General features: G+C 38.7%; 1 protein-coding gene across 1 annotated transcript; it reads left to right on the plus strand.

Moving 5' to 3' along the window:
- The first annotated feature begins 30,682 nt into the window (after positions 1-30,682).
- LOC131061981 (U-box domain-containing protein 15) lies at positions 30,683-95,605 on the plus strand. Its single transcript, XM_057995811.2, has 3 exons — positions 30,683-31,624; positions 32,605-33,393; positions 95,249-95,605. The coding sequence occupies exons 1-3, from the start codon at positions 31,211-31,213 to the stop codon at positions 95,603-95,605; spliced, it is 1,560 nt and encodes a 519-aa protein (XP_057851794.1). The 5' UTR covers positions 30,683-31,210.
- Positions 95,606-144,179: the final 48,574 nt, after the last annotated feature.

Genomic DNA, 144,179 nt, shown 5'->3' on the forward strand with positions numbered 1-144,179 from the left:
TTTTGGACTCAGGGCACTTGAGATATCGTGTCGGTAGGGTATGACTCTCGAAGTTCCGGCGCTTTGGGATGCACGAGAGGAGCATGCCTAGTGTAAACTTTCCCACCAAGACGCACTTGTGACGTTGGTTTGCGCACACGATGAACCGAATCAATTCTAGTCTATCTTGCAACTTTGCATTGCATACAACTGACGGTTTTTGCAGCAGGCAAAAAAATGCTACCAATTGAAAATAGCTCTGAGTCATCAAAAATCGAGATAGGCCATTATAGAGGAGCCTCATGTGATCCCACAGGTTCAAATGGATCGATCATGTGTCCTATATTGGATCGATCATGTGTACTATGTTGATGGGTTATCAGACAAGGGAGTGAAAAACAAAAATATTAGTAAACAACAAATATGTGCCCTTTTTGTTGATCCTAAAACTGGTGAGTCGTTACCTCTTAATGCAAAGATGTTTCCCATACATTGGTGTACCAATGTGCAGATGAAGAATCTTTTTTGGCAAAGGTGGTGGATGGTCTTTAATGATCCACCTTGTAATAATTATGAGGTGTTGTTGTATTTTTTGAGAAAACTATACTATGAGTTTGCCCTTAATGTGCAGCCAAACTATTTTGACACGAGAGAGTTTCATGGTAGAGGTGGCGGCTCTGCCCAAGATAGACCTGGAGCCCATAGGCAACTAGCACCGGAGAGTCGTTCCCCCCTAGCACCCAAACCCAAGGTGCATCAGGTTGTCCCAGTAGAACTGAAAGAGTCGATGGAGCTACAGACTCTTCAGGCGACCACAGCATTGACTGGTGCCATCATCCAACATGGGACGTCATTAGCACACCCTCTTGTACTGGATGGGGAGCCATTAGTTTCTCTAGGTGGCGACAAAGAGCCCATTCAGCGTATGTGTGTTAGTTGCTCGGGGATATGCTCAGGGACGGATGACGAGGCCGCTGCAGATGGATCAACATCTCATTCATGCATGATTTGTGGGAGTAGATGTCAGGCCCGCGTGGTTGAGGATTTGGCGTTGACAGAGGAGTTGATGGACATGGTGTTTGCCCATCAGCGATAGACACAGGTGTGTTGATTTGAATTCATAACATTTTATTTATTAGTCACTTTAAATTTGTAATTACATAAATGAATTTTCATTTATACATCGATTTAAATTTAGACAAATAATATGCATTTTAGGATGCAGCAGCGGTATCCCATACTCCTCCCGCAGTTACTACAGCTGCAACTTCGATGCCTGAGGTATAAATTTTGTAACATGTTAAAATAGAATAGTACACTTTGAATTCAAAAAAATTACAAGATATACTAGCTATCTTTAATGTTTGGTCCAATTTTTGATTTGTAGGTGTTGACAGGGGATCAAATGTCCCAGATTCATGACATCACGCTCTCAGCGATCGATTTTGGCCTACAAGGCTATACGGTATGATATTTTCTACAAACTTTTTTATGTATTGTTTTGATGGAATATGCAAGTCATTTCATTTTAGATTTTTAAATTATGTTTAATACATTATCTGTACTAATATCTCATGTTAATTTTGTTTTTTTAGGGTACCCCCTCTACATCTAGGCCTCATCCTAAGAAAAAGAATTCCTCAAAAACGCCAAAACGTGGGAAGAAGGTAATTGAACACATTTTTAGTTGTACAATTGTTTGAAAATGTTGAAATCAATTCTTAGTTGGGGTTTGTAGGTTGATTAGTGTTTTTTATCTATTTTACATGTACAATGGCCATTGAGCTATGTGGATTTGTTGAATGCACCTGATTCGCCCATGGATCGAGAGAGGGCAGAGGTATGTATATCTACTTTATTTTCTTGATTTCGTGATTATATGCACGTGTACATGTGAACTTGTGATAAATTATAATCTTATAATTTTTCATACAGAAAATATGCTAGGCCTTCTCCTCTCGTGCATCCAAAAGCGTTGGAACGTTGAGAATCATACCCTATCGGCGTGATCTCTCAAGTGCCTTGAGTCCAAAAAATTGTCAAACTTGGACGGACTATTTCTTCTAATCTAGGACACATATGACCAATCCATTTGAACCTCTAGGGTTGCGTGAGTCTCCTCTATAATGGCCTATCTCGGTTTTTGACAAATCGGAGCCATTTTCAATTGGTAGCATTTTTTTGCCTGCTGCAAAAATCATCAGTTGCATGCAATGCAAAGTTGCAAGATAGGCTAGAATTGATTTGGTTCATCATGTACACAAACCAACGTCACAAGCGCATCTGGGTGGGTAGGTTTATGCTATTCATGCTCCTCTTGTGCATCCCTAAGTGTCGAAATGTTGAGAGTCATACCCTACCGACGCAATCTCTCAAGTGCCCTGAGTACAAAAATTGTCAAACTTTGACGATCTATTTCTTCCAATCCAAGACACATATGATCAATTCGTTTGAACCTATGGGGTCGTGTGAAGCTCCTCTACAATGGACTATCTTGATTTTTGATGCCTCTGAGACATTTTCAATTGGTAGCATTTTTTCGCCTGCTGCAAAAACCATCAGTTGCATGCAATGCAAAGTTGCAAGATAGGCTAGAATTGATTCGGTTCATTGTGTGCACAAACCGACATCACGAGCTCATCGAGGTGGGCAGGTTTATGCTAGGCATGCTCCTCTTGTGCATCCCAAAGATTCGGAACGTCGAAAGTCATACCCTACCGATGAGATCTCTCAAGTGCCCTGAGTCCAAAAAATTGTCAAACTTTGACGGACTGTTTCTTCCAATCCAAGACACATATTATCAATCTATTTGAACTTGTAGGGCCATGTGAGGCTCATATACAATGGCCTATCTTGGTTTTTAACGAATCAAAGCCATTTCCAATTGGTAGCATTTTTTCACCTGCTGCAAAAATCATTAGTTGCATGCAATGCAAAGTTGCAAGATAGGCTAAAATTGATTCAGTTCATTGTGTGCACAAACCGACGTCACTAGCGCGTCTGGGTGGGCAGGTTTATGCTAGGCATGATCCTCTCGTGCATCCCAAAGTGCACAACATCGAGAGTCATACCTTACCGACACGATGTACAAGTTGCTTGACAACTTTTTTGACAATAATGACATTTTTTGCTCAAATTGTATCTAGACTCAATCTATGACTCTTATGACCCGATAATAACTCAAATAATTCTCCATGATTATACAAGAATCAATAATTCTCATGATTGACCTTATCACATCACATAAACTCAAAACATAGTCACAAACATACACACAAAAAATAGTCACAAAACATTGTCACATATTATTCAAAAATTTGCCTCTAAATATGGTCAAATCAGCTCTTGGCTATTTGAATATACAAATGAATTTCTTACAAATCATCTCATGGGATTTTATACACAATTTGGCATTACAAGATGTGTGATTCAGCTCATCTCCATTTTAATATACAAAATTTGGCATCTAAATATGTACAAATTAGCTCATTGCCATTTAAATATACAAAATTATGCCCCTAAACTTGTAAAAACCAGCTCATGGGCATTTTTATATACTAAAAACGAATATAGAACAATTCGTCGATGATATATACAAAATTCTCAAAATCATTCTACTCTAAACCGTAGAATCAATCAAGTGAGTCTTCAGGATCGGCTCTAACCCATATTGTGTCAAGTATTGCCTCGTGGTCAGATTCATCAACTTACCATAAAATCTTGTTATGAGGTCTACCACGATACTTCAACAAATAAATATTTGTTGCAATAACAAGGTTAGAGAAATGAAGAATATGTTTGTGTGTTTCAAAGTCCTCGAACAACCAAACACCAAAATTCTTGATAGGGTCCTAAGCCATGTTCCTGTCATGAAAACAAACCATATTGGGTACTCAATACCCTCTCCATCAATGATTGTGGTTGTCAATTTTCTTTTAGGCTCAACACAACGACACAAATAGTAATTTGTTCCTTCTTCATTGTTCTCTTCTACAACAACTACATACACATGACCTTCATTTTATAAAGTGATAATTAATACCAAAAATAAAGTGTGATGTACAACAAAATGAACCAAAAAGAATACTTGCAAAAAAATTAACTCAAAAGTTCACTCGAATCCACTAGGTCGGATACATGGTCAAAATCCAGTGATGTCTCTGTCTGGCTCAATTGCAGTGCTTTGGTAATTTGACATGTATCAATGAGAACCAATAGTCTACAAGATCATTTGTCAACCCACTCTTGTGATTCACATTCTTCCCACAAACAATACATGCATGAAGAGCAAAAACATACCATCTATCTCATATAAATTACTAGTGAACTTGCATTTGAACTCATAAATGAGTGCATGTCACTCGATCCTGCACCTGTACAACAATCTAGATAGTTTTCAATGTTATATTCAGTGATCAACCAAAAATATCTATGAAACATTGACGTACCTGGATTATCTGGACCCATCATATACTTACACCATCGCACAATTATTTCTGCATCTATCAACTCAGCACCACCTTCGTACTTCAATTCTTCTCTAGCTAGGGCTCTTTTTACACATGCTCCTGCACCATAGTGCTCTCCCTTACCATATCCAACCTCAGTGAAATTCTAAAAATGTTGTACACCACTTTTCATATGCATCCTTGTCAAGCAATAAAACATCCTTGCATTCTTGAATTGTATGGTGCAATTATCTGACCATATTAAGTGTTGGTTGTATTGTATGTTTCTTTCCTTTAAATTATCATAGAAAACTTTAAATCATACTTATACAAACTTCAATGAATGAGTACGATCATCACTTATGTATAACTGATACTCTCTTACAACCTTTCTATCCTCCTTTGTGCTATCATCTGCATGCATGAATGTTATGTGTACAAAAATAGAAACTTGTGTAGAATGATAATACACATATTGCACTTCATTTTGAGGTTGTAGTGTATAATTTTCAGCAAAATCAACGATAGAGACAATAGTGCCAAGAGGAAATGTGCCCTTACATAACTTGAATTGCTCATCTAACCATTGAGCTCTGTGTGTATGCATTATGTACTCATAAACTAGTTTCTCTTGAAACGTTTTCATAAATTCAACTACACATATATCATTTTTCACTAGCTCACATCTCTTCAAATCTTTTCCATCTTTAACTCCATATGTAATTGTCTTGTATTTTTCAAAATAAACTAGTTTCCTACCAATTTCATGTGTGCTCTCCAAATGTACACATCTTGGTAAATGTTGCAAACCACCACATATAGCACACAAACCTTCCAAACAAGATATCTAATAATAAATGCAGCCATCATATCTATTACATAGCACACTTGAAATAAATTCTCTTACTGACTTAGGAGGTGCTTGTATATTGCATTCTTGCAAAACATCGTTAGTGTGCAAAGTAGAACAAATATGACGAAAAATATCATAGGGCATGGAAAATTCAATATGCATCCTACAACAACACGTACATGATTAATCTTAATATAAAAAGGTTTTGCCATTTCAAAAAATCTTTGAGAAATTCTTATTTGAGGAAACGTTTGAAGGAATCTTTCATAAAATTTTGTTTGATTCATATCCAAATAGTGTTTGGCATGTGGCTCACCATTTGTAGACCTGATTCGCCTTTTAGCAACATCTCTTTTGTTGAGCAAAACTCTTGTGCTGTCATGCCAAAAATTTTCAATCAATATTCTTAGTGCATCAACAACAATCTTGTCTTTGCGTGGTAGTCTACCCAAGAATGCCCAAAGAGAATTATTGTTAGGTTCCTCTATTTTTTCTCGCCTAAGTAATGCTTTACTTAACGTTGTTCTACTAATGTTTAATGACTTGTTTTGCTTATCAAATAATTTTTTATTTTCTTGCTCATTATGGTTGATGTAATGACACGTCGAGTAGCATTAGAATCTTTAGTACATGATTTTGAACCAATAGCTTGATATGCATCAAATAGATTTCTCACAATAGTTCTTTCATTGTTACTTTCAGATGATCTTAGGCCTAGAATTTTCACTGTCTCTCTAAAATTTAAATTTTTAATCATTTGAACAATTAATTGACATCTTGCGATTTGATTTAAGTTTTCAAAATAGTTTTGCCATGTTCTTTTAACCATTCTCCTACAAGTTCGTTCATTCATTTTATCGGGCATTGGCTTCAATATATTCTCATCAATGTCAATTAGATACTTTGGTTTCCTACAAATGATTCTAGGAGATGTTAACATTGGTGCATTGTGTACATTCAATTCATAAAATACAGAAGGTGTATGTTCATCATTTAATTTATTATTCAATGTGGTATCTTCTTCAATTTCATTAGGTTCATATGGTAAATCAAATGTATCTTCTTCAATTGCATTAGGTGCATTATGTTCGTTTGGTAAATCGAATTGAGATGTTGAGGATGACATACCTTCTTCTCCCATTGTTCTTATGTCACGTAATTTCTTCATACGCTGCCTTTGTCTTTCCTTTTCATCCTCTCGTTGTTCCATTGTTCCTCACTTGTTCTTTCCCATGGTTGATATCTGTTGTCTTTAATAGAATCATATTACATATATATGTAAACAAAAGTTTATAAACAAACAAATAACCATAAATATGCATCTTATCATTATTTTTTTAAATCAAAACTATTAAACAATCACAATAATATTGACAAAACTAATAAGAACAACAATTGAATCATTTGGAATCATGCAAAAACAAAAAAAATCACTTACTTCTATGTATAAAATAGTGATAGAAGTGCAGACACAGTTGTAGTGGGGCCTTCAACGACCTCAAAAACTTCTTTTGAGGTCATTGAGGCTCTTGGGAATATAAAACTATGTCTAAGTATCCCGTACGTGCTATATTAATAACCGCATGCATGCTATTAGTCCCTAAAATGTTGGCAAGCCCAATGGTATTTTTTACCCTATACAAATAATTAGCATGTACATGCTCCTATGCCTTAAAAATGTTATGAAAGGGCAGCAAACTAATAGGCTCAGTACCCCGTATGCGCCTACAACTAATAAGTAGTGCATACGTGCTCCTATGCCTTAAAAATGTTATGGTAGGGCAGCAAACTAATAGGCTTAGTACCTTGTACGCACTATTTGTAGTAAATAAAATATGAAGGAAAAGAGAGAGAGAGAGAGAGAGAGAGAGAGAGAGAGAAGGAGGGGGGATGGAAGAAGGGGTATGGAGGAAGGGAGAAGGGGAGAGAGGGGTAGAGGGGTAGAGAGAGAGAGAGAGAGAGAGAGAGAGAGAGAAGGGGAGAGAATCATGTCTCTATTTTTCACTTCTCTCTCTCTCTCCCATTCTTTATCTTTGAAGTCTCTCCCTCTCATCCTCTATCTCTCTATCTCACTCTCCCCTTCTCTCAAGTGTATCTCTCTCATTCTCTCCCTCTCTCCCTTTCTCATTACCTCTCTTTCTCACTCTCTCCCTCTCTCACTCTCTTAGCACCTCTCTCTCTCTAGTCTCTTGTACTCTCCTTCCATCCCTTCCTCCCTCTCACTCAAACTCTCTCTATCTCTCACCCTATGTTTCTCTCTCTCTCACCTTCCCTCCCTCCACCTCTTAGGTCTCTCTTTATCTCCCAATCCCTCTATCCACCTCTCTCTCTCTCTCTCTCTCTCTCAGATTCCCATTCTCTGTGTCGCTCTCTATCTCTATCTCTCCCTCTATTTCCCTCTCTCTCTCTCTCTCCATATCTCTCTCCCCCTCCCTTTCCCTTTCTCTATCTCTGTCTCTCCCCCCCTCTCTCTCTTTCTCTCCATCTCTCTTTCTCTCATTTATCTCTTGTCTCTCCCTCTCAGTCTCTATCTATCTATCTCACTCTCCTCCTCTCTTAGGTGTATCTCTCTCCCATTCCCTCTCTCTACTCCCCCTCTCTCCCTCTCTAGGGTCATATGGTATTCTTAGGGGTCATATGGTATCATAGGGATCCATGCATGTGTCCTAAGGGGTCATAGGACACCATATGACTCCTTAAGACACCATATGACCCATAACGACACATAAGAGGTCATATGGAGTCCTATGGGGTCATAAGACACCATATGACCCCTTATCACACCATACAAACCATAATGATACTAAATGGTGTCCTAAGGGGTCATAGAACACTATATGACCTCTTAGGACACCATACGACCCATAACGCCACCATATAGTCCTAAGGGGTTGTAGGAGACCATATGACCCCTTAGGACACCATATGACCCCTAACGACACCATATGGTGTCCTAAGGGGTCATAAGGTGTCATAGGGGTCATAGGACACCATAAGACACATAATGACACCATATGACCCTTAGAACACAATATGACCCCTAACTACATCTAAGGGGTCATAGGGTGTCCTAAGGGGTCATAGGACACTATATGATCCCTTAGCACACCAGAGGACCTATAACAACACCAAATAGTGTCCTGAGGGGTCATAGAACACCATATTTCCATTTAGGACACCATATGGTGTTGTTATGGGTCGTAGGTGTCCTGAGGGGTCATATGGCATCCTATGACCCCTTAGGACACCATATGGTGTTTTTATGGGTCGTATGGTGTCTTAAGGGGTCATATGGTTTCCTAAGGGGTCATAGGACACCATATGACCTCTTAGGAAACAATATGACCTCTAATGAAACCTAAGGGGTCATATGGTGTCCTAAGAGGTCATAGAACACCATACGACCCATAACGACACCATATGGAAACCTAAGGGATCATATGGTGTCCTAAAGGATCGTAGAACACCATATGACCCATAACAACACCTAAGGGGTCATATGGAGTCCTAAGGGGTCATAAGACACCATATGACCCCTTAGTACACCATACGACCCATAAAGATTGTCCAACCAATACATCCACACGATTCAAAGAAACCAATACGTTCATCTTATTCAAACATTCTACTTTATATCCTATCCTCTTTATAAAAAGAAAAGAAAATCGACTACCTTGTCAATCTTCTTATCACCTCATCTATATGCAAACAAAAAGAAGATATATTGGAGGAGCCTCCCCATAATTGTTTATAAATTATGTCATACAATTTTCCTGATTAATAAATGATAACTAATAAAATGATATATTATTTAAAGTTATGAATAGAACATCATACAATAGAGCATCGATAGTTTAGTTTTGATATAGATAAGTTAGACCATTGTCAGCATAAGAGAGACTCTAGGCGAACAAACAACGAGGCTTTGCTAAAAAGCAAGTGTAAGAGCTTGACCTAACCCTAAGAGTATTGCCTTTCTAAAACATATGATGCTCTTAAATTTGCAAGGCTGTAGGACTGGTCTCGATTGTGACTATAGGAATTACACAATTGATTTCTTTCATGGGTATGTACCCTTCCAGGCCTTTTGACAAGTGATGATCATCATATACTACCACTGCCATGCTTACAACAAACTTCAATTTCTTTAGATGATAGGCATTGTGTAACAACATGGGAACTCTCGCATACCCACCACTATCATTCTCTATGACATCATTTGTGTTACTCTCCCTCTTTCTCTTCCTATTGGCTATTTTTTTTTCTGAAAAACATATTGCAGGTAGTCTGTCTCATCATTTTTCTTTGTTGACATTATTTTCCACATCTTCTCTGCTCATTAAAAGCACATTCGAGAAGAATATTGTTGCAGGTTTCCTTGTTTGTCATGGTAATGCACCCGTGGTTCAATTTCAGACCCATCTTCCTCCTATTCAATGTACACACACAAATCCATCAGTCAATTTTCTTAGGAGAGCATACATGATAAAAATCAAAGAGGAAGTTGTAGACAAGAAATAAATTCACTTACTTCTATAGAAGTGTAGACACAGTTGCATTGGGGTATGAAGGGAGGGAGGGAGAGAAGAAGAGAGAGAGGGATGGGGTATGGAGGAAGGGAGAAGGGGAGAGAGGGAGAGAGGGAGAGCGAGAGAGAGAGAGAGAGAGGGGCACCTTGTACGCACTTGAGAGGGGGAGAGAGGGAGACAATACACATACATACACACATGTGTGTATATATATACTTAATATTATATATATATATATATATTATATATTATATATTAAAATTATATATTATATGTATATACACATATTATATATACAATGTCGTATTATACACACTCCCAAAATTTAAACAAACGTAGCGTGTACGCGTTGTTTATAGTAAACATAGCGTGTACGCGTTGTTTATAGTTAAGATAGAGTGTATGGCCTTCTTACACTATAAGTACCCCGTACGTGCTTTTTATACCATAGGTACCCCATACGCGCTTTTGACTGTTTAGGATTGGAAATAGGCCTTAATGACATAGCTATGGTTTGGAAGTTTGATTTCCCTCCATTTCCCTCCTTTTTGACATGTTTTATTTTATCAACTTGGTTTCTTGACTTTGTCATCATCAGGTTTACACTTCATCAAGTGGGTATTTCTAAAATTGCCACCATATTTTCACCCATCTTTTGAGCTTTTTGACCTTATTTTAAAAAAAAAATTTGAACAATAATAACATTATTATTGAATTTCTTTTACCAGTGTCTCTGTAGTTCTCACAGACATAGGTGCAACATTTTTTTAATAACTTTTGATATACTTATCCAAATTTAAGAAACTTTATATATTATTGTAGTGCATTTGATTCTTTACAATTTAAAAAAAATAAAATTGTATTTTTGATTTTTTTAGTGCAACTTATGCTTCGCGCACGAACATGTACCTAATTTTTAGGATGTGCTCAATTGGAAAAATCATAAAAAATAAAATACTCAACAAAAAATTAAAACAAAATACACATCTTCTAGTGCTCACTCCTAACTATCTTTTTGCCAAAGTATTTGTCAAATTACTAAATATAACTATGACTGTTTTGATGCGCACGTTAGACACTATGTTATGTTTTTCAAAAAAAATCAGGGTCTATTTTTCGTGCGTGAAGGATTTGACCCCCTTAATCTTATCCAATTTTGAAATTTTTTAGTAGTTTGGAAACTAGATTCAGAGTACTACAATATTTGTTGTTTGATTATCTTCATATCTTGAGTGGATGACTTTCAAATTTTTCCTCCAAGTTCAGGTTCACCTAATTTCAAAAAAAAAGTGTCCACTTATATCCCCCTTTTTGACCACCATCTTTGTGCACTTACCCAAGAGTATTGCCAATATGATGTTGATCATACTATTAATATGTTATCAATTTAACCATATGTAACTGAGGATGCATATGATTCATCAGAAGATGATGCAAAAGACAATGACATCAATGCCCATAGATTATTTGAATCAACAAGTGAGCAACAAATATTTTTAAATCGCGAGGATGATGACCATGAAGATGCCACCATAAACATGACCAACAATCAGAAAAAGAGTGTTAATTTGAGAAGACCAACTAAGGAAGAAATAAAGGGTCTTACGATTGCAACAGTTGCTCAAGAAAGGAGCGACTATCAATTGAGAAATAGAACTATAAATGAAGAAAATGGACAACTTGGAAGCATGTTAATTAAGGAGATTCAAAATGTAAGCAAATCACAAGTAGCAATCCAGAAGCCTAAGGAAAAGGGAAAAGCTCCTAGGTATCAAAAAAATTAGCAATATGTTCCAAAGAAGACATCAAAAGGTGACAAAGCGGAAAGAAAAGATCCTATGAACCATGCCACCAAGGCCCAAGTATTTGTTGATAAGGAAAACATTAAAAAAGGGGAGGTAAACTCTATCCCAAATGCTCCTACATTTGATTTTGCTCAAACATTATCTCAGATCAAAGTCTTTGTACCATTGTTCAAAATAATGAAGATATAGGAGTATAGAAATAGTGTTGTATCTTTGTTTCCAAGTGTCGCAACTAAGTGAGGCTCACGCCCTAAGTAGTCACAAACCGAGGATAAGGAAAGTAAGAAGGTCAATGATGCTCGATCAAAAACAATGAAAACCCTTGAGGTATATTTGGGGACCACCATCACTAAGTCTCCTTCACAAATTGATCCCTTCTACACAACCCTATTGATTAACAACAAGTTACTAAACAAATTTATTATTGATTCAAGAGCTACCATTAACATAATGCCCATGACAGTAATGAAATAATTAGGGTTGTGGTTTGATACTCCATATGGGAAATGCTATGCAATGGATAATAGGTATGCCCCAGTAGTAGGAGTCATGAAAGATGTAGAAGTGAATTTGGCTTCTTACTTTGAAGTTGCATATCGAGTGGACATAATAGTTGCAGATATAGCTCCTAATTATGGGATGTTGTTATCTTGATAGTGGACTACATCTGTAGGAGGAAATGTGCAGTTGGAATTTCAGAAGAAACTATCCATGTCAATGGCAAAGAAGGCAGACTGGATAAAGAACCAGGGTCTGAAGATATTGTTGAACAAATAGACCAGAATCAAATGGTGTGTTTTTGTGACATGGATGCGGGTAATTTCAAAGTGAATATGGCTAAACCTCAAATGCATAATATAGATCCCATGGTGGATGACTTTTAACGTGAAAAGGAAGGATTATGGTAAATGTTTGATGGTGCTTGTAGCAAGGAGGGTTCAGGAGCAGATGTACTTCTTATTGCTCCCAATACAAAAACTTTCATGTATTCTTTCTTCTTATCTTTTGATTGTACAAATAATATTTTTGAATATGAGGCATTGCTTCTTGGCCTCAATACGGCTATGAACCATGGTATAAATATGCTGCTAGTGTTTGGAGACTCTGAGTTAATTGTTTCACAAGTAAAATCTAAGTATTCCTCAAAGATAAAAGATTGAAGCAATATAAGTTCACTGTTTGGGACTCCCTGGAGCTATTTGATGCCTTCACTATTTATTGGGTGGATAGAGATAAGAATATCATGGCAGACTTCTTAGAAAATGTAGCTTTGAGGAGTGGTGATGTTACCCTAGTAGGAATTTCAAAATTAGAAGTAAAGGTCATGCCCTCAATCCTTGACAACATTTGCAATTGGCATGTTTTTTAAGATGATGATGATTTATTAAAGTTTTGCAATGCATAGATCAGTATGAGACACATGAGATTGACTTTAATGCATTTCTTAAATTTGTGGATGGAAAAGAAACTGTCATTGAGAATGAAGTAGTATAGCTAAAGACCAACAAAATCCCAAAGAGGACTAGTTGCACTAGAATGAGTATTTGATAACAATGATAGCAGTGCCATGAAACCTACCCCTGTCAGCAAAGAAGATCTAAAAGAAGTAAACTTAGGAATTGAATCAACTCCAAAAAAGGTTTATATAGGGAAGACGATCAGTCCTAAGATTGGGACAATGTTGATAGCATTTCTAAGAAAATACAAGCATGTATTTGCATGGTCATATGATGACTTGAAGGCATACAAAGTGGATATTTTTCAGTAGGAGATCCCATTGAAGTTGGAAGGTAAACCCTTCATGCAAAAGCAAAGGCTTATCAACCTAACTCTAGCACAAAAAATGCAAGAAGAGTTGATGAAGCTCGGGGATGGAGGCATAATAAAGCCCATTTGACATTCATCTTGGGTTTCAAATTTAGTGCTAGTTAGAAAAAATAATGGAGACATTATATTGTGTGTTGGATTAAAAAATTTGAATGTATCCTCCCTAAAAGATAACTACCCATTGCCCAACATGGAGGTTAAGGTACAAAAGGTCACTGGGTGCGAGTTGTTTTCTATGATGGATGGTTTCTCAAGATATAACCAGGTTAAAGTCAAGGAGTCAGAGCAATATAAAACAACGTTTACAACTCCTTGGGGGACTTATGTCTACATGAGAATGTCATTTGAACTGGCAAATGTTGGAGTAACATCTAGAGGGATATGGATGTTGCATTTGTTGATCTGATAAACATAATTATGATGGTCTACCAAGATAATTTGACTAAATTATCTAAGAAGGTGGCATACCATTGTATGCATTTAGAAAAAGTCTTCACAAAGGCCATAGATATGGGATATCTCTAAATCCCACGAAATGCAATTTTACTGTGACTGGGGGAAAATTACTTGGGAAAATTATTTCCAAAGATGGAGTTTGAATAGATCCGTAAGAGTTGTAGCATTAGATAATATTCATATTCCTAAAATGGTCAAAGCTATACAGTCTTTCTTTGGCGAAATAAACTTTATAAGGAGATTCATTTCCAACTTTGTTGAGATTGTGAAGCCTATCTCAAAGATGTTGAAGGCAAGAGCTAAGATTGACTGGACTGCAAAAGCTATTGATGCATTTATTACCATCAACAGGGCTATTAAATAAGCACATGTGTTGAAGTCACCTAATTTCAATAAGCCATTTCAAATATTTTCATTTGCATCATTTCATACAATTGCAGCTGTTATGCTCTAGAAGAATGAAGAAGGATTTGAGCAACCAATTGCATTTTTCAACAAGTCACTCCAAGTAGCTGAAATGAAGTATGATATTGCAAAAAAATAGGCATATGCACTGGTGAAGGCTATAAATAATTTCATGATGTATTTGTTAGGTGCAAACAATATAGTGTATGTTCCTAATGTTGTTGTGAAGGATATTTTTGGCTAGATTGAAGTAATGGACCGAAGATGCAGATGGATCAACAAAATTCAGGATTTCAATATAGAGATTCAGATTACTATGTTAATTAGAGGATAAGGACTAGCAAAGTTGATGACTGAGACCAATTTTGATTGTATAGAAGTCAACAGTGTGAATGCAAATGAGGAGAAATTTTATAGTATTGAGAAGGCTCCCTTGTACACAAATGTTGTATATTTCTTGAAGCATATGAAATTCCCTGACAACTTGACATATAATCAGAAGAGAACATTGAAATTGCAAGACCTCAGGTATGTGCTTATTCAAGGTGACTTGTATTGGAAGGATCGAGATGGTGTATTGCTCTTATGTTTAGACGAGTATCAGGCTAGTAAAGTAATGAAGGAATTGCATGAAGGAGTCTGTGGTGGCCACTTCATAGCTAAGGAATTTTCTCATAAGATTGTAAGAGTAGGTTACTATTAGCCCACACTCTTTACTGATGCTCATAAATATGTCAAGAAGTGTGAAGCTTGTTAAAAAAATTCTGGTAAGCTGGAGTATGCAGGTGCATTGCCGCTAAGACCATTGCAAATAGAGGCTACTTTCTACCAGTGGGGCATTGACTTCATTGGGTAAATTGTACAAAAGTCTAGCGGTGGACACTAGTGGGTCCTACTTGCAACTGATTACTTTATGAAATGGATAGAGGTTGTCCCAACAAAGTAAGTAACTAGTAAGGTGGTTATTGACTTCTTGATGAATAACATCGTAACAAGATTTGGAGTTCCGATGAGGTTGATTATGGACAATGCAATGTGTTTTAGATCAGAAGAATGCATTGAATTATGTAGTTCATATGGAATAACCATCTCATATTCTTCTCCATACCACCCACAAGGGAACTATCAAGCAGAGTCTAGTAATAAAAGCATTCTGAAGATCATCAAGAGGACCTTAGAGAAGAATAAAAGAGCATGGGATTCAAATCTTAGGCTTGTTTTATGGGCTAATAGAATCACTGTCAAGATAGCAACATGGAAGTCACTATTTGAGTTAGTTTATGGAGCACAAGAAAGCTTACCTATGAACAATTTGTTGTCAGTGTACAAGTTCATTCGAGAAAATGATTGGGATATACCTAAAACAATGGAGGAAAGGATGGAACAACTAGAAGAATTGGATGAAGTCAGAAGTGAAGCCCAAAATAAAAATGTTAAGATGCAACAACAAAGCAAATACTTATTTGACAAGAGGGCACAAACAAAAAAATTCAATGTTGATGACTTAGTGTTAGTGTGGAATGCAAGGGGGCAGGGTAAAGGAAGACATGGAAAATTTGAAGCATTATGGTTAGAACCATTTTTCATCTCAGAAAAAAAAGATGAGGATTCATACTTTCTAAAAAATATGGACGTTGAAGTCCAAGAACTGCCAATGCATGGGTAGTTCCCGACACACTTCTTTACTTAATTTCTCTCTCCATGTACATTAGCTTAGTGTACATTTTGTATATATGTTTGTGTGTTTCCTTTGTTTGTTTGGTCTACTCCCCAGAGTTCTAGATTCTTGCCTTGATATAAGTGATCAATTATCCCCAACTAGAGCTGCTATTAAGACTAACAAAAGATTTGCTAGATTTTTGTTAGAAAATGCTCTTACTTCCTCTCATGCATGTGTTAGGGTTTTTGAAAATTTTCCTAAGTATCAAAGAAGAATACCTTATTCTTGGCTTGTTTCCCTTTTGTTTTAATTTTTTATTGACTTGTTGAACTGATTAGCAGAGCCCTTAGTTATGACTTTAAGCCTATTGCAATGTTTGAATGACCAACCCCTTTCTGTTAGGACGTCAAGCATTTATTGAATTTGATATTTACATAAGTCTAATGTCAAAATGTTTGTAAACTTACCTAGATAATGACCCCATCACCCCTCAACAAGTTACTATCTTTCAACATGTTCACATTTGGGTTGCTTAAGTGATTAGTGTTTTGTAGGCCTCGTAGTCGAGCATTGACTTATTTTTATGCACTTGCGGAAGCACGGGTGTTAGAGTTTAATGCATTTGTTACCTCGCCTTACAAGTAGGAATAACAAGTGGTTTTGGCACCTATAGAGATGCAGGTGATGAAAGACGAGCGACATGAGGTAAAAGGTAATACCTCACAAGTTTGCAGGTGATGTTTAACAATACAAATGTGCACTTGTAGAAGTGTGGGGAAGTGAGTGAAGGTGAATGGTTTAGCACAATATGTTACCCCATAGTTCTGCAAGTGGCAAAATGTAAAGGAAAATGAACTTGCGAAGTTGGGGGGAGAACATTAGGAAACAAAGTGGGTCTGAGGATGTTAAGGTGGTGTTGCCACAAATGCATAAGTATAAGAGGAGAATAGTATTGACCGCCACAGTGGAAGAAGAATATCAAATCAACAAAGGTCAAGGTAGAAAAAACCAAATCATAATTGTCTAGTGTGCATAAATGGCAAGATCATTGGCTTAGATTTGAATGCAAGCACAACTACCAAATTCAAACTGCTCACATCAAATGCATTAATGTAGACATGACTGAATTTGGCTACAAAATAGAAGCAATAAATTCAACGATAAAGGACCATTTTTCACCTCGCATTCGAGAATTCAAAGGCAATGAAGTGTAGCAGAGGCATAGTGATTTCAACACGATTGCAAAGTTAGGGTTCCAAAGGAGTGAATTGAAACATTAAGTAAACTTGTGCCTTTTGTGCTTATATCATAGTAATTGCAATTGCTTCTATGTTTGTGCTTTGAATTTTCAAGTAGAGAAAAGTTGTAGCAAAACCCTAGCTTGCCTTAGTTGTTAATGTGCCAAAGAAGGGTGAGTCATCTAGAAAGAAAGTGAAGAGGGAACCATAGGTAGTAGTAATCCCATCTGAAACAAGAAATTAAACAAATGTAGAACTCATTGCAAAACCAAGTGCACGATCATGTTCTATCCCTGTTGCGATTCCAGTTGAGCAAAAACCTAAAATATCTAGGGCTCTAAGAAAGAGAGGACACAACCTCTAGTTCTCAAGAACCTAAACCCCCAAAATAGAAGGCCTCAAGAAAGAAAAATGAGGATGCCCCTACACAAAACCAAGTCCTAACCTAAGCACAAGCACAAGTACAAGAATAACCATATGCTGACATAGTTAGGGTGGATACTATGAGCACTGGAGAACAACTTGTAGAATAAGAAGAAGAGGGATATTCTCCCTCAGTCAAGCATGAATTGGAGAGACAGAGGAAATTTTATAGATGCATGTGCTCACTGTGGAAGTGCTCACCTTCCTGTCATTGGGTGGAGCCTATTTTCATACTTCTACAAATGGAGAAATGAACCTGTCCCCTTGTCCAAACCATGGTCACTTGAATTAGCAAGGTTAATTGCACCAAATTTTTTAATTGAGCCCGAACTAATTAGACTTTTTCCTTTAAGATATGATTACTCTATGAAGACGATCAAGGAAGTTGAAGGAAGGGTCTTTTTAGATATTAACAAGGCTGCAATCATTGAATGTTTTGGTTCAAGTGAACAAGTTTTGGCTGAAGTTGATTTGGACAAGTTTCAAGTTGATTCTGAGAGGAAGAAGAGACTTCTTAGGGTAGATGAGGTATCTTTATACAAACTAAAAGGATGGGATAATAGGAAGGTACCCATTTTTTATTCTGAGAAACAACCCTTCCCTGTGGAGAAGTTTGAACATTTTTGTTAATACATACTATGCCTTGTGTCAAGTCTTGGGAAAGAATCCTGAACAAAGAATACCAATTGAAATGATGTTGATGGTAATGAGAATTTAACACAAATATGTGAATATGTTTTTATGATTTTTCTTCATTAATTGAGGAGGAGATACATTAGGGCCTAATCAAAGTCACAAAAGATGGAAGAGATAATATTTTCAAATGCTATGCCCTAGTGTATCACCTGATCCTGCAACAACATAGATATAAATGGAACAACAAGTTAGGTTAAAGTTTACTGATGAAAGTGGAAGGGCATTGCCGATTCAAAGATGGTGTTACTCATGGGATGGTTAATGCCCCACTGCTGACTTTTTGACTTTCCATGAATGTTTATTTGTCAAAGTAACTTCATGGTGTTGTTACTTCCTTGATGGTTGCCACAAAAGATCATGCAATTGCTCAGGCTGAAGGCAAAGAGGATGGACGAGGATGGGGGAATTTAACCATGGTGATTGGTTCTTTATGTCTAATTATACCCTTATAAGAATTTATGGTTGCCCCCAAGCACCGCACCAACTACCAGTTTTTGTGGCTCCTCGGTTGGCATTTTTGGAATACATGTAGCAATTCATGTGGAGGGAGAAAGAGATTGTGCATAAGAAGAAGAAGGGGGCCTTCCTTCCAAAGTGTGTTAGATATAATGACTTTTATATTAGCTCCAACACCTTAGAGAAGGTTTAAAATTATATGAATAGTAGATTTTCTTTGAAGCTTGGTTAAAAAGGTGTTATGACCTGGAAGGAATTGTTAATTGGTTAAAGCAATAAATAATCAGGGGTAAGTACTTCCATGAATTATGTTATGTTGAGGATTTGATTAGAAACTATCAAGATACTACATGTTTAATTCAAAGGAGGAAGAAATGATCCATTTTGTCCAGCATTGATATTGAAAGAAAGAAATAAGACCCCAATTTTGTAAGATTTTATCCTGAAGAAAGAAATGAGGTGAAGAGGATGGAGCTAATGCTCAAAAAATTAGAAAGCATTTATACTAAGAACATTGTGAATAAGGGAAAAGGGACCATGGTTGTAGAGAATCCAACAACAACAAATGGACCAATAATTGAAGAGGTTGCAAAAAATGTGCCTTCAGAAGTGGAGTAGGAATCACCCTAGGTGCCTATGCAAGAGGCAAAAATGTTTGAATATATTCCTCCCAGGCTAGAGGAATTATTGGCCGAGAAAAAATAAATTGTGTTCCCTGGTGAGCCAAAAATGGTACCAAGACCTATTCCTATTGTAGCCTATGAAGTTACACAAGATACATATGAGGCAACTCAAGCTTTGCATGACTTAGCTACAGGCCAAGAAATGGACCAACCACTAAGATCTCCCCTAAGAGAAGTTGAATCAGGTCAGGAACCAGAAGATTGGATCAATGTGGATGCACCACTCATTGTTCACCAAATTGATGATGAACGTGTTGTGGCTCCTACAAGGTTTTTGTTAAACGATGAATTTATCAAGACCCCAAAATTCAAAGGGTTGTGGCTAAGGATGAAAGGTCAATCAAAGGGAGGCATGTTAGGAGAAGCCACAACTCTGGACGAGCTATATTTGAGCCACATAATGATTGATGAGGCCAAAGAAATGGTAAAAGAAAGTGGTATGTTGCTAATTCCTTATTGGCACCTTGAGGATGTATTTTTGTTGGATCAAGCAAGCAACAATAAGACCCGTTATTTGTGGCAAAGTTCAATCATGAAAGGGGTGTGAGTGGTACAGGATACCACCCTACATTAAAGACACTATTTCAATGGGACTCACCCCAAATATAAGAAATCCACAATTGCTAAGTGGGGTAGAAGAAAAAATGGGTGATGGAGGCATCATATGAACTTTAAAAGACACTACTACTTTAGAGGCAGCCACCATCGCCATGCATTCTACCATGTTTGCTCGAGATGCTGTAGAGCAACAACAAAAAATGTTAGAACGATTAATTGTTGAAAGGGTAAACATGAATAAGTCATATAATGAGTTATTTTAGTACAATGCTAAATTAAAGATTGTTGCGAGGATTAAAGATCCCCTCTTATTACCACATGATGCCACACCACAAGAACAACATTCCTCCTTGATTCAGAATGTTTCTTCTCCATCATTACAAGGGTTGGACAACATAAAAGCACAATTGAAAGCGATGGAGCAAGAATTAAAGCAAAAGGATGAATTGTTGATCAAATCTAAAAATGATGAAAGGATAAATTTATTAGAAGTGATGAGGGACACAATTTTGCATTTGCTAAAATTAGTTTTAGATAAATTGGATGACATTTATGCTACAATTCTTATGGGTAGGCAATTTTTCCTCTTCCAAATGGAGTCTGGTCAATTGGGACTTGGTGTGTAGCCTAAAATAGTTGGGGGGGCTCGGTTTAAGGCAGTCTGTTCTTTTTGGGGAAGTGCTGGCGGCTAAGCTTTACTGGAGGTGGTGTGTTGAGCAGGATTGCGGCTGGGCTAGGATTCTTGCCAACAAGTATATGCAGAGGATCTCGATGGAGGAAATCCCTAGATATCCACTGGAGGGAAAGGGATCTTCGATCTGGAATACTCTCAAGAGGGGGGCCTCTCTCATTAAGGATGGACTTTTTTGGATTTGCAGAAGGGGGGAAGAGGTCCTTTTCTGGAACGACTCTTGGGATGGATATCCTCCCATCCTGGACCAGTTTCTGGAGTTGGAGTGGTGGAAGGTCCCTAATGAGTGGCCGGTTGTTGAGATGGAGGAGGAATGTGTTGAGTTGCAGGGCATTTGGTGAGTAGACATTGTAGCTCCCTCAAGAGTAGGGATGGGCTTGCTTGGCTTCCAAATCCTAGGGGCACTTTTACTGTGGCCAGTGGATACCGGGAATTGTTGAACCGAAGACTTGAGGGAAGAGAGGTGAGCTGGTGGAAACAGGTATGGAATAATGTTTCTTGGCCGAAGTGTAATTGCTTCGCTTGGACTTTGGCTTTGAATAGATGTCTAACTTGGGATAATATCCGTAAGCGGGGATTTCTGGGACCCTCTATTTGTGTTTTGTGTGGTTATGGGGAAGAAGATTCCTCACACCTGTTCTTTAGATGCCCTTTCTCCCATCTTATTTGGCATTATTGGTGGGGGGCATGGAAGCATCCTTCTGTCCACGCTGATTCTCTAGTAGAGTTCTGGAATAGGTTGGGTAGACCTCCTATCTTGTCCCCCTTCCTCCAGACTGTTTGGTATATTGGGCCCATCTTCATTCTGTGGAAGATCTAGCTCAAGAGGAACAAGAGGATCTTTCGTGAGGACAGATTGTTTGTTCAACAAGTTTGGAATAGGATCATTTCTATGATTCGGGAGACAGTGGAAGCTAAATGTGAGGTGAATTTTCCGCTGAGTAGAGACGAGGCATATATGGTGAGTAGGCTTGGCCTATAGGAGTTGTCTCCTGTTTCAGCTTGTGTCAGGAGAGGTGGACGGGCTATGAAGAAGGTACAAAGGGTGGGAAGGTGGATTCCCCCCTGAAAGGGATTCTCAAGGTTAACACTGATGACTCATCAAGGGGGAACCCAGGCCTGGCTGGAGTTGGTGGTGTTGGCAGGAATAGCAGGGGGGAGGTTGTTTTCCTCTTTTTAGTGCATAAAGGGCGGCAGTCTAATAACATTATGGAGGGATTTGCAATTCTCTATGCAATAGAGAGGGCTTGGGAGTTGGGTCGAAGGAAGGTGATTTGTGAATCAGATTCACAAATTATTGTTAACTTGTTGAATGGTCAGAAGGTTAGTGGGATTCAGTGGCAGTTAGCTGGGATTGTCTAGCAGATTCTCCAAATTAGTTCTTTAATGGAACATGTGTCTTTCATCCACATCCCTCGTGAATGGAATAGAGCAGCTGATTGCTTGGCCAAGTGGGCTTCGGATCATGATAGTAATTGGAAAGTTGAAGGTTGGGAACATCTCTCCGGGGATTACAGCCTGGACTTGCAGAAGATTCTTACTGAGGACATGGAGGGTTATGAAGTTGGTTAAGTTGGGGTTGGATTTGTGGCTTGTGTCTGGGGCCTCAGGGCTCTGGCTCTCTTTGTAATTCTCTTGTTAAATTTTCAATAAAGTTTTTACCCCTTTTATTCAAAAAAAATTCTTCTAATCCATAATTAAGATTAACAAACTCAAGTTTGTTGAGATTAATTACCATTTTCCAATTATTTGAATTTCTAAATTCAAATGAGGGCTCCTAACTTTAACCATCTAACCTAACCATTCCCTAACTTAACCCTTTCAATCTAATCTTGGGTCTAACTGACCCTATCCTATCTTGCACATCCTAACCTCCCATGGTGTGGATATTCTCTTCTTGAGACACATGGCACTTTTGCCACATGTCTCCTCCCTTGGACACTTGCCCTCTCATGAGCAAGGCTCCTTGACACTTGTCACCATAGAGATGACAAGTGTCCCTCCCTCCAACCTCTTCTCCAACTTCCTCAATCTTGGCCCTTGATATCTTCAGATCAGATCTGGACCGTCGATTCTTGCCACCTCAACTTTGGCCTTGGAATTCCTATAAACATCCCTCATTTTGGAGCAATAAGGATCCCATCTCATATCAATTTAGGCATCATTACTATAGGCAATTTGCATTTCAATTATCTAGTAATTAGCTTTTGGATTTATCATAGCATGTTAGTCTAGTTTCTTAAATCATGCATTTCATATCATCTCCATAGTCAATCATGATCAAATAGCTACTCAACTCTTGAGTTGTCACTTTGGAGGTCATTGCTCCACTGAGAGCCCATCAATCCAACACCTTAAAGGTCCTCAAGAATAGAGGAAAATGGGACATTTCAAGGAAGGCTTATGGTTTGCATCTTTGATTTAATGTTTGCAAACAATAAGCCTTCCTTGAAATGTCCCATTTTCCTCTATTCTTGAGGACCTTGAAGGTGTTGGATTGATGGGCTCTTAGCGGAGCAATGACCTCCAAAGTGACAACTCAAGAGTTGAGTAGCTATTTGATCATGATTGATTATGGAGATGACATGAAATGCATGATTTAAGAAACTAGACTAACATGCTATGATAAATCCAAAAGCTAATTACTAGATAATTGAAATGCAAATTGCCTATAGTAATGATGCCTAAATTGATATGAGATGGGATCCTTATTGCTCCAAAATGAGGGATATTTATAGGAATTCCAAGGCCAAAGCTGAGGTGGCAGGAATCGACGGTCCAGATCTGATCTAAAGATATCAAGGGCCAAGATTGAGGAAGTTGAAGAAGAGGTTGGAGGGAGGGACACTTGTCATCTCTGTGGTGACAAGTGTCAAGGAGCCTTGCTCATGAGAGGGCAAGTGTCCAAGGGAGGAGACATGTGGCAAAAGTGCCATGTGTCTCAAGAAGAGAATATCCACACCATGGGAGGTTAGGATAAGGAGGTTAGGATGTGCAAGATAGGATAGGGTTAGTTAGACCCAATATTAGATTGAATGGGTTAAGTTAGGGAATGGTTAGGTTAGGTGGTTAAAGTTAGGAGCCATGTGCTCATTTGAATTTAGAAATTCAAATAATTGGAAAATGGTAATTAATCTCAACAAACTTGAGTTTGTTAATCTTAATTATGGATTAGAAGAATTGATTAATATGGGGAGACATTAATTAATTTAGAATTAATTAATCAAAGGGGGATGTGAGATGAACTATATAAATAAATCATTTAGATTTATTTACTAGTAGATGAATAGAGAAATTAATTAAATTGCTTGTGAATTCAATTAATTGGGAAGGGGAATTAATCAAATAACTGCGTATTTAATTAACTATCTTCAGACCATTTTTGGGTGTATACAGTTATCACAATTTTTAAAGCAATGCAAAGATTTTATTACAATTTTAAAGCCATTAAGTGATATGTAGCAACCACATGTTGGAGTTTTGAGAGAATTGTATATATGGCCACTAGAAACCTTTTAACATCCCCACCAATTATAAGTGCCACATGGAAAATTCCCAATACTTCAATCAAGGAGTTACAACATCTTTAAAGGAAGGAGCTAGGAGTCAAAGAAAAGATAGATTCCTTTCAAACACTCCAACATTGGACAATCTCAAAATTTTTGAATGAAAATAGTGAAATTAAGAGCCTTGATATATGGAAGAAGGATTTTGAAGAAATAATACAAGTAGCCATAAATAAAATTGATGAAGGGGATCAACCCTAGGTGTCCACTTACCATCTTGTGTTTGAAAAGATCATTGATACCGATACCTTGTATGGAAGGTTTATAGAAGAAGCCAAGAACGTGGTGGATAATAAATGCAGGGAGGCCCCAAACATAGTACAAGAGATATAAAACTTTAAATGGTCAACTAGCTTCTGAATTCCACATTGGAATCAACAATATTGTATGCTTGAAGAAGAGTAAATAGAGAGACACCATGCTAGGAAGGACAAACTATACTTTAAACATAATATAACTACATATATGGGAACCTTGCCAGATTAGCAGATCACGAGTATCCTACAATGATTTAGAGCAGTTGATTATGTTGGAAGCATATATATTTGGGGTCACATATTATTCAATGCCTTGGTCATCTCACAAGGCTTGTCTTCAATTGTTGTTAGTCTCTTTCCTCTTTAGTTTATATGAACTTGCCACCTCATCATTGATTGCATTGTCATCAGCATCAAATTTTGTCTCCAAGTGAAGAGGTCATCAAAGTAGTTCAACACATCATCATGCCACATCAACAAGTCCATATAGAGACAATCTTGAGAATGGCGATGGTTGTATTTGGTTTTCCCTCCATGGATGCAAACATTTTTTTGTCATATTTGAGCATGAAAAGGTACCATAGCATATTCTCGCTTAGGCAAATCAAATTTTTACATGTCAGCAATTAACCCAAAGCTTGTTTTGCTCCCTTCTTTTCTATAAAAGGAAATTTAATGCCAATTGCAAGGAGTTTTGAAATTTCTTGAAAATTTGTAAATGGGCGGGTAGAATAGTAAGTTCTAAGTTTGAGTAATAGAATATCATTTTGTAGTGTAAACTGAGCTCTTCATGAATGTACCAACTATATTGAAGGAATGGATAAATAAAAGTTACTTCTAATTGTCTCCTATTTGTAGTTTTTTTCATTTTGTATGAATTGTTTCTATCAAGGATAGGAATGTTTATCTCCGCAATTTGCATTGTAGGTGTGAATTATGTTGATGTTATCACATAAACCTGCACCCTATTGCTAAGCTATCAACTTAGCAGGATTGTGGCACATGAGAACACTCCGAGGCCTATGGGTTGCCTAAACTTGGAGTGAGCCTCCAGAGAAAGCTGGTTCTTAAGGGATTCGCCTAAAAATAACTACTCTAATGATCTTTTTGAGAAAAGAGGAAGATGGATTGCCTTAATCAAACCTACAAACTAACATGTGATGCGCCAAATTATACTATAAGACCTGTAAACTAGTTGGATACACACAACAATTAGTAGGAAAAATATTACTATACACAGCTCAAGCCTATATTTTTCTTGCATTTAAATATTTCACAAGAAGGTTATGCTGCATAAATCCTAGAAGGAAAGAAACTTTTGCAACTAAAATAGTTCTGCAACTTAAACACAACTTATACCCTGCAACATAAATATAACTCTATAAAAGGTGGTTGAAATGAGACAAAACTACTAGGAAACAATTGTTTTCTCAAGTAATAACATCAATCACCAACACACACAATGAAACAAAGGAATGAGAAGGTAAATCCCTTTTCTTCTATTGATAGTTGAGGTAAATACTGATATACAAAGTCTGAAAATTTAAGTTACAAATTTATCTCTGCAATAAAGAATTCTCAAAATGAATTACAATATTGCTCATGAAATGACAAGAACTCCCTTCACAAAATAAGTTAGAAGCATACTTATGCTTCACTTGAGTAGTTACAAGAAAATAGGAGTCTTAACCTCCTTGGTCGAATTCAACCAAAAACCCTAAAATCTAGCCACTAGATTTCTTTCAAAAGAGCTCCAAATGGATGAAAAAGTCAATTTTGACTTTGTCAAACATGATGACTTGCAAAAATAACCTCCAAGATGCTCTCCAATGCTATTAAAAGCAAAAAACCAACTCCTATATCTCCTCCAAGTGTCTTGCAAACCACTCCAACCCCCCTATATCCCTAGCACATATTTTGACATTTTCCTCTATACTTGTCATTTGTAATGAATTTTATTCTCATCTCCTTGACTTGTCAATTGTCATAAATTCAAGAGTTAGATCATATTGACAAGTCATTTAAACATGTGTTATTAAATGATTCATTGTAAAACACTTTATAAATATCATTACACATTAATAATATGAGATGCTAGGTAAAACAATGTTTTACCCTAATACCCACGGGGGTATTAGGGAGAAGATATTTTCAAAAGAAAAATGGCACAAAATGCCTAAGTTCTTTAACAGACAAGTTAGGGTAAAGAAATAACCCTAAACACAAAATGCGAGGCAAAGAAACACCTCACATTTCATTTCTCATTCTCATGTCTAGGAAAACTCTTAGCTGCAGACATGAGGTATGCATAGGTAGTCTATGGAGGGTTTGTATGAGGCCCTGCTGAAATTTCCATGGCAGACTCTAGAAAACAAAGGCATTATTCACAAATCTCATGCTAGAAAGGCAACATTGAGGGTAAGATTCTCCTTGCACAAACAAAACTATATTTCCATCACTTGCAAACAACAACAACAACAAAAAATATGCTTGTCTCAAGTTCTGGCTTGTAGCAAAAATGATAACATTTTATCTTTCCTTTCATTTTGCTTTCTTGGTTGCATGTTGATGCTGTCGCCATGATGCCCTAGGTGCCTGAAATCTGCATTTCTGGAGCTTGACATCTCTGTTATTCTAAATATTTGCAAGAGATTTCATAGGGAATGTGAGGTAAGATCATTTCCTGTGAAGATTTTGTCTTTTCTTGTTCATCCTCTCATGATTGTTCTAATTCGTTATTGTATTGAGGGCTTTGTGAGTGACGTGCTCTTGAACTGTCTCATTTATGCTTTTAATTGTGGTAATGACTTTATGCCAAATGATTGGGACTTGGACCCTTACTTTTCCATAGTTATTACTTCTCCTTGGGTGCTACTACAAGGGTATATCTGCTCTTTGAGATTGCTATTTGAGTGCACTATTATTGTATCAAGTTAAAAACTCTGCCATTAATCCATGACTTAATGACTGAAAGAACTATATATTAGCTGTCATTATTTGTTTATGGTGCTTTGTGGTTGTAATTGGACCTTTATGATGAAGGTTGTCTACTGAGTTGAGGTGATTGTACTGCTCTTTCAATCACTATTCTTAGCCTTTAGTCATAATAAATACTTCTCAGTGATTTTGTCATCACTGTCCTTGTGTAATACAAAGGTCGCACTGAGAGATTTTCTTGGCATGACTGCTAAAGCTGTACCTCAAATTTTTTAACTATTACTCCTATAAAGCTTAGCAGGTCTGAGACTGTTTACTTGGACTGGTAGAGGACCATTCTTACCCTGTAGCTGCTCCACACCAAGTGAATGTCAATACCTTGTATTGCTTCTTGAATGATCATGTTATCCCATTTGTTGTCCTTGGTTTATGAATGGCTATGACCTTTTCCTTAGAGCACACTATCAACATCAAAACTTATCACTGCATCATATTTGTCTTCATAGTTATCTCTACGCTGTCACTGTAGTTATGAATGCTCTCTGTCATTATGCTCTGCATAAGATTTGAATCTCCTAACTACTCACTATCATTTTTATGTTGAAGGTGCATACATTTGCACCTATCCTATACTTTGCATTGGCTCCACAAGAAGGGACTGCCCTTGTGATGTTGGACTGTGCATGCTCTTGGCTATAGGTCTTCTATTTGTGCTTTCCTCACTGTTATTGTGTACATTTTGAAAGCTACTCCTTGAGATTAGGACTGCTCCTAGGGTTGCTATATCACATGACAATAACGTAACTATTGAAGCTCTTTCCATCTTATTTGACTATTTCTTGTCATCATTTGTCTTGACAATATCAATGACTGCTTTTTGTCTCTAACATCAACATTATTATTCTCTGTCATTGATTTTGGCTTATTATGGTATCCTTGTTTATGTTAAGCCTTGAACTTGCACTCTCTTTGGTAGCCAATATGACTTTGTTATGAGTCTTGATTAAGCTTTAGAAGGCACTCTTGTTATGACTCTAGCTATAGTTTGATGATGCTCTACTCTCCACACTGATTTGCTGATCTTTGGATTACATTTTTTTATGTGAACCTCATGACTCCTTATGCTGCTCTGAGTATAAAGGGACTACATTTGGTCTTTGTCTTGTAGAGAACTATGCTTTTGAATTCAAATCTGCCACATACCCATTGAGACTACACTTTTAGCTTTGAGAGAGATTTCTTCGATTCTATGGACAGTCATTTTTGTTTGATCTCAAGGTTGCTCTATTCCAGACTTTTGATTCTTTGAAAAAACTATCTCAAAACCTTTCCATTGTGACTTTATTTTAAAGATAATACATTGTAACTCTGTTATGAGGCTTGAATGATGAACTTGTAAGGATTTGAACTTTGTAGCTCTTACTATCACTCTGTCATTGCACTATTTGGCTTATCATATGCCGGCATGTTGGGCTCAACCCTTGTGGGAGCCACATTTTACTCCACATGTTGTAATTTGATGACTGGATTTTCCATGACCACATTACTTTTCTTGTATTTGCACATTGAACAAACAAGTTAGATAAAAATGAGCATATTTGATTTCTTCCTAATGATTTGATCTGGCACTTGTTTCCTGGACCTATAGTATGCATTGCTTATTTAATGCACATTGAGATCAATTTATACATGCATAGGTGTTTGTTCATGTAAGGTTAGAGAACTTTCATTACTTAGAGAATTGTTGTAACATCATTGTTATTGTCAGATGCAGGAATTGGGAGCAATATGGAGCTAGGAAAAACATGAGCAGGTCGAGGCAGTAGCAGCGCAAGACAACACACCTTGAACCAGTCATTCCCAGACAATGACTGTTCTCCCTCTTTATATGCACATTTATATATGTTTACTTATTCATGTATATGTTTTTTCTTCATTTGCATTGAATAAGCAAAGTTAGTCTCATGACTTGTGTGAGACAATGTACATTTTTACATTCAATAAAGACTACTTCTTTGTATAGAGAAAATTTTTATAAATCTTTTCTATGTTACTTGCACTTGTATGAATGCAATAATTTGCTAATGTAATCTTTTGATTTTTTCTTATACACCTGAATGTAATATAGGAAAGATTGAAAAATGTACCTTTTCTCCTTTCAATTTAAAACAATAAGCTCTACCTGATTAAGCTGTAAGTGAAAATCTGGTAACAGTTGATAGGTTCTATCTAAGGGAAGGATTAAATTCTATGAATGTATTTTAACAAAATGGAAGGTGCAATAGTGATCAATAAGAAGAATTTGAAGTGATTTGTTGATTTTGCATTGGTGTCAAGCATCATTGTATGGGATTTGAGTGGCTAAGTAGTTAAGAGTTCATGTGAATGTTCAATATTTATGAAATTATGACTATTAACCGGATTAGGCACTGATCTGTGAGAATTTGAAGTGAATTTCAGATACCACCACAAATATTGTTGATCTATTTTTCTTTTTTGTTCATAGGAGTAGGTGTAGGTTAGAATCAACTTTCAACTGTGTGCAAAAGTGTCAAATAACTATGAATGGAGCCAATTTGAAGTTAGATACGTGCATTTTGGTTTAAATTTTGTTGGGAGTGTAATCCACATTTTAGCAATATTAGTCTATCTTGTTGCAAATTCATTAAATCACCCCCCTAGGTCTTGCAGAGCCTAAAGTGCAGGAGATCTTTCAACCCTCTGTTGAAATCTCGTTCGTTGGCCACTGATCCAAATTTCTGTTGATAGAAAATGACTCATTCTCAAGTGAATTCATGCAATCAATTGGAAACACCAACACGACCTTTTTAAAGCTTTCAAAAGGATTAAAAAATCGTATTCAATTATCAAAACTATTTCTCATTATGCAAACACCATTCTCCAAAATAGTCAATAGTATATGAAAAACTCTTCATAATGAAGTGTACTCCCTACAAAGACATCAAAGACATATTTTGATAGTTGATTCTTGATATAACCTAGACACTCAAAAGCTCATCATCATTTTGAATAGAAAAAAGATTAAACTAAAAATAAAATAAAAAATGATAAAACTGACTATTCATCTCATAAACTATTTTTAACCTCGTGAATATTAAAAGATTTTTGTTTTACTATTGCAACCTCACGTACGTAAACCTTTATAATTTCAGTAAGAGGTTATTAAAATCTGTGGTTCCTCGTTGCATACGTTTCATTGCAAGAATCCGTGGGCCGACGTTCGAAATGAGATGCAGAACGAGCGTTCCGAAAGCAACATGCCTATGTTTCCTGTCCGAAGAAAACACAATAGCAGTTGCGGTGAAAATAGACGTCACTGAAATGAGGTCACTCCTGTTAGGGAATTGGTGGAGAAGATTCGGTCGAAAAGGCCAAGCAGGGAGTGACAAGGCGAAGGGTCCCACTCCCAGTCAAGAGCTCTAAGCGCGTTTTTCTCTTCTCCCCCGTTCCTTGTGGCGACCTCCAATTGGCGGCGACACACGGCGCAGGGAAGACCGAGCTTCATTTGTAATTGTCTAAACTGCGATCGCCAGGCCGAAAACTCCAACCTTTTGGCAGATCACTGATTTTGGTCCCCTAAATTTTCCTTCGTGGTGTTCTTGACGTAATTTGTTAACTGGGCTCTGGCAATTTTGTTGCCGGCAGCGTTACTGTCCATCCATATCCGTTGAGGTTTGTGGGTTGTAGTAGGGAGGAGGGAGGAGGGTGGTTCCCTGGCAGTGATGTCAGGAGGTCAAATCTCGGTGGTGTTGGGGCTTCTTAGTGAGGTAGGGAGAGGAGCAAATGGAATAACGGGGGAGAGCAGCAGGCGTTTCCAAGATTATGTGAAGAGAGCGGAAGTGATATTGAAGGCGGTAGACAAGGTTTTCATGTCACAGCAGCCTCCGCCAGTGCAGACTGCCTTAAGAGGCATTGCTGCTGACTTGTCTCGAGTTCAGACCACCATTGATCTTTATAAGAACAAGAGTAAGATTTATTTGCTCATCAATTGCAGAAGTCTCACAAAAACATTTCAGGAGATCACAAACAGTATTGGTAATTGGTTAGCACTGCTGGATTTTGGCTTGCAAGCTACTAATGATTTGCAAAAAAAATGCGATGCCCTGTCGCGTGAGATGCAGCAAGCTCAATTTGCGGTAAGATAGTGTTCAACGCTGTCTCTATTTCCTTTCGCCTCGACTCTTCCACTAGTACAAGAGGAGGAATGTGGACTCTTCACCCCATTCAAGCTCTTTCTTCCGAATACCTTTTCATCAAAGAGAGTAATCAACATTCACTCCATATTGACAGTTCATTCTCAAAAATGATGTCAAATACTAACTATTTCTGTAGTTGAGTATTTGCCTCTGAAATTAATTTCATTCGACTGTTGGCAAACTCATTTCAAGAAATTGTGAGATTTCCAATCAGCAATCGCTAGTATTCACTATTTTTTAGCGATTTCAGTCGAAATCTTAATGTCTCCATATATGCCTATTTTCTTTTAATAAAGCAACTTAAGGCGTGGGTATGCTCCCCATGGTCTTGAGTTCGAGTCCCCTGCTGTGTTAACTCTGTGTGTTGCTACCTTGTGAGCTGGTCGTACACGCTGGGGGATTAGTCTCGCTTTGGCGAGGACACCTCCAGATTCCACGATAGTGAATATTAAAAAAAAAAATCAAAAAAATCAAAAGATTGAATTAGTATTTACAGCAGCTACTCCACTTAAATAACAAAAGATTCTAAATTATCTTTTACCTACAATTTTAAATTTGCCTGGAACTACTCCAAGTGCTTACAGAAAATAGAATTAAAACATAATGTAATACTGATATAAACCTTATAAACAAATTTTTCTCACCTTCTATCATCAGAGACTATCTGCTACATATATAGGTCTATTTCAGTTGCTTATCACATGTTGGGGTTACATAGGCACATTCATTGTGTGTTTTTTGACGATATGCTTTTCTTCATTGCCTACAACCATTTTTGGCCACCAAAATTTAATATATAAACTAAACTGGTCTAAACTTAATCTGAGAAGATGGTGGCCTGTAGCTTGAGCAGAAAATGTTTATTGCATAGAATGAACTCTTGAAATGCCCTAATTGAGTCGTGCTTTTATTATGAACAGGTCACAGAAAATGAGGAGCGCGTTTGTTGCACTCTGGAAAAGGAGGCCCAAGGCAGGCAAACTACCAAAGCAGTGCAAAACGCCATTATGATGGATATAGCACGAGCGTTGGGAATGGATCCAGAAAGAAACCGAACTGAGCTTTGTGAACAGATTCAACTTTTGAAGAATGATCTTGGGGATTCCAATGGTGAGAATGATATTCATATTTTAGAGTCACTAGAAAGAATCTTTGATAATTGGGCCATCGAACCAGAGGTTATATCCAGGCCTATTGATTCAGATGCGGAAGAGGATGCCCCGATACCACCATTCAAGACCTTTCTCTGTCCTCTGACAAGGGAAGTGATGAAAGATCCTGTAGTTCTTGAATCCTCTCAGACATATGAGCGTAGTGCTATACAACATTGGTTTGCTCATTGTAGAGAGCAAGGTCGTAAACCAACATGCCCAGTAACAGGACAGGTCCTTAAATCTATTGAGCTACGCCTGAATATAGGTCTATCTGGGACTATTCAAGAATGGATAGAAAGGAATGTTGATATTCGCATCAAAACTGCAATTCAGCACCTGGGAAACAGTTCCTCTTTAGAGGACAGTGAACGGGCCCTGGATGATATCTATAAAATATCTGAAGAATATCCGTTGAGCAGATATAAATTGCGAATGTCTGGGTTGATTCCTCTCATTGCGGGAACAATTCAGCGCCCGATGAAGGGTGCTGGTTCTCAATTACGAAGCAAAGTATTGATGACCTTACTGAGCTTGGCTGGAGATGATGACAGCAAGGTAGGTGTTGCTTTAAATCCAAGGAACATCATACTTATAAATTCTATCTTTTAGAGGAGGCAGTAAATGAATATTATATTGCAAGATTAATAGCATGGAAGATCCTCGATGGGTAATATATTCTTTTAAGACAATTTTTTAATATCCTTTCGTTCATAATTTCTTATATTGCGATTTCGCTGCTTCTGTTCTATTCGTTTAACTAATAAGCATGCAGGTAAGTGTTCGGCTGGTCATTGTACTTGATTTTCACAAGAACCAGATTCAATTGATGGGATTAAACCAATTAAGGCTTCATTAGCCGACACTAAGGCAGCCAAATGATACCCATGTTTAGCAAAAGTGTGGTCCGATTTATCCTACCAGCTTGATGTTGAAATTATCCAAATATAAATTTCTCATATGCGCAATCTTAATGAACATTTCCAGCTTCCTAAATTTTTGGGAAAGCATTTCAGGTTAAATATAAGTTGATCTTAAGCTAGCTTTATCGTCTCTAAAACCATTGCATTTTAAATTCTCTCCAAGGAGAATTCAAGGGAAATGGGTTTAGGTGCCATTATCAAGGATGAACAAGGGTCAATTTTTCCTCCATGCTTATAAAAGTTAGGTCTTGCCTCTAGAACATAGCAGAAGCTTTCCCTATAAAAGACCATTGGTGTCCTTTGAAGGTGTCCGTTAAAATATTACTGTGGATTTGGCTTGAGAATTATTATAAAGGGGTAATAAGACATTGATGGCAAAGGACATTGGGAGACTCATAGAAACGAGACTGGGACTCGGACTCGGCAAAAAACCAGTTTCTAGTGAGTCTTGCCTAGAGCGAGTTCCTGGAGAGTCCCGAATCCCTGAGACTCGGCTCGGGACTTGCTAGGACTCGGAGAGTCTTGGAACTATGGCCGGAGACTAGTCAAAGTGGAGACAATATTAAATCTCTAGCCTCTAAATTTGATCACATTATGCATCCCCATGGTTGTCAATCGGCTAACATGCTGGATGAATGGCTGTCTAATTTCCCATTCCATCAGGCTCACAAATGTCTTATTTCGGGTAGCATGATTGATCTTCGAAAGCAGGTGAATGCTGGGGATTCTAATCTTCTAGCTTAGCAAGGAAGGTGTTGTGAAAACAAGGCTCACAATGCTTAGGGATAGCCACATACTATGATAGTCTTAGGGGTAATAGGTAAGGGTGATTCTTAAACAAGGTGGTAATACCACAAACTGCTTGCTATTAGGAAATGCATATACTATATGAACAGCGGTTACAAAACCCTTAATATGCACTAATACCACTTGACTAGGGATGCCAAATCAGCATATGGCATATGCAAATTAACTAAGCAGAGATCTTTATACTCACAGTTGTGGAAATAAACACATTAAACATACACAAACTGAAACAAACTCACATTCTCCTGGAGAAAGCCTAACTCAAGTGAAAATCTCCAGTCAAGAGAGCAACAACTCTCTATTCCACTATGAAATAGGATATAACAAATGTTAAGAGTGCCAACATGGCATCAACAAGTTCAAGCACAGACTATAGAGCTCCAAGTACACCTGCAATATACTCCCAAATACACTCGGACTTGCATACACACTTCTAAAGTCCTCTATAATGGCTTTACACCAGAAAACATGAGAGGTAATTGAAATAATAATTGATTGTTCTATTAACAAAAGAGAGGAATGCTCCTTGTATAAGCGATTGCAAAAAATCTTTCCATAACAAAAACGACCGAGAACTAAAGTCAGGATACAAAGATTCTAAATAATAACTAATTGACTTACAAATAAAAAGTTACTAAAAACTAACTAAACGACTTCAATGGCCATTATAACCTAAATATTGTAATATTACCTTAATACCCTCTTTTGATGGTCATTCTACTAACTACCATGCAGAAGACTTGTCATGATCTGCTGGTCTTTTGGCCATGAATGCATAGAAGGTTGATTCCTTCTCTGCATGCTCTGCGACATGAGCTTGTTGTTGAAACTTGAAACCCTCTCTGGTTGGATTTTAGATCAGCCAATTGCTTTCTGTAGAACTTCTTCATATGACCAAGTTTACCACAATAGTGCAATGTGATAGATTTCAGATTCTTTGAAGAATCATTAGGTTTGCCTTGTCCTTTTTGCTGAGTGGACTTGCCTTTGCCTTTGTCCTTGGTAGTAAAACCTTGTTCCAAATTAGTTTTCTCGATATTGCTACCAAACTGCTTCTTCCACCTATCCTGCTGCAAGAGCTTGTTGTACAACTCATCAAATTTTAGATCAACATTGGTGGAAGTAATATTGAGAGTTTCGATGAAGTTATCATAGGATTGTGGTAAGTTTTTTAGCCTGATAACCACCATATCCTCTTCTTCCATCTTGCGATCAATGGCCTTAAGTTGATCACAAATGTCTTTGATCTTCATTAAATGATCTTGCAAAGACATAGTGATCCATCATAATTGAGAACATATTTTTAAGGAAGAAAACTCTGCCTTTATCCGAAGTCTTGTGCATATCCTTCAAGTGAGTCCAAATTTGTGCAGTAGTCTTGCCAGATGGCACCTCTAGAAGCATCTCATTGGTGATTGATAACTTGAGCAGTATAACCGCTTCACGATTACACTCATCAAATTTGTTCTGGTCTTTGACTGCCATTGTGGGACGAGTAGAATTACCTAGAACAATTTGATCTAGGCACGGATACTCAAAAATGGTGAGCATCCATTGTTTCTAGGCATTGTAATTCTTGTCGTTGAACCTCTAAGTGCCTTCTGACATGATGTTAGGTAATGAAGCCATTTATCCTACTATCCAGAGACATGAAAAATGAGATTAAAAATCAGCTTCTCAAATACCTTTGATTTTTGTTGATAAAAAAACGGAAAAAAACTGAAAACCAACATTTGGTTTTTTAAAAAATCATGCAAAAACACTTGCTGAAGCAAGCAAACCCAAGTCTGATAAAAAATCAGAAGATTTGCAAATAGTTTTGTGTGCCCTAGAAACCCTCGACGCACGTCAAAAATCAGGTTAAAAACCCTCCACTATGTTGGAGGAAAACAACAAAAAGCTTAGTTTGTCAAAAGAACATGAGTTGAAGAAAATAACTCATCCAGATGTAGTGAAAAAAGACCATGATTTTATATAAAAAATGTCAAAAAATAGGCAGAATTTCCAAAAATCCCTCATACGAAAAAAGGTCGTGGCACTCAGAAAAAAACCTTTAGCAGGAAATGCTCTAGATTGCACGAAAAATTGATAGAAAACCACAAATTGCAAATGAATCCCATCGCGAGCAGAAACACATAGAAAAAACTTAGAAAAAGAACCTTATGTTGTGCAGGAAAAGGATTAGAAACCCTTGTGCGGAAGATAACAAAACCCAAAACCCTCAATTTCTGATATTTTTGTAGAATTGCAATTTTTCAGAAAAATAATACCTGCGAATTTGAGAGGAATAAACAACATGACTTTCCACAATTAATAATCCTTTGAATCAAAAAATAAATCAAACTCGCAATTTTTAGTAGATGAAACCTTTGAATTCTAGAAACCCTCGATTTTATTTGAAAAATTGATCAAAAAATTGTGTCAATAAAAAAACCTTGATTCTAGGTAAAGAGCACAAATTTTTTATTAAATTTTTTTGCCAAAAAGAACCTATGCTCTGATACCATTAAATAATAATTGATCGTTCTATTAACAAAGGAGAGGGATACTCCTTATATAAGCAATTATAGAAGATCTTTTCATAACGTAAACGATCAAGAACTAAAGACAGAATAGAAAGATTCTAAATACTAGCTGATTGACTTACAAAATAGGAAGTACTAAAAACTAACTAAACAACTTCAATGACCATTATAAGCTAAATATTACAATATTACTTTAATACTAATCCCCTTCAAAATGTTGAAGAAGCAACTTAACATCTTCCTATAGCTCCCCAACCACAAAAAGATGAAAGACCAAGCACCCATTACTGAAGATCAAATGCCAAATGTTCAAATTTCTGCACAATGTTGCCATAGAGACACGTTCACCACTTTAGCAGGGAAACAATTTGCTGCTTTTGACAAATTCGCTTCTGGCAAACAGCTGTTCACCATGGTGTTTGGTGAGTTTTCTGCCTCTTACAACTTGCAAATTTGTTAACCTTAGTTTTCCAGGTCATCTCAGGGTCTGCAACTTTGAACAGAGGCTTCTCAGAGGTGTCCATCCTTGTTGCACTAGGACAATGATGAATTCCTCTTTTAGGCTTCTTGGTGACACTCCAATGAGCTAAGACAACTAAGACACCAATAGTCCTGCACACTTAGGACCTGATTTTTCGGATCAAAGGGGTACTTAAACTGTGGCCTAGAGATAGGGTCAACACTCACAATGCCCTGAGTGCCATCTTGGTCTAATCCCAAGGCCAATTAATTAAAGCCAATCCGTATCTTTTAACACAACAAATTGCTAAACTGGATTCCCACTAGATTGGCTTTGATGAGAATTTCCCTTAGTTATGACTTTTGTGGAGTCATTGTCCTCCTGATCATTATCCTTCTCAGGGATATCTACATCTTCCTTTGTCTCAAATATTAAAATGCACTTGGACTTCTTATCCTCATCCAATCAGGATTTTAGTATTCACTTGACCGTCATAGCTCTAGATGCATTCATGCAGTTTCTTTTTTATTCTTTTGAACAGTGAGCTTTTGTCCAACATATATTTTTATCTCAGAATTGGTACAGCTGGTTCTGGTCATACTATATATATGTGTGGTGTCCCCTATGGATTTCCATCTGTTCCGATAGCTGGGACATATTGGGGGTGCAAGGACAATGAGAAAACATCCCTGGGGCTATCCCTGATCAGAAAAATCATAGGGGACATTCTGGAAATATCGGAAAAATTGGCAGGGGACAGCAACAGATGGCAAACTGCCCCAGGGATGGCCAGGGGATTTCTGGACATCCCCCAATCACCCTGGGGATTGCTAGCCATCGCCATGGCCCAGCAAGAATAGTATATTGGATTCGGATAAAATTGATCACATACCTTTGAAAATGCTTTTGCATGTTCTTCGATTGTTGCTTAGAGCATCTTTTTAGAAGTTCCATCAGTGGATGCCAGAGTAGCAGCTGCAGATGCAGCAATATCACATGTAGCATACTGATGGATGCAGGAATTTTTTTTGAAGCTTGATTTTGAATCCATCTTTAGATCTGTTGCTCATATTTAATGAGAGAGTTGGACTTATTTATGCTTCCTGGGCAAATGTTATGTATTAACATTCAGTTTTCTCAGTTGTGGTATATGTATAAAACTACTGTTAACAGGAAGTAACCGTCCAGATTTCAAGTCATTTTTAATATCAAATTTTTGCTGCTCCAAACTACTTTCACATTCTTGTGTGTTCTTGTCCACTGAGCAGTTTTGAACAGCTCGTAGATTCAATTGAGCAGATGTAAGCCTGGTTTCTTTAGTGTTGTTGAGAAATGGTACCAAACTACCCCCTAATTTGTCATCCATCATACAGATTATGTACAAATAAGGTAAACAGTGAAAACTCATAATCCAATGTACTATCATTGTTTTCAGCTTTTAATTTAGTACTCATGCTTGTAAGACCCACTACACTAGCCTCTTTGTAATTTAATGTTTTTTGAATACTCAAGGAGAGACAGATAAGACAACTTTGGATGGCTATTGTCAGAAATCATTTTAAATTTTTTGAGGTAAACTGATTCATTCATCTTGTCTCCGATATTCTAGACTGTTGGATTGCAGCAGCATAGTAAAATGGAACTAATTCCTCTAGGAATTTATTTGATGTTATGTAATATTGTTCTATAATTTATTTACGATAATTGAAATTTTCCCAATTTTTTAATTTTCCCAATTTTTTAATTGCAGTTCCTTGTTGCCCCCATGAAAAGGCCTATTATCCTGGAAATGTATCTTGTTGTCCCTGTTCCAGAAACACAGTGGAACATACATAAAAGCCATAATTTGCATAGAAGGTACAAAATTAAATACATATCATGGTTGATATTGATAATTCAGTGGCAATTGCCAAGTTCTAAAGATAAATCAAAATGGTTTATATTAGTTCAATTGCACATGAAAAGTTAATGCAAAATGGTTTATATTAATCAATCGAGACTAAGGAAAGCTGTGAAATAAAAGCATCCAACTGGGGATGATTTGGCAGTGCATCCTAACGCTTTGCCATCTTCTTCTTGTGTGTGAGGAGGTGTAGGTTGGAATTTACATGCACCAACTCTTTTGCCTCTTTACCACCAAACTGTTATGCTTAATTGAGTGGACAAGGGGTATGTACTCCAGTTCTGCATGCTGAAGAGCAAGTTTGAGATAAAGTCAATGCAACCTTTAAAATTAGAGTTTCCAAAGAAAAGATGGTTCAAAAATTAAAAATGCATTCTTGTGATAGAACTTATCAACATGGCAGACATCATGTCAATCATCACATTTCTAAAGCCTATATGAACCTATAACAGTTCTACTAGGACATCATACCCTTCCTCAATCATGGTGGATGGCTCTACTTGCTTATGGGGTTTCTTTACTCTTGCATACCTTTTTTGTCCTTTTGGATGCTATCACAGGTCATTTCCAAGAACACTTGAACAGCATTGAGTGTTAACTAGTTCTCATTTGTGATTTTTGAAGCTGTAACATCTTAGTTGTGCCATTCAAAGACAATGTGATTGATGGAACTTTATTTTCACTTTCATTCCCATCATGAGCACTCTAATCTCCTTTTGCTAAAGAAAAACATATATTTGTTTTAAGAAATAATAGGCTTAAGCCTAATAACAGATTTTCGATGATGTTTATATTCTTTTGGAAGCTGACTCAGATTTATAACCATGAGCAGAAAAGATCGTGAACATCATGATGCGTTTTTGAACAAGGTGTAATTTCATGAGGTTGAATTTATAACCTTCAAACCAATCAAAATCCAACTCAAAAAATTGATAATTTCAATCATAAAAAGATTATATTTATTTGAAATCATTGTCAAAATGTGAAATCAATGTCAAACCTATTCCAAGGTGTGCGCCCTTGGTCTCCTTGTGTTGTGCAACGTAGCGCTTGAGTTTGTGACATGGCTTAACCGCCTCCTGTGGATTCTATAAGTCTTGTGGTTGTATTGGGCATTAACAGGTCGATCTTTTGGTGCAATGGCAACCACACTTGTAACAAGTGGTATCAGAGCTTGGTCACAGGTTCAAACCCCTCGCTTGCGCTGGGGGGGGGATTGTTGCAAGGTGTGCGTCCTTGGTCTCCTTGTGCTGTGCAGCGCAACGCTCGGGTTTGTGACATGGCTTAACCGCCTCCCGTGGATTCTGTAAGTCTAGTGGTTGTATCGGACATTAACAGGTCGATCTTTTGGTGCAACGGCAACCACACTTGTAAGAAAACTATGGGGATGTAGATTGATAATAGTGTCGTGGCAAATCTATGCTAGGAGCAACAGTTAAATAGTTTAGAAATTTGGATGAATGCAATTTAACAACTTGAAATGATCTTCTCTTTGACTCTAACTATAATATTGCACTTACTTGATATAGGGAATATTTAATTTTCCTCATCTAGGATGCTAATAATATGTGTACACACCTTGATTTGATGCACTCAAGTGCCACCATTGCCTCATTAATCCTTGATTGATGATGGTTAGGTGCCATCTTAGTTTATTCAAGGCCACCTTTGTCTTAGAGTAAGTTAGCTCACCTTTTGATTGGGAGTTTGAGACTCAATTTATGCCCTCTTCGACATGTCACTTCCTTGAGTCATACATACAAGAGGCTGTAATGTCCCTTTTTTGGTCCATTCCAACACTTTTGGAAACCCCCAACTTTCTTGAAAAACACCAACTTTATTGGGAAGGTATTTTGATAGTGGCAGAGAGTCCTTGGAGTCAAGATGAGAACAATGGTGCTTTCCATGTGCAGATTCAACATTTTGGGAGCACTCCACACTTTTTGGAGAAGTCTGTTGTCTTGGGAGAGCACCAACTTTCATATTGATTGATATCTTATGCACTTAAGGTATTGGTGGTATAGTTTGGGCTATTTTAACGTTTTCCATAACTTTGGTGGTTGTGCAAAAAATAATTAAATTATTTAATAGTTAAATATTTAAGTTGTGCTAAAGTGGAAAATTAAAAGACAACTTATATGTAGTTATTTAGAAATGGGTTGTTATATGGAGACATAAAAGTGACTTATTTTTAGGCTTAAAAGTAAAATTGAATTAAAAAGTCACTTCAGGTGGGAAATTAAAAGGTTATATTTTATTATGTTTTGGCAAAAAGAAATCTACATAGTCTAATCCAGAAGTTAGCATATTGAAGGTTATATTTTATTATTTTTGGAAAAGGTGTTTAAAGGGAAGAATTGACGAGGAAAATTCATTCTTGGCATGTTCATTTTAAAAAGCCAAGTTTGGAAATGAGCAATTGTTCTTCTTCAACCCTGAGATGAAAAGTCTAATGCAAAATTGTTTTTGAGGACAAAAACCCTCCTAGCCAATCTACAAGTGGATTCACAAAGGCATGTTCATTTTAAAAAGCCAAGTTTGGAGATGAGCAATTGTTCTTCTTCAGCCTTGAGATGAAAAGTCTAATCCAAAATTGTTTTTTGAGGACAAAAACCCTCCTAGCCAATCTACAAGTGGATTCACAGAGGATTCATAGGTGCTTGTAATGTTTGAAGATTGAGAAGAATTTTTCTGCAGTTATTAGATTACACTTATTTCAGTTTGTGCCATACTTGGAGAGTGAGTCAAAATTTATTGATGATATAATTTGCTAGAAATTTTTTAGTAAATATATGGAAAGGTCTTTGGTATTGGTTATGAAATCAATCTAAACAACTAAATTATTGAACTTCTCATTTTAGAGGAATTTTATTTAATTTCCAACAAGCCTACACAAGTATTGGAAAGGCAAGACATAGGAATAATGAAGCAATGTTTTACTTTATGGTAGCAAGGAAATTATTGAGTAGACGTTAGCATAAAGGAAGCAGAGATTGTAATGTTCCCTTTTCAGCTCTAGTTGGTTCTGGGGACTGTTGGCCGATTCCAAGACCCGTTGGTCAATCAAAGGCAAAAATTAGGGTTTCCTATTTTCTAGAAGGATGCTTTGGTAGTTTTGGTGGCTTGCATGTTGGAATCTTACAGTTCTGATTCTGGATTCCTTTTGGGTTTTTAGAGAGCTTCGCAATGGTGTGACATGCAACTGAATCTGAGGACTTTTTCGAACTATTATTAGTAAGTGGGGGCGATGACAACTTATTTTTCTGGGTTTTCAGAGAGCCTCACGATGGTGTGACATGCAAACGAACCCAAAGACTTTTCCGGACTTACTATTTTTAGTAAGTTGTGACAGCTGCTCAGAATGTGGTTAAAATGCATTTGGACACTATTTTTAGCAGTATGCTATTTTTAGTAAGTGCTATTTTTAGTAGGGTTTCAACAGGTCAGTTCAGATGGCTATTTCCGGTAGGTCTGTTTGAGCAGTTGGTCTTCTAGCATTTTTGGAGCTATTTTGCCAAGTCTGAGCTTATGTTGGGCGACTTCATGGTTGAGGAAAAATATTTTATAAGTGAATTATTTATAAGGCATGATGGACACCTTAGAAAGAAATAAGTTAATTTTACGAAATAATTCATTTTATTGCCTTGGACGCCATAACACACTTTATTGATATTTATATGAAGTATATTTGCTACCTTGAGGGGGTCTATTTGTTGGAAAATGTTGTTTAAAGTTGGATTATAACTTTAGGCAATATGGACGATTTATTAAAGGGATTGCTTAAGTTATATTATAGTCATTTTCTCAATTATATGTTGGGCGCTCACATTATGTGTTATTTGCATCTTAATAAAGTGTCTTGTCTAGGCAAAATGGGATGAGTTGGTGAAGGGATGAAATGAAATGCAAATTAAAGTGAATTTGAATGTCATTGTTTAGTCCCACATTGGAGGGAAAAGAAGGTTCGATTTGGGAGAAGGTTATAAATAAGTGTCTTGGCCTTCATTTGAGACTATCTATTGCTTATCATAACAAAGTGCTGCTGAAATCATTTCAGACTTTGCTTCGAGGGATGCTTACCTCCTAGTCTCCTTTAGTTTTGAGCTTGAAAGATAGACCCTAGCTGAATATTGTGACTGTTTCTCACTCAGAGGAGCAGATTGAGCTTAAGGAAGATGAAGTTATTTGATGCTTTTGATTTTTGGAGTGTTGTTTTCTGTGCTGGAGTTTGCTATTTGGTATGGAGCTGATCATGAAAATCATTCATAAGTCTTTGGGAGTCCAGTCGCCACTTCTGGGTATCTTTCTTATGTCTTCCTCTGTGTTAGGGGATTCATTTTGCTAAGTTACGTGGGTTTTGGAGTTGATTTGGATTTTCTAGAGAAAATTGCCCTACTTCCTAGGCCGTACCATGCTGGAGAGTGTATTGGAAAGTGTGCAGTGATGATATGATCTGAGTTGTAACAATCTATTGGTTTGGGAGTGGACGCCTTGTCTCCTGGGCCCCTTTGCATTTGATTTCACATCATGAGCTGCGAGGACGAAGTTATGAGAATTTAGGTGAATTCTAGTCTTGCTGGTCTGCATTTTCAGATTGTTATTTTTCATATCAAACCTGGGTTAATTACTTGTTTAAGTACTTTCATATGTTGGATAGTTCTTATTTGTTAGAGGATTGATTCCTAACATTTTGGTGTGTCTGGATATCATTTTCTTATTGTAATGTGCAAGCTAATGCTCTCATTGTAACGCTGAATTCAGTAGTACTGATCAACCTTTATTTAGTTGCATTTTACATTTTGTACTCCAACTGAAAAGTGGAAGAGGATGGCCTAGCCGCCTATTTGTTACTTTCAAAAGTTTTCATAGTCCTCCCGCTGAATAAGTGGTTGAGTGATCTATTTCCATGTTTGTAATAACTGTCCTCTCGTTGAATAAGTGGTTGAGTGATCTATTTTCATATTTGTAATAACTGTCCTCCCACTGGAAAGTGGTAGAGTGATCTATTTTTCAGAATTGTAATGATTGTCCTCCTGCTGAAAAGTGGTTGAGTGATTCTACTTTAAGTTGCTCTTGCCCACTAAACAAGCAGAAGGGGATGGCTTGCCGCCAAGCATTGTATTTTCAGTTGATTATTGGAGCTAACGATCCCCTGTTCACCGTATGCTCTCACCTTTCCACATTGGGCTCTTGGTGATCAGAAAATGGAAGGGTTATCTTTCAGCAGTATTGTGATTATCTTTCCTAACCTTAACGGGTGCTTTGTGATGTTTGTAACTGGAAATAATTGAAAAAAGAGCAAGGGGACATTTCAGAGATTGAATTGTTTTGAACTCTATTAAACTGTCCGTCTGATTAATTTGTGAGAATTTAAGCCTTAAAAGGCATTGCAATGTTTGGAATCCTTGTTGGGAGGAGTCGTGTGGTGTTGGGAGAGTGTCATGGAAGTTTAGGAGTGCTGTTGATGATCAAAGGTTTCCCAAAAAGGTATCACAAACATTAAAAAGGTAGAGTGTGATGACCCTTGGCTGTTCAGGTGTGAATTTGCTGTCTAAGCCTTCAAGGAATATTGTCAAACACTTCTTATGCAACCTCTATGTATGCTGGTCTGTAGTTTTCAGTTTGATTTGTTTGCTTAAATGGACATTGAATGCAATTTGAATGCTTGCAATTAACAATACAATGATTAAGCAATGAGCTACATGCAAAAACAACTTTCCTTTGACTTTTCAAATGCATGTAAATGAATTTTACAAGTAAAATGCACACCTACAGCCAATGGACATTTTGTCAAACAATTGGCATGCATACTAAGAACACTCTATTCAACATGAAGATTTTATCAGGCATTTGGCATGTAGCTTATAGATCCTAAAAAGAATGACAATTTGAGTTCAATGCTAATATGATAGCCAAGGCTCTTGGCTTTACAATGATGTTTTGAAACAATTCCAAAGTCTGATATGAAATGATCATCTACAACAGCCTCCTTAAGGTCTGATATAACAATTCATTGCTCATAAAATAACACTACAATGCATAAAAATGATCATGAAAGAACCTGGTTATAGCTCCTACTAATTGGAGAAGAGAAAACAACCCTTTGACAAAACTATGATGAATTCTTAATGCCAATTTTCCCTTCTACATGTGCCGCTCCTGCTTTTCAGACCCGCCCTCTGATGTAAATTAATATGCAGCATTAAATAACCTCCTCTAGGACTGAAAGTGATAAACATGACTTCATTAGTGAAGCGCTCTAGCCATATGAAGGAATCGAAGCAAGACAAAGCCACTATGAGCAAAATCATGGTCTCCTTAGCTGGTCGCCCAGGTCTGTAAATGTAATCAGAAATTATGATATGCAAATCGACCCCAAATAGATTGATGCTGACCTCCAAAATCTGCAAATATACCTTTCCAATCAAACTCTGTTGATGATTTATAGCTTCAGTCGGATAAAATTAAATGTTAAATTGGCCTTAAGGCCTTCAACATTTAATAATATATATATCATTGTAATCACCAATATGCACATTGCTTTCATTAATTATTTATGTTTAGTTAGCACGTATTATGTCTTGTTTGCCTATCGGTGATTACACATCGCACCCCCTCATTTGGTATGCCACCCCGATTGAGGTCACAACCCCTCACCGAAATTGAACGAGTATTTATCTTCTATTGGGGGCAATTGCTAGGCGTGTGGTTGTGAGAGACCAATACTGATCGGACATATACGTCATAGGAGAGGCTGATGTAAATTTAGTGTATACGATATAGAGGGTTATGCTGTTCTCTTCTAACACATATATATCTGTTTGTGGTCTGCAGAAATATACGTGTGAAATCAGGATATTACAATTGCTGTGTAATTTACAAAGATCATTTGCTGTGCATCTTCACCCAGCAATTTATATATAAGCAAATTGATTATACTAGAAGGATCGAGTGACTAAAGGAGGAATTAATAACCTCAACATGGTATCAGAGCCAGGTTTCCTTCTATAAAACCTAACCGCCTGAAGGAAGATCCGATTGATATCTCCTTGAAAGTTTGTATTTTAAAATGATGAATGGAATCAGATTCGAAGACAGACTTGAAGGTGCCTCAAACTATGATTCATGGAAACTACGAATGATGTTGGTAATAAGGAAGAATGAGTTAAAAACAATAATAGAGAATCCTTCTAAACCTGATGGAAAAGACGAATAGAGTCAGTGGGAAAAGAACAATATTAAAGCAATGGAGTTATTAGTAGATGGAGTAAAGAGTCATCTACTACCTATCATTACAAGGTTAGATTTTGCATACGACATGTTCAAAGCCTTGAAAGACATGTTTGAGATTAACAACACGAGCATAATCCTCACACATAAAAATCAACTTTCTAATATTAAAATGAGTAAGGAAGAGACTATCACTTCATATTTTATGAGGATAACAGAATTAAGGAACCAACTCTCATCAATTGGTCACATTTATGATAATAAGGAGCTAACTATGATAACTCTAAATGGGCTCCCTATCTCATGGGAAAACTTTAGACAAGGAGTTAGTGTTCGATCCAAAGTTCCCAAATTTGATAGACTAAAAGTTGACTGCATTCAAGAAGAGTGTAACCTAATATCAAGAGGAATCATGAAATCCGTTGATGAAGATGTTCAAGTTCTAGTCTCTAGTTTGAAAAGGAAAAAGGACAAAAAGACATGGTAATCGATCATTCAAGAAGCCTAGAAACTTCTCTAAAGTACAATGTTTCATATGCGACGAATATGGCCACATTGCAAGAACTTGTCCTCCCAAACTTAAACTACAAGCTTCCCTTGCTGAAGTCAGAAATTCAGACATATGTTCAAAAAAATATGTTCTCTAGAAGAAACTCAAGATACCTTGTGATTGAGAGGGAGCTTACTAATAAAGATTGAGCACTTCTGAGGTAAAATTGTAAATATTGATTATTATTATTAATATTAATAATTATTTTATGGGCCCTGTGTAAATCATAAGGAAGTGACGACTTCCAAATGATTTCCACTTGTATTTTTTGAAGTTATTGGAAGGTGACGATCTTACAATAACTCAAGATTGTGGATAGAATCGCCGACTGAGGCAATCCACACACAAGAGCTCATGGATAGAATCACCGACTGAGGCAATCCACGTAAGAGCTTGTGGATAGAATCGCCGATTGAGGCAATCCACGTGAGAGCTCATGGATAGAATCGCCGACTGAGGCAATCCACACAAGAGCTCATGGATAGAATCACCGACTGAGGCAATCCACATAAGAGCTTGTGGATAGAATCGCCGACTGAGGCAATCCATGTGAGAGCTCATGGATAGAAGCGCCGACTGAGGCAATCCACACAAGAGCTTGTGGATAGAATCGCCGACAGAGGCAATCCACACAAGAGCTTATGGATAGAATCGCCAACAGAGACAATCCACTCAAGAGTTTGTGAATAGAATTGCCGACAGAGGCAATTCACATCTTGAAACTATGGTCCCAAGATAAGCATCATACAATTTATGAATATTGCATCATACAATTTATGAATATTGCTCCCAATTTATGATGATTTATAGCTTCAGTCGCATAAAATTAAATGTTAAATTGGCCTTAAGGCCTTCAACATTTAATAATATATATATATCATTCTAATCACCAATATTCACATTGCTTTCATTAATTATTTATGTTTAGTTAGCACGTATTATGTCTTGTTTGCCTATCGGTGATTACACATCGCACCCCCTCATTTGGTATGCCACCCCAATTGAGGTCACAACCCCTCACCGAAATTGAACGAGTATTTATCTTCTATCGGGGGCAATTGCTAGGCGTGTGGTTGTGAGAGACCAATACTGATCGAACATATACGTCATAGGAGAGGCTGATGTAAATTTAGTGTATACGATATAGAGGGTTATGCTATTCTCTTCTAACACATATATATGTGTTTCTGGTCTGCAAAAATATACGTGTGAAGTCAGGATATTACAATTGCTGTGTAATTTATAAAGATCATTTGCTGTGCATCTTCACCCAGCAATTTATATATAAGCAAATTGATTATACTAGAAGGATCGAGTGACTAAAGGAGGAATTAATAACCTCAACAAACTCCAATCGAATCTTCTCAAATATGCTCAATCTGGACCTCTATATGAAGCCCACAGATAAGCAATGATTCTGCTGGTATTTCACAGCCTCAAAATTGCAAACACATTGAAGAGTTGACGTTCTCCAATGGCTGGAAGCAGACAAAAACCCTTGCCCTTCCTCTTTTCAGAACTCAAATATCATAAACAATACTTAAGAATAATGAATTCGATCATCTCTTGGCACTTTATATAATTCTCAAAGCTGGTTGATCCCTTCTAGAGACTTCTTAATCATTTAATTGCATTTATTATGTTATAAGCTGTCCAAACAATTAATTAAACGGCCCCTTTTTAATGATAAATGGACCCTTGAGTTATAAAGTGCAAATATAACATTGAGATATAACTTATGTATTAATATTTGACTTTATTTCATTAAATGTCCCTTATAATATAAAGTCCAAATATTACTCATTATTTTTTTTTTTAAGGGTAAGTGCTATCAAGATGGGGATAGCGCCCTATATTGATATTCAAAACACATTACATAGTCGTATATGCCTGTGGAAACCAAAACAAGGACACATACGTCCTTCAGGCATAATCCATAACCAAACAATCTATCAAATAGTTGCCGTGTATGGCCTGAAAAAAAAAAGCCATACAATAGCCAGAGATAGCCCGACAGCTTCTGGATTTGTTCCTCCACTCATTTATCACAGTAAACATCCATAGGAATCGCGTGGATTTATAGGGAAAGAAGCACAGGTTCTGGATGTTTCCACTGCCTTTCTCCAAAATCGATTAAGCTCTGAGAATCACTGAATAGGAACTGTCATGTACTTAGACTGCCAACCCGTTGCCATAACCATAGTAAAGTTAGGAGAATAGGCCGAGGAGGGGTACCATGTCTATGTGAACTCATCCTTTGTTGCCATCTCACCATCCAAAGGACAATTTCCTCGACTTGAGCCATCCGTATTAGGGTCTGATATCAGATTCTATCAGTCCTTTGACTGATAAAGGTGCATTTGTATTATCAAAGACCATCGACTCAAGGGGGGAGTCAATGCCTAAGTTAGCAAGTGAGTCAGCTAATTGATTCCCCTCTCGATATATATGCTTAACCTCATATGCCCCGATTTGACAGAGGAGCTGTGATATGCACGGGATCCATTGGCAGAGTCTTCGATTTTCAAATCTTGATTTCATAATCCCGTTTATAACCAGAACGGAGTCGCCCTCGATTGTTATATTTGATAGCTTGTTGGTTATACACATGTTAACACCCGCAATGAGGGCAAGGATTTCGGCTTCATTGTTGGTCGCCTGCCCGATTTTTTTAAAAGTCCCCACAATCAACTCCCCTTTGTTGTTGCGCATTGCTGCACCATAGCCAGAAGAATTTGGGTTGCCCCGGCTTGCCCCATCAAAGTTTAATTTGAGCCAGTCAGGGGCGGGGACTTTCCACCTAACATGCTTTCTGTTGACCTTCTTGCTTTTGCCTTTAGATCCCATTTTGTAATCCTTCAGGTGCCACTTCCTGTCCATTTTTTGATCCCATATGTTATAATATCTGCCTTGTGCTTTGTGTTTTCCATTAATAACTTCCTCAATGGCAAGTTTAATGTTCCCAATGAGCTTCTCCATAGGGATTTGAGAGTCAGTAAAGATTCTCCTATTCCTCTCTTTCCATATATGCCACGTAATCATAGAAGGACCGATAAGCCATAGGTCACTCCATTTTCAGTTGAAGCAAGTAGGCCATGCAGATAGGAACTCCAATAAAGATTCATTACGAACAGTAGTAAGATTTATTTGCCCGAAGTACCAATTCCAGCAGGTTTCAGCAATCGGACAATTGAACAACAAGTGGTTTGCGGTTTCTTTAGCACTTTTACACATAATGCACCAATCAAGGCCAAAAATTCCATGTGTTTCAGTCTATCTCCAGTTAGGATGCGATTATGAAGAGCAGTCCAGAGAAATGCACCTGCCTTTGGGAGGAGTCTTTTGTTCCAACATAGATTATGTGGCCATAGCTTAACAGAGCCTTGCTCCCGCTGAACATGGTATCCCAAGTTGACTTTATATTCTCCAGTTTTAGACCCGCACCAAAAGATGCAATCATTTGTGTCCGATATAGGTATATGTTTGGCACTTAAAATATCTTGAAGAAGGTTGCATAATACCGGGCTCCCCAAGTTCACCCACATCCATCTTTTGTGTGACGTGTTAGGCAAATCTTCCTCAAAATAGTTATTTACAAACGATCCCAATTGGGATTCAACCATTTGTATCCATGCCGGATCTTTAATTAAGTCACAAATTGCCATCTCCCCGTTCCATGAATCGTACTAGAATTTTGCTGATTGCCCATTTCCTATTTGCCATGAGATATGATCTGTTATTATATGTCTACAGTCCCACAAGAAATTCTAGGTGGTTGAGCCCTTGATCAAGTTTGCAATAGTCAGAATTCTGCTAGGCTCGTTAGAATCCAAATATTTCCTCTTGAATATTGAGCACCATAACTTTTGGGGTTCCCGATACATCTTCCAGGTTAGCTTGGCACCAAGCGCAATGTTTTGTAATTCCATTTTTCGTAGCCCAGCACCGCCCGATTCCTTTTGGAGACACATTGTATGCCAGCTGATAAGTGGAATTCAATTGGTATCTTTTGCACCGTCCCATACAAATTTCCTCAATAGATTATCCAGCTTTTTCCCAGCAGCCGCAGGTAGTTTGAAGCAAGACATGCTGTAAATAGGGATCGCAGATAAAACAGATTTGACCATAGTTAAACGGCCAGCTTGAGACAGCCATCGATTTTTCCATGCCAGTGATTTCACTTCGCAAGATTGCAACACCTCTTCCCAAATCTGGGATTGGCGGCAACCCTTATTAATTCTTACGCCAAGATACTTTAATGGAAGCTCTGCAACTTTAATTCCCATTAACCCGGATATTCTTGATTGGGTCTGCTTGTTTGTGTTGAACATGAAGAGCTGAGATTTCTCTTTGTTCATAATCTGCCCTGAACTTTCCGAATAGAGATCAAGAGTTTCCATAATAGTTTTAGCTTTAGTCAAGGTAGCTTCTCCGAAGACCATAGCATCATCTGCGAATTGTGAGTGGGTAATAGCATCCAACTGTTCATGCACTCGAATTCCCTTCCAAACGCCCCTCGCATGCCTCTTTTGTATAAGCTTCTCGAGTACTTCAGCCATTAATACAAATAGAGATGGAGACAAAGGGTCGCCTTGTCGTAATCCATTCGTAGCCGGGAAGAATCCACAAACATTTCCATTTACCAGTATTGAGAATTTGACCGTAGATATGCATTGTTTGATACATTCAATCCAAGCGGAGGGAAATCCTAAACGATCCAGCACACAAACGAGAAAATTCCATATTACACGATCATAAGCCTTTTCTACATATAATTTGACAGCCATACCACTCATTTTTTCTTTGTGCATTGTGTGAATTACTTCTGATACAAGGATGATGCTGTCCGCGATTTCTCTGCCAGGGGTGAAGCCGTTCTGATGTTCTGATATTTGCTTAGGAAGTAGTTTCTTCAGTCTTTCTGCCATTGCTTTAGCAATAATTTTGTAGATAGTGTTGCACACTGAGATAGGTCTGTAATCCTTCATTGTCGTGCAATCAGCCTTCTTTGGGATTAGAGCAATCAAAGTGTGATTGATTTCCTTGACGAACTTCTTTTTCTTCCGGAATTCTTCTATAATCAGCCAAATGTCGTGCCCCATGAATTCCCAACACTTTTGGATGAATTCAGCATTGATTCCGTCTGGTCCAGGGGCCTTGTGTGGATGCAGAGCGAAGGCTGCCATCTGAATCTCATCCAAAGAATAGGGGGCCAACAACATTTGCCGATCTTCATCAGATATTATAGTGTCGATTACTTCTGAAACAAGTGGAAAGACAGACGCATGGGCTCCCTGTGTGCCACCGAGCAGATTCCTAAAGTGCTCTTCCGCAACCAGCTCGATTTCCTTATCAGTGCTTACTCGATTGCCATTATTATCTAGGACCGAGCAAATCCTATTAGCTCCTCTTCTAGTTTGCACCGAAGCATGAAATTTTTTTGTGTTAGAATCTCCTTCTGCAATCCAATTTTCTCTCGACTTGTCCTTCCAATATAATTCTTCACAAAGTAAAATCTCTGCATATTGTTTTTTGAGAAGTTTTTCAGCTTCGTACTCTGAGTTTGTCATACCATTAGCTATAATTAGATTGTTTAATTCCTCCATTGCTGTTTCAATTCTTTCCTTTTCAGCAAACACATTTTTAAATGTATGTTTGTTCCACTCTTTCAGTTTGATTTTCAAGTATTGTATTCATTTGACAAATTTGAAACTTGGTGAACTAGAATAGATGTTGCTCTCCAACCACCAAATTCTGAGAAGATCAAGGAGGGAGGAATCCAGCCACCACATATTGAGAAATTTGAAGTAACTTTTGCGGCCAACCTGTTCATGTGAGATTGCAAGCGTAACTGGGAAATGATCCGATCCACAATGAGGTTCGATTGTTGTTTCAAGGATATGGTTACTTAACATCCACCATTCACCCACAAAAAATCTGTCAAGTCGTTCTGATATATTGGAGAAGTTCAATCTTCAATTGTTCTAAGTGAATTTCCCATTTTTGGGAATAACATCTACGAGTCTACAGTTGTGCACAAACTCCTTAAAGTCCTCCATGACTTTAGAAGGCTTTTTCAGTCCTCCTGCTTTATCATTGAAATCTAATATGGCATTAAAGTCTCCAGCTATAACAACCTTCCCTAAGTCTCCAAGAGTAGCCTGTAAGGTAATTTCATTCCAGACTCTTAGCTTGTCCTCAGTCTTTATGGGACCATAGACGTTGAAGAGTGGGAAGCTAAAATTGGTCCTTTTGCACTTGATGGTACAGGGCATCCAAAAATCATACGAAGTAATACATCTTACTTCCATACTGTCCAGCTTCCAAAGGATCCCAAGGCCACCCGCAGATCCTATGGCATCTTGGAAATGACCACCCCATTTGCTGCAATATTTTTTAAAATCATCCACCTTTTCAGCTTTTAACTTTGTTTCTTGTAGTATAACCACATCCGAGTTCATCTTGGTCAAGGCTCTTTTGACCAAGCGTCTTTTGTCAGGGGCAGAGAGACCCTTGACATTCCATGAAGTTATCTTCATTGTTCTCCAAGGGAGGCCTTACCTCCCTTGGATACTTTCAGGTAGCTCAATACACTAACCAGACCCTTCTCCCCTGCTCTCTGTTCTCTTATTGTTTTGTGGCTTTTTCTACCCTTTATGCCTTTGCATCTGCCTAACAGTGCATTTGCCGATTGGCTAATGCACCGAGTATCTAGATTGCCCAGGTCATCTAAGTCCTCAGCTGCGTTGTATGGGAGAGATGATTCCGATTCTGAGACAAAATTTCCATCTTTCGACTTGGCATCATTCTGTTCCTCATGCGGTTGGATTCGTGCTTCATTCTGTTCCCCAATAGGTTTGTCATTAGGGGTCGACTCCACCACCGGTTTTGGTAATTCGGTTGTATTGCCATCATGATGTGTCATATCTTCCAATCTAGGGCAGTCCAATGTTGGCAACACCTCAGATTTGGTAATGTCATCTCCTTTCCAATTCCGATTTGCCATTCTTTGACCCTTCTTATGTGCTTTCCTGACATATATGCCGCATCTATCCGTAGTGTGAGTTCGGCCTCCACATCTGTGACAAGAGATTAGCTCTTTCTCGATTTCTACCTGTTGCAACCAATTTCCTTCTTTGGTGACAAGGGTGATATAGTCCGGGATTTTTCTAACCGCCGCAATTTTAATTCTTGCATAAGTGTACAGAGGTCTGCTCCAATAATTCCTTCGTCTATTTCCAACAAAGTGCCCAGTGATCGGCCAATAATTTCCAAGCTTGGGTCTCTCCAGTACTCTATGGGTAGATTGAATAACCTAATCCATACTGGTTTCTCATAAACCGCGAGTGTGGTGGGGTCAAAATTTGGTGCCCACGGTTGTAAATATATCGGATGTTCTTCAAAGTACCAATTTAGCATTTTTAGAATGTGGTTTCTTTCCTCTGGTTCTGCAAATACAACAACAAAAAATCCCTTCGGGAGGAATTTAACCACGACATGATTTCCCCAGTTAGTGTCGACCCAAGCCCTAATGTCTTTCCTTGGCAATTTGGGCCCAATAACTCTGGCTATGATGGCGTGCTGTTTAAAGATAAGCCTATCATCTACGACAACCTCCGAAAGGTCGATTTACAGATTGGAATGTTCTGTCGAGGTGATCTCAGGGATTCTGTGTAGTTGTGTCGAGGCTGTTGGGACTGATATGTTGGCGCATCCTTTTCTGCTTGCTCGGCATCGTTGATCCAGTCAACATCGAGTATCTTCCAGCTGGTCGCACCATGGTGCACCTATTCTTTGACATGGGGGATTCCATTGCATACTCCTCGCTGGTGCGGCATTGTGACTCCATCCTTCTTCAAATCTTCGCACCATGCCTGCTTGTGTTCGCGCTCCGACTGCTTAAACTCGCACTCCCGCTGCTCCTCCATTTTCTTTTTAATCTATATATAAATATTACTCATTAATATTCACTTATAATTAATTATTATTAAAGTATAACTTTAATAATAATAAAAAATGTCATAACTCCAATAATAACCATTATATCTCAATTCTGCAAACACCATAGGGTAGCCCACTGCGTCTACTGTTCATCTGAATGCCTTACTAAAAATAGTAAGAGTCCCTCTCAATCAACTACTAACTTACTATAAATAGTAAGTGTGTGGAACGGAGTCAAACGAAGGCTAAACTGAACCAAATGAAAAGCAATCGTGAACACTTCTGACGTTCGGAATGGAAATAAGCCTCCTGCATGTAAAAGTATTGTAATTTCCAATTTAATGAACAGGTTATATGCAAGACGGTGTATTTTAATTTTGATATTATGACTATGACACTAATATTGCTATCTTTCTTTTACTGCAGGTTAGGAGGATGAACATGTATCGATTTCAATGTCATCTCCTTTGGTTTGAATAATGTATAAGTAGTAGGATGGCCACGATCAAGTGGCACCTTGATCGGACATGTCTTTTAGACATGTCCGACCAAGATGTCACTTGGTCGTGACCCTTTCTAACATTAACCGATCCATAACTAATCGGTGCTACAAACATTAATGTATCGGTATAATGATAACAGTGCTTATACCCAATAATGAATCGTTTAATGCTTATGAACATACCCGATGGTGAATCGGTATCACTGTTAATGATAACAGCGCTTTATAAACACATCCGATCATGAATCGGTATTTGTTAATTGTTTCAGATAAAACATACCCGATAATGAATCGGTATCAAGCATATAATAATGGATCAATATAAAGTAAACAATAACAATTACGGTTAGCATTATATGCTATCGGGTTAATACCCCGATAGCATATTAATGCCGATTCATATATGAATCGACATTAATATGCTATCGGGTTAGTAGCCCGATAGCCCTTTAGATTGACGCTTAACATAGTTAAGTAGATCGTCAATCTAATCCATCATTATCCAATATCAATATCATAATTATGATCAATGTTATAGTCTGATAAACATAAAGCATGAATGAGTAAACTAATAACAGAGTAGAGAGTTAGGAGAGTCTTATCTTGCAGAAGCTACTAATGCATTAACACTCCCTCTTAGCTTTTGGAAGATAGATAAAGTAACCTGCATCACATTTCTTTTCATAATGTCAGTCTCCAAGAATATATTTCATCTATACATATGATATGAAGTATCATCAGGACATAGGATACAAATATAAGATTTTACTCTAAGTATGTATCACCCAATCATGTGATATAAAGGATTCATCATTTTATTATAACAAAATATCACCTTGACATGTGATATTAGTATTGCCTAAACACGCAACACTGAGGATAAACATATGAGGATGGTTAATTTCTCATCTTATCCATATTGTGATATGTGCACAAACATTTTATTCAAATGTTTTATCACAACACCATCATGGCACATCCATGACATACCAGAGATCCAACATGATAACTGGTTTGAGAATCATAAGATAGTCACCTTATGATGTCTGCATACAAGTGTTCATAATCTGAGAAATCGTCACCTCTTAGATATGAACACAAGGGGTAAAACCCATAATGTTTCAACATGACAAAAGAAGTTTTACATTTTTAACATCTTATTTACAAAGCAGATTACCTTTCTATCATACCTAAACCTTTCTGAAGTGATCAACCTTCACTCTGGAAAGTGGTTTGGTCAGAATATCTGCAGTCTGATCTCCCGTACTAACATATTCTAATTTGATCACATTTTTGTCTACCATGTCTCGTACATAATGGTATGGGATCTCAATATGTTTGGATCTATCATGGAATACTGGATTCACTGAAAGTTTTATGCAACTTTGATTGTCGCAATGGATGATTGTAGGTTTCATCGGATTACCAAACAATCCCACAAGCAACTTTCTAAGCCACACCGCTTCTCAGGCAGCCATGGAGGCTGCAATGTATTCGGCCTCGGTGGAACTTTGCGCTACAGAAGACTGCTTTCTACTGATCCAGGATATCATGGCTGATCCCAAACTGAAGCAGCACCCAGAGGTGCTTTTCCGATCAGTCACACTTTCAACCCAATCTGAATTTGAGAATCCGTGTAGATTAAGATCAATTTTCTTATACTTGAGACCAAGGTTTAAGGTGCCTTGTAGATATCTCATAATGTGTTTTATTGCTACCAGGTGTATCTCCTTTGGCTCACGCATAAACTGACTCAAGGCATTTACTGCATAGCAGATATCTGATCTTGTATTTACTAGATACATAAGAGACCCAATCATTTGCCTGTATAGAGTGGGGTCAGTAGAAGTGTTCTTTTTCATGCTTTTGTAATTTGTATTGAAGAGGGAGTCTCTATTATTTAGGTCCTTGCGTTCATGGTTCTTTCTTATAAAAAATCGTATATGTATGAGCCACTGTTTATATTGCTAGCTTGCAAATTCTCTTGTGCATTTGGGTCTTGGCGTCTCTCATGCATTACAGTCGCTTCCCATCCCATATTTTCCTTTGTGTCTTCATTCGCATTGAGTCCATGCTTTGTCAAAATCATGCATCACTCCTATAAGCATCCTGCGCGTTGAATATCAGTCTTCCCTTGATGGTTGTAATCGGGTTTTAGCCAAGCTTATTGCAAGTCGATCCTCATGCATTTCGTTTTCAAAGCTTCATCGATTCCAAGTAATGAAAACTTGTAGTCAGGTCTTGGAGACCCGACTACTAGTGCTTGTTATTATGCTATATTTCCTCGCCCTTGCTCATAAAGTTGTTATCAGGTTTCTTTGAGTGTAGTGACAAATCTTTTTCCACTTGTAGTTGGATGAATAGAACCCGATTATATGCTTAAGTTATGCATCAAAAATTTTACTTGTAATCGGGCCTATGAGACCCGATTACAAGCAAAGGTTTTTAAGTCTCTCCCAAAGCTTTACCCAAAGTTCACTTGAAGTCGGGTTTCCACAATCCGATTGCAAGTAGGAGTTTACTATCACCTTCAAGTTGTGCATCTTGTGACCGACTCATTTGCATTCATGCTCAAAATGCTGTCCAAGAGACTACATCACATATTAGTCACTTGTAACCGGGTCTCCAAGACCCGACTTCAAGCATCTATCATCGTTTGCCTTCAAACTTTGCCATTTCACTTGCAATCGGGTCTTGGAGACCCGGTTACAAGTGTGAATTGTAAAAGATCCACTTTCAGTCACCCCTATGAGATCCAATTTTCCTTACCATCGCTGTCCAAAGCATATTCATAAAGCATCTTTGAGTCAATCCAAGTTGTTTCGTGATAACATCCATCCCAAGCTTTGGTGTGAGCATTGGTTTTCAAGGTTTGAGGATTATGGAATCCCCAATAGCTGCTGAAGATGTTCTTACCCTCTTAAGTTTTCATCACAGTGTTGCAGATTCCTGTTCGATGACAGAAGAGTCGGCATCACCTCCAAATAAGAAAATGAAATACAAATATGACAAAATACTAGAATGAGATTACTCCCACTAAGGTGGTCTCACTCATTGATGAGATCCGAGACACAAAGATCGGGCATGTTGACATGTCAGAATTCTTGGAAAGAACAGAGGGTTCGCCAACGCATGGGATGTAGTTGCTTCTAAATAGCCATATTCATTTGGTCTCCTCATTCCCAGTGGCTGCCTTGGAACCTGAGTTTGTGCTCACATGCATTGCTCATTTTGATCAAGAGACCAAAACAATCAGGGATGATGATGGGAACGTTATAATCAGGTTGGATCCAGAAACAATTGACAAAATCTTCAAAGTTCCTGCAGCTCCTGTGTATTTAGTTATCACAATGAAGGGTGCTATGGATCATTACAACCAGAGAAGGTCAGATTGTATTAGACATATCAATTCTAAATGGCTAAAGGTTTCTCGGACTTGTTTTTCAAGATGGCCCAAGTTGTATCATTCTGACTTCACCAAAGAAGTAGGTGATATGATCACGTTTGTCAGCAAAATAATGGGTTTGAGACACTCTAACGTGTTTGAAATCTGGAAATACAAGTATATAGTGGTCATGAGGAGAGGGTAGTCTCATATTTTCTTGGGAGAGCTAATTAATGATAACATGTGTGAGCAGCTGTCACAAGTTCCTACCACCCTCACTTTCTATATGAATTCGTACTTGGTATACATATCAGCGTCACTGAGACAATTTCCTGGTCTTTCTACCAACGGTGACAGATCACTACTACCACTATGGAAATACTATGAACAACTCACTCTCCAACCCAACATAATTCATTATAGAAGAGTTCGGGATGCGTTCTTTGGCCATTTCATGTGCCTTTTTGACAAAACACTCAAGAACAGAAGAGTCTCTGAGGTAGCATGGAGAAAAGCGGATGAATACGGATGTTTGTTCCTACAGTTTCCAACTTTCACTTATATGCGAGTTGGATGTTTTGAAGGACAACCATACATGTTACCCCGGTATCCCATTGACAAGATCATCCTGATGGAATTGGCAAGATAGCTAATGGTAGTTCATGCAATACAACTTGCCAATCACAAGTTGGGTATCAATATTTCCTCTCATAATCCATTGTAGATTGGTCAGTATTCTTTGACCACCTCAGCAAGAGTTAAGGCAATGGAAACCGAACTCAGGAAATCCAATTGAGGAAGTTCAAGGGAAGGAAAGATTTTGATTATCGAAGGATAAATGACAAAATCAAGAGGGCCTTCACTCATGTTCATCACCTCGAGGATATATGGGTTGATCTTCACATTGAAGAAGATATCAGAAGAATGGACTACAAGAGGCTTACCTTGGAACAGATTGTAGATCTTGATTTGACCAAGATTCCACAAGGGATGGTGGATGATGGAAAAATCCTTGATCCAGAATATATAGAGCAAAGAGTTGCTGAAGCCCCTCTTCCTTCTCCTCAATGGTCAAAGGAGGAATGTGACTCAATTTTTGGCAAGTTTCAACCCATTCTTGCTAATACCAACACTTGGCTAAAGAACAATAACGTCAAGACTATAAAGTTTATAGGTGGAACAAAAGGTGATTCAGCTAGACCTGTTGGGCGAAGATCTGAAGTCAGGATCAAGTCCAAAGAAGGTGCTTCCTCTTCTGGCACTAGAATCAAGCTAAGGGTCAACAAGGCTTTGGTTATTCCTCCACTGGAAGTGTCACTAAAAGGAAAGGAAAAACTGCAAGTGCAAATTCATGTTATTTATCCAGATGGTGATGAGCATGAGGAGAACACAACAGGTTCTCCCCCTTCTATTGGTTCAGATTCTCCCCATACAATTGTACCTCAATTGTCATTGGATGTTCCCATGTCCCCAATTGACATGGATGTGGATTCTTTTTCCACCGTTCATGTAGATCCTGTGGAACCTAGTACGTCTTTTTGTGCTAGTATTGAGGTACATCTTGAGACTTCTCATGGTGGCCTAGAGAATGTCTTTGATGTGAACCCCTTATTTGCCATTCTATCCAGTGTATCTTTTCCCAAGGTTGATACTTCTACCATGAATTTTTATAACATGATATTTCTTGTCGCTATTCAAACAGAGATTTCTCCAAGAATAACAACTGTGGTATAGGTTGATCTTGTTTCTTCAGAAACCATGGTTGCTGTCTCAGATGTGAATTCATTAGAACTACCCCCTTGGTTGAGTTCAATCGCGCCCAAAACGAAGAAGCACGAGATCTCTCCTGACATATTTGATTTCCAACAGCTCAAGAAACCTAAGTCCAGGGCTACTAAGAAGGCAAAGATAGTCTCGCGGGTGGTGGTAGATAACAATAAAATGAAATATGCAGAAGTAGTAGAGCCTTTAGTTGAGAAACCGCTAGAAGAAATGCAGTTGTCAGATTACATGCTCACTAGGAGAGAATCAGTTCTGGGTCACAAAAGATAAAGAGGTGCAAGTTTTAACAAGATTTGACAACACACCCAAATTCATTGAAGGCCTCATTTTGAATGCTCAAGTTGAGGAGAGATAGAAAGGCATTGAGGGTGGAGCCACTTTTGTAGACTTGCAAATTGTCAAGTTACTTTTGAGACATTGAAATCATAGTACTTGCAAATGATCATGGATTGAAACCATCCCATCAAGTTTGTAGAAAAGACCTTCAGTGCATTCAAACAAAAGAAGAAAGGGTTTGATGAACTCAACCTAGAGCTAAATTTAGCTCACTACCACTCTACAAAGCTGAATGTCAGGGATTTGTTGCAGCCATGCCCTAGGAGCAAGAAGCTGACACTTGAAGTATGGAAATCAAGCAAATAATTGAAGGAATTGATGAACTCCAAAAGAACTATAATTTGGAGTCAATTTACCCTTGGAGACAAGAAGAAGAGTTCAAGGAGGATGAAAGATTACACAATGACTTAAGCATTCCTTATACCATGGAGCTTCGACATGTTGATATCTTTTGGGAAGAACATCAATAGTACAATCTCATGGGGTTAGAGGAGCAATTTTCTCATGATGGTATATTTTCTGTTTGGAATTGGAATGACATGGTGATAGACTTGCATTTTTAGGATTGCTGTAGAGTGATGAATACCATCATGAGTTAGAGATTGGTTTTGTGGAAAGTATTCTTCCTAGCGAAGGAGCTTCAAGAATCACTAGGAGATCTCTAGATGAAGCTCACATGAATACCAAAGTACTGCAACATAAGCATGCCGGAGCTACTTAATTGTTAAGTATTCTTGCAAGAGATCACCAACAAAGTATGTTGGGGGTTAATGATGGCAGAAGGAATGCACCATGGAGGATTATAGGTCAAAATTTCAGACTTATTGCTGCTGTCATCATTCAAATCAACCACCATATGATTTCATTTGCATGCATACAAGTGGATTGGCAAGTACTTTCATTCTAGGCATGGAACATTTTTCAGTTAGTGATTGTTTGGAAAGAATTTTCAGCATTTATAAAAGTGTTTTCTGTCACTACAATGCTCACATTTTCTGTTCTTACAAGGAGTTTTCAATGTTGTAGCTATTCCATTTTCAAGTTGTAGACTTGATAATATCAGATTATAGTTTGTTATTTCTAGCCTTGAACAGCTGCAAGATTGATCATTTTGAGGTTATTTAAGCATTAGAAAATGTTGTTAAATGGTTTCAGTTGAAGAGAATGGACTCTTTAGCTAATATAGTACCAATTTGGGTGGAAAACCAGTTATGTGTTGTGGATTATGCACACTTGGTGGTCAAATCATTTTCTAAGCTTCCAAGAGACATCGTTGTTACTAAAAATGAGAGCTCTATTTGTTTTTCCAAAATTTTTCACCTGTCAAGCAAGAGAATTGAACTTGAAGGTTGCATTGAAATTTTCAAACCTTGGGAAGAAGACATCATATGACTTCAAGTCAAAGAGGAACATTTAAAATGTTTGCTAACATGCACATATTTTTTCTTTTAGCCCATATGATGAGAACAAATTGTCTTTTATACAAATTTCAAAAAGTACATAAAAATATTGTGGATTGCAATCTTCATAAACTTCTATGGCAAGATAGACGTTGTTTACTCCCTACGGTGTGGGTTCTCAAACTACTAGAAGTAAATAGAAAATAGCAAGTACATGAATAGCAACAACATATGTAATTCACAGAACAATTATGGCAGAAAGATGTAGTTTTTTATTTCAACATGTAAACTAGATACAACCACAATGATCCTGTTCCCATTACAATATAACATATATATACCATCTGGTAGTTGGATGAGATCCAACCTTCGACAACTACCAACTAACCCCTACGGGAACATTACATTGCCATTTATTAACTAACATAACAAAGTATTATTCATATGTCAGCAATTTACCGCCAATATCAGCTCCCCCCCCCAAAAGAAGTCTTCTAGGCAACTAAGACAAAATGGGGCTATCAACTATAGCGCTACTAAGAACGGGGAGGGTGAGAAGACATCCTTGGACTAGTGGAGGACGCTGCAAGCTGTTGTTGGAGGTGTTGTAGCTGCTCTATGCGGAGCTGTAGGTCTCGTTCGGCAACAAGCTTACACTCTTGAGCTGTCTTACCCTATAAACTGCCTCCATCATGTCCTCCTTCTGCTCTAGTTGTCTTGTTCTAAGTTGCAGGGTTCGCCCTCCTGCCCCCTTGGTCCTTGTCCGGTCCGGACAGGGTCCGTGTTTCACAAGCTTGGTTCGGACCAGGTCGAACCCGAGCGGTTGACAGCCAAAAAACGTCTTTTTTTTTGCAATTTTTTTTTCTTCAAATCCGCCACTTCAAAAAATAAAATAAAACCCTAAAAGTGAGTTTTAAAACATAAACTTGGCTCATTTCTCCTCATTTGTGTTGCAAGCAAAATTTTTTTGCTAGCAGGTTGAAGAAAGGGTGAACAAAGTTTGGCTTCCAAAATCAAATAGGAGTTGAAGACTGGTTTTTGAAGCTTCAACAAGTGTTGCAACATCATTTCCACACATTTGCAAGCTCGCATTGGCTGAAAGAGGTATGTTTTTGAACATTTTTTTCAATTATTTTTGTTTCACAAATTGTCAAACATGAAACATTAATTGTTTTTCATTATTTTGTTTTTGTTTTGAATGTGCTCATATAATTTTTTGCCATAGTTGTTAGAGTAATCGGGTCTTTACTTGATTAATTAAACGGCAATTGTTTAATTAATTAAGTTCCCCTTTATCTCTTTTACACTTAAGCTAACATTAGGTGCATAATAATTAATTCTTTTATTAATTATTATGTGCAAGCCTAGGGTTTTCCCTTTTAGGGTTTCTTGAGCTATTAGAGGTTGAATCTTTTCTTTGTATGATTAATCACATTACACTTTTTTGTGAATATTGAACTCTCATCTTTTTGAGCATTTTCTGTGTATTTGGTTTTTCTCTGTTGCTTCCTTGCTTCTGTTAATGTTTGTAGCTTGAGTCGAATGATCATTTAGAATACATATAATATATGTTGATTAATAATAATATATTATTATATTATTATTAATCATATAAAATTTAATATTCAATATTAATCTATTATATTATTCTAAATTAATAATTGATTGATGAAACATTATAATATTGATTAAATTATTATAATTAAAGGAGAGACATGTCTGTTCAAGGACATGCCTCTCCAAAGGAATATATATAGTATAATGTTATTCAATTTGAGAACACATAGAATTCCAAGAATGCAAGCATCAGATTGAATTAGATATATACATTATAATACATCCAATAAAACTTGGGAAAATCAACATGGTATCAGAGCTCAAGCCTATGAAGTTTAATTTGGAGGTTGGATAGGGTTGGAGAATTCATTTTTTATTTAGAATTTTCAGTCTGAAATATGCCATTGCACGGCCCTTGGTTGGCCTCAAAATGAGGACTATAATATATGGATGGAAAGATCTGTGTTTCTAGTTTTCAAATATGTTTATCTCATTAAATTTGATTCAGTTTTGTGCAAGATATGACAACTTTGGTGCAGGTCACTTGAAACCCTACCTAGGGTTAGCAGTTTTGGGAAAAATGTCATAACTTCCATTTTAACCGTTGGATCTGGCTATAACTTGGAGGAAATGTTTGTAATTAGATTTTAGAACATCGCACCGAAGAGATTGGATAAATTTGGTAAATTGCAAAAGTTATTAACGATTGTGTGTGGCAGATCATAATGAAAGTGTTGATCAAAATTATGAAAATGTTCTACATCATTCAAAGGGAATTATGATGAGAGATGATTCATGCGTGATATTTCTTATATGGGCTCACCTTATGAAAGGAAATGTTTTAAACTTAAGATAAGTATTCCATGTTTTATTAAGGCAAATGAATTATTGAGTTTGTAATTTATGCTATAATATTGGCTAGTAAAATCTTGTATGCTTCTATCATTGGTATTTCTGTTCGAGATAATTTAGTTTATGAGCTATTTGTAATCTCTCTCTGACATACCTTCAGGACGAAAGCACAATAAAATTGAATTAAAGGGAGAAATAAATTGATGCTTATAAACGAAATTATGGTTGATATCAGATTCAGAGGGAGTCTAATATTTCATCAGAAGTAACCTTAGACAAGGAGGTTAGATGGTTGATATCAGATTCAGAGGGAGTCTAATATTTCATCAGAAGTAACCTTAGACAAGGAGGTCAGATGGTTGATATCAGATTCAGAGGGATTCTAATATTTCATCAGAAGTAACCTTAGACAAGGAGGTCAGATGGTTGATATCAGATTCAGAGGGAGTCTAATATTTCAGCAGAAGTAACCTTAGACAAGGAGGTCAGATGGTTGATATCAGATTTAGAGGGAGTCTAATATTTCATCAGAAGTAACCTTAGACAAGGAGGTCAAATGGTTGATATCAGATTCAGAGAGAGTCTAACATTTCATCAGAAGCAACCTTAGAGAAGGAGGTCAGAAGGTTGATATCAGAGGGAGCCACACCATCATGAAAATATGCTTAATGCATTCTTCTCTGTGAGAGATAAGTTTGAGGAGCAAGCCCTTATTAATACACTCTTCTCTGTGAGGGAGAAGTTTGAGGTGAAGGCCCCTGTTCCACCCTTTGGGAGTAGTCATGGTGAACGTCATGATGAGATGAAAACATCACGTTGAGCAACTCTGTGATGGGCACTTGTGTTCATACTTCATATGCATTCTCATACATGGGAGTAGCCATGATGGATATCATCATGTTGAGTACCATGATGAATCGTGTTCCACTATCTAGGAGTAGCCATGGTGGATGTTATTTCATGACTATATTATTAACAAGTTTTCCTCCCTAGCTAAGAGGGAGTGTTGATGTTGTCGTGGTCACCCTTGTGAAGAGACAAATGGTGTCATTGAGGACCGACCCCTTGTGAAAGGGTGCCTCCCTCATATATATCGAATATGCAAACTCATTCTCTGATCCATTCAATTTATGTGAAGAGCAGTTTATATATTAGTTAGAGCAGATTGATCCTCTGAAGAAAACCAAATAGATTTGCTCTTGTGAAATTTGCTTCAAGGAGTGAAGCAACATATATTGGGCCCGTATCTTTTATTATTGCTAGACATATTTGATATATAAAGACATTTTATGCTGGGTGCTTCTCCCTCGAGTAGGGGGGTTTTCCTTTGGAGATCAAACTGCAGATATTCTGACCAAAAACCTTTTTCAGAGTGAAGGTTGATCACTTCAGAAAAGGTTTAGGTATGATAGAAAGGTAATTTGCTTTGCAATTTGTATTTGCATGTTTAATGTGTAAACTTCTTTGTCATGACAAGACATTTTTGGATTTTATCCCTTGGGTTCATATCTAAGAGGTGACGATCTCTCAAGATAATGAACACTTGTATGGAGACATTATAATGTGACGATATTATAATGTCCAAACCAGTTATCATGGTGGATCTTTGGTGAATCATGGATGAAGCCATGATTGTGTTGTGGTAAAACATTCATATGAAATGTTAATGCACATACCACAACTTGGATAAGATGAGAATTTAAATCTTTCTCATATGATTATCCTTAAGTATTGCGTGTTTAGGCAATACTGATATCACGTGCTTAGGTGATATCCTGTCATCACAAGATTGACGTGATGGACATTTGTATCATGTGTCTAGGTGATACTTCATATCATGTATTTAGGTGATATAACATTTGTATAAAATATTAGTGCACTTATCACAACTAGGATAAGGTGAGAAATTAAGCTTTCTCATATGATTATCCTTAAGTATTGCGTGTAGGCAATACTGATATCACATGCTTAGGTGATATCCTATCAATCGCAAGATTGATGTGATGAACTTCAAGATCACGTGTTTAGGTGATACTACATACCAAATGATTAGATGGTATGATTCTCATGAATGACTAAAATGATCACTATCTATTAAATTATGATGCTTGAATATATTATCTACATTCATCTTACCTAGCTAAGAGGGAGTGTTAATTATGTTTTGTGTATCTATGGTGAGGGCCATAAGTGTTGACATGGGAGATCACTACACATTTTGTCTGATCATCCTCCCTAGCTAAGAGGGAGTGTTAATGTTTGTAGCTTGAGTCGAATGATCATTTAGAATACATATAATATATGTTGATTAATAATAATATATTATTATGTTATATTATTATATTATTATTAATCATATAAAATTTAATATTCAATATTAATCTATTATATTATTCTAAATTAATAATTGATTGATGAAACATTATAATATTGATTAAGTTATTATAATTAAAGGAGAGACATGTCTGTTCAAGGACATGCCTCTCCAAAGGAATATAAAAAGTATAATGTTATACATCCAATAAAACTTGGGAAAATCAACAGCTTCTCCTTGTAACAGGTTTATTTCATCTTGCAAAGATCATTTGGGCTCCTGTGGTGTTGTATTTCTCAACTCTCACATGGTATTAGAGCTTTAGATTTGTAGCTACCTGTTCTTGTTTTGAGTTTTTTGCATTGGAAGCAGATCTAGGGTTTTTCAGAAGTTTTTTGTGCACCTAGGGATAGGCCCTTTTTTTCTGAGCACTTTGGGCCTAAACAAACCTCACCATCGTGCTCAGAAGACCCAAAAACCCCTATGGTCATATAAAACTTGACCAATTTCGACACCTGAGCCTATGGGGGTATATTTTTTTTCTGTACCGGGCCGTACGACCCTGGCACGCAGTTCAAGAATTTTTTTTTTTTAAAAGAAATTTGCCTTTTTACGGTATGCAAGCCGAAATTTGATTTTTTGCAAAAAAAAAAAAAATCAAAAATCAAAACTCATCAAAGTTTTTAAAAAAAAAAAAATCCAAATTTTCGAGGTTTGTTAGGTCTTCGCTGTGCTTCCAGTCCGGCCGCTGGCCTGACAGTCCGGTGCCTGCCGGCCCCCAGCCCCTGCCCGCTCGCCCGCCGACCTCCAGCCCCTGCCGGCTTGTTGGCCTTCGGCCCGAGCCCGCTCGCCGACCCTTCCCTGCCGGCCGCCGCTGCACCTCCCGTTGGCCACCGAAGCCTCCGCCTGCCGGCCACCGTAGCCCCACCGCCGCCCAGTTCTGCCTCTCCGCCGCTCCACCACAAGAGCGCTGCCCATGGGCCACCTTCGCCCGATAACCCCTCCCTCTTGCTTTTGAAGGGGGCGTTGATTTTTTTGCCATAACTTGGGCAAACGGAGTTGTTTTTTCGAAAACAAATAGGCGTCAGAAAGTTGGTTCCGATCCGGACCTCATGGTGTTGGAATTTTTTTCCAACTTTGCTGTTTGACTGTACTTTTTTCCAGTCAAAGTGGGGTCTCTTTTCTGCACTTCCGGGGCCGTAGAATGAACATCCGAACTCCGTTTTTTGAAAACTTTATATTGTTGGAAAGCTTGTTCTGTGTACTTTCCAATCATATGAGTTTTTTTTTTAGATTTTGCTCCAGGAATATTTTACTCAGTTTTTTGCTTTTCAGCACTGGTTGGGAGGATGATACTCCTGTTGACTTGTTTCCTTCTCTAGAAAGCAAATATTTTTTTACACCTCTTACAGCTAACGAGGGAAACCAGTATGTTTCACCGCAGAGCCACAGTGCTTAGTTGAGGTGTATTTTGGATTTTGGATCTCAGACATATGAGTTGTCTTCAGATTCATGGTTTGAGAGAAGTGGGAGTGATGATGAGTTTGATGGACAAGATTATGACACGGAGCCATTGAGTGAGCCTACGAGAGTCCATTTAGATTACCTCGCGAGGAGTGCACTTCATTTCTCTTTTAGTCCGATTGTAGATGATTGGATGGCTCGCAAATGTGAGTTGGTTCAGGACTTATACTATCTGTGTTGCGATAGTGCTCTCCCATCTTCAGAGGATAGAGTTATTGATTGCAGGCACCTGATCCAGCAGTTTGGGATGGATTGTTTGCGGGATCAACAAACAATCAACCGTTATGATGAGCAACGACCGTCAGAGTTTTTCATCTCCTTGACACAGAGACTTCATCCAGAATCATGGGGGAAGGATGATGCATGGAATAGCAGGTGTGTTGTTGTGGATGGTTATCACAGGTGTGAGAGTTTCACAGTGGTTATAGAGAGACACGGTATCGAGGATGCCTCTTACTATCATTATCTCTTCATGACAGATGGATGTGGATTTAGTTTTATTTGGGGTTCAGGTGTTGATTCATTTGATACAACATCTTATAGGGATTATAGTATGTTGCTCCAGATATTAAGATTATATGGCACTTATATCAGAGGAGAGCAGCAGGAGCAGTTTATGTCCTACAGGTGGTTTGTGTGGGATCATGGTATAGACATGTGTAGTACCTTTCTTTCGTGGATCCTACATGGGTTGCTTCACTTCAGATGTACAGATGTAGTCGTGGGTGTATAGTGGTTGTTGACACTTGGACGGTATGTTCGGAATTTCACGAGGATGGAGCTGGAGTTTACCCACTATCCATCTCAGTTTATCGAGCAGAGTGGGACGATAGTTGATCCACAGGTTGATTGTCATAAGATAGCTGACGTGGATGAGTTATGTGACGTTACTCCTAGTGAGTATTTTGAGCCAGTTGATGTTGCAGTTTCACTTGATTCTCTAGACAGGGTGATTGTTTCATTGCTGGTTTGTGATTACATATGTTTAGATGCCAACCTGGACAGTGATGATTTTAGTCAGTATTATATATTGTCTAGTGAGTTGGCATTAGATCTTCCGGCACATCAGCAGCAGTGTGTGGCAGTTGTGTGTCACTTGTGTCAGATGGGGTCAGATGACAGAGGGTCTTTCATGGATTGGCATTCATTGGATATTATGACGGATGTTATGCATTTTGGTGATCACAGACACACTAGTGATCTTGGCATTTATGGATATTTGATCTATGGAGATGATATAGTTTTCCATTGCTCACTTGAGGTATTCAGCGGGAGCTATGCTTCGCTCTGGGACCCAGGCAGTGTCGATTTGATAGCATAGGTGCTTCAGCATTTTGAGGAGCCATTCCAGACCTGGGTATTGCATGTTGTTTATATCAGAGATGAGCAGCAGTTACATGCAATGATTTGTTTACGTCTTATTTGGGATGGTGGAGGATTGGTGTTTCAGTTGCTTCTGGGCAAGCAACTCCGAGAGAGGAGGATTGTCATGTCCCCTTTCTAGAGTGGACATCAGAGACGGAGGAGTTGGCCTATCATTGGAGTCTCGTAGGCTAGCAGAGGTTGATTGGGACTCATTCAGTGCATATAGTGACTGGATTTTGGCTTTACAGGCAGTTTGGAGCCAGTTTGGAGCAGTTCCTAGATTTTAGGAGATATCCCTAAATTTTAGGAGGTCGTGACAGTTGCCAGTCGTGAGGTTATTCATGACCTTTCAAATGGTTTCAGTTTCAAGAGATTTGGGTGTGTTTCCTAGTTTCTAGGAGCATCCCTAGATTTTAGGGATGAGACTGCCAGTTGATCCATGATTTCCGACATCATTCACAGACAGGTGACGGGTTCAGTTTCAGGCTTTTGGTGTGTTTCGAGCTTTTTGTAGCTATTTGGGTTATATTTTTAATATATTTAAATATTTCCTAAGTTAGCGTTTTAATATTTTAAATAAGGCTATGTCTATAGCCATTTCGGAGTAATAAGGGGTTTTTGGCTTCATCTGGATTCGTATGCCCATGTGTTATAGCTTGTTGGAAAGGTCTTGAACTTTTCTAAATGATTTTCACTTGCCAGGGTCCTTTTGGCGCTTGGAGTTATTTTATATTGAAAAAGTGGTGTTTTTTCTATACTTGGGCGCCCAATATTGGGAAATATGACTTTATATTAAAGCGCTCTTTTCATATATCTTTAGGCTTCGATTTGGAAGGAAAGAGATATAAGGAGAAGGATTTCTAATTTCTCATTATCTTTTACATATTGAAAACTTGTTTGGTGCAATATTGCTCTGGTAGAGCAATTCTTCAATTTGGGACGAAAACCCATGATTGGTACTGGCTGGGACGTAACCCTCAGCTATTGATTGGCAGTGGATTCTTTTGGCATTGGCATTATTGGTCAGAGTGTATGCGCTATTCCTTGTGGAGATTCAGATTGCTTGGTGAGGGTTTCAGCTGGGTGGTTGAATTTCCCAGCTGGGGTGTGATTGTTTCAGCTTGATGCCACCATTGCAGCAAGTACACTTTACGCTGGAAGTGGTGAAGACTTTCATTCAGCCATAGCTGGTGTTCTTGGTTTGTGTTCATCATCTACCCTTCAGTTGACGCCATTATTGGATGTAAGCACATCTCCAGTGCGTAGGGAATAATCTGGATATTATAAATCAGAAATCTGCCTGGTACGATTTGTATCAATTCTGATTTAATTGAATGTTCTTACTTGTTTCAGCTTCCTTCCTTATTTGCTGTTCTTTATTCATTACTTGCTTATATATTCAAAAAAATACAAAAGAAACCAAACATTCTGCAACTTCTCTCTATTCTGTAAGACCATCAACAAAATCATAGGAAAAATATAGTTTATTATTTTAAAAATTACAGCAGATCAGCAAGGGGATCCATCAGGGACCATTCAAATAATTAATTCTTTTATTAATTATTATGTGCAAGCCTAGGGTTTTCCCTTTTAGGGTTTCTTGACCTATTAGAGGTTGAATCTTTTCTTTGTATGATTAATCACATTACACTTTTTTGTGAATATTGAACTCTCATCTTTTTGAGCATTTTCTGTGTATTTGGTTTTTCTCTGTTGCTTCCTTGCTTCTCCTTGTAACAGGTTTATTTCAGCTTGCAGAGATCATTTGGGCTCCTGTGGTGTTGTATTTCTCAACTCTCACAATAGTAACTAGAATGGCATCTCCCTCTTCCTCCATTGGCACAAATGAACAATCAATCTCAAAACAAAGAAATGATCCAAATTCTCCCCTATGGAAGTATGTTGACATTATAAGATCGCTTCTAGGAGGTGGGGGATTCTGTTGGAGATGCCAAGGATGTGGTGTAGAACGTAATAGTTCATATTTTCGGGTGGTAGGCCATTTGTGTGGAATACCAGGAAGAGGCATCAAAAAATGCCTTGGAAAAGAGGGTAAACCTATACTAGATGAGATGGTGATGATATATTAGGGATCATGAGGCAACAGAAGAGAAGCTCGCAAATTGAATCAAACCGCACCAAAAAAAAAAGGGAATGCAACCCCCATCTAATCCCAATGCTGTAGTAGAAAACCACCCCTTATTTTACATAGCTAAACCTCAAAGTGAAGCACCCTTGACACGCAAAAGAACAAAGGGGCCTTTAAAAACTGTATTTCAAAATGAGAGTTGAGACATTGCTGATCAAGATGTAGCAAGGTGCATATATGCAAATGGGTTGGCTTTCAATGTTGTTTGCTCCCCATATTGGAAGCAAATGTTGAGAAATGTTAATGAAGCTCCAAGAGGGTATAAGGGCCTAGGTTATGAGAAGGTACATGGAACCTTATTCAAAAAAGAGGTGAAGGGGGTTGAAGATGCATTGAAACCCATAAGGGATTCATGGGCTGAGACAGGTGTATCAATTGTTTTAGATAGGTGGAAAGATTCTAAAAATTGTCCCTTGATCAATGTCATAGTGGTGTCCCCTAAAGGGGCAATGCTTTTGAAAGCTGTGGATTGTGAGGGCCAAGTAAAAGATGGCCAATTTATTGCAGATATTCTAATCTCCGCCATTGAGTCAGTGGGACCCCGCAATGTTGTCCAAGTCATAATGGACAACGCAAAAAATTGTAGAGCTGCTGGTTTGTTGGTTGAGGAACGCTATGATCACATCTTTTGGACACCTTGTGTGGTCCATTCACTCAATCTTATGCTACAAAAGATTGCGAATAAAATTAAATGGATCAAGGATGTGTATGCAGAGGTTGAGGACATCTAGATGTTCATCACAAACCACCACGTCTCAAGGGATTTTTAGATCCTTTTCGAATTTGGAGCTATTGAAGGTAAGTGAAATAGTAATATAATTTTACATTTTCTGGTTGTTTAAATTTTCAATGTTCATAATATCATTGTGTAAGCTATATTGTGTATTCTTCTTTAAAGTTAGGCTTTATTTTTTCATCATTTTGGTATTAATTTGTGTTATAGGTTGCTGAGACCCTTTTTGCATCAAACACAATCGTCTTGAGACGACTTGTGAAAGTTGAAGTGGCACTTTGCTATATGGTGATCAACACAAATTGGACTATATGGAAGCAGAGTAGCAGTGAGAGGGCAGCAAAAATTAGGGAACAAATACTGAATGAGTTATGGTGGGATCTTGTGACATATCTCCTTAGTTTCATTGAGCCCATTATGAGCATCATTCGCTATACCGACATGGATAGGCCTTGCATTGGTGAGATTTATGATGGCATTGACTCAATGCTTGAAAAAATGAAGTGCATTATAAATGCAAGAGAGAATGACCCCGAGGAGAAATTCTTCAAACAAGTGGAAGCAATTGTTGTAGAAAGGTGGAATAAGATGACCACTCCTTTGCATCATCTTGCCTATGTCTTGACACCAAAGTACTATAGCAATCAATTAGGAAGGATTCCACCATGGAGAGATCTAGAAGTATCTAATGGGTACAAGGCAGCATTCCTTAGACTCTATCTCGATGATGATTTGTGAGATATTGTTACAAATGAGTTAATAGAATTTGCAAATGGAAATGGTCTAAGTGTTGATGCTCTTCATCATAGATCCAGGAAGGATGCTCATAGTTGGTGGTACTTTCGTGGCACATGCTTCCAAAACCTACAACCCCTCGCTGTCAAAGTTTTATCACAAGTTTAATTAATTCAAATTTATCACAAGTTTATTTATAGTTTACTTTGTTTTCATAGGTTGCTAGTAATCTTTAATTTTAACTTTCTTTTATAAATGTATAACTTTAATTGTTTACTCTATCTTCATAGGTTGCTAGTTCATCTACCTCAGAAAGAAATTGGATCACATATTCTTTCATCCACTTAGTAAAGCGCAATAGGTTGCTATCAAAAAGAGCGAAGAATTTAGTATATGTGCATTCCAACCTACGTCTTCTTTCACACAAGCAACATGAGTACAACCAAGGGGAAATGAAGATGTGGGATATAGAGCTAGAGCATATTGATTTGGATGCTTCTGCTTCTCAACTTGTTCCATTTGATGACTTGGATAGCGAGAAAACTTATAGTGTGAGTGCAAGTGCAAGTGGCATTGGCATTGCTTCATCTAATGTCAATGTCAATGATGAGGAGCATGAAAATGAGGATGATGAATTGGAGAATCCATTTGATGATTAAACTTTAAATTGTTGAAAGTTGAAACAATGATACTTGAATATTTTGTCATTTTGATATTAAACTTGATGTATATGATGCTATTATGGTATGATCATGATGCTATGATTACAAGTTTATGTTGGTTTTGTTGTTTATATGATGCTCTGTGACATGCTAATCTTAATTCATGCTTATAGGCTGCATATATATATATATATATATATATATATATATATATATATATGTATATATTTATATGTATATATATTTACATGTTTTTGTACTAGCAAACCCAAACGAACCCAAACCCCTTTTCAAAATTTTGCCGTACCAGCGTACCGGTTCTTCGAACCCGAATCGGTGCCCAAACCCGAACCGACAACTTAGGTCTTGTTAGTATGGCAAGACGATCCTCCAACTCTCCCAACCTAGCACTCTGCCCAACTAAAAGTGTCTTCAGTTGTTATACCTCCTCCAGGGCAGCTCACAATTTTTGCTCGATCGTTGTGAGTTTGGCCTGAAGGGCCAACCTCTTCCTAACGCTTGCGACCTCTTCCATGGATTATCATGAATGATGCGGAATAGGTGTGCTGACAACTTAAGATTTATCAATATGGCTCTAGATTCTACTTATTAAAAAATGGGCAAAAGGAATAGGGTTCAGGAAGTCTATTCTAAGCCTAGGAATGTAGGAAATGATGAATGGATCTAGTGGAATCAAACCAGGCAAGGTCTCACAATCAGGTATTGACACAAGCTTAGTGCAATCGTCTAAGGTATACTTAAAGATTTTCAGGCTATCACCATCAAACGTTGACACCATCCAAGTTGATGCTTGTCAAGGGACGAGTGAATAGTTGAAGTTAAACTTACTTAAATTTCCAGTTGACCACGCAAGGCGCACTTACCAGCGGCAAGAGGCTAGTGGTATGGATTAAGGATTCCACACAAATGAATTCAACAAATCTTCCACTCAATCTAACATACATGAAAATAAATTCTAATTTAACTTGGAGGAATTGAGAACTATGAATGCAAATACAACACTTGAAGAGCAAAATCACCAATAATTGAACAATGATTATGATTTAAATAGCTGCAGCATATACCAACAATTCTACAAAAACTCTCTCTTACAAATGAGAGACAAGGAGGCATATATAGAGTCTCTTATAAAATGGACGGCCAAGATTGATCTAAGATCAACGACCGAGATCATGCCAACAAAATCCTAGAATTGCCCTAATTAGGGTTTACATAAAAAATGGTGTCACCAACATATGGCTCAATGAAAAGATACCTAGTCATCAAATAGGGAATCTTCTAGAAGATTCTTCCCTGCATCTCTCTCTCTCTCTCCTAGCATACTCCAAGAATCTGGCCAATACTGAATCTAACTCCTCCATGGAAATGCTAGGCAAGGTATCCTGTTGTAAATCAATCATGTCCAGTGAATGCAAGCAAGCATCCAAAGTGTTCTCCCATTCTGGCATGAGCTTCTGCGAACTATGAACATGAATCAACAAAGAGACCAAGTCATCTATCTGACTCTTCTTCAAAGAGTCCAACTGGCAAAAATACATAAATTTCATCTTGTCTCTTAATTCGGCTAAGTGTAAACCACTAGCATCACTAACATCAACACCCAATAATTCCTCAATCTAGACAAGGATCTTCATCTGAATGTCCTGAATCAATCCCTCCATCTCCATACAACTCGACTGGACATTCTCATAAGTTGATTTCTTCATGGCTAATGAACAATACCGGCCATGGAAATCGTATCTATCTCCACTGTGCACAATGTTCTTGCTGACCAAGGTGGAATTAGGAATCTTCTTCAAAGCCTGGAGGCGTGGAATAGTCTTGTCTAAAGATTTTAGCTAATTAGAACATGGAGTCAGGAAAATAATCCATACACTTGGTAAATTTTGACAATTAATATTCAAAGTGTGACAACGCTAGGGCATGGAAACCCTCTATAAAATTCACTAACACCTCCTTATGCTTAGAAATTATGCAAGCTAAAATGCAAAGGAGTATACCGGATCAACGATGACTAAGGAAAGGTGTGAAAGGTTGTGTTTTCACACAAAGTATGTCTGAAGACACCTTCCGCAGTTAACAATGGAGGTCAACAATTCTGAAGACAACCTAAAAATCAGACATTTAAAACATGTTGTAATCTTCAAAAATGTGCATAAACTCGATAAAAATCAGTTTTAATGATGAAAACAATCATATTCAGGAATGTAAGTGTGGCTGGTAAAAATAAATTTTTGAGGACAAGTCTGAAAATTGATTACTTCAGACTTACCAACACCTTGCAAAGTAGTTAAAAATCCCTGAAAATGATGGAAAGTAGCTAAGGAATCAGCTCCAAGAAAAATCACCAAAGTGGTTAGGTGGTTGGAAATGAAAATTTCCGAGGACAACCGCCTAACAATGGAGTTTTCAGACCTGCAACAGCGATAAGATGGTCTGAAAATGCACAGAAAACTCCACAAAACACCTCCAAATGCAAATTGCCTAAGTTGGAATTGGCTGGGCAACTAAAATTGAAGTCTGAAAATTAGTGGGCAACCATTAATGGAGGTCAAATCTGAAGAAAACCTCAGTTCTGAAGCGAATCAGCAAGCTGGGAATGATGGCAGCCACCAAACATGAATGGAAATCCACCAAAATGTGGCACAAATCACTCTTCACACAAAATCGAAATTTTCTCAACTATGGCGCCAAACTAAAATTCTGAAAATATCATCAATGGCAGCCCGGATTTGCAACAATGGAGGTCTGGAACAACAAGCAAAAAAATGGAGGAGAATCTCGCCCAAGTCTGCAAACACAAAATCGCCACCCTTCACCAAAAATCGCCAAACTTGCAAAAAATCGCCAAACTTGGAAAATCGAAAATCTGGAAATGTTCTTCAATGGTAGCAAGCTGGAAAAAATGGAGGAGGAAAGAATCCTCAACCCAACACTTCACTTCAACACTTTGCTAAAATTTGCCCAACTTGGAGAAAAATTGTCTTTCATGGAGACACTTGGTAGATTTAATAATAAAATAATGCTAAGTCTCCTCTCTTATACTTGCTTTTACCTCTCACTTTCACCACACAAGCAATGTGGGATAAAACACTTGCTTAAATATTTGTTTGGTAAAAACTAACTTGCCTCTAGAAGGTTAAAATATTAAATGTTTATTGCAAGTTATTTAATTTTTTGCTTTTAAAAATTTAAATAATCATTAATCATTATTTAAAAGCAATTAAAAAATGGGGCTTTTTTATTAAATATTGCAATTTAAGTCTAAATTAAGCCTCCAAGGGAAAATTGACTTTAGTTGGGATTGAAAAATCCCTTTAAAAATTCATTAAAGTGTCAAAAATTTCCCCATAAGGGAAAATCGACCTTTAGCTTGGATAAAAATCCATGCTCAAATTTCATCAAAATGCACATAAAACTTCCCAGGGGAAAATCGATGGTAGTCTGGACACAAAATCCACACTCCAAATTCACTTCTGCAAAAATCACTCCTTGGTGGAAAATCGACCTCAGTCTGGATGAAAATCCGGACTTAAAACTCATTAAAATGCTCTCAGTGGAAAATCGACCTTTGTCTGGACTGAGAGTCTGCACAAAAATCCGCAATAACTTGTCACAAAACATCCTGGTGGAAAATCGACCCAGGCATGGAATCATCCTCGACGTTGTTCGCACTATAGTTTGTACTCCAGTCCGCACTCTTGGTGGAAAATCGATGGCAGTCTGGAGAAATCCGGACACTTAGCCAAATTTTAGCACTTCCAGGGGAAAATCGATCCAGGCATGGATAAACAGTGGTGGAAAATAATAGCCAGTATGGATTTCAAGGGAAACCCATGTGTAGTGTGGATTTTGAGTGGGGGAAAAGGGTGGGTAGTCTGGAAAATGAGGGGAAAAGCACCTCTAGCATGGAATTTGACAATTTAACCACTCAAAATCGCTTAGAAACTTCAAATTTAGACTGAACTTATGCAAATTCTCCAAAAATATGAGCGAAACGCTAGGAAAATACTGGGATAAAGTGCGAAATCAACTTAAATAATACCTAAGGAGCGAGAAAACAACTTCAAAAGGTCTTGGAATACCTTGGCACTTCAAAATCACTGATGCGTGTGTTTAAAAACACGTTAACGCTCAAAAGGTCAACATTTAGACAAAATTTAGGATCATTAAAATATCAACGTTTGCAACTTGATCCTAACACCTTCAAAAACCCTAGATGACACTAGGCATGATCAAAACTCTGAGACTCGGACACGGGAAACGTAAAATTGCCCACTAAGCAGCCAAAACTCTAATGTAACAACGCAAAAAGACGGAAAAGAGGGGGGTCCCCATTAGCAATGGGGCGATGTGTGAAAAGGTCACAACAGGTCTTTAATTGGATTATCATCCAAGGTTGACAGCTTCAATGAGCCATTTTAGCCAACTGCCCTTACCTTATAGGGTCCTGTTGATGTGTTTTTATGCACATGCGAACACAGAATAAAATACCGAAGTATCTTATCCTCTCTTGAACAAAGTTCCCGACTGCTGAAGATCTCGCTGAAGTGACATTTCCTTATATCTTTCTTCTTTCTTATACTTTAAGTTATATTCCATATATACTGTCAGGATGTTTGAGAGTGGTTTTGGACCTCCAGGAGTTATATTGCAAAATCTAGTTTTTGGAGGATTCTTCCGTTTTCCAGACTTAGTCAAATTGCAGGATCAGGACATTCCAGACAGCCAAATTTCAGGATCAGGACATTCCAGACTTAGCCAAATTTCAGGGCATTTGAAGATCAGGATGACATTCCAGACTTCATCACTCACCAACTTGACCTAGTTCGGACCTTCAAGAATGATACTCGCTCACCAAGCAAGACACAATTAGCAACAAGAGCAAAACCAGGCCCTAAGGAAGACTTTCAAAGAAACCCTAATCTGGAGCATCCACTGACTCACCCTAGCTCAAGCAGAGCCTGCCATCCTAGTGATCCCCCTGGCGACACTCGAAAAGCAAAGGCTAACAGACAAACCTCTAAAAACCCTAGAAAAACAAACCCCAGAAAGCAAAAAGTAGGGGTCCCCATTTGCAATGGGGCGATGTGTGAATACGTCACAACAGGTCCCAACCAACAAATTAAAAAATTCCCAGGCTTTAGTTCGTTACTACTGTTATACTTGAGGACCGTCCTAGTCAAAAATTCATTTTTTGGAGGTGCTTGTGGTGCCAAAATTTCCTCCGATGTTGGGCAACCTCTGTCGCCCATTGTGCTATGTAGTATCCCAGTTACTTTTTTGTTTTTTTTAGGCCAATAATAATCATCCACAAACAGATAACCCGTTAAGGTTAGAAAGCATAAACTGAAAACTTGCTGGAAAAGGCAACCCTTCCACTTTCTGATCACCAAGTGCCCAATGTGGGAATGTGAGAGCATACGGTGTTGAGGGGATTGTTAGCTTCAAATAACTGGAAACAAAACAATGCTTGGGCGGCAAGCTAGCCCCTTCTGCTTATCCAACGGGAATGCAAGAAACTTGGCGGTGAACCAGCCAAGAGAAACATACAAAGGCACAAATCACTCAACCGTGTAATTTCAGCGGGAGGACTGAAATTACAAAACAATCTCAACTCAACCGCTTATGCAGCGGGAGGACCATTACACTTAGACATCACTCGACCACTTATGCAGTGGGAGGACTGAATTACAATTTACTTGAAAATAGGCGGCAAGCCAACCTCTTCCATTTTCAGCAGGGTGAGAGTTGCAAGCTAGAATTGGCTAGTAGTACTACTACTTAACCTTACAATAATCAAGATAATGTGAGAAGAGAGTAATGCTGAATATCCAAATAAGAACATGAAATTTCTGCTAACATCAAAATCTGCAGGCTGGAATTGCAAAACCATCAGCCTATGGATTCACTAAAATGTTCATAACTCTCTCATTACTCACCCAATTCACCCAAAATCTGTTCTAAACAATTTCTATACCCGCTACAATGAAAACAAACCCAAGGAAAGCCATCGAAACACCCATATTTATTTTGCACGCTTCCCAATGCATTCACAAAACCCAACGCCTAACCTGGGAAGTTCAATTTTCAATATAAAAATCCACACTCAAAAAGAGATGCTAAAAACTTACAATATGCATTGCCAGTGGTAGGAAGGAAGGATGAGCCGATACCCAAAACGATGGAATCGCCTAGCCAAGTGGTGTGAGCAAAATACACTTTCAGCAGTTCTGCGACCAGCAACTAGAAAACACTCCAATCTCAAATAAAACACTCCACAATCTGCAAATCACTCACCAACAACACTGGGAATACATGGACACAGCTAGTTACTATCTTGCAAGCACGAAACTGAGACCTAGCTAGGAAACCGCACTTCGAAGCTCAGATTTTCAATCGCCAATTCGACAACATAACGATGCAAATTCATTTGATACCAAATGAGAGGCCAAGCACCTGTATTTATAGATTTTTCCCTCTGAAATTCAAATGCAAATGGTGCCCAAAACCATTGAAATTCAATTTCATTTCATGTCATAGCCTCCCCTAGACATGGTGTTAATTTTCCCAAACTCCCTAGGCAAAGTTCGAACTTTTTCCTAGGTGACAACTTTGCGAAATAAAATAATATAAACATGAAATATTTCATCTTTCTCAATGCCACCTTTTTAATGCCACTGACTTGGGAAAATAACAATATTGCTGGCAGATAGATATTTTTCCTAAGTTGCCCCATAACACAATTAATCAGTAATAAAAATAATTAAATATCAAACCTTAGGATAAGGAATTAATATTTAATTAAATAACTTATAACTCCAATACTGATTAATACCAAAATCAAGGATGAAGCTGTGCGATGAAGACCACTGAACTGTGCTGAGTCGGGACCTTGTCCGAGACTTCTAAAAAAGGAAATGCTCAACACAGCCACTTATTAAAAATAGTAAGTCAAGAAATACTGCTCCGAAAAACATAATCTTCACACCCAGAGAAATAGCTTGGAAATCTTAGCAAAACTGTGTCAACCAAACAGCCAAACCCTAACTTACTAAAAATAGTAAGTTTTGACTTCACCAAAGAATCAAATGCATGTTATGCCACCTTGGAGTTCATGGAAAACCCAGAAGGAAACCATAAGCAGAACTGAAGAATTCCCTCCTGACAAACCCTAAAAAGCTCGTGTAGAACTCCACAAAAGTTGGAAACCCTAATTCTCCTTTCCAAATAGCCTACAGGTCTCTGGAATAGGCCAATGGACCACTGAATGCACATCACTGAGAAGGGGACATTACATGCTAGTACCTGCTGCTCATCCAATTTTGTCAAGTTTATCAGACGCTCCTTCAAGCTCTCTGCCTCCTCCAAGCAGTTTTCCACTACCACTCGTAAGCTAGGTACGGTGTATTCTGTTGGAACTACTGTTTCTTGTCCATACATATGTTGCAATAGGGTATGCCCCGTCGTCACCTTGTAGGTCGTACGGTATGCCTAGAGTATTGTTAGAAGCCTCTTTCTGTTCTATTGCACAAGATTTGTATATTATTGATACCATGACTTTGTTTGTTGATTCGGCCTGCCCATTAGCTCGAGGGTAGTACGAACTTGACAAGTTATGGAAGATCTTGAACTCTGTCGTCATTGCCCGAATTACATGGTTTACAAAGTGCACCTCCTGGTCGCTTTTGATTTGTATAGGGATGCCAAATTGTGTCATGATTTGCTCGTACGAAAACCTTGCTGTGCTGATGGCAGTGTTGTTTGGTAGAGCTCTTGCCTCCGCCCATTTCGTAAGATATTCCAAGGCCATGACAATGTATCGGCACCGATGCATACTAATAGTCTTTAATAGCCCTATGAAGTCCAGACCCCATCTTTCAAATAATTCTTGTGTCTGTGATGGAAATAGGGGCATGAAGTCCCTCTTCAATGGCTTACCTGCCTTTTGGCAGGTGTTGCATCCCAGTACCCACTCTGAGACGTCAGTATGTAGAGTCGGCCACCACAATCCTGCCAATAGCACTTTCCGTGCCATGGTGTTGGGTCCCATGTGTCCTCCAGCCAACCCCTTATGAGATTCCTTCAGCATCCTTGGAATTTATTCTTGCATCACACACCTTCGTAGGACCTGGTCGGGTCCCATTTTGTCCAACAACCCATTTATCAACTGGAAATTTCTGCTATTGAGTGCCAACTTCCTCCTCTCACTTGGCTGCATATCCTCGGGAATGTGGAGGTCGACAAATACGCTTTGATGCTCTCATACTATGGTGGCAGTGCTGCTATTTGGAAAAGGTGAGCATCCGGAAAGTCTTCATTCACTCCCTTCGCCGACTCTCCCTACTTGATTCTCGACAACTGGTCTATGATTACATGGCTCTTCCCCGACCATACTATAATGGTGAAAGTGAATTCCTGAAGCAACAACCACCTACTCACTCGACCCTGAATGATTGGTTTGTTCACCAGGTACATGAGGGTTTGATGGTCCACATAAAATGTGAATGGTGTCGCCATGAGGTAGTGCCGAAACTTTTGTACAAAGTACACCATGCCAAGTGCCTCCCTCTTGGTCATATTGTAGTTGCGTTCCACTTTCGAGAGCAGGCGTCTGGCAAAAAATATTGGATGATCCAGTCCTTGCGTCCCTACTTGTGCTAGTTTAGCGCCAATTGCGTAATTCGATGTGTTAATGTGCTCCAGGAATTCTTTATCCCAATTCGGGTGCGCCAGGATTGATGCACTCACCAACCTGGATTTGAGTTTGTTGAACGCCTTCTCCTACTCATCTCCCCATGTGAACGACTCCCCTTTCCTTGCCAGTATGTCCAATGGGTAAGAAACGTGCGTGAAGCCCTTGATAAATCTTCTGTAGTAGTCGACGTTCCCTAGGAAGGACTTTACCCTTGTGACATCTTCCGGGCTCTCCATCCTTATGATGACGCTTATCTTATCCAGGTCGGTCTTCAGTCCTTCCCTGCATACTATGTGACCGAGCAACTTCCCTTGTGGCACCATAAATCTACACTTCTTAGGGTTTAGCGCTAGCCGTGCCCTTCGGCACCTTTCCATACACTCCCTCAATGCAGTGAGGTGAGTTTATTGCTTGTTGTATATTTGACTAGTCATCCAAGAAAGATTTAAAATTTTCCATGGACATTTTATCAAAAATATGTAGTATGATCCTCTGGAAGGTGGCCAGATTGTTGCACAACCACAAGAGCTATTTGAAGGATGGGGGTCTCGACTTTGTCAGACCATTGAAGGTGAGTAGTATGCACTAGTGTCAGTACATCATAGTGGCAATTGAGTATCTTACAAAATGGGCAGAGGAGAGGGCACTTCTGAATAACATTAGCATCATCACAACCAAGTTTCTCTCTGAGCAAATTGTGACGCGGTTCGACATCACCATCTAGATCATGAGTGACTGTGGGGTACATTTCGTGAACCACGCCATCCGAGCAATGACGATTGGGTTTCAATCATATACAACTTACAAGTCTTGTGGAGTGGAACAAGAGGACTGAGAAGAAAGACATTCGACGATACTGTGGGCATATCGTACCATGTACAAAGTGATAATCAAACATACCCTGTTTCAACTCATGTACGGGCAGGAAGCGGTTGTGTCAGCGGAGTACACCATACTGTTGACGTGTCTGAAATTGCATTGCTGCAAACTCCATACGGCCAACGCAAAATAGAATAACCAGCTGAGTATCCTATCCTCTCTTGAGATAAGGAAGTCCCTAATGCTGTTTTAGGTTTGATCAAAGGGGACGACCTCAAGGTTTTGATTGTCAGGTCTTGACTGCAGGATTACTCAGTGGTCGATGGGTTTTGCTGGAAACACAAGGGGACTTACGATTTGCAACAAACTGGTCTGCTGTAATTCTCGAATTACGCAATAAAGAGCAAAAGGAAAGGGCTAGGAGATCTAAAACTAACAACACGGGTATGCGGGTAGACTGATTCAACATAACCAATTCCTGCTTGGCCAGAATAGCTCACAACCTTGCAGGAACGGTGCAATCTTCAAAGGGACTTGGAAGATTTTCAGACTGGTGACGCACGGCTAAGCACCCAATTCTGGCGCAGCTCAGACGGACACCTGCAATTGAACTAAGCACAATTGAAGGCTCAGGTTAACCACACAAAAGGATACACAATCAGTATATCCTCAGTGGTATGAGCCTGAATCTATCAAATACCTGCACATCCAAAATAGAAAGATCTATCTAAAATGCTGAGAGAAACCATGCAAACAGGAAGAAAACAAGACAATAAACACCAATTCAATGTCTATATATTGATTTCAGCTGCCTATTACAACAATTTTTGCAACATCTCTATGCTACTACTAAGATCTAACCTATTCTAACTCTTAAATAGTCTAACTATCTAACCATCTAACCCTTTACAAAAGAAAGGCCTCTGCCTTTTATAGATATTACAATTTTGAATTGAAGGCTAGGATGGACTGCATCCAAGGGTCTTGATCTGCCTTCCAGAAGCTGGCAGCTTTAACCCATGCCGAATTAATTCTCAGTTATCCAACCAGCAACTATCTCAACTACCTGCCACTATTTGGCTTTAATTCAGGTCTATCCAATCTTCTTGGTAGTTGGGAATAGTTATCCACAAAAATATCTGGTGCGGGACCCATAGGCAGTTTACAATAAAGCAGTTTCAGTTTTAAAACTGAATTTCTGGACTTAAATCCAGCTGTGTGCTTTTTCTCGAGAAGGCATAAACTTGCAGCATTCGGAGTGTTCTTTGGTCTTTGGTCCCGGTGGTGGACTTCATCTTTGTTCAGCGGTACGGTTCCCAATGTTTGGTTGCTTTCGCGCTCTTGCATCTTTTCTTTTCCAGTCTTCAGCGCCTGGCCTTGATTGCGATCCTTCTTCGATTTGCGTTTCAGGTCTTTCTCCTGGTTCTCCAATGACGTCTCGCGACCTGCGAACGATCAATTTCATTTTAATAAATCAATTTAAAAAATCAAATAATTTAATTTAACAAACATTAAATTTAATTACGACGTTTGGCTTGAGAAGCTCTTTGTGAGATGTATCTTGAAAATGCTTGTCCTTTCTCTTCGAATGTGAAATCTGATCCTTGGTCTTGATAGTGTTTGGGCGATTTACTTCTGCATGATTCTGGAGGTTTGAAGAGCTCCTGCAAATTTTAAAATCCTAACACATGCATTTTCTGGCGAACTTCGGAGAATGGGGGGTGGTTTGCAGACTTTAAACTTCATGTCTCCATCTTCTAAATTACGAACTCTGCGTTTTCGCGTTTTGTCTAATAAACTTTCTGTGCTGCGTTCTTCGGATGAATGGGGATCTCAGAGCATTTGGGGTTTTCGCTAGATATGCCTTTGCTTCTTCACGGCTTTCTCCAGCTTGCGACTTTGGTGGAATGGAGGATTTATCAATTTTGCATTCCTTACATTTGGGCTTGTGCGTCGCGATTTTGGGCACCATGGCAAATTTCGGACTTTGGAGAGGTTTTTGCAACTTGGAAAAAATTCGGACCATTTAACACTTTGGAATTTCGCAATTTTAACGTCTTTGGCGAATTTATCCAATTTTCGGAGCCTGGGGAGTTTTGCAACTTTGAAAAAAAAACTTCAGAGCTTAAGCCCATTTTGCAAATTCGGAGTGTTAGACATTTTTGTTGACTAAGGCATTTTCGGACCACGTAGCGCCTTTGCAAATTTTGATGAAAACTTCGGACCTCAACCCCCTTTTCGCAAACTCAAGGTAAATTTCGGACCTTTAGCCCCTTTTCGCAAATTTCTACAACTTTGAGTTTCGGCCGTAGGGTCCGAAATTGGACGCTTTAAGTGAAATTCGGACCTCTGGGGGCTTTTTGCAACTTTTCCACATTTTAAAATTTCGGCCCCAGGGTCCGAAATTGGGCATTGTAGCGATTTTAAACGTTTTCCTCAAGAAGTGCGAGCTTGGGCACTTGGGCGAGTTTGTCAAGATCTCGCCGAAGGATCATTTTATGGAATTTCTTATACTTTAAGTTATATTCCATATATACTTTCAGGATGTTTGAGAGTGGTTTCAGACCGAAATTGGGCATTTTAGCGATTTTAAACGTTTTCCTCAAGAAGTGCGAGCTTGGGCACTTGGGCGAGTTTGTCAAGATCTCGTCGAAGGATCATTTTATGGAATTTCTTATACTTTAAGTTATATTCCATATATACTTTCAGGATGTTTGAGAGTGGTTTCAGACCTCGAGGAGTTATATTGCAAATTCTAGTTTTTGGAGGATTCCTCAGTTTTCCAAACTTAGTCAAATTTCAGGATCAGGACATTCCAGACTTAGCCAAATTTCAGGGCAGGACATTCCAGACTTAGCCAAATTTCAGGGCATTTGAAGATCAAGATGACATTCCAGACTCCATCACTCACCAACTTGACCCTTCATATCCCCTTCCTCTTCCGCAAAGACAGAAAGGCACAAACCAGGGGGTCCCTATCCAAGACGGGGATGGGTGTGCGATTCGCACAACACGTACCTAGCCTACGGATTGTTGTGGAGAATCATCTAGGGGGAGCGGAGAGCCTGAGGGAATGTCTCATAAACCTTAGAAAGTTGGACAAGCTACATATGATGGCACAATGGGCGATGGAGATAGCTCAACGTTGGTAGAAGTCCTGGCAAACACCTTTGGCAGATGAAATTTTGATCCAGACAGTTGGTGTGGAAGTACAATGGTCATAACGAATTCTGACTTGGGAAGTTCTGAGTTTGTTGGCTAGGGCCATATAAAGTTAGATAAGTTGGCGAGAACGGTGCAATCAAACTATCGACTCTCGACGACAACCCCATTCGAGATCTGATAAATGACTCGAAGCTTAAAATTTACAGAGAAAGGGAGAGACCTACCGTGACAAAAAATATGTTGGGGTGTGCTACCCAGGGCGAGTGGACAATTGGAAGGAATGAAGAGCTTGAAGAAGACCCTGTGATAATTGAGGAACCAACTAACTTACAAAGATGAGCTGAATCTATCACAACTTGTACAACATTAGAAGACCCAACCTCCTCTATGATCTCCTTAAAAATGGCAAACTAGAAATCAGCATCCTTATGTTTCCTAGAACAATAATATTAATGAGTGGCCGATGTCGAATATCATTTGTTCCAATTTGGGGCTCATCACATCACACTTCTGATAATGATAATACTTAGAGCCATAATGCAACAAAATTGTATTAGTTGTCTAGAGACTATATCATATTATCCTCTAAGATGATTCAAAATATTATCTATACATGTAATGCAAACTCAAACTCTAAAAGATTTTTATGGGCATAATAAGGTAAGTTCATATTGTGATGTCCCCATCCTCGACAACACATCACCAGAATCTCACATGCTCCATCAATTTTGTGAAGTCTCTAAGAAGAGACAAAATTGCAGAAGAGATAGACGATGTGAGTGGGCAAAGGTGAATGGGAAGGTAACAGTGATCGATGGCGATATCAATAAATAATAAAGATCATTATAAAGACAACGGCTAATACTATTAATTGTATCTAGGAATTAAGAATCAATAAATATGAAGTGATAAGCGATTTGTATATTGCTAGATGGTCAACTAATGAATAACATCAACATTGATCTCCATCGGTTTGCTAAGCAAATATTAATCCTCTCAGCATCCTGATCGATGGATAGACCAATTAATATTATACGACAATAAGTTGCTAATGAATAGCAAACATATTAATCTTAATAAAGAGGCATGATGCTAATGGAGCAATTACTCTTTATGCACATAACCACGGTGGTTATAATGTAAAGAGGCATGATTAGAAACAATATGAGGCAGCGATTAGGAAGAGACAAGGGACGTGTCTCTTAAGACACCTCATCCCCATCATATAAGAAGACAATCCCAATTATTTCTAAGGGCATCGATGTAATGTCCCCTTTTCCGCTCTAGTTTGTATTGGGGACAGTTGGCCAATCACGAGACCCGTTAGTCAGTCAGAGGCAAAATTAGGGTTTCCTATTTTCTAGGAGGATGTTTTGGCAATTTTGGTGGCTTGCATGTTGGAGTTTACAATTTTGATTCTGGAATCCTTCTGGGTTTTCAGAAAGCTTCGCAATGATGGTAGATGCGTAGTAATCAGTGGAGTTTGGTATACTTACTATTTTTAGTAAGTAGGGGCAAGGATAACTCATTTTTCTGGGTTTTCAAAGAGCTTCGCGATGGTGTGACATGCAACTAGATCTGAAGACTTTTTCAGACTTACTATTTTTAGTAAGTTGCGACGGCTGCTCAAAATGTGGTTAAAGTCACTTTGGAAACACTTACTATCTTTAGCAATATGCTATTTATAGTAAGTACTATTTTTGGCAGGTTTCAGTGGTCCAATTTAGAGGCTATTTCTGGCAGTGCAGTTTTTCAGTACTTTTGGCCTTCAGTTCACTATGGCAGTTGTTCAGTACATGGGAAAAAGTTTTTTAAATATATTTTAATGTCCCCTTGGCCTAGGCGTGTGACATATGTATTTCTGGTTATGACTTAAGGGGGCGATTTGAGGTAATAAAATATTATTTTTAAGTCATAGGTTGGGCGTCCATTTTGGAAATATTTCATTAAGATTATAATCTTTAAAATGTGTAAACAATTGTTGATTTTGGCGTCCCCTTTGGAGGAATATGTGACTTTAATTAAGTCAAAAATTATATTATCTTGGGCGTCCAAAATGGCATTTCATTTCATGTCATTTTGGAGGGAGTTGAATTTGAATTTGAGATCTTTCTCTATAAATAAAAGGCTTTACTCCTCATTTGGGCATCCATGAATGTTTGATAACGAATTGCTGCTGAATTGATTTCAGAGTCTTGGCTTCGACGTTGCGTGCCCTCCTAGCTCATCTTCAGTTTCGAGTTTGAAAGATAACTCCTAGCTGACAGAGTGATCTCATTAAGAGATTACCAGTGGATTTCAAGAAGTTTGGTGTGATAAATTGGTGAAGAAACCCTACAACTGATCTGCGTTTCTACTCATTTTGGTTGGAGCTTTCATTCGAATTTTGTGGGTATGGATTCAAAAGTTTCGTATGCTCTTGGCGCCCATTTGCTCAGACTTTGGTGGATTTTGGTGGAGTGGTTGATTTCATATTTTAAATAGAACTTGCTACTGTTTTCCCTAGTTCGATTTTCTGTTTTGGAGAGTGTGTGCCCTTGCCGAGACCCCTTTGGTGGCGTGTTTCCTTGTCCCTCCTTGGCTGCCTAGCTCTTGTGCTTCATCTGCAATTCACTAGAGCTCATTCGAAGGTGTTTTGATGGAGATATGGGCTTCACAGTGCTGGTGGTCTGAGTTTTGGTAATGCTGATATGCTATATCAGATTTAGTAAAGTGTTCTTTTTGGCTTGTGTTTTCCAGTATTCTTGTTTGTGGCTTCTTGGAGTACTTTCTTGTATCCATTAGATGTTGGAGCTTTAATGTACTGACAGTATCTTGTAGAGTTTGCTTATTGTAAGACTGTATTCAGTAGTACTGAAACAATCCATTTTCATACTGCATTATACTTCCTTGTATTGCCCATTGCATAAGTGGAAGAGGCTGGCTTCACCACCTATATCTATTTCATTTTGTATTCCTGTCCTCCCGCTGAATAAGTGGTTGAGTGATTGTCTTTGTTCAATTTCAGTTCTATTGGATTTGTAATTGGCTGGTTATACGGCCAAGTAGTTGTTAATTTCCAGCATTTCTTTATCCCGCTGAAAAGTGGAAGTGGCTGATCTAACCGCCAATATGTATTGCTCTCAGTATTTCATCTTGCTAACGCTAATGGGTGAAATTATTGTGTTGAAAAATTGAAAAAAACTTAGGGGGACATTTCAATCGAATATTGTTTTTGTTTATTAATTGCATCCTATTTGGATCTGCTCATTCGAGCATTATTGCCTTTGGCATAATGGGTTGCATATTTCAAATTCCTACATCAGATATAGCACCACGACATTGCATTTTTCTCAAGTATAGATCAGAGACATCAATTCATCTTTCATTGACATAGGTGAAAGGGAGAGTTTATCAGCATGATTCCATTGCCAGATCAGACACAACTTAAATAGTATTATTGCTATAATCTAGGGAAGAAGATTTGAAGCATACATTACACAATAATGCATCAGAAAGAGCAGCATGTTGTCGGGAATAATTATTATGTTATGTTGTCGTCGGTAATTATGGGTTACGGTAGTCAGTTAGTCTTCCCGAAGGACAGTTGGATGCGACGATTGGTCGCACCCCTTCGGGTATTATATATTTCATACATTCCCTTCTTAATAGCATCATGATAGTCGTATCTGGGTGTGATGTTATAAGCACTTGATGTACATGGACTGTTGAATTAATACAGAAACTAGTTCTTTAATATATTTCCGTTATGTTCTGTGCATTTATTTTCTGCGTTTAACAGTTTATCCATATGTGGCAAACATCCGGCGCCGTTGCCTAGACATACTTGGGAAAGGAAGGAGCGGATGGCGTACGGACACGAGGGGCCTAACCTTTGGTGAGATTAACCTAGAGGCCGATGACGCACAAACGGAACTCTACGAAGGAGAGGACACTGCAACGAGGGAATTCTCAATCCTGCTTCAGGCGACCATGGAGACCTACGTCTAAAGAGAGGCGACAGAGGCTGAAGTCCCAACAAGTGCCGTGTGGACTGCACTGGAAGTTAGCCCCGTAGTGAATCGGTTGATGAACCACCTCCCCCGGTTGCTTGCACAGGCATCATTGGCACAGCGAACCCGCCTAGAGGAGATTGCCTGTGAGGAGCGATGCCAACAGGTCCTCCGACAGTACGAAGAAAACAATCGTCATTGGGACGAAGAGCGTGATGGCAAGAGGCGAAGGGGAAATAGAACCCTGTAATAATCCCGACACAATTTTGACATAAATTGTGGCCGAAAGGGAAAATAATAAAAGTTTTTTTATTTTGTGTACATGGTGTGTGCTTGCTATGTGCGGAAGTGATTTATGCCCAATACACTAAATAAGGACAAAAATAAAAAGATAAAAAGTGACGAATGGGAAGTGGCACAAAGAGCGTTGAATCTCAGACAACAGATAGAACGAAGTTGTAGGCTAAGGCAGCTTGCCGAGGGACAACCGGCCGAGGGGTTGCTTGAAGAGAACCCAAGAGGTGTCATGGAGGTTGCGGAGGCAGAGATAGACGGAGAGAATTACACTCTCTACACTGTCGTGGGGTTGCCCGAAGGGAACCTAGAAGGAGTCACAGAGGGTGCCGAAGGAGAACTCTACAGTTCGCCAGAATACCATCGTAGGGTAAGAAGTTGCGAAGAGTTGGTGGAACAAACAAGGCGAAGTCTGAACCTGATCGATGCAACCAGAGACCTACTAAAGAAATTGTCCATTTGGGAGGACAACTGGAGGGAGATGACCGAAGGTGACGGTACAGCACAAAGGTACCGTACGGGAGGCAATTTGTTCGGTTCGGGGTCAACAACTTTCTCGGGAGGACCCACGAGTGGAGGGTCAGGTGCAGGAGGCGGAGGTGGAGGACATCGGTTAAAGCACACAAGGCACCAGAGGAGCAAGACCCAACGGTGGGATGGCCAGTAAACAGAAGCTGCCGAAGTTCAACGGTGACGGGAAGGAAGATCCCGTCCGCCATTGCCGCACTTGCGAAACCATATGGTCAGCCAACGGTGTTACCAACCAGGACGAGTGGGTAACACAATTTCCAGCAACCTTGAGGGGAGTGGCCATTGACTGGTACTCCGATATGGATAAGGCCAAAGTTGACACATGGCCCAACCTGAAGAAGGAGTTCGAGATAGAGTTCCGCCTCCTCAGAGACGACAATGAAATAGTAGCCGAAATTTATGGCACAAAGCAGAACAAGAACGAGACTGTCCGAGCCTATAGTCGGCGGCTCAAGGAACTGTTGGGGAAAATGGAGAGTCAACCAGCGGATGGGTTGAAAAAGAGATGGTTCGTGGAGGAACTAAAACACTCCATCCGAAAGAAGATGAAAATTGTTCCACCAACCTCGTACGAAGATGCATATAATAGAGCGATGGATCTCGAGAGCGAGACCAAGACATCCAAGAAGAAAAAGAAGAAGGATAGCTCGTTCGAGGATAATGACTCTTCCGAGGGAAGCAACAACGATGGCGAGTCCGGCAAAAAGGTGCAAGCCCTGCAGAAGGACATGTTGAGGATGATGAAAGAGCTGAAGGTTATGAAGGGAGGTCCGAGCAAGACTAACGAAGGGGAGCTTTGGTGCACGGAATGTAAGACGGACGGCCACACGAAAGGCTCCTGCCCAAAGAAAGCCTATTGTGATATATGCTAGTTGATGGGGCATCCCACCAAGGAATACCCCTACAACATGAAAACATGAAACCAACAAGTATTGCTTACGCAGGAACAACCAACTACATCCGGCGGTATCGACAGCTCCCAAGCAAACAACAATGCAACATCGGGAGGCTACTGAGATAACCGATGGGGAGGACGAAACAACAATAACAACAATAACAATACAAGGAGCCGGATCCAATACGACTCCAAAGGCCGACCGATGATACAATGTAGAGCGTGCAGCCAGTGGGGGCACTTCGCCTGAGACTGCCTGAAGGGAGAGGCCACACAATATTTGTGCAAATGGTGTGGACCGGGAGACCACGAAGACGCCACCTGCCCGAAGTCCGACGTCAACTTGCTCAATATCGAGGAAACCAAAGAAGAGGAAGTGCTGGCCGTAACCCGCACCCAAGCCAGACAAGCAACGTGCCTAGACTCGGAGACGGAGAAGCAAAGGGTATGGGAAGCACGGGAAGAAATTGAGAAAGCGATACGAGAGAGGGCGAAGGCGAAGGGTACGACGGGTACTTCTAGTCGACCGGAGGCGGAGGATGCTATACTAAATCAAATTTTAAAACTGGAGGTGCTTGTGAAGGTACACGTTTTCCTCTAGACGATGCCTCAATTATGAACGGCGTTGTTGAATAATCTCTCCCAACCACGCACTAATACCAACCACCGCATAGATGTTCCTGGGGGGTCTGCAATAGATCCCATGCTGCTGGCAGTTAACACTGGAAGGAACCCGACCATTGTGGAGATGGGTATCCTTGGCACCATTCTAACCGATACCATCGTCGATGGTGGATCGGGAGTGAATGTTCTTCGAGAAGAAACCTGGCAGAAGCTGGGGAAGCCGACGCTGTGGCCATCTACATTCAATTTGCTAGGAGAAGATTGAAACAAGGTTTGGGGACTCGTGATTGGGTACCTAGTGAGTTTGGTCAATGAAAATTAGGAAAAATAAATAAAAAATTGAAAATGCTTAAATGCAAAGCAAGTGTTTTTTGAAAGGTTTGGAGGACTTTTGGAGGATAGTTGAAAGTGATAAGGATATGAAAAATGGCTGCCTCTTAACCCCATTGGGTGCGTTACCCCTAGACCCTCACAAAGGGTGTTGGCCCTTGACCCCACTGGGGCCATTGCTTCCAAACCCCCATAAGGGGCTCTACCCTTTGACCCCATTGGGGACACTACTTCCAAATCTCTACTCTAGTTTTAAAAAACAAAAAAGAATGAACATATTTTTGGGCAATGTTGGATGGAAGAGCATCATTTTTTTTTTTTTGATTTTTTTTGCTATTTAAATTCCTAATAATTAAATTACATTTATACTTCTAATGTGCCAAGTCGCTGTCAAACCCTGTTCTAAGTAATGCTACTATAGCTGTATCAGCATTTACAGACTTATTTGGGATATGGGTGAATGACTCCACATAAAGCTGGTAATGTTGGCTCGAGGGCTACTAGGTCCATTTTACTATAGTTCATGACTCCATGATATGATTTTTTCTTTTGATGCCATGGATATCATAATCCATGAGTTTTGTATACCTTAAACACTTGACAGTATTTATATATCTAACAATGTTGTTTCCTTAAGCTAAACTCTGCTTGTATACTTACGATGTGGACTTGTGCATGTGATCAAAGTAGCTTCTGTTTAATTAGTTTATGGTTTCTTTAAAGTTTATTTAGTAAAAGGTGCATGAAACAAGTTTTAAATACTTGAAAATATCTATATTTCATGTTTTTTTCAGTTTGCTGAGTCTTTGCTAAGTCCGTGTTGAGTTTGGGCATTGAGTTTGGGTGTTGAGTCTAAGTGTGGATCAAAAATCAGCTTGCTAAGTCCAAGGTGAGTCCATATCCTGTAACACTGGTTCCATGTGACATTCCATGCTCAAATTATGATTGTAAAATTCCTGTACTAGGGATTCAGGAATTTTCTCTAGAATGGGAATTGAGTAGAGATTGTTTTGGAATCTACTTCTGTGTTATTGGTTTATTATTGCAAGAATTGATGAACCTCTCCATAGATGATGGCTGATTGGAGGATTCTTAGATGTATGATTTTGATTGTTAGTTGTTATTCTAATCTTTATCCATATGGCTTTACATTAATTGCTTAGTTAAGATTCATGGTGTCTTTTTCTGTAATGAATGATACATCTAAAAGTTAATTTTTTCCAAATCCATAAGCTTTTGTTTGTGCTTTTTGTCATTTTGTCGATGAAGAAAATTGATCAATGTCTTAAGGGGCTTAGGCATATTGGCATATTGATAATTTCAATCTAGCCTTGGTTTACTACATTTGTGGCCTTGGTGATTTAAGGGATTCTAAATATACTTATCATATATTAATTATGGATTAACAGAGAATAATGGTTGAATCTGGTGTTAGCAAACTTGCCATAAAGTCTCTAAATGGAAACTTGGAAAAGGAAAAAGAATATGCAGTGAAGTTACTGCTTGAATTTTGTCACGAGAGGGAGTTCTGCACTAGAATAGCTTCAGAGAAGGGTTCAGTGCTGCTTCTTAGTGGAATGGCTGGCAATGCAGAGAATCCAACTTTATCTAATCTGGCTGAAGAAACACTAAGAAGAATGGAAGAGATGGAGGAGAATGTTCAGCAGTTAGCCGCTGCAGGAAGGTTTCAACCATTTCTGACTCATCTTTGTGAAGGTACATGGTCAAATTCAGTCGTTTCTTGGCTTCTTGTTTCACTATTCTGAACAAATCTGTCAAGTTTTGTTTCTACATAGTTTGATATTGTAACTGCTAATTATAAAAAGCATGAGGACATGCTTCTATCATGTTAAAACTTTATAAATTACTACAACAAATCAATAATGGATTTCATTGTACCCACTAAGATATATTGTTAATTAAGTAATTTTTTAGATTTCATGGAATCATTCCATTAGTTTAAAAGGCCTTTGTATAATAATTTTCGTGTAGCAAATATAGTCTGATTTTGTTCAAATTTTATCTTGTCTGCCATCCCTTTACTGATGGAAAATGAAAAAGTTGTGAACCATAAACTTCTTCTTAATCAGTTTGTTTGCCCCACCATGCTATTGTAATTGACCCATCAAACAGATTTTGATTCGTTTATTAGTAGATTTTTTTTTCTGTGCTTTATGTATGTCATGTAATCCACAGCTGGGATTTTAATATTTTCTGCATTTGAAGCTTAAATTTAGTTTGATTTTGTCATGTCTCTGAATTTGTTGCAATTGTATGAAGCAGTTTTAGACACGTCTCTTAAGATTTATGGTCTTACTCTATGCTCTCCACATCATATATGTCCACTTCATCATAGTTGCATGCAGACAGATAGGAATACAGTATCAGATATGGATGTGGCAAATTTTAAATACACCCTAATACAGATAGGGTGGTTATTAAAATACAGATATATTCAATTATTTATACATGTAAGATTCTAGAGGCATAGAACTTAACACTAAAAGTACTTGTTTTTATATGTGTTGGTTTAATAGTTTTAGACTATGATATTTATTTTGTTATATTAGATTTGGGTGTGTGTGCATTAACATCATGCCTGTATGTGTAGACATGTGTGTGTTTGTGCATGCATGTGTTTACAACTTAATTTTTATGTTTTTTTTGTTTTGTAACCCTAAATCAAATACAACATTCAATGGTGTGGTATTATATGCAAACATAACAAATACAGCCCAAAATGGGCTTGTCCATTGATATGTTTGGAATCTTAGATAGAGTATTTGTATTGTATCCAAGAATATCTATTTGTTTCTGTGATACGAGAAGACTCATATCTGGGCAAGGGAGTGAAAGTATATGACAACTCTGCTCTACATTCTCCTCTTGTGCTTGTGCTATCTTTCCCTCTCCAGTTTGATCAACTAAGATTTTCTCAAGGTCAACAGGGCTGGGAATGAATTTGTATTCTAGCATGAACAATGAGTTTGTGCAGTCATGAATAGGCTGGGTTCATTGATTGGTACAAGTATACTATCCATACTATAAAACCAAACTAAATTTTTATTGTCAAGGTAGCTTGATCAACTCCCCTCCACTAGAACTATCGATGTTTATTTGGACTAAAAGAATTATACAGAAAGGGTCTAGGTGTGGATTTAGGCATAGAATGAGGATGGGGACAAAGATGCAAAATCTCACTATCTAAATTATTGTGTACAAAAGAGGATGATCCTTGAGGAAGCTGACTTCACAAGGCATACTTGGTCATAGGCAATGGAGATATCCATCGTTCATCCTCACTAGAGTTGTGCAATTTGGCATCATCAGTATCTTCCATGTTGAAAGTGCCATTTAATTCTTGTCCCTTGATTGTATATTCTGGAGGTCTTGTTCCTCCTTCCTCACCTACTTTACTTCTATGCTGAAGATTTATGCTTAGTATCGTAATCCTGAGATTTCACTTCTGATATACTTCATTCATCTGTGTATCATAAGAAAGATCTGGAGTGAGCTAACCCTCCCAGCTTCTTTGGGCAATGGCATGAAGGGCCTTGTAGAATCTCTTCCTTTCTAGTAGCAAGACTTCCTTTATGTGCAAGGCAACTATAAATCTTTCCCTTTCATGATCCTTACATTGACTTGGACAACCATATGGGCATATATGCTGAAATTTTCTTCTTGAGTGGCCTGGAAGCGATCACGTCCATCAACACTATCATTTGTCTTGCTTATGTCTTCACGAACAGATCACCATACGTAGAACTTCAAAAACTCTATGAAAGTAGACTTTTTTGAAACCCTTTACAAACATAATAACATTAGCATCCCAAGGAGAGCATCGACATTCTAGTGCCTTTATCGTAACTGTTAACCAGTTTTGCTAGGAATATGAACTGCAGCTTAGAAAAATAAAGCAATGTTAGAATTAATTTTATCTTGGTCTCTTTCAGTGCAATCTTCAACTTGTTGTCCTTAAGAGTCTTAGCCCACCACTTTCTACATTTGTCTTTGTCAAGGAAGCGCAAACTCAAGAAGAGTCTCTAGAGTTAGATTTTGTTCCCTCCCCTTCTGTCATATAGCCTTTGTGGTGTTGGGATGGTGTTGGGAGTTTATCTTTTGTCACAGCCATAGTCAATAACATCGGTTTCTCTAATTCTTCTAACTTGAGAATTTCAACACTGCAATTCGTGCAAGAGTACCAAGGAGTAAATTCTTATCAATTTTGAGGTGGCAACAAGGTTCGAAGTGGAGTAACCCGACTATGTTGTTGAAAATCCTAAGTTGCTGTGATTGTCAGATCAAAGAAGATTCCTTCCTCGATAGGGGCAAGGATAGTGCACAAAACAATGAAGCAATAGGGATCATCAAAACAAATCTGATTTAGAAAAGGACCAGTTGCTGTCAGGTCCTTGAGTACCTGTTGCCGCTCTATCACACCTAATAAGTGGGGCCTTGTCGACGGGATTCATGGTAGGCTAAGAAAATGTAATGTCCTCATTTTTGCGCCTCCCTAAGCATCAATTATTTTAAGAGGCTAGCCTATTATTAGTGGTCCTTGTTGTTAAATATATATAGCTTCGGTAGGAAATTTGTTAGTAATAACTATAGATCAGTAATATACGTTTCAGATCTAGTTGTCATTGCAAATCAATCAACTATAAATCTCTGTGTCACCTCGTAAGCATTTCGATATCTGTCCTATGTTCATTGCATATCGATTGAGGAAAATTAAAGTACAAATCGTAAATAATAATAACTAACAAATGATAGAATGCAATTACAATTTGATTAACCAATTGATGTGTACTGGATTATGATAACAAATCGGTGTATATTGAATCATAAAGGGACACGATTTTGAAGGGACGTGTTCCTCATGAATGCGACCTTTGATCTCGATATACATATGCCTTACAATGGCATTTGTAAGGTATTTGATATATACAAGAAAAAATACATTCCTTCAGCATAGTTCGGTGTCAATCTGAGTTTCGGTTCATCATCAATTATATTCGACAAATTTACAGCAGGGGTACGATATCATCATATCCAAAAATATATTCATATGATTCTTTGACAGCATGTTAAATTTATCAGCTGTCAAAAGCATAAAGGACTGATCCATTTACTGTGATCAATATAATTCAAGAATTCTGAAATTAGATTTACCTAAATCTGATCACTGAACCTTAACATGGTATCAGAGCCAGCATAAGAAAAGATCATATCAGATTGATATAGGCAAATCCATCTTCTATTTATCCTCGAATTCTTCAACTCCATTCTATGCATCAAAATGGTGAATGGTGTTAGATTTGAGGATCGACTTGAAGGAGCATTAAACTTCGTATCTTGGAAGTTCAGAGTTATGCCTGCCTTGGGGGAAAATGAATTAGAGGAATTCGTGAAATATGCCGTACCGGAACCAAAAGAATTGGATGAGAAGCTTCAATGGAAGAGAAAGAACAACAAAGCAATGAAAATGTTGGTTGACTCTGTGAAAGATCATATTGTACCAATTATCTCAAAATTGGAAACGGCCTCTGACAGGTTCAAATCATTAGAAATTATGTATGAGATAAATAACACTAGTAGAGCTCTTGCATTAAAGCAACAACTCCATCATGTAAAAATGATCAAGGGCGAATCTATCACGTCATACTTCATGAGGATAACAGAACCAAGAGACTAGCTCTCCACCATTGGTCACTCAATTGAAACTAAAGAGTTAACCATGTTGGCCCTCAATGGTCTCCTTTCTTCTTGAGAATCATTCATTCAAGGGATAAGTGCACGATCTAAACTTCCTAAGTTTGATCGATTGAAGACAGACTGCATTCAAGAAGAGTCAAGATTGGCTACAAGAGGTATTGGTCAAAGCTCCACAAATGAAGATATTCATGTTCTTGCCGCACACTCCTCAAAGAAGAAGGGTAAGAAAGGACACTCCAAAAGAAAGAAAGATGAAGAATCAAATGGTGCTCCTACACACAAAGGAAGGAAGGACATCTCAGAAATCCAATGCTTTAGATGTGACAAATATGGTCACTACGCAATGAAATGTCAAACCAGGACTATGCGTCAAGCCTCCATTGCGGATGTTGGTGAGACTATTCCACAAAAGGATTCAGATGGATTCATATTCTAATTTGAAAGAGATAACTTTTCTTTTTGGCTGAATAATGTTAATGAATTTAATATGTAGTTTTTTTGTTAATTCATGCAATTACATTATGTGTGTTATTTGTGAAACAACTTTGTTAGTAGATGTTCGCTTACGACAGTTGCATTTGGATATCTTGTGTTTTAAATTTCTTCAATTTACTATGAGAAATTTGTCCCTTACATTTAGGACATCTTTAGAATCACAGTCTGTTGCTTTTCAGGCTATAGAGCTTTGAAGTTCTATTTGTAATGAAGAGATTAAAAGCTAGGAGGAATATGCAGAGGACTTTAGTGGAGATTTTGAGATTTTGCATTTCCATTTTTATAAAACAAATATCTACCTACAGAGGTGCAACAGTTCACTTGTGAAAGCCATAGAGGCACTTGTGCTAGTAATGATAGCATCTAGGGTTACAAAGCCAAGATTGAGACAAGAGGGCTCTCTTAGTGAGAGGGAGCATACTGAAAGGGGATTGTAATATCCCACTAATTTTTTTTTTGTTTTTTCAGGCCAATAACAATTCATCCACAACAAATAACCCGTTAAGGTTAGAGTAATAAGCAAAACAACTGAAAGGGAACCCTTCCACCTTTTGTTCACCGAGAGCCCAAATTGGGAGGGTGAGAGCATACGGTGTTCCGGGGATCGTCAGCATCGATAAACAAACTGAAAGTTACAATGCATGGGCGGCAAGCCAGCCCCTTCTGCTTATCCAGCAGGATAGAAACTAAACTTCTTGGTGGTAAACCGACCAAGGGAAAGATTACAAGAAACTGAAGTTCAATCACTCTACTGCGTATTTTAGCGGGACGACATTACATTAACAATCACTCTACCGCATATTTCAGCGGGAGGACCAAAACATTGAACTTATCACTCAACCACTTATTCAGTGGGAGGACTGAAAATTACAAATTTGTTGCATATCAGGCGGCAATCTAGCCTCTTCCACTTATTTAGCTGGATGAGAATTACAAAGATAGAACTGGTTAGTAGTACTACTACCTAACCTTACAATAATAGAAATGATAGAAGGAGAGTAATGCAGATTTCTATAATAAAGATATAAATTTCTGTTACAGCCAATCTGCAGGCTGGAAACACAGACCGACAGCCAAGAGAAATGCCAAAATACTCATAACTCCCTCATTTTACATCCAAATTAGCTCAAACCAGTCCCAAACCCACCGTACAACATATGCAATGGTAACCAATCAAAACAACACCCCAAAAAGACCCTTATTTAATTTGCACGCATCCCAATGCAAGGCAGAAAACCCACGCCTAGACTAGGAATTTCGATTTTGCATAATTAATTCAAAACTCAAACAAATGAGCTATAAACTTACAAACTTTATTGCCAGTGCTGGGAAGGAAGATAGGAATGATACCCATAACTGTCAGTCGCTCCAGCAGAGAGATATGAGCAAAAATGTGCTTCAGCCACAAGCAAAACCAACAAGTTCCAGAATCACTTCAACACCAAGATGTCTATGGCAAAACTCTGAGAATGTAGAAGAATACAAGGCACAACTAGGTACTGTATTTCAAGTACGAAACCGAGTAGCACTAGGGAGACGCACTCCAAAGCCTCAAGCTCTGTCGCCAATCCGGCAGCATAACATTACAGATTTTCAAGATACCAAAATGAGAGCCCAATTCACTTATTTATAACTTTTTGCCAACCAAATTCAAATTCAAATTCAAATGCACTCCAAATACGCCCAAACCAAATGCAATTCCATTTCATCCACATTTAGCATTGCATTTCATTTCATTTCCTTGCACAAGTTCGCTCTTTTTAATAAATATAAGTGTCATAAAATAAAGTGTAAAGTGGGCACCCAACTATGACTTCCAAATAAAAAATATTACTAAGGCAATATACTTAGAAAATCACTCATTTGCCTTGAGTTATAATTTACTTATTAACACCATGACGACCCCCTTGAAGTCATATGCAATTTTTGCCCGAATAGACTTAGGATAAAATTAATATTTTCTCACTTCCTAAGTCGTATATCCATAAAATAATCAAATATTAATACCTCATGCCTAAGGTATTAATATATTAAAATACCTTCTCCTCAAATATTGATTATTGCCAAATTGAGCCGGAGACTGAAGTGCTGGAAATCACCAAAACTGAACTGAGTTGGGGCTCTGAACTGAACTGCCAAAAATAGTCATCTGAGCTGAGCTGCAGAATCCTTGCCAAGAATAGCACCAAAAAATGCTGGAAGACCAACTACTCAAACTGACCTGTCGGAAATAGCCATCTAAACAGGCCAGCTGACATCCTCCTAAAAATAGAACTACTAAAAATAGTACTTACTAAAAATAGCATACTGCTAAAAATAGTAAGTGTTTCCAAAGTGATTTTAACCACATTCTGAGCAGTCGTCGCACTTACTAAAAATAGTAAGTCAGGAAAAAGTCACCCGATGCAGATGCATGTCGAACCATCTTGAAGCTCTCTGAAAACCCAGAAGGAATCCAAAATCCAAACTGTCAAACTCCCACATAAACGCCGTGAAAACACCAAAGAATCCTCCTAGAAAATAGGAAACCTTAATTCTCTTTTCCAAATAGGCTACGAGTCTCCGGAATAGGCCAATGGACCACTGAATGCACATCACTGAGAAGGGGACATTACAATCCGCCCTTCCCAAAATTGCTTGTCCTCAAGCAATGCCATCACAACTCCCGAAAATTTTAAACTGACCTGCACCAAAGCAAGTACGATCCCAGGGTCCCATGCCTGTCTCAAGAAGAACCCACCATGTCGATGTTGCAGCACTCTGATCACATCAAGGAAAACATCACGCTCAAACTGCACTAACCTCCCTTGTAACTCCAAAATGTTACCATTCATGATAGTCAAACTGGAAAACCTTGAAGGACTGAAATCAATATCATGCAGCATCTCATGCCCATAAAGCTCTGAGTAATCAATATCAATAATGCCACTGTCTATCACAAGCCTTGGCAATAGGAAATAAACCCTACTGAACTCACGAGCAAACTCCACAACATATCTTCCCAAGGTGTCAAGCAGAGCCATGACTGTAAATGTGACTTCTCCAAATCTCCCTGCAAAGATGAAAACAATCCTTTGCAAGAGCTCAACAACCTCATCCCCATAACTCCGCATGAATCTACTAGGCCTCAATTGAATTGTTCTGATACAAGCACAGAGACTTCTGAAATCTCTTATAGTTCCCATTCCAAGCACCTCAGAATGATGAACCATAGAAAGCAAAGGCTCGTTGTCCCCATCATAAGTAGAAGAGAGGGCATAAGAATAACCACTGGTTAAAGCTTGAACTTTTCCCATACACAGATACTGATAGCCCCAACTCGCCATACCTCTCATCTGAGACCATAAACCAATTCTGCCAAGAGACTGTGAAGTCTGAAAAAGAGTACACCAACAGCCCACCAAGTCTGAAATGATTGTCTTGAGATCCGATTTTAGAAAAATCAACTTCCAAGAAGATGAACAGCTACTGCAACATAAGAAATCATCATCCAAAACAACACATATGCTCACATTCAGGGCTGGAAATATCCTCTCTAGTGACTCCAACTGCACATAGAACCATCCTTTGCTCATAATATCTTCCCAATCCACTAGTTGATGAGCAAAAGGAACCATCAAATGGCTGGTAAAGAACGGAACAATACCATTAAGACTGAAAATTTGTTCCTTATCCCTCCAAAGGTCCTTTCCACATGTAACAAGCTCGATCAGACTAGGTTGACGATCTCGAGCTTGGATTCCCAACTGAAGGTGATTTTCAATACACTGAAAAGAAAACTCAACACATCCCCAAGTACTAGTGAGGACCAAGTGCATACTTAAGAAATTGGTGTCTTCTCTAGTGAACCCTTGAAGCTTAACCATGAAAGCTTTAACAACATTGGAGTATGGAGCAAATGTTGTCCTCAAATCTAACTCCCAAAATGGACTAGTATGAGCCTTATTATTATTGAACCCAAGAAATGGGTTATCAAGCATGCAATCACCATGTTCTGGTCCTTTTTCCCCTACTTCATGAGTAACAAATCTGAAATCTTCACTCCTTGCTGCTGCGATGAAACCTTGGATGACTTCTAAACTGTGTTTAGACAACATCTTGATGCCAAAGATGTTGAAACCATCCATGACAAAGAGAGGGTTTTCAAGAACTTGGAAGCCATCCCTTTCTTCTTGCTGACTTCCATCTTGCTGACTTCCATCTTGCTGATCCGAATCTGCAGATGCAACCTTTGTTTTTCTTGTGAAGTATCAAACTCCTCTTGAAGGCTATCAAGTTCACCAATAACTTGCTCGATTTCTTCAGCTCTTTGTGCATTCTCTTGCTCCTTGAGAAGTTTGAAATCAGCGAACTGATCTTCTAACTCCATTAGAGCCAATTGAGTATTTCCTAACATGTCCTTTGTTGACTCAAGCTCAAGAGTAAGCTCTGCAACTTTCCTCTCTTCCCCTTGGAATGCACTAGTAGTCTTCCTTGCAAATTCAAAGGCATAATCTCGATCTTTAATCAAGTGTATGTAATCTGACTTCAATATTTCCAAAGAGTCTTTGATAAGTTTCAGATTAGGGAGAGTAACTTCATCCTTTACCGCTTTCTGTCTCTCATCCATTTGAGCCTTCCAATAGAGTTCTTCAATCAAACTATGTGTGTGATCAATTTGGGATAGAGCTTGCATTTCTTTTTCAACAGACACCTTGAATTGACCATCCCACTCATAAGAATGCGGAGATGGTGTATTGCTGATAGGCAACAAGAAAATATCAGAACTTTGTTTCTTGCAAACGTGGCCCCCATAGCTGCTCCAAGACTCTCGTCTAACTCCACCAACTAGCTGCAATTGCTCAATATGATGAAGAGGATCAGATTCTACTAAATCTTCAACTTTTTGCTTACTACCAACTTCATCAATAGGTGAATCAGATTTGCATTTTAAAACCTCTTTAAACTTTCCAGCATCAAAACCCATATGGTCCTCTAACATTACAACACAATCTGCTTTTTGAGCTTCATCAGGATCAATGGAAAATTTATCCCACACAGGTTCCTTGTCATCGCTAGGTGCCATCATACCCGGATCCCAAGTGCTAAAGGGCTGATTACTGTGTTTAGTTAAAAAGTGCTCACCATAGCTCCACGTATCATCCAACTTAGATCTTGAATCTTCTCTTAATTTCCACACATTGCTATTCTCACCAAGAGCAATACTAGAACCAAGTAATGTTCCATCTTCCCACTGAAAGAATGCATTGTCATATGTTTTCACTTTACCCATCTCAAACAATGAGTTATCAACAATCTGAAAAGTATTTCCTTTGTCCAACTTAGACCAACAATCCTGCTGTCCTAAATCTGAAAATTCCAATTTAGGACCTTGCTCAAAGACTTTCAGAATTTGGTCAAGCTCATTCTTCAAACTATGAGTCTCAACACCATTGTTCTGAAGTGCAATTTCTGATTGGTCCTCTAAATCTGCCCCTTGAATGTCATCATTTTGGCATATTTTAAACTCACAAAATAGGAAAGCCTCTTGTTCATTAAGAACTTCATCATTAGCTGCAATATATTCAGCTTCATAACATGAATCTCCATCCAACAATCTGTTAACCTTTTCCTCTTGTTCAACATCTTCAATTTTCATCTGCTCTTCCTCTAGAAGCACATGAGTGCATTCAACACTGTCTCTAGCTCCATAAGAAACATTAAGAGATTCATCATGCACAGCCTCAAATATTGTTTTTTCTTCTTCTTGAATGACAACCTCATCAATGGTAGGTGCATGCATCAACAAAGAGTCTTCATGAAGCACTGTCTCAAAGTTAGGTGTCAAAACACCAACTCCATCATTTGTCTTTTTATTAAAAATATTGTTTTCAGACTCTTCCTTATGTGTGGAATTTGCAAGAACCTTTACAAACCCCATTTTAATATCTGGATCCTTCATCAAATTAATCAATCCTTGCATTAACTCACAAATAGACTTATCTATAGTAGACATTCTTCCAAACTCTGATATGCAACCAACAAACCACGACCGAATAGGATGGAAGGAAGAACTTATGATCTGATCAACCGAACACATAGGCTGGCAGGAAAACCAGCTCTGATACCACTGTAATATCCCACTAATTTTTTTTTTGTTTTTTCAGGCCAATAACAATTCATCCACAACAAATAACCCGTTAAGGTTAGAGTAATAAGCAAAACAACTGAAAGGGAACCCTTCCAACTTTTGTTGACAGAGAGCCCAAACTGGTAGGGTGAGAGCATATGATGTTCCGGGGATCGTCAGCATCAATAAACAAACTGAAAGTTACAATGCATGGGCGGCAAGCCAGCCCCTTCTGCTTATCCGGCAGGATAGAAACTAAACTTCTTGGCGGTAAACCGACCAAGGGAAAGATTACAAGAAACTGAAGTTCAATCACTCTACCGCGTATTTCAGCGGGAGGACATTACATTAACAATCACTCTACCGCATATTTCAGCGGGAGGACCAAAACATTGAACTTATCACTCGACCACTTATTCAGCGGGAGGACTGAAAATTACAAATTTGTTGCATTTCAGGCGGCGAGCCAGCCTCTTCCACTTATTCAGCGAGATGAGAATTATACAGATAGAACTGGTTAGTGGTACTACTACCTAACCTTACAATAATAGAAATGATAGAAGGAGAGTAATGTAGATTTCTATAATAAAATATAAATTTCTGTTACAGCCAATCTGCAGGCTAGAAACACAAACCAGCAGCCTAGAGAAATGCCAAAATACTCATAACTCCCTCATTTTACATCCAAATTAGCTCAAACCAGTCCCAAACCCACCGTACAACATATGCAATGGTAACCAATCAAAACAACACCCCAAAAAGACCCTTATTTAATTTACACGCATCCCAATGCAAGGCAAAAAACCCACACCTAGACTAGGAATTTTGATTTTGCATAATTAATTCAAAACTCAAACAAACGAGCTGTAAACTTACAAACTTTATTGCCAGTGCTGGGAAGGAAGATAGGAATGATACTCATAACTGTCAGTCGCTCCAGTAGGGAGATATGAGCAAAAATGTGCTTCAGCCATAGGCAAAACCAGCAAGTTCTAGAATCACTTCAACACCAAGATGTCTATGGCAAAACTCTGAGAATGTAGAAGAATACAAGGCACAACTAGGTACTGTATTTCAAGTACGAAACCGGGTAGCACTAGGGAGACGCACTCCGAAGCCTCAAGTTCTGTTGCCAATCCGACAGCATAACATTACATATTTTCAAGATACCAAAATGAGAGCCCAATCACTTATTTATAACTTTTTGCCAACCAAATTCAAATTCAAATTCAAATGCACTCCAAATACGCCCAAACCAAATGCAATTCCATTTCATCCACATTTAGCATTGCATTTCATTTCTTTTCCTTGCACAAGTTCGCCCTTTTTAATAAATATAAGTGTCATAAAATAAAGTGTAAAGTGGGCGCCCAACTATGACTTCCAAATAAAAAATATTACTAAGGCAATATACTTAGAAAATCGCCCATTTGCCTTGAGTTATAATTTACTTATTAACAACATGACGACCCCCTTGAAGTCATATGCAATTTTCGCCCAAATAGACTTAGGATAAAATTAATATTTTCTCCCTTCCTAAGTCGTCCATCCATAAAATAATCAAATATTAATACCTCATGCCTAAGGTATTAATATATTAAAATACCTTCTCCTCAAATATTGATTATTGCCAAATTGAGCCGGAGACTGAAGTGCTGGAAATCACCAAAACTGAACCGAGTTGGGGCTCTGAACTGAACTGCCAAAAATAGTCATCTGAGCTGAGCTGCAGAATCCTTGCCAAGAATAGCACCAAAAAATGCTGGAAGACCAACTGCTCAAACTGACCTGCCGGAAATAGCCATCTAAACAGGCTAGCTGACATCTTGCTAAAAATAGTACTTACTAAAAAAGCATACTGCTAAAAATAGTAAGTGTTTCCAAAGTGATTTTAACCACATTCTGAGCAGTCGTCGCACTTACTAAAAATAGTAAGTCAGGAAAAAGTCACCCGATGTAGATGCATGTCGAACCATCTTGAAGCTCTCTGAAAACCCAAAAGGAATCCAGAATCCAAACTATCAAACTCCCACATAAACGCCCTGAAAACACCAAAGAATCCTCCTAGAAAATAGGAAACCCTAATTCTCTTTTCCAAATAGCCTACGAGTCTCCGGAATAGGCCAATGGACCACTGAATGCACATCACTGAGAAGGGGACATTACAGGGATTTTGTTTTAAATCTCAAGATGATCATATTCCTGCCTAGGGCTTGATCTTATGACAATAGATCCATGGTGGTTTTGGATCTAGCACTTCCAACTATATGAGGATCATACCAGATGATAAGAGTCTCCTAAAGAAAAATATCTTCCATTTTTGGGGCCATGCGAGCAAGAGATGGTTCCGTGATAGAGGGAGCAGCTAAGAGGATGTGCTTCTATTTATATCCGAGGTTCTTGGTTATATTGGTTCAGAGGGAGTGGACCATGTAAAGATGGTTTCTCTAGTGATCAGTCAAAGGACTATGATTCATGAGATGGAGTCCCATTTATGTAGGCTAAAGGCCTTTATGCTGACTTCTAGGTCATGATATTCCTGGATAGATGAATACTTGGTGAGCTTGGAATACACCAAGAGTGATACAAACTCCAACCTTGTATTTCATGAAAGGCCAAAGCATGTGGAGATCAAGTATCACTATGTTAGAGACATGGTGGAAAGGTATGCTATTCACTAATGTATTTATCTTTTCAAAATATGTTTTAAAGTGTAAACTCTTGTAATTGCATTTCTCTTTGAGAGAGACTTAAGGAGAAAGCCCTTATCTACACCCTCTGATATGGTTCATGGTGGATGTCATGTGTGTGACTCCATGACAATTTTGGTTCAGTGCTTGATGAGCTCCTGTGAACATTATTGTGAGGTGACGATCTCTCAATAGTGAATACTTGTACATCTGATCATCATCGTAAGGTAACGATCTTACGATATTGATTGATCATACCATTATGATGGATATCATGGGACATGATAACTATGGATATGTCCTCATTTTTTCGCCTCCCTAAGCATCAATTATTTTAAGAGGCTAGCCTATTATTAGTGGTCCTTGTTGTTAAATATATATAGCTTCGGTAGGAAATTTGTTAGTAATAACTATATATCAGTAATATACGTTTCAGATCTAGCTGTCATTGCAAATCGATCAAATATAAATCTCTGTGTCACCTCGTAAGCATTTCGATATCTGTCCTATGTTCATTGCATATCGATTGAGGAAAATTAAAGTACAAATCGTAAATAATAATAACTAACAAATGATAGATTGCAATTACGATTTGATTAACCAATCGATGTGTTTTGGATTATGATAACAAATTGATGTATATTGAATCATAAAGGGACACGATTTTGAAGGGATGTGTTACTCATGAATGCGACCTTTGATCTCGATATACATATGCCTTACAATGGCATTTGTAAGGCATTCGATATATACAAGAAAAAATACATTCCTTCAGCACAGTTCGGTGTCAATCTGAGTTTTGGTTCATCATCAATTATATTCGACAAATTTACAGCAGGGGTACGATATCATCATATCCAAAAACACATTCATATGATTCTTTGACAGCCTATTAAATTTATCAGTTGTCAAAAGCATAAAGGACGGATTCATTTATTGTGATCAATATAATTCAAGAATTCTGAAATTAGATTTACCTAAATCTGATCACTGAACCTTAACACTTGTAGGTTAATGTGGTGATTAGGGGGCCCTTTGTCTGTGATTTAGGGTTATTCAACTGACTCTTTGGGTGTCTATTTGAGTACTCTCCATCTTTGTGCATTAGTTTACTTCTGGTTTGCCTTCTAGAGGTCTTTTAGGCTACATTTATACACACTTACTATTTTTTGTAAGGCACTTGGATGTTTGGGTCCATACTATTTATTGTAAGTCACAGGATTAACAACATGCATCATGGTTATATCTAGAAAGTTGGCAGGATTGGCCTCATGAATTGGTATTTGACATTTACCAAGGTTTAATGATTTAATTTGATTTATTAAAGTATTATCAAGCATTGACTTTAATGATATCAAATTTTATTAAGGGGGTCAAAATGACTATTTAAAAAGTCATTTCATAGAGTAATGATTAATAACCCAAAATTGGGTGCCAATGAGGAATTTAATGACATATCAAAAGTTAATAAATTAAATAATAAAAAAGACCAGGAGGTGCGTGGGTTTTTGGAGAAATATAAAAGCTCATTTGAGAGCTTTATTATTCATTCTTGATTACACATTTTATGAGAAGAGTTGAAACAAGGGTTTGTTGGTTGGTGGAAGACAGAGTTTTTTGAGGATGAAATCTCTCAAAGAGATTAAATGTGTTTGCAGGTGTGGAAGATCACCCAAGAGCACCTAGTGGATGATCTCATCCAGAAATTATACTTGAGCTTGATGTAGGTATTTGGCATTGAGGAGCTGAAAATGGTATTTTATTTGCAGGCTTACAGCTGCTAGGGTTTGGAGCAACTTGGAAGAGATTTGCAAGCAAAATTCGAAGTTTTGTATTTGAGATTTTGTGAGATATTGAAGATTCAACCAAGAGGGTTTCATGACAGCACTGCGGCAATCATTTTGATATATTTGATGAGGGATTTGTTGCTTGTTTAATCTTGCATAGCTGGGTGCTAGGGTTTTAGACCCTTAATTTGAGATATTTTGATAATTTGGTGATCAAAGCATTTTATAATATTTTTTTGCATAGGGGCAACTGGTTTGGGGAATTCTTTGAAGCATTTGGTGAAGGTTGAAATAATTTATTAAGTTATTTTTGCATATGGTTATTGGTATTTGTGAAGTTTGAAGAGGAAATCATCATTTCAGTCCAAGCGCACTAAGGGTTTGAAGGCATAATCGATATTGCAGATTTGTGTGAGAGATTTCCCAGCTTCTTTCCAATTGTTCATTGCTGATTCCTAATTATCACCTACATCCGTACCTCTTCCGGCTGAAGCACACCTACCTTGACAAATTGATCATATGGCATCCTATTTTGTTACTACATCATTCGTATGATCCAAGTATCTTTGTATTTCACTTGGAACCAATATAGATTACATTATTGAAAGAAAAATCTTGCTGTTGTAATTATATCAGACGTATATCATATCTGATATCATTGTACCTTCATTGATATTTGAGGAGAAATAAGAAGTTTATTGCTTTGTATTCTATATTATTTGTTGTTGTTATATGCAGTTGTCTATGCAAACCCCAATTGTAAACAGTAATACAACACTCAACACGAGAAAAAAACAGAAAAAATAGGGCAGATTTAGTGCCGATTAGGGTGGGATATTTCAGTGGTATTAGAGCAGAGTTTTCCTGCCATTCTATTGGGAGATTCAATAAAATTGAAAGGTACAATAATGGGTTTTAGCAAGGTTGAAGATCAGATCAAGAGGAGTTTTGAACAGGTTGCGATTCAACTCTTTGAAGAGTATCAAAGCATGCTTGAGGGGTTTGGAAAATAGGTTTCTTTTGATTCTTTCTTGAGTATTGTTCTAATATTGAAGCCTAGTAAATTAGGTCTGTACATTAGAAGAACAATGTGGTGCAGTCACCAGTTAGGAGGGACCTCAAAGAGATCAGTTCAGACTGGTTAGCAAGAGTAAACACAACGGAAACACAAGGATATGATGGAGGCAGTGCATAACTGAATAAATTAAATCATGAAAACTGATTACAAGCAACTGATAAGATCCGGGATACAAGATTAAGCTCACTGGCTTGCTACAAACATGCTCAATTACATAACAGGTCACGACCGAGACCTTAAAACTCTTGATCTAGCTTCTATGTTCTATATTTTCTCTGATCTGCATTCTAATGCTCAATTACAATGATTTATACGATCCAAGGGGATCCGATTGGCCCAAAAGGATCAAATGCCGAAGAATAAGATCAAACGTATAAAACCAACAAGGTCGACCTCTGACAAAGAGATTCCTCTGGAAAATCCAAAAGATGAAGTGTGGATCAAAGGGAAGGTCAGCCACACGCCAAGGAACATCGGAATCAACGCTCAGGGCTCCGCAAGCTATGGAAGGGATCCGATAGATTCACCAAAGCAAATAGGTCCAACCGGTTCCGGTGCCAGAAAATTGTCTCGGAAATTGGAATCGATAACTTGCTGGAAAATGATCCAAATGCTTCGCGGTTTAGGAATAAGGAAGATGATCAAGACCTCAAGCAAAATCCAACTCCTCAAGATCCAGTGAGCCAATGCTAGAAAATGCAGAATGAAATGCTGAAACTGCAAAACAGAAAGCAAAACTGAAAGGAAATATATTTTGGTTGATGCAATATTGCCAAGAACCAGGGATGCTCCTGCATCAGACATCCGAGGTTGTTGAAAAAGTGAGTCTCTCACTTTGTTGGGGTCAAAGGAAAACCAAGGCAGTCTACCTCTGCTTGAGAAATCCAAGATGAGTCTTCAACTGGTATGTCCTTCCACTTTACTAGATACTCCTTATACTGACTGCTCCAGGTACTACGCCCAATCCTACTGCCCAAAATGTCTTTAATTTGATCCGGTTCCTTTCGGGGCAACTGTTTTTCCAAGTTTGCAATACTGTCCTCACTGAATTCTAGTTCATGATACTGATGTAGATCTACAATGTTAAATATAGGTGAAATACTCAGACTATCCAATAACTCCACTTCATATGCATTTCCGGAACTGAACTTTTTCAAAATCTTGAAAGGTCCAAACTTCCTCTGCAACTTGTTATAAGTTCCACTCGAGAATCTTTCTTTTCTCAGATACACCATCACTTCATCGCCAACTTCAAATTCCTTATGTCTTCTCTTCTCATCTGCTTTCTCCTTATACTTGTTGTTCATGTCCTCCAAATGCTGCCTAACTTGAATATGCAAGGTTGTCATGTGGTCTGCAAAGTCTTCTGCTTTTGCACTTCTCTTATCTTCACTGTTGATATCTCTTAATTCTGGTATACCTCTAGGGTGTGCTTCGGTAACAATCTCAAAAGGTGTCCTTCCAATACTCCTGTTTACTAAATTATTGTAGGCAAACTCTGCTTGTGCAAGAATCAAATCCCAACTTCCGGTTTTGTCTAAGCATCTTAACAAATTTCCCAAGCTCCAGTTAACTACTTCTGTCTGTCCATTAGTCTGTGGGTGAAAAGTAGAACTGAACTTCAAATCTGTCTTCATCTTCTTCCAAAGTGTTCTCCAAAAATAACCAATAAACTTGGTATCTCTGTCTGAAACTATGCTCTTAGGCAATCCATGCAATCTCACTACTTCCTTGAAAAATAGGTCAGCTATTTGCACTGCATCTGATGTTTTCTTACAAGGTATGAAATGAGCCATCTTCGAGAATCTATCCACTGCCACAAATATAGAATCATTCCCTCTCTATGTTTTAGGCAATCCAAGTATGAAATCCATGCTTATATCCTTCTAAGGTCTCTCCGGTACTGTTAAAGGCTTATACAATCCCACATTTTGACTACTACCTTTTGCAACTTGACAAACTCTATAACTTCGCACATATTTCCTAACATTCTTATGAATTTGAGGCCAAAAGTAACGCTCACTCACCAATGCTACTGTTTTGTCAACACCAAAGTGTCCGACTAATCCTCCACTATGCTTCTCCTTTATCAGATTCTCCCTCATAGAACTCTTAGGTATGCACAACTGAACTCCTCTGAATAACATCATCCTGAATGAAGTAATCCAACCACTTGCTTTTGTCTACTGTAACCGGTTCTCTTCATGCTCTCCAAGGTTCTGCAAAATCCGGGTCATCATCATACAAGGTCTTCAACTCCTCAAATCCTAATACTGTCACTCTCATCTCTGTCAGCAAATTCCTCCTTCTACTCAATGCATCAACAACTTTGTTAGATTTCCCACTTCTATGCTTCAACACAAAGGTGTAACTCTGCAAAAATTCTACCCATCTCATATGTCTCTGATTCAACTTATTTTGACTGTTCAAATATTGCAAGGCTTGATGATCAGTATACAACACAAACTCCTTAGGCAATAGGTAATGTCTCCACTTCTTCAAGGCTTGAACTATGGCACAAAATTCTTGATCATACACTGAATATCTCCTCCGGGCATCATTCAACTTATCACTGAAATAAGCTATTACTCTCCCTTCCTGACTCAATACGGCTCCAATTGCAGTTCCACTTGCATCACAATCCACTTGAAATACTTTGTTGAAATCCAGTAAAGCTAACACAGGCTGCTTAGTCACTTTCTGCTTCAACAATTCAAAACTTTTGTTTGCTCCGGTGGTCCACTTGAATTCCTTCCTATCTCCCCTCATTGTCTCAGTCATAAGGTTACAAACTGAACTGAAATTTTTGATGAACTTTCGGTAGAAACTAGCCAATCCATGAAATGATCTTACCTCTCCAATGCTTTCCGGTGTAGGCCATTCAACAATTGCTTTTACTTTCTCAGGGCCCATCTTCAAACCATCCTCAGGTATCACAAATCCCAAATAGACTAACTCTTCCTTCATGAAAGTACACTTCTTAAGATTTATCACCAACTTTTCCTCTCTAAACCTCTGCAAAACTTGTCTTAAATGCAACAAATGCTCCTCTTTTGTCTTACTGAAAATCAGAATGTCATCCAAATATACAATAACAAATTTACCCAAGAATTTCTTCAATACTTCATTCATCAACCTCATGAAAGTACTCGGTGCATTAGTTAACCCAAAAGGCATCACCAACTATTCTTACAGTCCTTCATTTGTCTTGAACGCTGTCTTCCACTCATCTCCTTCTCTGATTCTGATCCGATGATATCCACTCTTCAAGTCTATCTTTGTGAAGTATTTGGCTCCACTCAAATAGTCCATTATGTCATCCATCCTAGGCAAAGGAAACCGGTATTTCACTGTGATCTTGTTTATTGCTCTGGAATCGGTACACATCCTCCCTTATCCATTCTTCTTAGGTGCTAATACTGCTGGTACTGCACAAGGACTCAGACTTTCTCTGATCAAATATTTCTTCAACAATTCTTGCACTTGTCTATTCAGCTCTTCATTCTCATCCGGTGTCATCCGGTGTGCAACTTTGTTAGGCACACTAGCTCCGGGAACCAGGTCCATGCAATGACTGATACTTCTCACAGGTGGTAATCCATTAGGCACATTATTTGAAATTGTCATGTCCCCTTTCTAGAGTGGACATCAGAGACGGAGGAGTTGTCCTATCATTGGAGTCTCGTAGGCTAGCAGAGGTTGATTGGGACTCATTCAGTGCATATAGTGACTGGATTTTGGCTTTATAGGCAGTTTGGAGCTAGTTTGGAGCAGTTCCTAGATTTTAGGGGATATCCCTAAATTTTAGGAGGTCGTGACAGTTGCCACTCATGAGGTTATTCATGACCTTTCAGATGGTTTCAGTTTCAGGAGATTTGGGTGTGTTTCCTAGTTTCTAGGAGCATCCCTAGATTTTAGGGATGAGACTGCCAGTTGATCCATGATTTCCGACATCAATCACAGACAGGTGACAAGTTCAGTTTCAGGCTTTTGGTGTGTTTCGAGCTTTCTGTAACTATTTGGGTTATATTTTTAATATATTTAAATATTTCCTAAGTTAGCATTTTAATATTTTAAAGAAGGCTATGTCTATAGCCATTTCGGAGTAATAAGGGGTTTTTGGCTTCATCTGGATTCGTATGCCCATGTGTTATAGCTCATTGGAAAGGTTTTGAACTTTTCTAAATGATTTTCACTTGCTAGGGTCCTTTTGGCGCTTGGAGTTATTTTATATTGAAAAAGTGGTGTTTTTTCTATACTTGGGCGCCCAATATTGGGAAATATGACTTTATATTAAAGCGCACTTTTCATATATCTTTAGGGTTCGATTTGGAAGGAAAGAGATCTAAGGAGAAGGAAACCTAATTTCTCATTGTCTTTTACATATTGAAAACTTGTTTGGTGCGATATTGCTCTGGTAGAGCAATTCTTCAATCTGGGACGCAAACCCCATGATTGGTACTGGCTGAGACGTAGCCCTTAGCTATTGATTGGCAATGGATTCTTTTGGCATTGGCATTATTGGTCAGAGTGTATGCGCTATTCCTTGTGGAGATTCAGATTGCTTGGTGAGGGTTTTAGCAGGGTGGTTGAATTTCCGAGCTGGGGCGTGATTGTTTCAGCTTGATGCCACCATTACAGCAGGTACACTTTACGCTGGAAGTGGTGAAGACTTTCATTCAGCCATAGGTGGTGTTCTTGGTTTGTGTTCATCATCTACCCTTCAATTGATGCCATTATTGGATGTAAGCACATCTCCAGTGCGTAGGGAATAATCTGGATATTATAAATCAGAAATCTGCCTGGTACGATTTGTATCAATTCTGATTTAATTGAATGTTTTTACTTGTTTCAGCTTCCTTCCTTATTTGCTGTTTCTTATTCATTACTTGCTTATATATTCAAAAAATACAAAAAGAAACCAAACATTCTGCAACTTCTCTCTATTCTGTAAGACCATCAGCGAATTCATAGAAAAAATATAGTTTATTATTTTAAAAATTACAGCAGATCAGCAAGGGGATCCATCAGGGATCTTTCAGTGGTATCAGAGCCTACATCCTGCCAGCCTGTAGGGTTTATGAGAAATTGTCATATCTGGGTACTGGATAAAAAGTTTTGATAATTCATTCCAACATCTGGGTATTTGATAAAAGGTTTTGATAATTCATATCAGCAACTGGGTAGTTGTCAGCCTACACATTTATGCTTACAGTTGACAGCTGGTAAGACAATACGTTGGCCGAAGTCCCAAAATTGTTGAGAACTAACTTTATTTCGACCTCCGGGATCCTTTGGGATATCAGTTTAGTTACAGGCAAATACCATGGCTAGAACTAAAATTGGGCACTCAAAAGTTTCATCTTCTCCAACACGTAAAAGTAGGATGCCTCCTGCCGAGAGATTTAATGATATAGTTATGAGTAGCTATCATCAGTATTGTTCTCTTCCTAAGATGATACGTGAGCTCCTTTCCTTCACACAATTTATGGGTGTACCCGGAGCAGATGAAGATAACTTGGTAGCTACAAGTTCAGATCAGTGGCAAAGAAAGAAAGAAGAATCAAGGGTGCAGGAATCAGGAATGGACACAAAACTTTCATTTAGGGGTAATATACCTCTACATAAGAATGTTTTGGTGCCCTCAAGTTTCGATGAGTGGGACAAGAATTTATGTGTTGGTTTTGTTAGACATGTGGATTCAACTCAAGGAGACATTAGGACAGCTTTGGATAATGAATTGTCCTCACCTTTCGTGCAGGGGATTTCCCAAGAGGCAACTGATTTAGAGGTTAGCAATTCTGATTTTCATGACAGCAGTGAGGTAACTTTGCATCAGCTTGAGGTATCAATGTCTACACTTGTACAAGATGGTGCCAATGGGCTGTCACATGAAGGTATTCAAAATTCGGGTACCAATGATGCTTTGAATGTTGAGAACTCATATCATGATGATTCTGATTTTATAGATCAGACCTTAGAATCTAGCCCAGTATGTTCTCTTAGTAGCATTGGACCCCAGGATCGTGAGCCAGTGGGTTGTGCGGACACATGGGATGCAAAAGAGAGTGATGACAGTGCATTTTCAGCAGTATCATCATTGATGGATGTGGTGTTCTCAGAGGCACAGAGCAACAGTACATTGGATGAGGTTGTATCCATGGCCGAGTGCATACACGATGTTGACTACAGAGAGGTACATGATACAGATACAACTTCTTTCCACAATGTAGATTTTGAGTTTGTACAGTTACAGGAGAGCCAACATTCTCGGACACCTCATCACCTGATTGGACAACTCAAGGTTGATGATAGGAGTATAGACATAGTTATTGAGCATTTCGATGTCGCTCGCCAGTTGTTGGCTACACATAGTTGGAGCATGTAATATCCTAGTTACTTTTTTTTGTTTTTTAGGCTAATAATAATCATCCACAAAAAGATAACCCATTTAGGTTAGAAAGCATAAACTGAAAACTTGCTGGAAAATGCAACCCTTCCACTTTCTGATCACCAAGTGCCCAATGTGGGAAGGTGAGAGCATACGGTGTCGAGGGGATCGTTAGCTTCAGATAACTAGAAACAATACAATTCTTGGGCGGCAAGCCAGCCCCTTCCGCTTATCCAGCGAGAATGCAAGAAACTTGGCGGTGAACCAGCCAAGAGAAACATACAAAGGCACAAATCACTCAACTGCGATATTTTAGCGAGAGGACTGAAATTACAAAACAATCTCAACTCAACCGCTTATGCAGCGGGAGGACCATTACACTCAGACATCACTCGACCACTTATGCAGTCGGAGGACTAAATTACAATTTACTTGAAAATAGGCAGCAAGCCAGCCTCTTCCACTTTTCAGCGGGGTGAGAGTTACAAACCATAACTGGTTAGTAGTACTACTACTTAAACTTACAATAATCAAGATAATGTGAGAAGAGAGTAATGCGGAACATCTAGATAAGAAACATGAAATTTCTGCTAACATCAAAAATCTGTAGGCTGGAATTACAAAACCAGCAGCCTATGGATTCACTAAAACGCTCATAAATCTCTCAATACTCACCCAATTCACCCCAAATCTGTTCTAAACAATAGCTATACCAGCTACAATGAAAACAAACCCAAAGAAAGCCATCGAAACACTCATAATTATTTTAAACGCTTCCCAATGCATCCACAAAACCCAACGCCTAACCTGGGAAGTTCGATTTGCAATATAAAAATCCACACTCAAAATAAGATGCTAAAAACTTACAATATGCATCGCCAGTGGTAGGAAGGAAGGATGAGCCAGTACCCAGAATGATGGAATTGCCTGGTCAAGAGGTGTGAGCAAAATACACTTTCAGCAGTCCCGCAACCAGCAACCAGAAAACACTCCAATCCCAAATAGAACACTCCACAATCTGCAACTCACTCACCAACAACACTGGGAATACATGGACACAACTAGGTACTATCTTGCAAGTACGAAACTGAGACTTAGCTAGAAAGCCACACTTCGAAGCTCAGATTTTCAGTCGCCAAACCGGCAGCATAACAATGCAATTTTTCGTAGATATCCAAAAAGAGAGCCCAAGGTTCTTATTTATAACTTCTTGCTCCACCAAATTCAAATGCAATTGCACACAAATTCGCCCAAATTACATGTCCTCCAATGCACCCAACACATTTGAATTTAATTAAACATGTCCCTTCAAAATGGCGTCCACTTATTTCCAATTCCCTAGGCAAAGTTCGAACTTTTGCTAGGTGAACAACTTGCAATATTGAAACAATATGAACATGACATGTTTAATCATTCTCAGCGCCGCCTGACTAAGGGAAATAATGATATTAGTAGCATATATTTATCCTTTTCCCTAAGTCACCCAAAACACGATTAATCAGTAATAAAATAATTAAATATCAAACTTTAGGATAAGGAATTAATATTTAATTAAATAACGTCTAACTCCAATACTGATTAATACCAAAATCAATGATGAAGCTGTGCGATGAAGACCACTGAATTGTGCTGAGTCAGAACCCTGTCCGAGATTGCTAAAAGTAGAAATGCTCAACACAACCACTTACTAAAAATAGTAAGTAAAGAAATACTGCTCTGAAAAACATAATCTTCGCACCCAGAGAAAGAGGTTGGAAAGCTCAGTAGAACTGCATCAACCAAACAGCCAAACCCTAACTTACTAAAAATAGTAAGTTCTGACTTCACCAAAGAAACAAATGCATGTTATGCCACCCTGGAGTTCATGGAAAACCTAGAAGGAAACCATAAGCGGAACTGAAGAATTCCCTCTTGACAAACCCTAGAAAGCTCGTGCAGAACTCCACAAAAGTTGGAAACCCTAATTCTCCTTTCCAATTAGCCTACAGGTCTCCGGAATAGGCCAATGGACCACTGAATGCACATCACTGAGAAGGGGACATTACAATCCGCCCTTCCCAAAATTGCTTGTCCTCAAGCAATGCCATCACAACTCCCGAAAATTTTAAACTGATGCCCAGCAAAGCAAATTACGATCCCAGGGTCCCATGCCTGTCTCAAGAAGAACCCACCATGTCTATGTTGCACCACTTTGATCACATCAAGGAAAACATCACGCTCAAACTGCACTAACCTCCCTTGTAACTCCAAAATGTTACTATTCATGATACTCAAACTGGAAAACCTTGAAGGACTGAAATCAATATCATGCAGCATCTCATGCCAATAAAGCTCTGAATAATCAATATCAATAATGCCACTGTCTATCACAAGCCTTGGCAATAGGAAATAAACCCTACTGAACTCACGATCAAACTCCACAACATATCTTCCCAAGGTGTCAAGCAGAGCCATGACTGTAAATGTGACTTCTCCAAATCTCCCTGCAAAGATGAAAACAATCCTTTGCAAGAGCTCAACAACCTCATCCCCATAACTCCACATGAATCTACTAGGCCTCAATTGAATTATTCTGATACAAGCATAGAGACTTCTGAAATCTCTTATAGTTCCCACTCCAAGCACCTCAGAATGATGAACCATAGAAAGCAAAGGTTCACTGTCCCCATCATAAGTAGAAGAGAGGGCATAAGAATAACCACTGGTTAAAGCTTGAACACTTCCCATATACAGATACTGATAGCCCCAACTCGCCATACCTCTCATCTGAGACCATAAACCAATTCTGCCAAGAGACTGTGAAGTCTGAAAAAGAGTACACCAACAGCCCACCAAGTCTGAAATGATTGTCTTGAGATCCGATTTTAGAAAAATCAGCTTCCAAGAAGATGAACAGCTGCTGCAACATAAGAAATCATCATCAAAAACAACACATATGCTCACATTCAGGGCTGGAAACATCCTCTCTAGTGACTCCAACTCCACATAGAACCATCCTTTGCTCATAATATCTTCCCAATCCACTAGTTGATGAGCAAAAGGAACCATCAAATGGCTGGTAAAGAACGGAACAACACCATTAAGACTGAAAATTTGTTCCTTATCCCTCCAAAGGTCCTTTCCGCATGTAACAAGCTCGATCAGACCAGGTTGACGATCTCGAGCTTGGATTCCCAACTGAAGGTGATTTTCAATACATTGAAAAGAAAAATCAACACATCCCCAAGTACTAGTGAGGACCAAGTGCATACTTAAGAAATTGGTGTCTTCTCTAGTGAACCCTTGAAGCTTAACCATGAAAGCTTTAACAACTTTGGAGTATGGAGCAAATGTTGTCCTCAAATCCAACTCCCAAAATGGACTAGTATGAGCCTTATTATTATTCAAACAAAGAAATGGGTTATTAAGCATGCAATCACCATGTTCTGGTCCTTTCTCCCCTACTTCATGAGTAACAAATCTGAAATCTTCACTCCTTGCTGGTGCGATGAAACCTTGGATGACTTCTAAACTGTATTTAGACAACATCTTGATGCCAAAGATGTTGAAACTTGAAACCATCCATGACAAAGAGAGGGTTTTCAAGAACTTGGAAGCCATCCCTTTCTTCTTGCTGACTTCCATCTTGCTGATCCGAATCTGCAGATGCAACCTTTGTTTTTCTTGTGAAGTTCTCAAGATCAAACTCCTCTTGAAGGCTATCAAGTTCACCAATAACTTGCTCGATTTCTTCATCTCTTTGTGCATTCTCTTTCTCTTTGAGAAGTTTGAAATCAGCAAACTGATCTTCTAACTCCATTAGAGCCAATTGAGTATTTCCTAACATGTCCTTTGTTGACTCAAGCTAAGGAGTAAGCTCTTCAACTTTCCTCTCTTTCCCTTGGAATGCACTAGTGGTCTTCCTTGCAAGTTCAAAGGCATAATCTCGATCTTTAATCTAGTGTATGTAATCTGACTTCAATATTTCCAAGGAGTCTTTGATAAGTTGCAGATTAGGGAGAGTAACTTCATCTTTAACCCCTTTCTGTCTCTCATCCATTTGAGCCTTCCAATAGAGTTTTTCAATCAAACTATGTGTGTGATCAAATTGGGGTAGAGCTTGGATTTCTTTTTCAACAGACACCTTGAATTGACCATCCCACTCATAAGAATGCAGAGATGGTGTACTTCTTATAGGCAACAAGAAAAAATCAGAACTTTGTTTCTTGCAAACGCGGCCCCCATAGCTGCTCCAAGACTCTCGTCTAACTCCACCAACTAGCTGCAATTGCTCAATATGATGAAGAGGATCAGATTCTACTAAATCTTCAACTTTTTGCTTACTACCAACTTCATCAATAGGTGAATCAGATTTGCATTTTAAAACCTCTTTAAACTTTGCAGCATCAAACCCCATATGGTCCTCTAACTTTACAACACAATCTGCTTTTTGAGCTTCATCAGGATCAAAGGGAAATTCATCCCACATAGGTTCCTTGTCATTGCTAGGGGCCATCATACCTGGATCCCAAGTGCTAAAGGGCTGATTACTGTGTTTAGTTAAAAAGTGCTCACCATAGCTTCACGTATCATCCAACTTAGATCTTGAATCTTCTCTTAATTTCCACACATTGCTATTCTCACCAAGAGCAATGCTAGAACCAAGTAATGTTCCATCTTCCCACTGAAACAGTGCATTGTCATATTTTTTCACTTTACCCATCTCAAACAATGGGTTATCAACAATCTGAAAAGTATTTCCTTTGTTCAACTTAGACCAACAATCCTGCTGTCCTAAATCTGAAAATTCCAATTTAGGACATTGCTCAAAGACTTTTAGAATTTGGTCAAGCTCATTCTTCAAACTATGAGTCTCAACACCATTGTTTTGAAATGCAATTTCTGATTGGTCCTCTAAATCTGCCCCTTGATTGTCATCATTTTGGCATATTTTAAACTCACAATATAGGAGAGCCTCTTGTTCATTAGGAACTTCATCATTAGCTGCAATATTTTCAGCTTCATAACATGAATCTCCATCCAAGAATCTGTTAACCTTTTCCTCTTGTTCAACATCTTCAATTTTCATCTGCTCCACCTCTAGAAGCACATGAGTGCATTCAACACTGTCTCTAGCTCCATACGAAACATTAAGAGATTCATCATGCACAACCTCAAATATTGTTTTTTCTTCTTCTTGAATGACAACCTCATCTATGGTAGGTGCGTTCATCACCAAAGAGTGTTCATGAAGCACTGTCTCAAAGTTAGGTGTCAAAACACCAACTCCATCATTTGTCTTTTTATTAAAGATATTGTTTTCAGACTCTTCCTTATGTTTGGAATTTGCAAGAACCTTTACAAACCCCATTTTAATATCTGGATCCTTCATCAAATTAATCAATCCTTGCATTAATTCACAAATAGACTTATCTATAGTAGACATTCTTCCAAACTCTGATATGTAACCAACAAACCACAACCCAATAGGATGGAAGGAAGAACTTATGATCTGATCAACCGAACACACAGGCTGGCAGGAAAACTAGCTCTGATACCACTGTAATATCCCAGTTACTTTTTTTTGTTTTTTAGGCCAATAATAATCATCGACAAACAGATAACCCGTTAAGGTTAGAAAGCATAAACTGAAAACTTGCTGGAAAATGCAACCCTTCCATTTTCTGATCACCAAGTGCCCAATGTGGGAAGGTGAGAGCATACGGTGTTGAGGGGATCGTTAGCTTCAAATAACTGGAAACAATACAATGCTTGGGCGGCAAGCTAGCCCCTTCCGCTTATCTAGCAGGAATGCAAGAAACTTGGTGGTGAACCAGCCAAGAGAAACATACAAAGGCACAAATCACTCAACCGTGATATTTCAGCGGGAGGACTGAAATTACAAAACAATCTCAACTCAACCGCTTATGCAGCGGGAGGACCATTACACTCAGACATCACTCGACCACTTATGCAGTGGGAGGACTAAATTACAATTTACTTGAAAATAGGCGGCAAGCTAGCCTCTTCCACTTTTCAGCGGGGTGAGAGTTACAAACCTGTTGTGACCATTTCACACATCGCCCCATTAAAATGGGGACCCCCTCTTTTTTTTGCTTTTGTTTCGCCTGGTCTTCTCTTTGCTCTTAGGGTTTTGATTAAGTGAGTGAGTCGTCTGGACTAGGGTTAAGCCTTAGGGGTTTATTGGATATTTTCAGGCCGAGTCTAGTCAAGTTTTGAAGGTTATTGAGCATCCTCCCGAGGGTTGCAAATTTTGAAATAGGATGAGCCTGTCAGGAAGGTCAGGTATGTCTCAGGATAGGTCCAATCAGGGTTTTTGAGGGCACATTCAAATTTTGTCTAATTGTTAGCATTTTAATGATGGAATTGTGCATTTTTTTGGTCTGGGTAATTTTTGACCAAATTTTTGATGGCTTGATAACTGATTCCTGGCCTTGGAAATGACCTAATTATGCCTTGTGAAGTGACTGAAGACCTAAATTTTGGATATTTTGGCTTATAGAGGTAAAATCGCTCCTGTCCCTCTCCCAGGGACCAAGGCGAAAATGATATTTGGTGCATCTTGGTTATTGACTTGTTTTAATTGTTTTGTGCAGGGTCGCCAGGGGATATGATCGGACGTGAATTTAAGATTTTGAAGATTTTGAAGATTGTGAAGACTCAAAAATGACAAGTTTTTAAGGTTTAAGGTGAATTCGCTCCTGTCCTTCACTGAGGGACCAAGGCGAAATGGTTTACTTAGATCATTTTTGGGCCTTGGTTGATCGAACTGAAGCATCAAGGACGCAAGGAAGGATGAAGTGAGCATAATTGAATACCCAGACTTAGTCAAAAGCGATGGAAGGTTGGGCCTTTTACCTAGCAAGACAAGTTCGCTCCTGTCCCTCTCCAAGGGACAAGAGCGATTTTCTTCAAACACACCTTCTTGGACATTTTTGGACTTGGGCTCTCGTTCACGGATTGCAAAAGGATGATATCTTCCCTAGCAAGGGAAATTTGAGATGAAAATTGTAATAATTTGGCCTTGAGGACAAAAGGCGCTCCTGTCCCTCACTGAAGGACCGGAGCTTGAATTCCAAATTTTCATTATCCTCACAAGATTTAAGTGATTTCGCGATTTGAGGAGGTCAAGAGAAGTATGTTTTGCCCGTTGAATATAACTTGAATGAGTCACAAAGGAGAAAATCAACCCAAGTTGCAGTAGGCGCTCCTGTCCCTCTCCAAGGGACCAGAGCGATTTTCAAAGGAAGCTCCTGTCCCTCACCTAGGGACCAGATCGATTTTCTCAAGAGACAAGTTTTGGGCAAAGGAAAAGCAAGTTTTACGTTTGAGATGAGTGAAGGAAGGCGTAATCAATCCGTTGAAGATAATTTTGAAAGTTAGCAAAACACAAGTGAGCTTATAATGGCCAAGGCGCTCCTGTCCCTCTCCCAGGGACCAGGGCGAAAAACACATCATCAAGTCTTTCCCTCCAAATCCAGGCCAAGGCACAAGATGGCGAGGATATTTAAGGTGCTTCAAGGAAGAACAAAGTTGCAAAGACCACAAAACTGGATGAAAAATGGCTAGGGCGCTCCTGTCCCTCGCCAAGGGACTAGAGCGAAATCTTCAAATTTGCTTAATAGCCTAACATTTTGGAGCACTACTTTCGTTTCAAAGACTCAAGATGGGAGGTGGAGTAATATTCTACGTCTAGAAAGTGATTTAAAGATGACACGATCAAGGGTTTGTGCCAAGAACTAGAAGGCGCTCTTGTCCTTCACTCAAGGACCAAGGCGATTTCATAAAAAACAACCATTCCCTTCCAAAACCACGTCAAGGCAAGGTTATGCAAAGTCAAAAATGTCTTTCGAAGGACGATGAACAAGGAATCAACCCTAAAAATCAATTATCTTAAGCACAAATACAAAAATCGCTCCTGTCCTTCACTGGAGGACCAGGGCGAAAATCCTAAGAGGATCAATTTTGCCTTGAGAAAGCAAGCAAAACATGCATAGAACGAGCGATAATGATCATTGCCTACCTCACGTCATGAATTGGCAATTTGGAAGACAAAGTCCATGGACAAAAGGTAAGATCGCTCCTGTCCCTCACCAAGGGACCAGGGCGAAAATGTTTTAAAACAAGCTCCTCCCAAAGGTCACATTAAAATTCCAAGTAAGAATGCTATTTTGGGACGTCCAAGATAAGACTTTGAACGTAAAAAGCAAGAAATACAAGGCCAAAGTGCATGGGCGCTCCTGTCCCTCTCCAAGGGACCAAAGCGATGTTGTTTGATATCCCTTATTCTTCCCATATTTAGGCGCCAATATCCTTCAAATTGCGTTAGATGCCAAATTCGCTAAAACTTGGAATATTTTAATTAAATTGACATTTAATAAGGGCTCATATCATTTAATAATTAATTTATGCTTTTAAAAAGATCAAAATTTTTAATTACAAAGGCATTTAAATTTAATTATTATTAAATTAAATTCAAAAATAGAGCGCTTGGGGTATTATTTTAATATTTTTGCTAAGTCGGCCTTCTCCTTTTATTAATTTTTATTAATTTTTGGCCTATTTTCCAAGTCGGCCTATGGGAAATTGCAATGGTGAGCACCTATATAAGGGAGGTGTTTTGAAGCATTTTAATCCATCATTTAATCATCTATCCAAGTCCGATTTGGAGAAGCAAGGAGGAGTGCGAAATCTGGTCTAAGTTGGAGCGAACTTTGTTAGAGGCTAGAGGTGGAGCGAATTTTCCTCAAGGCGTTGAAGACTAAAGGTGGTGGAGTTGATGCACGTGAGGACTAAGGAAGAGGCGCATTTTGCTAAAAGACTTCGACCCACATTTTGCCTAGCGAATTTCCTAATTTTGCATCGTTTTTTAGAGTTAGTTCTCAAGAAGAGGTATGGCGAGATCTCCCTTGTTGAAATTTTGAATTTTGAATTCCAAATTGCATAGTTATATTTAGGAAATGATAATTCAAAGATTTATCATGGAGTTTCCTAAATTTAAGACTTAAATCCAGTCTATATTTCTACGTTGCAAAGTATATTACTCATTATGAAATGTTGTGTAGGTGTCAAGATGGCGACCCCAAAGGCAGGAGCATCCACCAGTTGTCCAGCTCTCATGAAGGAAGATCAAAGGAATGAAGAATTGGAGACCAAGATCGTGTCAAAATGGAGCAACATTGGAGATACCAACTTGGGAAACTTCAGTGTGAAGAAGTTTCGAGAGGTCCCTTATATTGGAAAGCCATCACCTGTCGCAAGGAGAATAATTAAAAGTGGCATTATCAAGGCGGCCGGCTTCCCTCCAGCAGTCCAGTGCCATGAGCTGATGATCGAGTGTGCCCGCCATTATGACCCACAATCAAGATCAATCGTGTCTAAGGAAGGAAACACTTTGGCTTACCTTTCAGAAGAGGCTATCAGTGAAGCTCTCCATCTACCAGAACATAAAGATATGATTTACAAAAGTTTGGAAGGAGCTAGATCCATGTACGAAGATGATCCAGACACTTGCTTGAGCATCATCAATAAGAATTGGTTGCTCAAAAGTCGTCCTCGCCTGAGCAAGATTCCAAACACACCACATAGGATCGACTTCCAGGAGGAGTACAGAGATTTGATAACTTTACTCAATCGAGTTACAGGGGCTCCTCAAGCCTTCTATTTTGAGAAGTGGATGTTCGATTTCACCCAAGTGATAGTTCAAGGGAAAGGAACAATTCATTGGGCTAGAATTATTAGCCATTGATTGGACGTGCAGTTGAGAAGACTGAAGGCTACCAAGTCATTCCACATGAGCTCGTACATCATATATGCCTTAATCAAGAGTTTTGAATATGCAGGACTACCTCACAGAGGAGCGATCGGAAGAGGACCCGAGGAAGTCAGAGTTTGTGAATCTTACGTTCATTTGCATCATCCACCGAGAAGTAACTACAAGTTAGTTAATGATACCTTCACGATGAACATCACCAGGACATTGCAAGGTGGGATTCACAACCGGATATCTCAAGATGCACAAGAACTTGTAAAGAGGTATGGTGCTTGGTTTATCCAATTCCAAAAGTTTACATATATTAGAGTTCATGGGTGTCCTTCACCACCATATATGTTGCCAAGATATCCGACAGACAGAATAGTGTTACTGGAGGTGACTAGGCAGTTGGCAGCTTATGCAAAGGCATTCAGACACAGGCATGGAAATGGGATTCCTGTGCCTATCATACTAGGGAATTCAGTTGAGGTATGTCCTAATGCTCTAGCCTTGGATGATGCAGAGAAAGAGTTGGCCTTATATTCATTTTCATTCTTTGCCTTGAGAGAGAATTTTGATCCTTATGGATATATAGAAGAAACAGTTGGTAGAAAGTACAAGCATGAATTTCAGATAGAGGACTTTCTGATGAATCTCTCAAGTGATTTAGAGGTGAAAAGAAAGATGCATTCCAGATTACCTTTAGATCTCATCAGGAAATGCAAAGTTTACAGAGTGGCCGATCAAGCCCAGGACAGTGGCAGACATCTCCAATCATCTTATGACCGAGAGGACAAAACAGTGAAGATAGATTGGAATGAGCCTGAGATTACAGACTTGAGAACTTTGATGGCCCCAGTTTTGTCTTGTACTCGCAGATGGGTGGATATACAACATCAAAAGTTGAGAGAACAGAACACACTGATGACTTTTACTTTGGAGGAAAGGCCAGGGGAAGGAGGAGCAAGCACAAGCGAAGGCAATCCTCATCCTAAGAGCACAAGTGGAGACAATCCTCACCCTAGATGCGTAAGTGAAGGCAATCCTCATCCTAGAAGCGCGAAGAGGAAAGAAAGACCTGAAAAAAGGGAACCCTCCAAGAAAAAGCAAGAGGCCCATCGAGATCACTCATCTGGCACATCTTCTCGACATGAAAAAAGGACAAGTCAAGGACAAGAGAAGAGGGTACTTGAAGTTGAGGAATCTATGGAATCAATGGTTCAGAATGATAAACAAGAAGAAAGGCAAGCACCTCAACGTTCATCAAGTCAATCTCCCCAAGTCAATGAGCTACATGAAGACAAGAATGATGATGAAGTGACATCTCCTCTCCGAGAAGAGGGATCAGTGCCTAAAGAAATACAAGTTAGAGAAACAAGGTCCGCCATTCCAGATTGGTTAAAGGAGAGGCTAACAAGGGTGATTGTGATCGAAGATGAAGATAATGTAATTGATTTAGAAAGCCTTGTTGGAAATTCTCAGGAAGTGACAGAGAGAAGGAAGGCTACCAAGATGTCCAAGATGATCAGAGATGAGACAGGGTCCAGAAAATTGCAGATAGCTACACCAGCAGTGGACAAATATGAAGGTGAAATCCTTGCGGAAGAGTATGATGTAGAAACATTTGAGCTTGGTCCACTCACAGCCGAGCAGACACTAGATGAGGCCACTGATTCATTCGAGGCACTTAAAGACAAACTTAGAGAAGAAATGGAAAAGAATAGAAAGCTTGAGCGAGAGGTCGGTGCTTGGAGAGGCTACTTTAGCCATCTCAATCAGCCTTTGGGACGTCAGGGTCCAGCAGTATCTCCTGTGCAAGCACTTCCCCTTGAATCAGTTGGCGAGGCAGAAAGAGTTAAGAGCTTGGTCCAGCTTATGAGCTCTTGGATTGACAAATCCCATATCGTTGCCATTGAGTTCGCAACAAGAATGATGCAGACTACCCATCGAGCTATCTAGGTCCTTGAGATCATTCATAACCTAATGATAACAGTAGCCGCCTTTGCCCACACTAGAGATGTTATCATTCCCGTTCTGCAAGTAATCAGGCAAACACCAAGGAAGATCTTAGCACAAGAAAAGATAATGGATGGAGGAGCTCATAATTTACTCCAGTGGTCAACTCTACTTCAGATGAAGGAAGTTCTTTTCGAAGACATTAGTACGAAATGCAATCAAGTTGAGGAGGTCATCCATCCAATTCAGGACAAGGTGTTTGAGGTGTTATGTTCTATTCTTGGCAGGAGGATTGAAGATGAGACAGATGTGAATCTTCAAGAGTTAGAGGAGAAGGTCAAGGTCATCTTTTGCAAAGATGAGAATGTTATCACAGATGAGCAAAGAGATCAAATGTTCGCCACTATGCTCCTGATTGAGAAAATCAAAGAACTCGAGCCTGGATGGGACATAGCTCTTCTCAAGGCTTTTGATCAGGTCATCCACTTGGAGGAACGAATGAGGAATCTTCCAGAGATTCCTATTGCTGAGATTGAAGGAATTGTGTCCAGATTCACTGCATACGCTAAGAAGGAGCATTGGAAAGGGAACAAGGTTCTAGAAGAGAGGTTGTTATAGATGATGTGGCACCTTAATTATCATTGGTCTATGTTTCCTAGATTTTTGTGCCAATTAAATATTTGGCTATGCATTTAATATTGTTCAATAAAAGTGGAACTTTTTGTAATAAACCCTAATTAGGGTTTAGGTGTCAGAATCTCAGCCGTTGATCTTCTTTTGGTCTGGGCCGTTTATTGTAATTGAGGATGCTATATATACCCTCATTCATTTTCATTTTGTCATTAGAAAATTGGAAAGGAGATATTAGAATTAGAATTAGAGCTTTTGGAGAGAAGAAAGTTATTTTGTAGCAAGATTGAGCATTGAAGAAAGAATTTCAAGCAATTGTTGTCTATGTTGACTTTGAGATCAATAAAATATTGAAGTTATGGTGTTTTATTGCAATTCTCGTGGTTATCTTCATGGTTGTTTACTTTCTTGAATCATTCTCAGTCGAAGTAGTGTTTAAATTTGAAAGACTAAGTGTTGAGCTTGATCTTTGGTGAGATCCACGTTCCAAACCACTAGCTTCTTACTGATTGTAGGGACGCCTTGTGTGGTCAATTGGAGATATTTGGATTGCTTAAACCTTCAGTCATTATCGAACTATTGACATGTACCTTCATGGTAGTGTCTATGATTCTTGATGATTTGAAAATCAATAATCACCCTAGAAGATCGCATCAATCTCAGTAGAGTTGTAATTCCTTGGCAATACTGAAATTGGTCGAGTCTTGCCAAGTCTAGCCTACATTGAGTCATTCTTAGGATTAGATCAGGATTCATCTCTTGCAAACCCTACCTTTTGATCTTTTTGAGAACTTGTTAGTTTTTAGGAAAATCTGTTCCTGAACGGAAACGTAAGGCCCCTTGATGAAACAGCATTCACAACGACCACTGGTGCTTATCCACACGTAGAGACCCTACATTACAGAACCTTGGAGTCATCCTGATTGATCCTTATTTGTGACATCTTCAGCAATCAGAGGCTTTATTCAAGAGAGGATAAGGTACCCTTGGGTATTTTATTCTGTGTTAGGCAGTGTACAAAATACACGTCAACAAAACCATAATTGGTTAGTAGTACTACTACTTAACCTTACAATAATCAAGATAATGTGAGAAGAGAGTAATGCGGAACATCCAGATAAGAAACATGAAATTTCTGCTAACATCAAAAATCTGTAGGCTGGAATTACAAAACAGCAGCCTATGGATTCACTAAAACGCTCATAACTCTCTCAATACTCACCCAATTCACCCCCAAATCTGTTCTAAACAATAGCTATACCAGCTACAATGAAAACAAACCCAAAGAAAGCCATCGAAACACCCATAATTATTTTAAACGCTTCCCAATGCATCCACAAAACCCAACGCCTAACCTGGGAAGTTCGATTTGCAATATAAAAATCCACACTCAAAATAAGATGCTAAAAACTTACAATATGCATCGCCAGTGGTAGGAAGGAAGGATGAGCCGGTACCTAGAATGATGGAATCGCCTGGTCAAGAGGTGTGAGCAAAATACACTTTCAGCAGTCTCGCGACCAGCAACTAGAAAACACTCCAATCCCAAATAGAACACTCCACACTCTGCAACTCACTCACCAACAACACTGGGAATACATGGACACAACTAGGTACTATCTTGCAAGTACGAAACTGAGACTTAGCTAGGAAGCCACACTTCGAAGCTCAGATTTTCAGTCGCCAAACCGGCAACATAACAATGCAATTTTTGTAGATATCCAAAAAGAGAGCCCAAGGCTCTTATTTATAACTTCTTGCTCCACCAAATTCAAATGCAAATGCACACAAATTCGCCCAAATTACATGTCCTCCAATGCACCCAACACATTTGAATTTAATTAAACATGTCCCTTCAAAATGGCGTCCACTTATTTCCAACTCCCTAGGCAAAGTTCAAACTTTTGCTAGGTGAACAACTTGCAATATTAAAACAATATGAACATGACATGTTTAATCATTCTCAGCGCCGCTTGACTAAGGGAAATAATGATATTAGTAGCATATATTTATCCTTTTCCCCAAGTCACCCAAAACACGATTAATTAGTAATAAAATAATTAAATATCAAACCTTAGGATAAGGAATTAATATTTAATTAAATAACTTATAACTCCAATACTGATTAATACCAAAATCAAGGATGAAGCTGTGCGATGAAGACGACTGAATTGTGCTGAGTCAGAACCCTGTCCGAGACTGCTAAAAATAGAAATGCTCAACACAACCACTTACTAAAAATAGTAAGTCAAGAAATATTGCTCCGAAAAACATAATCTTTGCACCCAGCGAAAGAGCTTGGAAAGCTCAGTAGAACTGCATCAACCAAACAGCCAAACCCTAACTTACTAAAAATAGTAAGTTTTGACTTCACCAAAGAAACAAATGCATGTTATGCCACCCTGGAGTTCATGGAAAACCTAGAAGGAAACCATAAGCAGAACTGAAGAATTCCCTCCTGACAAACCCTAGAAAGCTCGTGCAGAACTCCACAAAAGTTGGAAACCCTAATTCTCCTTTCCAATTAGCCTACTGGTCTCCGGAATAGGCCAATGGACCACTGAATGCACATCACTGAGAAGGGGACATTACAGAGCACCCTCATGATTGATGAGCAGGGCAGCAATGATTTTTCCTTACCAGAGTTTCATGCTCTTTATGGAGCCATTGGGATACTGAAGCATGAGTATTTACAGTTAGTGGCTGACCGAGATTATCTCCTTCAGAGGGATTTTATTAGTTATGGTGCTTTGTTGAGGGAAGAGGAGGAAGTTGATATCCTCTCTCAAGAGCTTGAGGCGACTGTTGTTGCATGGGGGGGTATCCTCCTTGAAATCTTCCTCCGGAACACCTTCCACGTCTACTTCTCTGTCTCTGCTCATGTGTTTTGTTCAGATTCTCTTATGCTTTTAGGGCATACCGGTAAGCTTCTTCAACACTCTGCAATTTGATCAAACTGAGTTCATTTTGTATAGACATCTGCAATCCATTCAAATATCTTGCAACTTGTTCAACCTCATCATGAACATGCCAGGATCTGATATTCAACTTGTAGAATGCTTCGGTATACTCCTTTACACTAGATTCCTTCTGCTTCAGATTTTGCAACTTCCGGAACAGATTCATTTGATAATCAGCTGACACAAATTTTGATTTTAACTTAGCAACCATCCGATCCCATGTTTTGATCTTCTCTTAACCTCTTCTCTGTCTATCAACTTGCAAATTCTCCTACCAAAGAGATGCATGACCTTTCAAGCAGGTACAGGCATACTTCACCTTTTTTTCTTCTTCGATGTTCTCAAAATCAAAATATTTCTCCATCTCTGAGATCCAATCCATCAATTCATCTGAATCCAACTTTCCACATATTCTGGTGGGGTAAAATTTGGTTTAGTATTCACCCTACTCAAAACCCTTAAGAACCTTTCTTCATCCGGATCAATCGCCAGTGGGTTTACTTGTTCTATCGGGGCTTCTTCTCCTTCATCTTCAATATGTCGGCCTCTTCTCTGGGCTGTCTTAACGGCTTCCAACGGCTGCAATTCCTCGCAACATTTCCATCACAGTAGGGTTTGCATTCGCACGCGCTCGACCATTCCTATTTTCTCTTCGTGCCATCTTCACACCAGTTCTCTGCAGCTGTAGATCGGATCCACAGTTCGCCACCCTACAACAAAATTCTCAAGACAACGCAATCTCTGGAACAAAAGCTCGCTCTGATACCACTTGGTGCAGTCACTAGTTAGGAGGGACCTCAAAGAGATCAGTCTAGACCGGTCAGCAAGAGTAAACACAACGGAAACACAAGGATATGATGGAGGCAGTGCAGAACTGAATGAATTAAATCATGAAAACTGATTACAAGCAACCGATAAGATCCGGGATACAAGATTAGGCTCACTGGGCTGCTACAAACATTCTCAATTACATAACAGGTCATGACCGGGACCTTAAAACTCTTGATCTAGCTTCTATGTTGTATATTTTCTCTAATAGGCATTCTAATGCTCAATTACAATGATTTATACGATCCAAGGGGATCCGGTCGGCCCAAAAGGATCAAATGCCGAAGAACAAGACCAAACGTGTAAAACCAACAAGGTCGACCTCCGCCAAAGAGATTCCTCTTGAAAATCCAAAAGATGAAGTGCGGATCAAAGGGAAGGTCGGCCACACGCCAAGGAACATCGGAATCAACACTCAGGGCTCCGCAATCTACGGAAGGGATTTGGTAGATTCACCAAAGCAAATAGGTCCAACCGGTTCCGGTGCCAGAAAACTGTCTCGGAAATTGGAATCGATAACTTGCCAGAAAATGATCCAAATGCTCCGCGGTTTAGGAATAAGGAAGATGATCAAGTCGTCAAGCAAAATTGAACTCCTCAAGATCCGGTGAGCCAATGCCAGAAAATGCAGAATGAAATGCTGAAACTGCAAAACATAAAGCAAAACATATAGGAAATATTTTTTGGTTGATGCAAGATTGCCAAGAACCGGGGATGCTCCTACATCACAATGAAAGAAAAAACTGAAGTTACCCTTGAAGAAGGGTTAGTGAAGAAACTAAAGGAAACTGATTGTGGGGTTGAAGCTTATTCTACAGGTGCTTCTATCTATAAAGATGAATGCATTGCTGCTCATCTAATTGAAAAAATTGCAAATGAAGTTGCTCCTTCGTGTCCTCCTCCTATCACTGATGGGTATGATGGTGTTCATGAAATTAAAGAATCAATTGTTTATAAAAGTAAGGAGTGCAAGAGTCTCTTAGTGGGTGACTTAGAGGTCATGATTTATAAGCCATGTGAAGGAGATGCTGTCACGAAGGTGTCTGAATCAGAAAATCAGTCATCTATTGCAGTCACATTCGAGAAGAAATCTTCATTTGAAGGTGCAATTTTCAGTCATGAGAAAGCTATTATTTCAAGTAATGATTGCACGAATTTCTTGGTAGGAAAATCGGAGGTTGTGCTTGACAAAATCAGTGAAATGAAGGTTTCCATGGATGATGTTGTGTGCGCTTCTAACACTGCCCCATCCTTTCTTCATGAGGATTGCATGTCATCATCAAGTGTGGCATTTGAAGATGATGTGTACAAGGAAACAATAGAATCTGTGTGCTTTGACACAAAATGAAGATGGTTATGATTTTGTATTTGGGAGTAACGCTGTCCTAGTTCCAAATCAGCTAGTGTGTAGAGAAGGTGACATAGAAGAAAATCAAGTTCTTCAATGACAATCAACCCCTTCATATAAATCTGATTTTGTTTGTATATCCGTTGGCTCACATAATATGGAGAGTCAATTTAAGGTCAGTGAAGATAAAATTGTTGCAGCTCTAAAACACTTTGATGACACATATGGGATGATTGAAAAGCACCTTTGGAGGTCCAATCAGAGAAGAGGCAAAAGGGACTCGAAGATGATGCAGTAGATGGGGTTCCAATCACCAACATGTAGGCATATTTCACAGAATTGGGCTCATACCTTTCCCTTAACCTAAACAAGCAACCATGTGGAACATTCTCCTCTTAGGGACAAGCTTCTTGACACTTCAATACTTTAGACATACATGAACTTTTCTTAGTTCAGTCACAACCAATATTCCATTCTTACCGTCTACAAGTTAAGGTTCTTCCACAATGGCATTATGCTTCAATGGCTACAAACACCAATTTTGGTTCAGGGCTTCCCAACGTTGGATCTGACATTAGAAACATTCTAAATAAATCAAACATAACATAAATGAACCATCAACACCCTCCAAAGCTTCAGGTTATCTCAACTTGTATACTGTCCACACAATTAGGCCTAGAATCTAGTAGCCCTGCCAACCAACCTTTTTTATCATAACTTTTGATCCAAGACAGATCTCCACAGGAAAATTGGATTTTCAGATACCCATTTGGAAGATATAAAATATATCCAAGACTTAGGTAGGGTTGTTTTCGACCAAATCTCTCAAATAATGACCGTACTGCAATTAGGTCTCTTTAAGCTTTCTTGAAACAAACCAGTCTTAATTAAACAATGGCCCCATTGACTCCAATCTTTGTTCATTTGACAAATACACACTATGAAGAGTTTTCCATACACGACATTATTTCCGAAACAAATCCACTTCGGTGGATACTAAATTTATCAACAAAAAGACCAAACCTTTCAGCTTATAGGTCTTACCAGTCATGAAACATGGTAATACAGTCCCTAGGGCATCAAGGAAATCATAGCAAACTTAATCTTTAAACCCTACAACCTTGGAATATGATAGTATACATAAATATGAACTATACTACAGATTCTTAGACGTTTCCACTAGAGGAAACAAGAAATATACAATTCTATTTACTCACTGCTACCCAAGATTTCTGAACAGGCTATTAGGAAGATTGGCTTGTTTGACCATTCCAACTACATTTTCTCCAGGACTGGTAAGAATGAAAAAGTTATATAATCCAATTATCTTTCCAATCAAATAAGTTTCAAACCCTCATCACGTCCGTACAGGCCGTATTGAACAAAAGAGCAGCAAATTTGCAGGAAAAAGACAAAAAAATGAGGTTTCTTATTTATTCCATCTTCAAACCATCCTCACCACCTTCCTCCACACTTAACAACGTACAAATGATTCCCAAGAGGCTTATTTGTAACCTTCTACACACTTTATAACTTCTCCAACTACCCCTTAATAACTGTCTCTTCAACTTCCTATTTTGCACTTTTACAATTTAGCAACTTTTACAATTCTTAAACCAAATGACTCCTATTACATTACAAATGGTCTATTATGACCTTATTAAATTCCCCTAACAAGAATCAACATGAAAACTCAACTAAACCCCACTTACATCAAATTTTGACAACTTCTTGACGACTTTGCCCCATGGACCTGTTGTGACCATTTCACACATCGCCCCATTGCAAATGGGGACCCCCTCTTTTTGCTCGTTTTTTCGCTCGCTTTTCGCTTTGCTTTTAGGGTTTTGTTAGTCAGTCAATTGTCTGGATTTAGGGTCAAGCCTTAGGGTTTTAATTACTGTCTTTTTAGGCCAGAATCCAGTCAATTTTGAGAGCTTTTGAGCTTCTTTTGTAAGAATGCAAATTTTGAATGCAATGATTTCGCCAAAATGATCTATTTTCAATTGGAATTTTGAGTGCAGAGCTTAAATTTGTCTAAGTGATTGATGATGAAATGTGAATTTTTCCAATTGAGTAATTTTTGACCAAATTTTGAGTTTTTTTGATTTTGATCCCGGGCATGGGGAATGATTTGTTTTCGCCTTGTGAAGAGACTAAATGTGCAAAATCATGATATTTTGGCCTGTAGGAGCAAAATCGCTCCTGTCCCTCAGTGAAGGACCGGAGCTACAAATCAAATATTGCTTTGTCCTTGCAGGATTTTGATGACTTAACGATTTGAAGAGGTCCAAAGAGATATGTTGTACCAAATGAATATAACTTGAAGTGCCGACATGAAGGAGAATGACCCAGAATGCCAAAATCGCTCCTGTCCCTCAGGAAGGGACCAGGGCGAAATCCATTTGTAGCTCCCGTCCCTCTCCCAGGGACCAGAGCGAAGTTCTTCATAAGGCAAAATCCAGATGAAAATCAAGCAAGTTATAAGTTTGAAGGCAAGAAAGGAGATGAAATGAACTCATTGAAGATAGATTGAAGATTACCAAATGTCAACAAGGGACCTCAAATGCCTAGTTCGCTCCTGTCCCTCAGGGAGGGACCAGAGCGATTTTTACTTTAGATGATTTTCTTGCTCAATTTGAATGGATCCCAAGGCATGGATGAATGGAATGGAATGTTACGAATCCGTTGAAGATAATTTTAGAGGTTAGCAATGTGATGTGGAGCCTACAAGAGCAAGATCGCTCCTGTCCCTCTCCAAGGGACCAGGGCGATATAATGGTTATATTGCCGTTCCTCCAAGTTCAGGGCACTCCAAGGCGAAGAACAAGGTGGTGAGGACATTTTAAGACATCTCCATCGAGCACAAAGTTACAAAGGTCGCCAAGTTAAAGAATTTGCATCAAAATACCCTAGTTCGCTCCTGTCCCTCAGGAAGGGACCAGAGTGAAATTTGCATAAAGGCATAGATTTCGAAAGTTAAACAAGCATCAAGTGATTAAGGAAGATCAAGGGATCACGTTTTACCCAATGAGGACAATTGCAAGTTGGAGAACGCAAGCATGAACCCAAAGACTTGAAGTTCGCTCCTGTCCCTCAGGAAGGGACCAGAGCGATGTTTATTATATTGGCCAAATCCCTCAAAAATCACGTAAGGTCAAGGTTTTGCAAGGTCGTATGAGGTCCAAGGCATGATTAGAAGGTGATATACAAAGACTTCAAACGTTAAAGGATCCTCAAATTGAACACAGAAGCTATATCGCTCTTGTCCCTCTCCAAGGGACCAGGGCGATTTGCTTAGGATTCTTCATTTTCCTTCAAGTTCATGCCAAGTTAGGGTTTTTTCGGGATCACACAAGGTATAAGGTGTCTTTTGAAGATGATATGCAAGAGTTTTGAACGTCAAAGTGTTACCAATTTGTGCAAGGAACTCATATCGCTCCTGTCCTTTGGACAAGGACCAAAGCGATTTCATTAAAACATTCATGTTCCGTCAAAACTAAGACAAGGCAAGTTCATGCTAGATCAAGAACGTCCTTTAAGAGGCAATGAACGAAGAACCAAGTTTGAGAGGTGATGCATTTGGACTAGAGTTTCAAGATCGCTCCTGTCCCTCTCCAAGGGACAAGGGCGATAATCTTTCTAAAGTCTAAATGCCTTGTAAAAATCAAGTGGAACCAGCATGGAATGAACAAACAATGTTATTATTCGCCCTACAATGAAGATTAGAGATCAAAGATGCAAAGTCAAGAAGAAATTATGAGGATCGCTCCTGTCCCTCTCTAAGGGACCAGGGCGATATTTGCCAAAACACATGTTATCCTTTAAAAGATCACGTTAAAATAAAGTTGTACAAGGTTTGAAACGTCTTCTAAAAGGTGATGAAGGAGGAGTTGATATCAAAAATGGAGAATTTCAAGTGAAAACATTAAGATCGCTCCTGTCCCTCTCCAAGGGACCAGGGCGATAATGGTCCAAAGGCATTTGTTCACACAAGCAAGTCAATCTAGCTCGAAAGATCCAATGAACATGCCAAATTCAACGTAAGGATGGAGACTTTGGACATCGAAATTGCAAGAATCAAGACCCAATTGATGGATCGCTCCTGTCCCCCAGTCAGGGACTAGGGCGATGAGGTACGTATCTTCTATTTTCAAAATTTGGCGCTCAAACATACATTTTTTGAATTTATTTAAAATGCTAGAAAAGGAAAAATTGATATTTAATGAAAATTAGCATTTAAATATTGCGCTTAAAGTTAATTAATTATTTTGCCTTGTAAAAATCGAATTTGTCAATTTAAATGATAAAGGCATTTAATTAATTATTAATTAATAAATAATAAAAAGTCAAGAGGAGCGCTTGGTATTTTAGAGGTCGGCCTTTATTATTTATTTAAAAATCATTTAAATTGCTTTATTTCACAAAAGTCGGCCTTGGGGTGAATGGTGAGGTGAGCGCTATAAAGGGAGAGGTGAAAATCATTATTTTCACATTATCTTTTTTTCATCTCATATGCGATCAAAGGGAGAAGTGCGAATTTATATCCAAGGAAGTGCGAAATTGTGTTTGAAAGTGCGATTTGGAGTTTACAAAGCTAGGTGGTGCGAACTACTATCCAAAGTGGTGCGAGTCCAAGTTTCCATTTGAAGCGAATTGTCAAAGGCATTGAAGAACACGTCAAAAAACTTGAAGGGTGGCGAACTTGATAAGAAGAACGTTGGCTTGAGGAGATTACGTTGAGGCCACATAACGTCAATTTTGCCTAGGCGAATCCTTTTTATTTTGCATTCTAGAGTTAGCTCTCGATTTGAGGTATGGCGATTTGGTTTTATTGTTTTATTTGTTGATCGTCATATTTTAAATTTTGAATTTTGAATTCCTAGCTCAATCGTTTTATTTTAGGAAATGATAACTCAAAGACTTATCATGAAGTTTCCTAAAATTTACTCTCTAATCTATGTTATTTATTGCAAAATCTAGCTTCTCATTATGAAATGTTGTGTAGGTATGGCAACCCCGAAGGCGGGAGCATCCACCAGTCGTTCAGCTCTCATGAAAGAAGATCAGAAGACCGAAGAAGTGGAGACCAAGATTGTGTCGAAGTGGAGCAACATTGGAGATACAAACTTGGGTAACTTTAACACGAAGAAGTTTCGAGAGGCCCCTTACATTGGCAAGCCATCACCTGTCGCCCGGAGAATAATCGAGAGTGGCATCATTAAGGCGGCCGGCTTTCCTCCAGCTGTTCAGTGCCATGAGTTGATGATCGAGTGTGCTCGTCACTATGATCCACAGTCCAGAACGATCGTGTCCAATGAGGGAAACACTTTGGCGTACCTTTCAGAGGAAGCTATAAGTGAAGCTTTCCATCTTCCAGAGCACAGGGACATGATATACAAGAGCATAGAAGGAGCCAGATCAATGTACGAAGATGATCCAGATGCTTGTCTAAGCATTATCAATAAGAACTGGTTACTCAAGAGCCGTCCCCGTCTGAGCAAGGTCCCGAACACACCGCACAGGATTGATTTCCAGGAGGAGTACAGAGATTTGATTACCATGCTCAACCGAGTTACAAGAGCCCCTCATGCCTTCTATTTTGAGAAGTGGATGTTCTACTTCATCCAGGTGATCGTTCAAGGGAAAGGTACCATACATTGGGCTAGGATAATTAGCCATTGCTTAGACGTACAGTTGAGGAGACTTAAGGCTACTAAGTCCTTCCACATGAGTTCATATATCATCTATGCCTTGATCAGGAGTGTTGAATACGCAGGACTGCCTCACAGAGGAGTGATTGGAAGAGGACCCGGCGAGGTCAGAGCTTGTGATTCCTATGCCTACTTGCATCATCCGCCAGGGAGCAACTATAGGTTGGTTAATGATACCTTCACGATGAACATCACAAGGACGTTGCAAGGTGGGATTCACAACAGATTATCTCAGGATGCACAGGAATTCATAAAGAGGTACGGTGCTTGGTTCATTCAGTTTCCGAAGTTCACTTATATTAGAGTGCATGGATGTCCTTTACCACCATACATGTTGCCGAGATATCCGACAGACAGAATTGTGTTACTTGAAGTAACAAGACAGTTGGCAGCATATGTGAAGGCATTCAGACACAGACATCAGAATGGAGTTCCAGTACCTATCATTTTGGGTAATTCAGTTGAGGTATGTCCTTATGCTTTAGCTATGGATGACGCAGAGAAGGCGTTAGCCTTGTATTCTTTTTCATCTTTTGCTTTGAGAGAAAGCTTTGATCCACATGGACATTTAGAGGAGACAGTCGGCAGAAGGTTTAGGCATGAGTACCAAATAGAAGATTTTATGATGAATCTCTTAGATGATCTTGAAGTGAAACGGAAAATGCATTCTAGATTGCCTTTGGATTTCATCAGGAAATGCAGGATTTACAGAGTGGCCGACCAAGCTCAGGACAGTGGCAGACATATCCAGTCATCCTATGATCGAGAAAGCAAAACAATAAGGTTAGATTGGAATGAGCCCGAGGTCGTGGATTTAGATACTTTGATGGCACCAGTCTTGTCTTGTACTCGCAGATGGGTTGACATTCAGCATCAGAAGTTGAGAGAACAAGGCATAGCTATGTCTTTCACTTTGGAAGAGAAACCTGCCGAAGGTGGAGCTAGTGTGAGTGAAGGCAATCCTAATCCTAGAAATTCAGGTGAAGGAGACCTCCGATGTGCCAGTGAGGGCAATCTCCATTCAAGAGGTTCGAAGAGGAAAGAGAGACCTGGAAAGAGAGAATCTTCCAAGAAGAAACAAGAGGCTAACAGAGATCGATCATCCGGTACTTCTTCTAGACCAGAGAAGAGAACAATTCAAGTGGAAGAATCCATGGAGTCTATGGTACAGAATGACAGGCAGGAAGAAGGACAGGCACAGCATGGGTCACCAGATGGATCTCTCCAGGACTATGAGTTAGATGAAGATAAAGAAGACAATGCGATGACATCTCCTCCCAGAGAAGAAGAAATAGTGCATAAAGAAATACAAGTTCAAGAGACAAGATCGAATATCCCAGATTGGTTGAAGGAAAGATTAACTAAGGTGATCGTAGTAGAGGACGAGGACAATGCAATTGATTTAGAGAGCCTTGTTGGACGCTCACATGAAGTAACAGAAAAGAAGAAGGCTACCAAGATGTCCAAGATGATTCGAGATGAGATTGGATCCAGAAAACTGCAGATAGCTACACCGGCAGTAGACAAATATGAAGGTGAGATCCTAGCAGAAGAATATGATATACAGACTTTTGAGTTAGGACCATCCACAGCAGAGCAGACACTAGATGATGCTACCGACTCATTTGAGGCATTGAAGGACAAGCTTAGAGAAGAAATGGAGAAGAATAGAAAGCTTGAGAGAGAGGTCGGTGCATGGAGGACATATTTCAGTCACATCAATGAACCTTTGGGACGTCAGGATCCAGCTAGATCACCATTGCAAGCACTTCCACTTCAATCAATCAATGAAGCAGAAAGATTCAGGAACATGGTCCAACGTACAAGTAATTGGATGGATAGATCTCATACAGTGGCTATAGAGTTTGTAACAAGGATGATGAAGATTATTCATCAAGCTATCCAGGTTCTTGAGATGATCCACAATTTGATGATAACAGTAGCTGCATTCGCCCATACCAAGGATGTTATCATTTCTGTCTTGAAAGTTATTAGACACACATCAAGGAAGGTCTTAGCACAAGAGAAGATCTTGGATGGAGAATCTCACAGTTTGTTTCATTGGTCAACCTTACTCCATATGAAGAATGTTTTCTTTGAAGACATCAGTACTAGATGTGGCCAAGTTGAGGAGGTGATCAATCCGATCCAGGACAGAGTATTTGAGGTACTTCGTACCATTCTTGGCAGAAGGATCGAGGTCGAGACAGATGTGGATATGCAGGAATTAGAGGATAGAATCAAGATCATCTTTTGCAAGGACGCTAATGTTACAGATGAGCAATATGATCAGATGTTTGCCACCATGCTCCTGATTGAAAGAACAAAGGAACTCGAAGCTTCATGGGACGCAGCTTTTCTAGATGCATTCGATCAGGTCATCCACTTAGAGGAGAGTATGAAGAATCTTCCCGAGATTCCAATTGCAGAAATCGAAGGAATCGTTTCAAGATTCGTTGCATATGCTAAGAAAGAGAATTGGAAAGGGAATAAGGTTCTAGATGAAAGGTTGTTATAGATGACATGGCATCTTATTTGTCATTGGTTTATGTCTCCTAGGTTTTTGTGCCAAATTTAATATTTGGCTATATATTTAATATTGTTCAGTAAAAAGGAGGCCATTTGTAACAAACCCTAATTAGGGTTTAGGTGTCATGATCTTGACCGTTGATCTACTTTCGATCTGGACCTTTCATTGTAATTGGGGATGCTATTTATACCCCCATTTTTCATTTCATTTGGTAATAGTTAATAGTCGATAGTTGATGTAAGAGAGAATAGAGATTAGAGAAATTAGAGCTAGAAGCAATTTTATTTTATAGCAAGATTGAGTTTTGAAGAGAGGAATTCAAGCAATTGTTGTATATGATGACTTGGAAATCAAT

This window comes from Cryptomeria japonica, chromosome 2 (assembly GCF_030272615.1).
Source record: "Cryptomeria japonica chromosome 2, Sugi_1.0, whole genome shotgun sequence".
NCBI classification, from domain to species: Eukaryota; Viridiplantae; Streptophyta; class Pinopsida; order Cupressales; family Cupressaceae; genus Cryptomeria; species Cryptomeria japonica.

Excerpts from the sequence above, each read along its gene's own strand:
- LOC131061981 (XM_057995811.2), top strand. The coding sequence starts at position 31,211 with ATGTCAGGAGGTCAAATCTCGGTGGTGTTGGGGCTTCTTAGTGAGGTA. Across the intron at positions 31,625-32,604 it reads TGCAGCAAGCTCAATTTGCG|GTCACAGAAAATGAGGAGCG; the intron begins GTAAGATAGTGT and ends TATTATGAACAG. Across the intron at positions 33,394-95,248 it reads CTGGAGATGATGACAGCAAG|AGAATAATGGTTGAATCTGG; the intron begins GTAGGTGTTGCT and ends ATGGATTAACAG.